Here is a 122,587-nt window from a genome sequence, read left to right as displayed (position 1 = left end):
AACAACTTTGAATCTACTTTAGTGTTAATGCCTTCTTAGTTTTTCACCATCCTATAACCATGGAAGCAACAATCAAGTGTTTATTTCTGTATATTACAATTTACAGATAATCAAAACCCAAAATATATTTTTTTAGAAAATTTTAATATTACATAAAAATGTTATATTAAGTTTTACAGGACAGCAACTCGCTCCACAAGGTGGGAAAGTCTCTAAACTGTCATTGCTACAGAAGCTTGCTGCTTAGTGTTGTAATGTTGAGTGCAAAGGGAAGAAACATGCACAAGCAACTGGGAGAACCAAACACTTGTGAGGACTGACAGCCCATTAAGGATTTTTTATGTGGGGAGGAGGGGGGGATTGCACTGTGTGGACTACAGCTCATTGCTTCCAACAGATGTATCCAGGATATGGACTACAACTGCTCTACTCCTTCATTTAAGCCACTCCTGAACCACAGAAAAATACAATGTCTTACCTGGGCTAAGGGTTTAAAAAAAGACTAGACTGTGCTTAATGCCCCAAACTCCTCTTTATATATAGAAATGCATGTCTGTGTACTGTACAATATTTTGCACCCAATACTTGCTCCTTTTGCAGGGGTGTGATTGAGGGGGTGAGCCTGTGTTTGCTTCACAATCCTTTCAAGGATGCAGTTGTCCCTGTTGCTTCAGCACTTTTTTAAACAACTTTTCCTTCCACTCAACTTTCCAATTATGAACAAAGCTAACTTTTTCTGTTTTGTAACCAATCCTCCTAGTGGAGGGTTTCAATTACTGCTGCAACTCTGTCAAGTCTTTCCCATTATTGTAATATTTATCTTGATGTTGGCCTTTAATAGTCAAATCCTTTAAGAAAGTAAATTTTGTGTTTTCATTAGCTGTAAGCCACACGATTGTGACATGATGAGTCTACCTGGATGTCTGGTCTGGTTTTAGTCCTATTCTGATGTATGGCTGAAATGTCTCCGTCTGCCCGCTAGCAGGCTGCCTCACTCACTAAAAATAAAGTGACAAAGTAGCAAGAAAAAAAAAAAAACCTTTTACACAAGTTATGTTTTTTTAATAGTTTTTTTTGTTTTCCACAAACAGAATTGTTTTACAAAAATTAAAAATGCAAAATGTAATTGTACCTAGCTATTGCATGGCACGCTGGCAATTTAAACTACATGCAAAACAACAAGGATAAGAACAATGATAATTAAACTGTACAACAGATAATGGGAAAGTTAAGGGCAAACATTGAAAAGGTTTATTTGCTTCAGATAGAGTGTGTACATGAGACATCAATCAGGGCAGAGGACTAAAGAGGGAAAACCTCCTGGGAAGAGTGGACTGTGGAAAAATGCATAAAGAAGGCAGAGTGGAGGTTCTCTGCTCTACAGACCAGATGAGGACGAGTGTGGATGCTCACAACACAATCATATACACTCACCTGGGCATACATACACTACTCGCATATACAGTTTGAAGCCTAAACAAAAGAAACCCATGCTTCATCAATGTGGGAAATAAAACAACAGAGTAGATGAAATTATTACACCTTATCTGAGGTATATGGCTTCAATTTATCCAACTAAACACAGAGAGAAAGGAGGCTACCACTAACCAAACATATGTTACAAATACAGAGATTTTTCCCAGTTTATTTCCACATAAAAGGTGAAAAAAGACAAAAGCTTTCCTGTTTCTTTATAATCAGGATATGTTATGGTAGGAAGAATGAAACTGAGGCTGCTGCATTGTTTCCGTGTGCACAAACCGACTGGGACCTTGTCAACATGCATGCGTTTGTTAACTCTACTTGTCCTTCATAGCCACTTTTTCCATTCTGAAGTTACACCATGGCAAACTCAAAATGCACAACAGTAACCTCAGGAGGACCTGGAGCACCATTGTGAAGATTTTTTTTTACCAATGTGATGTCAGAGACAAAAGTATAAAAAGAAAACTGCTAAAAGTTTGAAAAAAAAAATGTACTTTTTGATTGGAGTCTAACAGTGTCCCTTTGGTTTTCAATCCTGTGAGCTAAATTTATTAGAAAATATGCACGTTGTTGCAAGTTTTCAGGTCCCTCATTTCAAATCGGTGGTGCTTTCAAATCAAGATATCAGAGCATCCCTTGGCGAAGTTGATGACATCTGTTGGCGTCACAAGGGCTGGTCTGCGTGTTATGTGTTGCTGAGAAAGGTTCTGGGTCGGACTCAGTCGGTGCTGACCTGCGTGACCTGCGCATCGGCTGTCTGGTTGGTGGACTGGATGAACATCGGCTGGGTCAGCTCCTGTCCCGCTGGCATGGTCACCTGTTGTATCTGATACAGCTGCTGTGAAAGGGAATGAGGCAGATGTTTCAGGCTGTCCATGCAGGAAGATATGAATATCACAACTTAGTCTATAGCTTGTTGTCTCTTTAGTCTCATTTTACTCATTATTTCAAGCAGTTTGATCTAAATCTGCTACCAGGCTTCCAACAATTCTTTGTTTTATAAATCTATACTTTTGCCACACTGATATTTCTGGATTCTTAAGGCATTTTTTATGACTGTATTAACCTCTGAGCATAAGAAATATTCACAAATAATGATGCACCCCAGTGATTAAGCTGGCTTCTGGATCGGCAGCATAGTAAAAGGTCTTTTTCACATTCGTATGGCATCTGGACATTCTTGAAAATTGTGATAAATCTATAATTCTTACTCTGACTTTTTGTTTTATATCAAATATAAAACACTTTTTGATAAGCGATTAATCCAAATATAAATGTTAATGCTCTGTTTAGCATTTAAATCTAATTAAGTTCAAGAACCTTGGATCCAGTAAATGAGTGTTTATCTCTTGATAATCAAAATCAGAATAATCCACGAGTTGGACAAAAAGTATAGGTATGATGTGGAAAATCATAATAAAAGCCGTCTAAGAATAAATCACTGTAAAACGCTTATAATTGATGGAAAAAAAAAATAGTATGGGAAGTCAACTCTTTTTTTCCATACCGAATTAAAGAATTTCCACACTTATCCAGACTCTATAAACTTAAAATCAAATCCAATCATCTATCAGACTTTAAGAGTGCCTACTGTATCCGGAATATTTAACTTCTTTCTGGTTTTATCAGATTATTTATTGACATTTTTAGTGTCTAAAGCAGGTACATTTTAAAACGTCACCAGCTTTCAGAGGCAGTAAAACATTTAAAGCTTAGTTAGTAGATTTATTACCTGTCCATCAGTGAACTGGTTGAATTGCTGCTGTCCTTGCTGCACCTCAGTCTGTGTGATCTAAAAACGTCACAGAATAGTAAGAAATGAGTGATTAAAGTGAAGCTAACTGCACATCTTTGTTGTGTGCAGTTCAAGTGAGAAGTTTACATCCACACATCCTCGCCACTGAATATCATGCTGATTTTGGGCTTTTATTGATGCAGTTTTTTTCTTAATCTAATTTCTCACAGGGGCAAAATTATACATACAGGCTCAAATATGTGCATACACAATATTAATGTTTGGTTAAATGTGCCTTAGCAAGTTGAAGGGAAACCAACAAGCTTCTGGTATATTTCTGGCTAAATATCCATCTGATCCCTCTTCTGATTAGAATTGGTGGAGTTAAATTAAATTGTTTGGTTTCCTAGCATAAACCTGGTTTTTGAAGGTAGTCTACAAATTTACGCCAGGGTCCAGGTTGCAGACTGCATTATCTATTCCAAAATGGTTTTCAGTCTATGTTTTGTATGTTTATGTTTCTTCTGGAACACCTACTAACGTTTAACTTCATCTAGCAAGTATTTAGAGGTAGCCCTCTGTTTACAATATTCTACCCTCTTTGTGCTGCTGGGAGCTAAACAGGCTGGTCATTGTGGCTAAAATAGCTCAGTCATCTCTGACCATAAAAGTTCTCCAAAAGTCATCTGACTCGCCACTTGAAATTGGTTCTATCAATAAGTGTGGTCAAATATCCGGCCACAATTGTGCAAGAGCCTTGTGGTTGGCTACAAATGCGTGTTGCTTTTCTGCAACTTGCAAAGGCGGCATTTAGCCAATAAGTGGTGGGGGCTATACGTATAAATGTTAGTCTGTATGTATAATGTTTACACCATTTTGATTACAAAAAAAAAAACAGGTAAATTTAAAATTGTGCACCTATTTCTTGTTTAAACATTTAATGAAGTTATTTGTTGCATCATCATCATTCCACTCCTGACAAAAGAACAGTTCAAATGTATCAATAGTGGCATAAAAATAAATGAGACATTCATGCCAGTAATGAGTGTATGCAACCCTTTTGATCAGCACCATACATGCGTCTGTTACCTGCTGCGTGTTTGCCAGTGTTTGAATCTGTCCCTGGACCACCTGTGCTCCAGAGACAGGCTGGGCTAGACGGATGTACTGTAACTGGCCTGTATTTAGCTGCACCTACGATGGACAGCCACCAGAGGGAGACAGACTTTGGTTAAGAACAAAGGTCATTCTGACAGAAAGGACACAGCCATTTTCCTATTCTGGAACATGTGGAATGGTTCAATTCCAGCTGTTAAATTAAAAGAAACTACATTTCATTAGTTTCCGGTCCCTTTCGGGTTGGTGCAGCCTCTTACCGGGATTTGTTGAATCTCTCCTGTGTTGGTGATGATCTGCTGCATGACCTGCATGGTTTGGCCTTGTGCCTGAGCTGTCTGAGCTTGACCCTGGGCTGCAGCAGCCTGAACAATCTGCACCTGCTGGCCCTCACCCACCTGCATGGCAACGGGCGCGCTCTTGTGGAGAGAAGAGGAGCGGACCGAAAGAGAAACAAAGACAAAACGCATGCATTACTGCTTGCAGCAAAGACGGTGGCAAAGTTGGTGACATCCCAGGTTTTCAGTGTTGTCTTTCTCCTGTGTCTCTCTCTGTACCCTGCAGAGACCACCTGATCTCATCCTGCACTCACTTCTACAGGCCTCAATCAGCTAAGCAGGACAGACTGTGTGGGCAGCGGTTTCAAGAAGTGGTCTCTAAATGTGTGATAATTGCACGTATAAAAGCATGTGTGTTTACCGTGATGGGTGTGCCTTGTGATTGCACCTGCACTTGCTGTAACTGCTGCATGGTGGCACCTTGCAACATCTGATGGCCGACAGAACAGAATGAGAAAATGAGAGAAGCACACAGTGTGAGAGGGGGTAGCGACTGCAGCAACTCAACACACAAAACGTAAGCATGGGTGTATGCATAGAACGCCTCCAGTTTTAGAATGGAAAATAAAAGCCGCAAGCACAAAAAAAAAAAAACATTTAAGGCATGTTTAGGATATATTTTGGAAAATAGGCAAAGAGTTAAATAAATAAATAAAAAGTAAGACAAACAGAAAGCAATAAAGAAGCTCAAATGATTTGAAATAATAAAGGTCAGTGGAGTTAGAGCAAGATGCCTCTTTAGTAATTTTTTTTTTAAGTTCTGACTTTCTTTCTATAAGCTAGCTTCAAATACAGTATTTCTTTTTTGCTTGCTGAAATAACCCAAAAGCCCTGAAGATCACTGGTTGTTTCTACAAATCAAATTTAACCCAAGAATCTGTCATGTCTCCTGTAAGACTAGCCGCTACTTTGGGGATGCCTTTAAAAGGTAACTGATAGCGGTTAAGATGATCGATCAAGTTTCTGAAACCAATCCCCCCCCCATCCCCCTCAATCCTTAAAACTGGGAAATGACTTATCCAGCAGCAAGATTTCCAATGTTCAAGAGAAGCCGGAGGAACGATGGCAGGAGAGCCAGCAGGTCAGAGGACATCTCCTCAGAAGACATTGGTGTGATGCCTTTTTAGGTGCTGCAAAAAGTTTGTGTTCCCAACATTTTAGTTGTTGCTCCTGAACATGCTCATAGCATTGGTAGATTTTAACGTTTGAATATATTTTGGGTAAGCTGTCGACATATATTAATCAGAAAGGTTCAGGAGGTTAAGGCCTTCCGGCTCAGGGTGTCCTCTGGCACCGAACGGCCATACTGAGTTCGGGAAAAAAAGGCATTTAAATATGCTTCACCCCATGATTTGAAAACATACTGAAAATTATGGTTATGGTCTTGCTGTTATGGTCAGGCAGTGAGAGAGAGCAAGACTTCCAGGAGAACGGAAAGAGACAAAGCTGTATAATGTTGGAGCTTTTAACCTTTGCCTGTTATGGAACAGGCTAGATTTGGAAATATTGGTAGCCTTTAGAATATCTCCGAATCAAAAGGTAAGGGTCAACATTACCTTTGACAAGGAAATAATGGTAACGACAGTATCCATCACACTCTGACCTGTCCGGCAGATGCTACCGATCAATCAGAGCAAGGACAAGCAGATTCAGCAACAGTTACTATACAACAGCAATCCTCAACACAGTCAGAATGTAAAGAAAGATTCAATAATGGAAATTGTACAATCAGTATGAATATGTGTACATGTGTTTTTATATATATATTTTTTTAACTGCTTCAATTGTTCTATTTTATATAAATAATTTATTGCTCAGACTCAGACCAGACAGCTTTTTATCATTTTGTTTTACTTGTAAAAGGATATCGTTTTTCTCTATTCTATTCGAAGGTAAGATGGAAAAGTTTCAAATGTCAACTGTGTAATTATTTTGTCTTCATTTTCAAATAATAGTAAAACCTATTAGTGCTAATGCTCTCTCACACACAGTGGCTAGAAAAACTGTGTAAATACTGTTTTAGCATTTTCTTGTATTATGTTTCTTAAAGAGAAATTGCAATCAGATAAAACTGGTATCCTCAAGTCAAAGATTTTCAAACATTTACAAAATTCTGATTGATTCATCTTTAGACATAACCTTTGCTTTCAAAAGGGAATAAGGGCAGAAACGTTCAAACGAGAAAGAAAAATGCATCACAGATTACTTCTTTCTTTGTAAAAGAAGACAAAGCAAAGACCTTTGTATAATTTTAGGTGACCCATTAATGTTGTTCTCACTAAACATGCATCGACAGACTTTACATCGACGGAGTGTCGAAGTGTAACCGAGGACTGCAGCAGTAGGAGGACTGTGAATCACACCAGGCCTAAACTAGTATGACAGCTCAGCTAAAGGCAGTCTGCTGAAGCAGCATGAAGCAGCACAACTACAGGTCCTTCTCAAAATATTAGCATATTGTGATAAAGTTCATTATTTTCCATAATGTCATGATGAAAATTTAACATTCATATATTTTAGATTCATTGCACACTAACTGAAATATTTCAGGTCTTTTATTGTCTTAATACGGATGATTTTGGCATACAGCTCATGAAAACCCAAAATTCCTATCTCACAAAATTAGCATATCATTAAAAGGGTCTCTAAACGAGCCTATGAACCTAATCATCTGAATCAACGAGTTAACTCTAAACACCTGCAAAAGATTCCTGAGGCCTTTAAAACTCCCAGCCTGGTTCATCACTCAAAACCCCAATCATGGGTAAGACTGCCTTACCTGACTGCTGTCCAGAAGGCCACTATTGACACCCTCAAGCAAGAGGGTAAGACACAGAAAGAAATTTCTGGACGAATAGGCTGTTCCCAGAGTGCTGTATCAAGGCACCTCAGTGGGAAGTCTGTGGGAAGGAAAAAGTGTGGCAGAAAACGCTGCACAACGAGAAGAGGTGACCGGACCCTGAGGAAGATTGTGGAGAAGGGCCGATTCCAGACCTTGGGGGACCTGCGGAAGCAGTGGACTGAGTCTGGAGTAGAAACATCCAGAGCCACCGTGCACAGGCGTGTGCAGGAAATGGGCTACAGGTGCCGCATTCCCCAGGTCAAGCCACTTTTGAACCAGAAACAGCAGCAGAAGCGCCTGACCTGGGCTACAGAGAAGCAGCACTGGACTGTTGCTCAGTGGTCCAAAGTACTTTTTTCGGATGAAAGCAAATTCTGCATGTCATTCGGAAATCAAGGTGCCAGAGTCTGGAGGAAGACTGGGGAGAAGGAAATGCCAAAATGCCAGAAGTCCAGTGTCAAGTACCCACAGTCAGTGATGGTCTGGGGTGCCGTGTCAGCTGCTGGTGTTGGTCCACTGTGTTTTATCAAGGGCAGGGTCAATGCAGCTAGCTATCAGGAGATTTTGGAGCACTTCATGCTTCCATCTGCTGAAAAGCTTTATGGAGATGAAGATTTCATTTTTCAGCACGACCTGGCACCTGCTCACAGTGCCAAAACCACTGGTAAATGGTTTACTGACCATGGTATCACTGTGCTCAATTGGCCTGCCAACTCTCCTGACCTGAACCCCATAGAGAATCTGTGGGATATTGTGAAGAGAACGTTGAGAGACTCAAGACCCAACACTCTGGATGAGCTAAAGGCCGCTATCGAAGCATCCTGGGCCTCCATAAGACCTCAGCAGTGCCACAGGCTGATTGCCTCCATGCCACGCCGCATTGAAGCAGTCATTTCTGCAAAGGATTCCTGACCAAGTATTGAGTGCATAACTGTACATGATTATTTGAAGGTTGACGTTTTTTGTATTAAAAACACTTTTCTTTTATTGGTCGGATGAAATATGCTAATTTTGTGAGATAGGAATTTTGGGTTTTCATGAGCTGTATGCCAAAATCATCCGTATTAAGACAATAAAAGACCTGAAATATTTCAGTTAGTGTGCAATGAATCTAAAATATATGAATGTTAAATTTTCATCATTACATTATGGAAAATAATTAACTTTATCACAATATGCTAATATTTTGAGAAGGACCTGTATATAACACACAGAGACCAAACTAGAGAGAAACAGTACAAAGCAGAAAAAGTGGCAGGAAATGAATAATTAGAGAAACAACTGGATGACTGATAAATTATCCTGTCGGGTGGCCAGGGCAATAGCCTGAGGAATGTATACTTGCCAATAGCCTGTGAGAGGCTGGATATGCATTTATTAAGCTTAGAGACAAGAAACAAACAGTTTTTGAAGTCTCTGAGCTGGTTTTTAAAGAACTTATTAAAATGAGGCGCATGGTTTAAACTGAGAAGAGCTGGTGTGACCTAGGAACTGGGTTAATGTTCACCAGTTGTGCAGCCTTTTAGGTAAAGGTATGATAAAGAGTTTTCTGAAGAGGACTTTGGTTAGAGGTAGCTCATGTATCTGCTTTCTGCTGGTTTTTTAGTTTGGGGGGGGGGGCAGGTTCAAAATAAAAGTAAAAATCACTGAGACATTAACAGTGCCTTGCAAGAGCAGTTATAACCTTTAACCTTCTACTCATTTTGTCAAGTTACAGCTACACGTATTGGTTTATTTCATTAGGATTTTATCTGATGGGCCAAACTGGGAAGTGGAGGGAAACCGGTTTTCAAAGATGCATTTGTATTCAGCCTCCTTGCATCTGATACCCTTAAATAAAAGCCAGTGCAAACAACTATTAGTTATGTAGGCACAAACATGGCCTTTAAAGGAAAGGCCCAATAAATTAAGATAATGACAAACATCGAAATTCCCTTTGGGATTAATAAAGTATTGCTGAATTGAACTGAATAAAGCCATAGGTCTTGTTTTGAGTTTGCCACGCTGGGGACACGGCAAACATGTGGAAGGTTCTCTGGTCAGATGAGCCGACTGGAACGAAAAGCTGTTAGAGGTTGCAAAAGAGTTTAGACTGGGGCAAATGTTCAACTTCAGGCTGGAGACAAACTAAACATACAGACAGAGCTACAATAAACATATCTACATCAAAGCAAATTCTAGTGTTAAAATGGCCCAGTCAAAGTATGGACATAGATCCAATTGAGAAACTATGGTAAGACTTAAAAAAAGGGTTTTCAGAAGCCCTCGTTATCCAATCTGACTGAGCTTGAGCTATTTAGCAAGGAAAAATAGGCAAACAGTTCAGCCTCTAGCTATGCAAATCTGGTAGTCATGCTTTACCTCATAAAACCTGCAGGAGTAAAGTGAAAGCAAAAAGGTGGTTATACAAAGTATTGACTCAGAGGGGCTGAATATAAATGCATGCCATACTTTTGCAGATTTTTATGAGTAAAAAATCATGTCTCTGCCACTTCACCGCTATGCTCCACTTTGTGTTGGTTTATTACAGAAAAATCCCAATAAATTACTTTTAACATTTGTTGTCGTTACATGACAAATGGTGGAAAGGTTTGCGGGGATCTGTACGTGGACACCAGATCCACACACTGTTGGATATTTTTCTACATGGAAGAGTGTGTGACCAATCCTGCACAGAGCTCTGAAAACATGGACTCGAATGTACCTGTCCTTGCTGAGGCTGTGTGATTATAATCTGTCCGGGCTGGATGGTCGTGGCTGTCTGTGCACCGGCCTGCTGACCCTGCTGCGTGCCTTGCACCTGCACGGCTCCAGGCTGTTGAGCCAAGGTGAAGTAGTACTGCACCGGCTCTGCAGGAGCCACTGACTGACGCATCTCCTCCTGTAGGTGCAGAAACACACACGCACGTATTGAATCAGTCTACTACATCTCCATAAATTATTTTCGCAAGTGTAATGTTAGAGTGGAGCAGGGCTGATAAATAACTGATGGGATGTAGAGTAACATAATCTGGAAGTTAGACGCAGCAGGTTAGGTTCTTGCCCACATGGCGGCTTGAAACGTTTATTACAGTTATCAATGATTAATAAATAAATTGACCTGTACCGCCCTGTTTTATAAGCAGGGCTTCGTCAGGATGATGCTTCTCCACCCCCAGAAGTGTAAACATCCCTCTCCCAGCTCCATGACAACACAGCTGAGAGTGTAGGATGTTTACATGCCTGGAGACAGTCCACTTAACAAATTTTAATATCTCACTTTTCCATCTGGCACACTAGGTTGAGATACAGCCCATCATTTGCCTGCTTCAACATGATATGTCCTTAGATCCTGTAACATACGCTGGAATGAACCAGGTAACAAACAGATTATGTTACATTCAACACCCTATGAACCACTCAGTTGTCTAAGTTAGTTTTATTTTTGGAGATACTGTTGGCAGTTTGTGGCAAAAAGAAGCTGCAAACATCCGACTGAAAGCTCTCGCTGTCGACACCCAGCTTCCAGTCAAGGATGTTTACAGCACCGTGGTGCCAACACAGAAAAGGGTGAGATGGTCGCTCAAGTGCCTGGCTCATCTGTATGTGACTGTATAATTAGCAGGTGGATCCGGTTTATGGTTGATTGCATAACTGACACAACTGAGATCTTATCTGTATTACTAGAGCATCTCTAATCTGCATAAAAATAGCATGGAGAAAATAACAGACATCCCAAATTTCCACACTTTATCGCCTGTTTATGAAGTTGATCATCGTTTGCACTGCTACCCATGCTGTTACTACTGTCTTTTCTAATTCTCACTGTGTTAGGTTGGATGCCTCTAGAAGACCGGCTGATGATGGGATTCTGGCGATTTCAGATTTACCGGGCCTCACCGGTGACTAGATGGTATGAAGCTCAACAATCGGATCTCCCCTTTATCCTCATTGTTTCTATTTTTAATCTGCTTCTGTTTTGTTATGTATGAATTTAGTAGATTAGTAAATGAGTAAAAACACTCTTAAGGGAAAAAGAAATTAATTGGTCGCAGAAGCATTTAATAGGAATTGGTCCCAAATGATGTACCACACAAAAAGTAACCTGCTGTGTTTTTTTCAGAAAGACCAAAAGACAAGATGATGCTTTCTAAATATTTCTATACTCTTTTATAAAACATGACTGTCTGCTTATTTATAGTTTAATAAGGACAGGGCACAATTCTGAGTTCAGTTGTGTGTGACGACTCAATGTGGTGCGTCTTATGAAAAACCCTGTTTCCCTTGTGACTGCGTAGCGACAACACCAACAGCAGAGTGCGTATTCCTACCTGTCGTTTAGGAGGCTTTAGGTCGTCCCGGGGCACAATGTCAATCAGGAAGTCAAACTGGTCAAACTTTGTTATCGCCATAGCGATGTCATTCCGCTGGAAAAACAAGAGACACAGAAGGTCGGGCTTAATTATCCTAAACCATATCCTAAATATGGTACTCCTATATATAAACATGCCTCATAGTCCGAGTTCATCACTCCCAAAATAACACAGTAGTTTTCAGCAGCGGCGAAATGGCTGTTTGCTTTAATAACGGAGGTAAAAGAAGTGCAAACTTAAGGTCAAATGCAATTTTATTTATTTATATTACTAGTTTATTAATAATTAGTAAAATTTAAGGAAAAAATGTGCTCGTTAAAAGCTTCAATTAGTAAGTGTTGGTCGTAATTTTCGCACACTTCAACAGCAAAAAGAATGCAGTTTGGGTCTGAAATGTTTGACGAATAAACATAATTTAAAAAATATTACATCCCATTGTTGGAATAATTTTCTGATAACACCAGTGTTTAATGTAGATAAAAACAAGTAAGTGAGAATAAATACAAAAATCAAATGTATAACTACTGTTAGCCTAGATCAGTGAGAAGAACATTCAACTTTTTCTGAATAAAGGCCAACCAGTCACTATAACACCTCTGCCAGAAATGTGTCCGAGATAACCAGGAAAGAACAGGAATGACATTTTCCTCCCGGGCTCATGCTCTGCTTCTGTACCCTTTAGTACATCCACAGTGGTGTGGATGTGGAATTTTCCACAGGATATTGGCTGTCAGGACCCCCCCTTTGTGGCCTTCCTTGTAATACAGGCTATTTATAGTACCTTGATTAATATCTGGTAACATCAGGCCACATTTACACTTGCTCTATTGATGAGTGTTGTTATGGTGACCCAGTTGGCGTGATCTCTCCGCACACGAGGAATCTGCATATGTGTGAGTAAATGAAGGACACTGCTTTTTCCTCAGTTAAACCAATGAAAAGTAACAGGTTCTACCCAGGTGATGTCTCATATTAATTGCACAATTATAAAGTGAAAGGGGAAAAACATTGCAGGGTTTTAAAAATATTTTAACAAAAAAATCAGAAAAATGAAGTGTGGTGTGGATTTGCATTTACCCTGTCTGAATTAATATAACCATCTTTTACTGCAATAAACAGCTGCAAGTGTTTTGTGGGAATTTATTTACCATATTTCCATATCTAGAGACAAACATACTTGCTACCTGGTCTGCAAAACACCTCAAGCTTGGAGACTTGATGAACATTTTCTGTAAACATCAATTCCCAGGTTGGATTTAGGACTGGACTTTGACTAGGCCAGTCTTATACATGCATATGCTTTGATTTAAAACCGTGGCTCTGGTTTGTTTAATGCTGTGCTGTTGAAAGAAGAACCTCCGCCCCCAGTCTCAGGTATTTTGCAGCCTCTGACAGGCCTTGTCGAGTATTACGTTTTCTACCACACACAGGGATTTTTGTTGTAGGCCAAAAAGTTTAACTTTGGTCTTATCCGGCCAAAGCCCATTTTCTTATCTGGCCGACTTATTGGCTTTCTTTTAATAACGAAGTTCACACGAAACTTCTCAGATTTATATTTTTAACTTTGGAAATACCACGCATTATTTTCCCATCACTTCACAATTAACTCTTCCCTCTTTGGTATGTTCTTTTTCCTCATGTATTCTTATTATAAAGTTTTCGTAGAGCAGACCAGGACAAACAGCAGCAGTAAAAATAGGTTTCCATCTCTGTGCTTTTAATATCAATGGAGGAAGAAAGAACTTAACAGAGACATAGTCCTCAAGGGGGAGTTGGTAAGGAGCTTATAACAGGGACACAGACAAAGGCATTTAGTGAACAGAAGGCGACAAACAGAAAAGATCTTTAAGCCCTGAAAGGTTATAAAGGTAGTCGAAAAAGTTAGTTGGTTTCTAAGACTCAAACATCACAGAGGAAGAGAAAGTGAAAACAGGACAGCAGACGCCATGCCAGTCAGATGTCCCTCTGACCTGTAGTGTACGTCTCTTGTTGTCCTCGGTGTGGATCCACGCTCTCAGGGTGAGCTCAGTGATAAAGATCTGAGCGGCTTTGGCAAACAACACCGGAGCTTCGGCGCTGATCATCTGCAGAGAGGACAGTGTCACACCTGACTAAACACACCTGTACACAGTAACACGAACAGCCCTGGCTTAAGTCTGAAATATCAAATCCACAGATAATCAACACTATGGCATATTATTTATGCTAAATTATAGGATTCTCTACAGAAGAACTAAAGGAAAGGTGTCAATAACAGAACCTTTATGCACTCTCATTAAAGCTGTGATATATTTTCTAACGGACTCTGTCTTATTAAAAACGCATTTATTTCATTCGAGTAAGTCAGTAAAATCAAGCTTTAATTGCCATTGAAATAAAGTCTAAATGTACATCATGTGCTATATTAAACACACACCCTGAATAAATGCAGTAAAAGCTGCTGTATCAGAACAGATGGAAGGGTCTCTCCCAGATATGTTAGTGATCTGCTGATCTCTTTACTGCTTTAAGCTCCTGCTTTACTAAAAGGATAGGACGGCACTCTTGACACGGCACATTTAAAGCACACGCATGTTTTCTAAGCTTCCTGCAGGAGGCCAAACCCGTTGTTATGGGAGCCAAAATATTCATACCTTCATGAGCCAAGACAGAATATGGCTGAATATGTCAGGAGAAAAGTAAAGTCTCTTTGGGGGGATTTGTCCATCACGTCCATTAAAGCCAGAGATAACCTCGGCAGATCTGAGAATTGGGTTATAGTATCAAGAGTAGTTTCCTGTAGGAACTTTTTTAGCCACTCAGAACGTTTGTCCCTTTAATGCTGCATTTTTTATAGACTTTAATTGATGCATTCATCCATTTTCTATTCCTGCTTAATCCTTGCAGGGTCATGGGAGGCTGCGTCTACCTCCAGCTGTCAATGGGTGAGGCGCATGGTACACTTAGGACAGCTCTTCTGTAGGAAAATAAATACCTGTAGCATTGCTGAGAGTAAGAATTGCAGTGAAGGTATTGAACACGATTACCCACATTTCTGGCTCTTTTATTTCTTTTTCATTACACAATATCCCCCCATTCTCCGTGAGCTTCGGTATCTCAGCCTCTAAAACATACATTAGCTGTAGTCAGAGTCCATATAAATATATTATCGGCATGGAGAGAGTGAACCTATTATATACATTATCTTACTAAATATTGTGCCCAAGAAGTGCTTTGCAATCGCAATATCGCACAAACTGAAATCGCAATGTTGGTTGGGATCTGATTATACTATGCAGTTCTTTACGCCAATCACTTAAAGTCATCTGGGGTTTTTTTTTTTAGAGGCATGCAACGTCGCAGGTGTGTTCAGCACCTTTGAAACCCATTGGACCAGTCACGCTCAAGTGCACAGAGACAACACAGACCTCCCCGGCCTTTTATCCGAAGCAGCAAAAATTCAGAATCAAATTGGCAAAGACAATCGCTTGGTCACGGCAGGGCTTAGTTTCTATAATCATATGTTGTCATGGAAAGCGAACCAAAAACACCCTGAAGGCACAACTTCAAAAAGGATCCCCATGAGTACCTTCACAAGAGAATAGACCGACAATGCAGTCCAGGGTTTAATGGGTCTATATTAGATAAGTAGTGATTGAGCTTTGCAAGGCGAAAAGTGATTTCTGATTTTTATTCTGGAAGTCTGTCAAAAAGTATGAAGGTGGGTCGGTACGATGAGCCCAGATCACAATCTGATATGCTTAACTTGTAATAAAAAAAAAAAACAGTTTTTAGATGAGCATATAAATAAATATTTTACATTTAATGTATTTTATTAATAATAATGCTCACAATATGCAATGTCATATCTGGGAAAGCTTACATGTACATACATTTACATTTTGTTTTGATTATAATCCCCCTTTCATTAATATTTTGATTAATTGGTGTATCTTTTATGATTCTATATTGTTGTTTTATTGTTTGTGTTGCTGTCCAGTTGTTTGCGATTTTTAGCTGTGAAAAGTGTTATATGAAATTACTTCGCTTAGGTCCTTAATGCTAGATTATCAGAAGGGATTAATAATAGCATTTACATAATTCATAGATTCTCTAAATCCTTGACTGAAATAAACATTTCGAAGTGTAGTAACGGTAACAGACACCTGCAAACTATGGTTATTTCCTGAAAAAAGCTCATCATTGAGGTCCTCCTGTTACCTTGACATCCTCATCCAGCTTCATGATTTTCTTGATTCGAGCCAAGGGCAGCTCCTGCACGCGGAAATCCTTCTGAGAGCACAGATAATCACTTGGTTATAACACATCTTAGAAGCGGCTGACAACATGAAATGCTTAAAGTTGATGCATGAATGTGGGCTGAACTTGTGAGAGGTTTTAACGTACTATGGTCAGGTTCCTGATCTCCTCCATGACTCGAGGCCAGAAGGACTGAAGCGTCTGCTGGGCATCGCAGGGTCCAGTTGCAAATGCATCTCCTGACATCTTCTACTTGGCTGCGTAGAGGAAAGAGGAGACAGATGTGAGCAAATAATCATTGGAGATCACAAAACAAATGCTAAGTATATGGAAAAAACAACGGTGTCAACAGGCCAAGGACATAAGATATGTCGGTCCAAACCAGACCTGAACTGCCAAGAGCTCTCCAACTATGTCTGTACATCATATCTTATCATAACCTGTAATTACAATAGACTGAAATCAAGAGAGTTGCAACAGGCTTCAAGTCTTGTGGATTTAAGATGTTGACATGATAAATGATAAAGAATCCAGGAGCAGAGCAGCTGTGCGCTCTCTGACCATCAATGGCTCTTTCAACTTTAGCACTCAACCGAAGATCCTCAACAAACACACACATTTCATGTGCAATTAAATGCAGCTTGTGACCTCAGCAGTAGGGATGATGCTAAACCTGTGATGTAAGAGTGTTTGGGGGGATAGAAATACCTCTTTATGACAAAAAGGAGCAATTTAAACAAATCCAGATGAGAGAAATTCTTGATTCAGACTCTCACATAAAGAAAGTCTTGATAAGCGTTCAGCCAGTTTGAAAGAGGACCCAGCAGGTTACTATAGTATGCCAGGAATCTGGTTTGGGAATACTGGCCTGCCTGTCTGAGCTTTTAGAGCTTAGAGGGTGTTGATCACAGACACTCTCCCCTTTTCTTCTTAACTTTAGGAAAAGACTCAGGAAAGATCCGTGGAAATGAAGAGACGAGGGTGGAGGTATTTAAGTCAAGTCAAGTTTACTTATATAGCACCTTTCAGCAACAAGGCACTCAAGAGTGTTTAAGAGAGACGATAGGTGGTTTAGAGTTTATCAGGGAGGAAAAGCGCCTTGTCAAGTTCAGTATTAACCCATCATTAAAGCCAAAGTGCCAGCAGCTTTAACTATGGAAGATGAGAGACAGGCCGGGCCACAGATGAAATGCTGAACAAGGAAGTGTTGTGGGTCAAATGAGACAAAAAAATGGGCCAAATCATGAGAGACACAGGGACATGACGCAACAAAGGAAAGCCTGGGCTAGGGGTGGGTGATATAACGATATTAGATCGTGAAGGATTAGAACATAACAACCTACCAGAGCAGATGGATTGTGATATTTTGTTCATTACTGTCCTGAGCTCTTGCACGGACTTAAGTGTCGTTTTCCTCCTAGTCCTGTAGCTTTTTAAATGATCTTTTGTGGAGTGGGAATAAAATGGTTCCTGCATCCAGAAGACGGTAAGCCAAAGCAGGGATATTTGAGCCGCCAATGATCAACAAGTCTTTAATATAGCAGGATGTTGGTGTTTAAAATTTTGCAGGTGAGAGTCCTGAAGATATTTTTGCCCTCACTTAATTCAGAAAGCACGAATAGTCCTCTGCCTCCAGCCCCCTAGTGGCTAGCATTGGGTTATTGCAAGTTACAGTAAGTTAGATTAAAGAGATTTATTTTGGTGAATTTAAGACAAATTACAAAAAACATACCTAAGAGCTTTATAAGTTAAATAATTTGTTAAATATAACTGTCAACTTAGGTGAATGCTTTGTACCATAGTCCAACGCTTCTACACCTTGGTTAATCAACTTTAACCTCTTACAGCATACAGTAAGGGTTATAATAGTTGCTTACACTTGGTTTTAGCCAACCCCTGAAGCTCCTGTTTTCAAGTCAAAGCCTGTTAAATGTAAACTTTCTCAAGAACAGGAGGTGGATGACATAACAAGTACCTGTCCAAACATACAGTAAACCGGTTTCAGAAGAAGAAAATATGTATTCTACTAACAAAGATGATGGAGAAAGCAATCAAAGCATGAAACTACAAATCTGAGATGGCACATCATGAAATGTAAATCTGGATGCATTTAAGAGGCCTGAAGTTGTTTTTATTAAATTTAGAAGTATTTTTAGAGATCTTGACAATGCTAAGTTAGTATTTGGCTGGACGTCTATTCAGGAGGGTCTGCTTTGACTGGTTAACTTGATACCAGCCTGGTCAACCAGTGATGCAGCACATGGTCTTCTAAAACAGGGTTATCTGGCTAAAGACACTAGGCTGGCTTCTATTTGTAGTGAACACAGCAGATTGAATTAGACGTCCTTCAAACCCAACATTTTCAGTCCTGTCCAACAAGCATGAGTGGCTCTATTCCTGGTCCAGCAAACAGGATATGATACAAAGTACACCCTTTCACACACTCAATACCCCTGGGTCTGCAGCAGCTTCTAAGCAAGAGATTAGTTTGACCTTAGTCCTACATCAGCTTCTTTCTTCGTGCTTACCTAAAAGCTGCTGTAAATATTTTACACTAATATATCACTGATTGAAAATGTCAGATCCTTGAACTGGTTGATTCCTGACAGGAAAGATGAGTCTCTCTGGCAGTTGTACAGGTTACTGAATAATACAGAAGAAGCGCTGCTGCATCCCGCTCTTTCGTTCAGTTTTTCAACGAACAGTAGCCTAAATCAATAAGACAGAATGGCGGGTGAGGAGGGGGAGGGTTTATATAAATCAATCGGGCCGTTTGAAGCTATGCATGCCAGGCTAGTGATTGACCTTGACAGTGTCTCCCCTTCCCTCTCTGACGCTCTAGTGTCCAGTTGCATTTCAAGGTTGATTGAAGACCTGCAGTCTCCAGAACAATCCCAGCATTCCACGGGACAAGGAGGAGTAATGGTAATTGTAGTTTTTTAGGTTTTTTTGGCCATCATGCTCACAACAGATGAACTGACGGACTTCCAAAGGTTCTTTTGAATGTTCTCAGTTCTTTGCAACACGAACAGAGTTATTTGGTTTTTCTGCTTTACACCACCTGTATCAGCACTCGATCCTGTGATAATGCAAAACAAGACAATCTTATGTTACTGCACATGTACGGGCTTGTCAGCTTGTGTGGCTTTCTCCAGCTGGTAGCCCGATAAGGAACAATAATTAGGCTACTTGTTTAAACGTTAAAGACGACCATCAGGCTGCTAACAATGATAACGCTGTGCCTCTAAACACACGTCTCCCCAGCTCTTTATTCTGCTCTCTTACGGCACTTTAATCTGCATGTACTCTAAAGCCTTAGTTTAAAAACATAAAGAGTAGAAGAGGAATTTAAAAGCACTTAGAAGCGCCCCCCCCCCACCTTCCTCTAACCATATAACCTTCAATATAAATATACAACCAAACACTAACCACAGCGACAGGGTGGCGAGGGGGAGGGTGGGCAGTCGAATCGACGTGAGAGCGAGATGAGCGGAGCTAGGTATCAACATGCCCTTTTGGCATTTAGCTTTTCTTGTTAGTTTGTTCTTCCCACATTAAACAATTAACATAATTTTGAAAGGCTTTGCAACAATGGAAAGTTTGTGTGGGAGCCTGTTAGGGTGTCAAACACAAGTGCACCCGTAGACTCAAACAGGCTGGAGGTTGATGCAAACAACCACAGAAAGAAGAAAATAAAAATTATTTCCAGTGACTTTTTAAGCACTTCAAGTTCCTGTTGTTTATGATTTTGTTACCAAAGTAGAGGTGCATCAATCAGATTTTCCTTCCAAGTACAGATTTCTGAGTTTCTTAGAAGTCTGGGCTGCTGAATCACATTTTAAGGACTTTAACAAATAAAAGTGAAAGCATGTCTTCCCCATGTGCATTTCAATAGGTGAGATGCTAAAGACTAGGAAGTAATAAAATAACTTGGCAAAAAAAAAAAAAACTTCAAGTTAATCGTAACATATAGTTTTGCAATATTCAACAATATCACAATAACATGTTTCCCTCGTGTCATGGAACATTAATTTTAATGAACTGTGAGAAATGTTTTTTTTGGTTTTTCAGTATCCGATCTACAGAGCACATAGAAGAGCTTATAGAGGAATCTGGCCGATTGATGAATCGCTAGCATTACTTAGATGGAAGCTTGCATTACAGAAATGATAAAGCTTGTTAATTATGGTTGCTCCTTTATGTTGCCACTCAAAATCACCTCTACTAGAAGATTTCAGCACATTCAGCTTATTTTAAACTTCTCAGTCCAGAAGAGACTGCATTACTCCACTGTACTGTATTCTGACAAACGTATATGTGCTGCTTTGTTCCAAGCTGCTACTCGATGCTATATTAGGACAGAAAATGCTGAACTCTTCCCTGCAGTGCTGTTGTCCTTCCGCAGGTCACAGGGACAGAAAAAAGATGGTGTTTAGTTTCCTGAAAAACACAGCTCGGTGTGTGAGATCCTGAGTGCAGACCGTTTTTGTCGAAACAAACTTTGACCAACGCAGCAACTTGCTCTTCCTCCTCTGTGTCTTCCAGATCTTTACTCCTGTTTCTTCTCTGGTGTGTCTCGCCCCGCAGCTAAGTGTACCTCGCTTCCGCCATCCTATTTTGTTTCACCTCCAATTCTCTCAAAGAAAGTCAATGCTGCTCTTCTTGCAGTAGCTGAATCAGCACTAATGTTGGTCTAATCTCTCTTTTTGCTCTCGCGTTCTAGAACGTCACTTTAAGAAGCCTCTCCTGACGGCAGCACTTCAACTAAGACGTCTCACTGCATTCATGAAGCATTTATGCCTCGTCTAAAACCTCATAAGACCCTTGGTTAGGCAGAGAAAGCAGGAAACAAATAAACAAGCTTGGCTACTTTTAAAGAGAAAATGAATAAGAGAAAATAATAAAAATACAAACTTTTGTTTTGCATTAGATTATGCAAAGTTTCAATACTAATTTGACTTAGAAACCGTTTGATTTTCCCCAGGTAGAATGTTCTGCATTTAACTTCTCCTTGATGCATGATGACAAACAAATTGGAGGCCTACTTAAGGATAAAGTTGGCGCCTCCATATGGGCTGGCATGAGCTTCTCACTGTGTAATAACCCTGGTATTACAGTATAAAAGTTTTTACACACAAAAAGTCTTCTTTCAGTCAATTTGCTGAGCAATGTGCAGCAACAAGCGGGGGAGGGTCAGCACTGGCTTACTCTGCGCTCCACAAGGTCACTTGGGCACTTTCTCTCGTACCTTGTTATGATTTGAAACTATATCAAAAAGTATAATGGAAGATTTTAGCAGTTTTAAAACTTGAACTTTTTTAATCTAATAAGTCCACTGTCCAACCTTGAGGTCAGAATTGAATACATTTCAGATCCTGATAAATATCTGATCATTTTTACACAATAAACGCCTGGAACTGACAAAGGAGTCCTTCCTTTTTTATGTATAAGATTTTCAAAAGAGCCATGCACCAATCAGGATCTACCTGGCTAACACCAGCTTTTGATTTGTTCATTTTAATTTTTACTTTTCATTTCAAGAATATGAACGAAAAATTCAGACATTTTTCTTACTTTTTCCTGCCGATTCCTGAGCAGGGGCAATCAAGGAAAAATCGAAGTCTCCATTTGATTGCCTGGTGCATCTCTAGTATCATTAAATTTTCTCAGAGTAATACTTTTATCTAAGCCCTGCCCGGTTTCTCTTCTTGGAAAGTAAAGTGATCAAACACAAGTAATCAAAGAGTAAATACAAAGCACACACATGAACAGAGCGGTGCCATTTCACTGTAAATGATTAAATCACTTGAAAGACATTTCTCTCTAATGTGACACCACTTCCAGCAGGATTACTGCTCTGCCGACACGTCTTGAGCAAGAGGTCAAATCCCAACAATCCGATGTGTAAAACTGTCAGTGATGAGTTTAGAAGGACAGTTTATAAAAAGTTGAAGTTTTACCTAACTTCCCAACCAGACTTCAACTCTGATTTATGTCACTGTTTAGCAGAGAAATTGCCTAATGTTTTATAAGACAGTTTTACTCTGATGAATGAAACACAGTGTAAATATTGAGTGTCACTCTGACATTTATTTTGAAGCATAGCCCTGAATAAAAGAGGGTTGTACATGCAAACTGTGAACTATTAAAGCACTTACACTTATGTCCCCCTCATCACAAACAGCACACAGAAGCAACCTGGCATGGGTACGACATGCAGGGTAAATAATCTACCCGATCAAAAAACAAAACGTTTCCACCCAGGAATTACAAATTAACAACTCAGACACTCTCCTTGTTTTGTTTTTTTTTTTTTTTTGCATATGTTGGTACAAATGTTTGTATACTGCAAAGAACGAGGAGTTGGGGTTTTAATGATGAACACCCTCACTGCTCATCAACCTGATCCCGTTGCCCTGTCCAGATCAAACTAGCTGACCGAATGGCCCTGCAAACTTTGCCCTGGGTTCTGCTTCGAGCGAACTCCAGGAAGTGCTAGTCAGTGATCTCCCAAGGTCATTCAAGAGAGGAGCGAGAGAAACCAGAGAGGGAGGAGGGAGAAAAGGGAGATGAAATGGAGAAAGGGAGGGAGGGTGGGGGGCTGAAAAAGGACTGGTTATTCCAACTTTCACTGCAGCAGCTAAGTGACCCCAGCGGTTCTGGCTTTACACTTTCAAAGAAGCTTAATAAAAACGTTGCATACCACACGCATTAGCTGTGTTTGGCATTTCCCTTTGAATTTTACTACTTCTCCAGTTTCTCCACATGTCTGTCTCTTGTTTGCAGACAGAGATACTGCAGGAGTAAGTCTCACATTCCTGTGACCTTCATCCAATGCTAGGCATGGTCTCTGGCATCAAGGAATGCAGGGCTAAAGGTACCTGCATGCAAAAAACCCACACACCATCTTTAGTGATAGTATACACATGGACACAAAACAATATAGACAAGGGCAAAAGAGTAAGGGTGTAGCGGCTGTGGTCATGTTAATTACAACATGAAGGCCGGTTCATTGACGAGGAGTGTTTGGTTTATTTTTCTACTCACTCTAGGCCTGTAGTTCGGCGTAGGGCTACAAATGTAGAAATCTCATTCAGACAGCAGCCAACCCTGGGATTTAGCAACAAGGGCTTCAACGTAAGAGTTATTTTTAGTCTCCCTCTCTCAATCTCTTACTTCCCCCCCCCCCAACAGGACTCAGTTTTGTCAAAAGCACCAATGGGAACTTTGAATCTGGGAGCACAAGAGGAGGAAAGAAAAAGTCAGAAGCAAGTGAGAGAAGACACATCCTCTGAAGACTCCATCAAAAAGGATCAGATCAAACTATTTGCCCGCTTTGCCCCTGAAGCTGACAGGCTGACAGTCTGTCCCATCTGTGTGTCTGACACTGTCGGGAGGGGGCCCGGGGGGTCCTGAGGTCACTACAACCAGCTGCTCCTCCACCCCCAGGGACCCATCATTTAAAGTAGAGTTTTGCCAATCAATTGATAGATCACAATTGGCCGATTTCCCTTAAGTACGAAGTAAAAATGCATCTGATTGCATTTTTTTGAGTTTAATAAAATTAAATCTGACAAAAGTAAAAGGTTTGAAAAATGATCTATGATGCATAAATCCCTGTAATTCCCTATTTTTGTGTAGGGTTCATAACTCCTACTGGATGGCCCAGAACAGTCGGAGAATCTCTAATTTAAAGCAAATCTCCTCTCCTTGGAGATGCAAGGTCAGGGTAAAAAACAAGGCAGTACCTAAAGGGACTCCCATGATGTCAGCCCCAATAAGACAGTGAAGTCCATCTGAGCACCAAGTCTGATCTTGGCAGCAGCACTCATCCATTCAGTCAACATCAGAGCACAGAGTACATGTTTGTGTACACAGTGGCCCAAAGTCAAAGCAAGTGACATCCAAAAATGACAAGATTTCACTTTAACTTATTAAAATTATTTAAAGTACTCTAACCAGACATAATTTAGTGAAACCATCAGTGGTGCAAGGAATTGGCAGGTGAAGAACATGGATGAGACTCATAATAGTAATCTAGAAAATCTGGAAAGGGAGAGGGTGGGGGGCACTGAGGACAGCTGTAAAGGACAGAGACTATCTTCCCTGCAGTGATGGCGAAACAGCCTTAAGTGACACCAGATAAAGAATTTATTCAGAAACTTAAAGCAACTTCAGTTAACAGATCAATTTCCTCTCTGTAAGCATGTTAACCTATAAGACTTACCCCCGTGCCCTTCATGGAGAACAGTCTGGCCTGTTGGAGTGCAGCAGAAGAGATGGAAACAGATAGCCCTGCTCAAGTCTCCTTGAGGGTAGCAGCACTGAGCACAGAGGTTGACAGAAACACTCTCTCATGCTCCTCCACTTCCTACAGCTCCCTGATCGTATCAGCAGACAAAAGGCACTCTGGCTCCACGGGACAGCTCTGAAAAGCTCTAAACCCGGACACGGAGTAAGGAGCAAGATACCCCGCATGTCTTCTACCCCTCCCCCTTTTCTTTTACACATTGCTCCGTCTCCTTCAGCAGTCCCCAAGGTCCTTCTAAACATCTCGACCAATTCTCTTCTTACAAAGTCCTCTCAACTTGCTGACCATCTCTCTTTTCCACTGCCTTTGTTCGTGTTAATCTTCCTTACACACTTTGCTCACTGACCCGTGTGTTGGTCTTTGAGCCGACCCCCGGCTCGGTCCAGAAAAAGGACCGAGAAGAAAGCAGAAAAGCAGCACGTTAAACAGTACAGCGGCACTTCTGACACAGGCAAGAATCTCTAGCCTCCTTCCCCTTTAACATTCAACCATAATCAATCTAGCATGCTACATGACACTCAAACCCCGCCTCTAACCAATCTCCCATCTCGCTCTGCCGAATGCAGCCAATGCGAGGGTCGGGTGCTCACACGCCATTGGTCGGTGCTTGTACCAATCAGCTCTGACATGTCTCCTCCCCCCTCTCCTCCGCTTTCCTCTGCCCAACCCCCTTTCACTGACAGCCAACTTCCTGCTCTAAGTTACCTTGAGCTGCAGGATAGGGGTCAGGGAAAAGAAAAGAGGAAGAGAGAGTGCAGCTGAGCGTCGGTAGAAAACAGCAAATAAAGTTGCGGAAAACTCCTCAGGGAGTGTGTGAGGGTGTGGTCATAGTTGCTTGCCTTGGCATAGTTTGTTCTCAGGCGGTGTCCGTCCCTCTAGCTGCTGGTTGGATGAGAAAGGCTTCGCAGGCTGCTCTCTGACAACTGCTTTCTGCTTATTTACAATGTCAAACTAAATGTCTCCGTCGGCCCCGCCTCCGAGTCCCTGTTATAGGCTGACAGATCGGTGATACAGGCAGCCAAGCCCGCTTCTCATTGGCCGAGAGAAATGCCAGAGCTGATGCCGCATGTTGCATCCACATGATGTAAAGTACAAAAGCATAGCAAACCAGCCTCCCTGTCTCATGCGTGTACACAGTCTCACATGCACATCCACACAAATGCACATTTTGTCCTTGCCTCCTCATCTATCCTTGCTCAGAGGCGCAGGTACATACTGCAATCATTTACCTTCAAACCAGTCCATTTGTTGTAATGACATTCATGATAAAATACTAACAGAAGAACATTTGTCAACATGCATAAAGACTCCCAACAGATAAAAAACAAATGTATGACTCCAATAAATATTATTTCAAGAAAAAGATCCTCTCTAATACAGATTATTTCAGGAGCTTTGAACAAAAAGTCCTGAAAATAAATCAGCTGATTGGACGGCAGTTGTCAAAGATGGAGAGGATAAGACAGAATATGATTCTTGTTCTATTTGTGGTTAAACAAGACTCAAGAGATATGGGTGAAAACCTGTAAACAAAGACATTGCTGTTTTGACCTCAAAAACCTATGCCCACAGCAACTTCCACAAATAAAACAACATCATCAGAAAAGCCACATCAGCAAAGACACACACAATCCCATTTTTGTTAAACAATCACTGCTTTGATGTGTAAACTTTCTATGAAGAGGACTTAACTTTCATGTACCGAAGTAGGATATTCCTGCTCATATGTACGAATAATAATAAATGAGATAAGCTATACGTAAACTCATGTAAAAAGGCGCATGGTAGATAGGCAAGTTTTTGGAAGCAGCAACATATGACTGCAAATCTCCCCAGTAATGTGAAAAGGTTACGATGGAGAAAAAGAAAGCTAACCTGTCCCATCAATGAACAGCCTAAGGGGGGGAGGGGAACCGGAAGGATGGAGAAGGACAGAGAGGAGAGTTGTTATGCGACGGGAGGGGTAGAGCAAGTGGAGGGAGGGAGAGGGAACATGATAGAAACTCAAGAGACACAAAGCTAAGTGTTCCCTTTTCTATTTTTGCGGGGAACACGGGGACTGGAACAGGTACTGCAGGCATCAGGTTAATGATTGCATTGGAGCTGCATAAAGATTAATCTCTCCAACTATGGTCGACATGCTTCAGTACTTTTGAGTTGAGCTGAGCGCAGGGCTACCCAAAAGACCTCCGTAATGACACCTAACAAGGTCACCATACTAATGAAACCTTCCCATGACCTGCACTGCCCGTATCAGGGCCGTGTTTGCTTTCAGTGACGCTGTTTGGAGATAAACATGTGCCAGCCAGACGTTAGGTTTCATACACACACAGCACCCACAGGGTGTCGAGCCAAGCCATGCGTTCACCACAAACGTATAAACACATGACCACCTGCAAAACCAAATGGTTAGCAGGCTCATTTGCTCGAAGGTTATTTGCACTGCAGCTCTCATCAAGAGACAAACATCCTGTGAGTCTGAATGCGAAGTAAGATTTGGTTTAAACACAGAGTGGCTTACATAAGTAAGCATACACCTTGAACTTTTTCCCATTTTGCCAAGTTACAACCACAACCTTCAATCTATTTTTTGTGTTTTAATGTGACAGATCAACTCGAAGTAGCACTTGTTAAAAGAAAGAAAAATGAGACATGGTTTCCAAACCTTTTGCAAATAATAGGTATTAATTTTGGCAAGCATTTGCATCCCCCTTTTAGTCTAGCACCTCTAAATAAATTCTCCGCAAATTGCTTTCAAACGTCTCATAATTAGCAAATAACACCCACCAGCGTGCAGTTATAAATACAGGTCCTTCTCAAAATATTAGCATATTGTGATAAAGTTCATTATTTTCCATAATGTCATGATGAAAATGTAACATTCATATATTTTAGATTCATTGCACACTAACTGAAATATTTCAGGTCTTTTATTGTCTTAATACGGATGATTTTGGCATACAGCTCATGAAAACCCAAAATTCCTATCTCAGAAAATTAGCATATTTCATCCGACCAATAAAAAAAAAGTGTTTTTAATACAAAAAACGTCAACCTTCAAATAATCATGTACAGTTATGCACTCAATACTTGGTCGGGAATCCTTTGGCAGAAATGACTGCTTCAATGCGGCGTGGCATGGAGGCAATCAGTCTGTGGCACTGCTGAGGTCTTATGGAGGCCCAGGATGCTTCGATAGCGGCCTTTAGCTCATCCAGAGTGTTGGGTCTTGAGTCTCTCAACGTTCTCTTCACAATATCCCACAGATTCTCTATGGGGTTCAGGTCAGGAGAGTTGGCAGGCCAATTGAGCACAGTGATACCATGGTCAGTAAACCATTTACCAGTGGTTTTGGCACTGTGAGCAGGTGCCAGGTCGTGCTGAAAAATGAAATCTTCATCTCCATAAAGCTTTTCAGCAGATGGAAGCATGAAGTGCTCCAAAATCTCCTGATAGCTAGCTGCATTGACCCTGCCCTTGATAAAACACAGTGGACCAACACCAGCAGCTGACACGGCACCCCGGACCATCACTGACTGTGGGTACTTGACACTGGACTTCTGGCATTTTGGCATTTCCTTCTCCGCAGTCTTCCTCCAGACTCTGGCACCTTGATTTCCGAATGACATGCAGAATTTGCTTTCATCCGAAAAAAGTACTTTGGACCACTGAGCAACAGTCCAGTGCTGCTTCTCTGTAGCCCAGGTCAGGCGCTTCTGCTGCTGTTTCTGGTTCAAAAGTGGCTTGACCTGGGGAATGCGGCACCTGTAGCCCATTTCCTGCACACGCCTGTGCACGGTGGCTCTGGATGTTTCTACTCCAGACTCAGTCCACTGCTTCCGCAGGTCCACCAAGGTCTGGAATCGGCCCTTCTCCACAATCTTCCTCAGGGTCCAGTCACCTCTTCTCGTTGTGCAGCGTTTTCTGCCACACTTTTTCCTTCCCACAGACTTCCACTGAGGTGCCTTGATACAGCACTCTGGGAACAGCCTATTCGTTCAGAAATTTCTTTCTGTGTCTTACCCTCTTGCTTGAGGGTGTCAATAGTGGCCTTCTGGACAGCAGTCAGGTCGGCAGTCTTACCCATGATTGGGGTTTTGAGTGATGAACCAGGCTGGGAGTTTTAAAGGCCTCAGGAATCTTTTGCAGGTGTTTAGAGTTAACTCGTTGATTCAGATGATTAGGTTCATAGCTCGTTTAGAGACCCTTTTAATGATATGCTAATTTTGTGAGATAGGAATTTTGGGTTTTCATGAGCTGTATGCCCAAATCATCCGTATTAAGACAATAAAAGACCTGAAATATTTCAGTTAGTGTGCAATGAATCTAAAATATATGAATGTTAAATTTTCATCATGACATTATGGAAAATAATGAACTTTATCACAATATGCTAATATTTTGAGAAGGACCTGTATAGATGCTTTTTATGTCTGCACAATTTTGGGAAAATATTTAATTGCAATACTATTGCTGAAAATTGTGATGTTATCGCTGATAATTAACACTCATTTTGTAGATAGCTTTATGTCTTTATAATTACACAATGTCACCACCACTCTGCATGATGTCTAGCATCTCAGTCACTAAAGAAATACTTCCAGTGAGGGCAATGAGGGAAGCTACATTTAAATATTGTGGGATAATAGACTGACAACTATTAGTCATGCTGTCCACAAATCATTTTATTTTGCTTCCATTTTGCACTCTAACCCTACATAATAGTTTGTGTTGCTCTATAAAAGAAAATCCCAATGAAATACACTGACATTTGTATTGCAAAACGTTTTAACACCTTCGCAAACAGATTAAAAATAGGAAAACAGCTCCTAGGTGGAATGTAAGCTAATTCGTGGGAAAGGCTGCAAGACTGAAGAAGGATTCTAACCAGTGTCAGAAAAAAAATTTGTTTTTATATCTCCAGGGGACATTTACAGCAGTCCTAATTCAGAAACTACTATCACCAAAACAATGCCTAAACATTTATTTTAACACTGTTACATTACAGATAGCAGAAAAAAACATATACAACTAAATAAATTACAAAAAAACTAACAAAAAATATCGCATTCCCAATTTCTGCAAAACACTTTTGATGACAATTTTATTTTATTTTTTCACAATAATTTACTTCAACTGTTCTGACAGTTTTTTTTCTTTCAAATATATATATTTGTATGGCTGTTGGGTTTTAGAAACATTTACATGAAACATTTGTTCATCATTGCTTTAATTGTATCCTGGATTACAATGAACAAGGCAGGACATTGGATTGCTCATACAACTGTATAACTAGGGGAGAAGTGTAGGGTACAAGTCAACACAGATACAAGGCTGTTGATTTTGCAAATTAGTATAAAACACGCATGATTGGCGTTTTAAAAATAAATGCTACTCAAGTTGGCCAAAAGATAAAAACAAAACACATTTTATAAGCAAATTGCAAATAACTTCTCGCTTTACTTTCCTGCAGTTAGTTGTGTACATTTTAAGCTTCCATGATACTGTAAACAAGGTAAAGTCAGCACACAAGACCAAGAATTGCTCGACACTCGCAGTTTGATTCCACAAATATCATAGCAAAGCTCAACCAACTTCAACGCCAAACGCCTTAAAAAAGCAGCCGTAAAAGGTCAGTTCTTTCGGCTAGTGGTTAACGTCCGGTTGGTCAGTTACGGTGGCATTGTACAACAAATGGTTGAAGTTTATGTTAGCTTGCCGGGGATTTTCACTGGTTGTGTAGCACAGATATCTATTCGCCGACTGTGTAATAATAGTGACTAATTGCCGATGTGTCCTGTCACCATTTGAAAGTTTGCAAAGCTTTAAAGAAACAGTCTAACCAATAAAGACAACGTTTGGATCTGTCCTTCAGACCAATCAAACCTCGGACTAGATTCCACCAATCAAGGTTTTTAAGGCTAAGTTCGTTCTGCAACTGACGCCATTCGGGCTCTCCCAGAGCTGGCCACTGGGCTTCTCTACCTCTCGTGTGAGAACCAAAATGGCGTACACAGAACAGCACTTTCCTGACCGCCCGTGATCCTTTGAGCGGGCCACCAATAAGCGCCTCAGAGAGCAGGGAGGGAAATGGCGCCTGTGTTCATCTTCCAAAACAAACGTCTATTGGTCAAGAACAGCAAATGAAATTAAGCAAAGTAATTACCCCCACTTTCGTACATCACAGACAGCTTACGCGATAATAGTACATACGTAAATTAATTTCAGGTTCTTACTTCCTTTTACGGGTTCGTTCGAAGTGAAGACCGGCTCAGCGTATTATTTATTTTATTTAGCTTGCAAAGAGAAACAAGATGGCTGCCGACTCGAACCGGAAGATATTTACGCGATGACGTAGGGGGTACGTAAAAGAAGACCGGTGGAGTTCAATATGCTGTACACGCAAATCTTTTAATTCCTATGAATGAATAAAACGATTTTTATTCATGTATCTTTAATTTGAGATTGTTTTATAAGTACAAGTCATTAAAAATATATTCAGTCATGTTGAATAATTAACACAAAGAATGCAGTTTTTGTACTCTATTTTCTTGACTATTGTGACATTACTAGTGGTAAAACATGACTTTACCAATAAGCTATTTAAAGCTGAGAGAATCTTTCTTACCTTTAAGGAGAAGACTAATTTGATTTCTAAACAAAGTGCGCTTTTTAAAGAAAACATATACTTTTTACTTGCACTTGTAAAAATCACATTGTGTCTTTGGTGAAAACCTTTCATTTTAAATGCTGGCACTTCATCAATCTAGCAGTCACTCTTTCAGTTTCATTACCAAGTTGTACTTCTCTTTTGAGGTGTTTTAATTATTTAAATGTAGTTTAAAACATTTTTTGTTACACAATCATTTTAGAGACAAGAAATTAAAAGAAATTGTGTATACTTGTTTTAAAGATTAAAACTAGTTAATTAAAACCTGCATTAAAGAGTAAATGGATAACATTGATCAAATTTATACAATTTCTTCTGTGAAGGAGAAAAAAAACATGAGTACAGCAACAGTGGAAGCTTTTATTGCTCACACAAAACAATCAGGCTTTAATATTTTAAGAACGAAACTTTCACTGATATCTAAAGCACATCAAAAAAACAAAAAGGTAGGATGGGTAACTTCAAAGTATATACTAAAATCTAATTATTCCATCACAAGTGATCTTTTTATTTTATTTTCCAGAGTTGTGTTTTAAATTATTCAGACTATTTTCTTGCAACAAGATCCATGAGAGCACAGGTGATTTTATCCATATTGGAAGAGTAGCGAGGATCCCGGTGCATCCTGCTGTCCTGCTCCATGTGGAGGGGAGGTACAGAGGAGTGAGGGTCAAAATAGTTCTCAGGAGAAGGCTTGTAGTCATGAGGACGCATGGGCTCAGGATAGTGAGGTTGTTCATCTAAACAAGACAGAGCATAGATTATTACTGAAGGTAGCAATGCCTATATATTCCTGTTTTGTTTTTTTTCATTAAATAGAACACACGTAAACCACAGATTTATTAGAATAAAGACAAACATTTCACAAATCAAAATATATTTTAGGTCACATGGATTGTGTCGCATCAGCCTGAGAAAAAACAAAACAAATTGAGAGACTGAGTCAAAGATGAGAACAGCTCTCCTGTTCAACGTCGGAGTTCCTACAAATTTTATGTACGAATGCTGTATTTTTAAACTCAAATGATCAAAGTTCTCAGTCCGATGTATAAGTCCAGAGATCACTAAGAATTCACTGCAGATTGTCTATGGAAGTCAGGCCTGGAATACGAAACCTGCGATAAAAATCAGACTGAAGGACTAAGGGGGTGGATGGAAATGCAACAAAGTCAGGATAAACACATTTCCCATACTCTATTTTCTTTGTCCCACACCCATTCAGGCCTGGAAAATACTTGGAAATCTAGCATCCAAATCCAATCAACACAGATAAAGAGGAAGGTTTAGGTTTTGGGTACAGATAGTTCAGTTAATCTCTAAATATGTTTCATAAATGCATTCTTTGTTACATGCAAAAAACAAAAACCAGAGAGCGAAGTGTACCAGAGTCAAATTCCTTGTTTGTATGTACAAACTTGGCAATAAAGCTGATTCTGATGTGTCATTGTTTAATTTAGTAAAAATGTGGTTTTTTGTTTGTTTCTGTTCAGGTTCACAGTTGTGTCTTTTAACCATCCGTTCACTGCAGGTAAAAAATTAAGCAGCAGTCTGCTTTATGTGTTTTTGACAAAAATAGTGAGTGCATAGTTAATATTCTTTTGTTACTATTTGAATGCATAAAATTCTAGAGTACAGACATTATTTAATTATTTATTTATTCGAACCGCTGGCTCAAGGTGCTGACTTGGCGATGCCCGAAGCCGGTGCTGCCGAAGCAGTGGAGGAGCAATTCCAACTCCTGACTCGTTATGGGGGGCGCATGTCTGTGTGACATGGTTTTATCCCCAAACGTGGGGGCTGTAACGTAGACATGTACCAAGCTGTACCGTTGCGACCACTAGGAAAATTTAACTGCAGTAGCCACCGTTCAACCCAAAGAGGGCAGCAATAAAATGGTCTAGAGACACATTTTGCAGAATCAAAACAAGTTTTCATGAAATTTAGAAAATAGCACACTAACATAAAGATAGCACTCTTAAGGCCCAGTTTATATCGTTTATCTGCAAAAACGTTTATTTGGGGTTTACTTCCTCTTCAAGTTGCAGTAACATTAGTAAGGATGTTCTGTTTTTAAGAGACTCTGCACCGACAGGTGGATAAAGGATGTGTCACCTAATAAGCAGCCAAATGTTTTAGCTCTAAATGGACTTCAGTGTGGTATTTTCCACCTCAAAGAATTAAAGTCTTAATACTGCTAGGTCAGAAATAGGTCAATAGTTGCAATCAAAAAACTCATAAATACCTTATGACCTAATTAAATGTAAACAGAACAGTGCATCTCTGCACTCATCTGCTCACGTTTATATAGAATTGTGTCAGTCATTAATACCCACCTTCTTAATACTTGTTAAGAGAAAGAAACACAATGTCCGTCTTACAGTTCAGACAGAGGGTGACGTGGCAATATGACGGCGATGGTGAAGTCTATGAAATACCATATTGGCTGAAAGTTTGTGTAGGCATACGAAGATCATAGATTTTTGGTATTCTTCTAAAAATGTCCTAAAGTGACCTTGCACGACATTAGGAACCTAACGAGTGGAGAGACATTTGAAAACAAATCGATATAAATCAGTCAAAGAAGGTAAACAATTTAAGCACAAAAGCTGAAAGAAGAACAAAACAATTAGTAAAGAAAAGCTAGACAGAGCAACTGTAATTTTTTGAGACTAAAACATTTAATCTGAAACTGATCATCCAACCAGGTCTTCAGTTTAATCACTTTACCTATTTGTCCGTTTAAGCTTGTGCCAGGTCCCTATTATGTATCCAATTTCAACCGGAAGCATCAAGTCTGCACCCTTTAGTGCCTAGTCTGCATTAGGTTTCATGTAAATATCATACCTTCAAAACGACCCCTGCTGGAGTGTCTGGGTTCCCCGTGGTTGTATTCGTGGAACCGCTGCTTCGGTATCTGATCACGCTGCTCCCAACCAAGTCTGTGACCATTGTTAAAATCGAGCTCCTCTGATCGTCTAAGGTCAGACTCCTCTCTCGGAGGTCTTGCATACTGGTATGGTTGAGAAAGCTGCAGGTCAAGGTTTAAATCAATGTCATTTCTGGAGACTCCTGCTCAACCATGGTCATCGTATTGCAGTAACAAAATAAACACATGCTGTGTTAATTCCAGTGTTAACACACATTTCTCCATATTAAAATTCTATAATTTTCCAAAGTCTTCGGTCCTTTTTTAGCCAAAATTTTTAAAGTCTCCCTGAATTTACTGAAGATGTTTAAACACTGGTCAGACTTTCAATATGAAGACTGCAAAAACTAGAGCAACAAAAGAGCCAAGGAAGAATGGACGGTTAAAGGATGGATGAAAACTTGCACAGACGTGGATGGATGAACAAGCAGACAAACAGATGGACAGACTAATAATATATGGATGGAACAATGAAGTCTTAAAATAAAACAATTTCTCCAATTATTTGACTTTATTCCAGAGATACCTGAATCAAATTCAATGCTTTAAAGACAGAACAGAAACAATACATATGTTATGTTCTCTTTGGCAAAAAGTACATCTTCAGGAGGAAACATACCACAGCTTTCTCCATCTTTTTGGTCTTAAATTCTTCCAGAAGGTTGGAAAGTTTGCTCTTTAGGAAGTTAGCCTCTTCTGCATTCTCAATTTCAACGTTTTTCTATGGAAAACAATAAAAAAGCATATATTAAGCATCAATTTCATGACTAAATCTGCATTACGTACATGGAACAGAGACTGCTGTAAATGTTCCAAGCGTGTATGATCTTACCAGAAGATCGAAGACGCTCCGTTCAGAGCCTCCTCGACTGTAGCCCTCTCCCAGATGCGGAGGCTTAAAAAATCATCAACATGAGATCACTACAACAGCCACGTTGCATCACATATTTAAAAAAGTCTGCGTACCTGTGATTCTCCGTAGTGGATGTCCGATCTCACTGGTGCATCACCAGGTCGAAGATCTGCACCAATTTGTGAGTATGGAGGTCCATAATCATCTCTGTACCTTAAACGGAATTTAAAAAGCATTGGGTCAAAAAACAGAAAAAACAAGTGTCAACCAGAGAGTTTCTAGGAAAGCAATCTGTACAGTCTTTACACTCACATCTCCTTCGCCATCTTTACTTCCTCTGGAGTTGCATCAGAGAAGCGGCTTTTTCGTCTGTTTAGTCCTTCTTCATCTCCGCTACCTTTTAGGAAGCGCCTGAACGGCTCTGGTATATTAGACATGGCCCTGGGAACGTCTCCAAGTTTCTGGGCTGAAGTGGGTCTTCCTCTCTCAAACGCCTCCTCTTGGTATGGGTCGTTCCTTTCGTGATGATAATCTTTAAACATGTCAAACGAAGCCTCGCGTGATCGATCACCTTCAAAGGGAGCAGATAAGGTTCTTCTCTTGGCTTCTGGTTCACTTGATCCATGTCTTCTCAGACTGTCGTGTCTACCAGATTCCCTCTCCAGAGACCATCGCTGATTACAGTCTTCTGCATACAGCCTCTTTGGAGAGGGCTGGTATCCTTGCAAACGAACTTGCCCACGGCGAACTTCCTCTGAGTAGAACTCCTCTAGAGGATCTCGTTCTGGGTAGGGTCTTTTATGAGAAGAAGCATCAGCAGGGTAATCCAGAGAACTAGGCATCGTGTGCCTATTATCATACCTGGAAACATCTCGTGGGTCTAGTATTGCTGCTTTTAGTGGATCTTCAGCATATTCCGTCAGATACCTAGTAGAATAATCAGGATCTTCTCTGTACCTAGGACCTCCAATGAAATCCGTTTCTCTCAGTTGCTCTTCAAAGCGATTACGGCTAAGATGGTCTGGATGGAACCCAGAAAGATCCCTCTTTCGGTGATAGTCCTGTAATTCAGGTAAGAGTGGTGGCACGTCTTGTAGGGATCTCTGGGAGCTGCTTTGCAGCCTATTTTGCCTCTGCTTTGGATGAACTAGAAAAACAAACAAAACAAAAAAACACTCATTTAATATGAACAATTGGAAATTTCCTTAATCAAATACGACTAACATTATCAAGTCCAAGCGTCAAACAGAAGGATATTAAATTAGAAAATTAGAAAAAAACATTAGTATTGTTAGAATATTATGAAATTTTAAGAGTTTTTGATGAGTGCACTCGTGAAAGAAAAAAATTGTTTAATTAACAGACAAGCTCAATTATGAGCTTTAAAAAAATGGTAAATTATTAAATTAATTGCATTAAATTGTGGTTATTTTAGATCAAACTGCTGAAATTTATGGTGACCCTATAAGTGACTGAAAACAAAAAAAAACTTTTTTTCTTTTTTTTTCAAACAACTAGAAATAAGAACATTGTAAAAAATGGAACCCAGAAAAACACAAATGTAAAACAAAGGAATTTATTTTTTTTTTTTATAAAAATGCCCCAAAAAAGGCATATTCTGTCCACTCTCCTATACTCTATTCTATTTTCCTACACTTTATACTATTGTTAAAATTGGTCAAATGATTTATAATCTGTCAGAAAAGCTTCTTTGGCCTAATTTAGTTTGCTTTAACTAATGCTTTAATCTTGATTTTACCGACAGTCGCAAATATACAAAAAAAAAAAAAAATTGAAAGCTTATACTTCAACTCAAATACACCAAATTGGGTCAGTACTGAGATTTTCTTTATAATAGGGTTCAATACCAATCTCTACCTGCAGAACTGACCATCCATGAACTAAATAGTGGGTCACTACATCCATTAAAGCAAAAAATCTTTTTTCTTCATAGATTTTTTTTGCACAGCCTTGTTTCCTGAATATTTTTACATACTGTATATCATTACATTACTTAATTACTTATCCGCAGATCTGACTGTACCTCTTGAGATGTTCAGCTTTCCTTCAACCCCCTTTCTCAACAATTGCTGAAACATAAGAATGTGAACAGAGTTACAGAAAAGTAAAGTTACAGAACAAATATAGTTTTAAAACAACATCTTTAGAGAATATTCAATATGTCAGTTTAAATGTATGTCTAACTTCTGGAACTCCTCGTCCGTTCTGTCTCTCAATTATCTCCGCTTTGGCTCGCATGATCTTCCCTCCTTGGGTGTTTATAGTCTGACTGTCCCAGGTCACCAAGTCCGGCCGTTTTAACTCCTATGAAAGCACAGGATTTGGTAACATCTGAAGAGCAAGTAAAACAGATCATCAAAAGAAGGTTTTCGGAATACATCACTGAGGCTTTACCACATATTTTTGCCGGTGTTTCCGACCAATCACGTGACAGACCATTTCTGCGAGATTGGCCGTCTGGCTGCATAACTTGCAGGTGTATCTTGTACCCAACTGTGGATCAAAATTCACTACTTCCTCCAAAAAATTCAAACCTAAGACAAAAGCACAAGAAATGTTTGTTTTTTGTTTTCATACAATGCCAAAATAGCAGGAAATGTTTCTACTGATGTATTTACCAATGATGGGCTCATCAAGGTTCAGGTAATCCAGGTAGTGTAAAATGTCCTTGAACCTTGGTACGATGTGTTCTCTGACAGCCTTCCCTGAGACGCCAAACACAACCAGTTAGTAAAAGAAAACACAGAAGATGGGGCTTAGTTATCCAAATGCTTTCTTCGATCTATTAAAATTACAACTCAGATCGGAGCATGGTATCACATTTTTTAATTTATGTGTAACCCAACGTAGCAGCGTATATCTTTTACCTTCTGTTGGGAGTTTCTTGTTTTAGCGATCAGGAGTCACGGCAATTGTTGGGAATATCATTTTAGTTAGAACCTTTTAACTGAATAATGGCTCACAGTAAGTTATGTCTTAGGCAATGGCTTCAGTTAATTAAACGAGTCTTAGAGCTTGCGCGATATAACAGAAATTGCTCATCCAGGGATGTTGTTAGTTCGATAAAACAAACTGATCCATTGGGAACCTGGGGTCCTTCCTCTACTGGTGTTGCACAGGTGCTGTGTCCTGCTTTCTGGAATCGTTGTATAAACACCAAGATAACGCATCCATTTTCTAATGTAATGTAGAGGATTGCGCAGCCACACTGTGGAAGATGCTCATTTCAGTCACTTGTGTCCAAGGATTTGTATGTATGGTCATGAACCATATCCCATAACCAAAGGTCCGAATGTAGACGGACTGAGAAATCAAGAGCTTTACCTTTCAGCTCAGCCCTTTCATCCCATGACAGACTAGAGTCATGCTGATGTTACTGCACAAGAGCCCCCTTCAGTACATCCATGTCCTGCTCCATTCTTTCATCATTCTGGAATAATACCTCAAGGGTCTTGTGCTCACCCTCCAAAGGCAGCTCCTTTTTTGTGGTTGATAACTATTACCTCAGACTTGGTAATAGTTGGTAATAATCATTTCAGCCACTTCGCATGTTGGGTGACTGGACTCAGCCTTGAAGATGAGTAAGGTAGCTCTGTGGTTGAGGTCAGATGAGGGGGTTCTGGCTTCTGGCCTGGGACCACCTTGGAATCATCCAAAAATAAGCTTCAAAGAGGAAGTGTGGCTTTCCCCTATGGACTCATCACGGTACCTTCGAATAAATGGAGAAAATAGACAAGCTGCTGGAGCTCCAGCTCCAGCAAGTCCTACAATCCTGGAAGAGCAGCAGAGAGTCCATTTATTTCCTGGGACAAAACAGCTTTAACTCCAGACGTCAACGTTTTTTCTGTGTTTAACCAACACAGCTGTAAGGCATGGCCATAAAGATCCTTACACCACATTCCAATTTCAGGCCTCAACACTCCTGAGAAGCACGTCTTTCCATTCAGTCCAGATTTATCACAAATTGTTAATGTTGGCTCCTTTTCTTTGAGATCTTCTTCTCTGCTCACCCTCTTATTTGTCTCTCATGACTAGACAAAGAGACTCTGGTGGATGGATGGCAAAATAATTGTATAGGCTCTGGATAGCTCACCTAGCTATCCAGCCCATAGCTGCACTATAAATACTGAGGTCCACAATCCCATTAAGATAGATTATTTACTCAAAACATGGTCCATGGAGACGCTGGAGGCAGCAGTTGACAGAAACTTTATTTGATATTTCCTATGGGTGGCAACTGTTATTAAAGTAAAGCAAGACTGAAATGGCAGTGGTCTCTGCCATCATAAGATTTATATTTTTTAAATCAGGTTCATGTAGCATACCAGAATAAAAAAAGCATAATTCCTGAAATAAGCCAAATCATTTATGCGAGACAACCAGAAAATCTATTTTTTCTGGCTAAATGTATGTACAGTTTCAGTGACGCAAAACTACATATTTTTATTTTGACTGCACTACCATCAGCCATCCACCCATTCACACACTGACAGTGGTGAGCTACATTGTAGCTACAGCTGCCATGGGGCAGACTGACTGAAGTGAAGCAGCCATACAATCGGCGCCACCGAGCCCTCTGACCACCATCAGCAGGCAAGGTGAGGGAAGTGTCTTGCCCAAGGACACAATGACTGAGACAGACATAGCAGGTAATCAAACCGGCAACACACCGTTCATTGGACAGACGCCCTACCATCGTTGCCACTGTCGTCCCAAAATGTTTCAGGTTGTGGAAAAAGATACAAGTAAAGGAGCACCACTCGTCACAGTGATTATTAATTTTACAGCTGGCAAGCTACAAGCGGCATGTCTGGTAAAAGGCAGACTGTAGGTTGGCTACATGTTTCATTATCTAGCCTCAAAGATGAGCCCCTCACCCCAAACTGCCTGTCGTCGCTTTTAATTCATCCAACAAGCCATCCACATGAACTTACTCATGAACTTTTAGAAATTAAGCCGGCATCATGTAACCCAAGGTGGGGTGGAGTGGAACCCTGCGAGTCGTCTTAGAGCCGCATGCATAAAATTTGCATTGCCCATTCTAAAAAGGTATATTTTATTTGACGCCTTCGATTATTTCAGACAACACAGAAAATAGGGGTTTATGTCCATGCTCGTGTCTTGTGAAAAAGGCTAATGATATCGGGCCTGCCCGGTCAATTAAAAATAACTTGTGGTAAAGCTGCTGAAAATCCTCTGATAGCGTGTGGCGTAGTCAGTGCCGAAGCACATCAAGCATGAGACTCCGTTGAATCTGATGCAACATTGCTGCTTGGATTGCTTACCAGGAGTTCTGGTGAGTCAGACCAACCTGTGATTTCACCAATTGGAGTTTATGGTATTTCATCGTACCAAACCATAAACATAAACACTGTGTGCACAATTATTAGGCAAATGAGCATAATTTTTATGCACATAAGTTGATGTGTATTTGGTCTGATGAGAGAAGATGTGCCTTTAGGAAATCAACACCCTTTATCAAGGTGTGTATACATGTTATGCAGCTTCTACTCCTTAGGCCAAATGGGCCAAAAAGGAGATTTAACTGACTCTGAAACCTCAAACGTTGCAAAACGAAATCTGGGGAGGAAAAAAACAAACAATCTTAAAATGACCAACATATTGAGGAGGGATTACAGACCATCAAACATTTTGTTGCAAGAGGGTTTCAAGAAACGTATTGAGAAAGAAAAGAATACACAAATGAACTGCCAAAGATTTGCGAAGACTCAAACATGAAGATCCCAGGATCCTATTCATCTCCAGTGCTGGCGTTTTCCAAATATGCAACCTACCTGAAGCCCACAGAGGTACAAGGTGTTCAGTGCTCGAACATATGGCCAAAGTAAGGAAGGCTGAAACCCGACCACCACTGAACAAGAAACATCTGAAGATAGATGTATAAAAGGTTTTATTGATTGACGTGATCCATGTGACTCTTGGTGGGCCATATGGATGATCCCATGGCTGGATCAGTAACAAGCACAGAGGGTGCCAGCAGGGTGGAGGTAGAGTACTGGTATGGTCTGTTATTTTTTTCCAAACCTACAGACAATCAGTAAGACAGGAAAACGTCTGCATCTTTTAAGAAAACCATGATTTTTATGCAGGACAACGGTCCATGGCATCAAACTTCTTATAGGTGGCCTGACGTGACCTAAACCTTACAGGGCTCTACTTCGACATAACACCTCTCTGAACAGTCTGGGAGGTTGTGGTTGCTGCTACACAAATCGTCAACAGATTAAGAAACCGACAGACTCGATGAATGAAAGATTGTGACTTATTGAAAAATGGTGGTTATATTAGTAAATGTTTTCATTTAGTTTCATATTTCTGCACAGTATTAGCTGCCCAATAATTGTGCACACAGAGATAATTTAAGAAAGCTTAAACATCACTGTTGCTTTCTTAAATAGTCTTAAGTTTAATAACGTTTCAGAGCTGCAGTTGTATACAAATAATGATAAAAAATACAACTTGCCTAATAATCGTGCACACAGTGTAAAAGGTAGAGGTTTTGGTTGCCGTTTTTGCCTACTTGACTGTACACAGCTACCGACAGTGTTAGACTTAAATTCTGTCCTTTAAAACAAACAAAAACAGAATTTGATGCTTCTTTCTCGAAATTACATTATTGAATATGGATTGAATTTCAGAGATTCATTTAAAGATGAGGCCCACTTACCCTCAGCAACAAGGGAATCCTCTTTCTGCCAGGAATAAAAGGAGAACAATACATATTAAGTGAACTTTTGCTGAACAAAACAGCACAATTCCAGTTTTTCTCGACAGAAAACACAGAAATTGTTAGATCATTAAACACAAACATTTTTTATACTCAAGCTTACCAGAGGGGGGAGTACATGTATTTTTATCTTACCCAGTCATACAGAGCCCAGTTATACTTATCTGACCTGTACTTGTTGGATTCCTGTTGCAGCAGATCCAGGTCTGCAGAAGTATGTACACCCCACAAGCACAAGTCTACATAAATAAAGGAAATCTTAGCAGATACGTGCACACGGGTTCTTCTACGCATAGATGACAATATTTACATTTTACAAACCGTAGCTGTGCATTTGTAGCACCAAATGATCCTATTGAAATATCTCTGCAGTTGATGTGGGGTTATTGCTGACCTTTTATACTCTCCAAACTGGGAGAGCTTAACAGAAAATCATGCAAGTTTCTATTTTCTTATTTTTAACAGGGCGCCTGTATCCAGTGTGGCATGTTCCACTTTGTCGGCTCACGGTTATACAGACATATTGCTTCCAAATTCGTTTTCTCCGGCACTCAGTGGTCCGATTAAAGATCCATCTCCTTTGGCCTAGATCATTTCCAACTCCATACTTACAGTACAAGTTAACTGTCCAGGTAAAAGAAATGTGCAGACATCCTTCATTCTTCAGGCACTTAAAGAAAAGTAGCTAGCTTTGCTATTCTTTTACGTAAAAGATCAAATCTTCTGTACCAAAGCAAATCTGGATCCAGAGAAGCTGCAATCAGCGGCAAAAAACTCCCAAAAGCAGCTGAGAAGTGGTGTGAAACATCCATTGTACCCAAAAGTGGAAGTGAAGAAGCTGACAAGTCACCGCTATTGTGACAAGGTGAAAGCCAGTTACATAATCCATTGTCTGCTTTATATTCCACCATAAAATTTGGATCATCTGCTCAGAAAAAGCTCCTTACACTGCCAGGTCAAAACTCACTTAAAGATGGTTAAGCAAATGATCAACCAGGAAATTCTTTAAAGATATTTTTTCAGCACTAGTGCCATTTATTTTTATTTTTTGACAGTAGGCAGGCAAGAAAGAGGGGTAGAGAGAGGGGGAGACATTCGGCAAATGTCGCCAGGTCCGGGACGGCCGCTTCAAGGACTGTAGCCTCCATATATGGTCGCGTGCTTAACCCCTACACCATCAGCGCCGCGCCCATCAACCAGGAAATTATTTGGTGTCGTTTGGACCAGCTCTACTAATTTTTTATCCAATAAGATGGATCCTGTTGGGCGGGTGACTCTTGTCACTGCAATGAACACAACAAAATATCATAACATTTTAAATCCCCCCATCCCCAGCTCATTCCACATAAAATAAAATCATAAAAATCTTATACAGGAACCGAATGAGTTCTGCTCCTCATGATAAAAAAAAAAAATGACTAAGGTTTAAATCAAAACCTTAGAAATCTAATCCCGTTATGGTTTGGGTGAAGAATATTACTGGATCTTTTCCGTAAAATGTTAAATTTATAATCCTTTTGTCCAACACGTATATATTGTGCTGGCAAGATTATCACAACCACCAGTTTTATCTCGTGTGGGAATATTACTGAAAGTATGATTTGTTTATGTTATGTTTTCCATCTCTTTTTTGCCATTTTATAGTTTGGTGGTCTCAAAGTTGGAATCGGGACCTCAGCTGGTCTCCTGAATTGATGAGTTCATACTTATAATACTTAGAAATCAAGTTAAATAATGATAAGTATATGAATAAAAATAATATTTATGTTACAGACAAAACCAATACCTACAGATGAGTGAAAACAATGACATTTATATAATATAGTATTGATGCTGTTTATGCTAGTTGTCATTCCAATTTTATTGGCTTACTACACTGCTCAAAAAAATAAAGGGAACACTCAAATAACTCATCCTAGATCTGAATGAATGAAATATTCTCATTGAATACTTTGTTCTGTACAAAGTTGAATGTGCTGACAACAAAATCACACAAAAATCATCAATGGAAATCAGATGTATTAACCAATGGAGGCCTGGATTTGAAGTCACACACAAAATTAAAGGGGAAAAACACACTACAGGCTGATCCAACTTTGATGTAATGTCCTTAAAACAAGTCAAAATGAGGCTCAGTATTGTGTGGGACCTCCACCTGCCTGTATGACCTCCCTACAACGCCTGGGCATGCTCCTGATGAGATGGTGGATGGTCTCCTGAGGGATCTCCTCCCAGACATGGAGTAAAGCATCCACCAACTCTTGGACAGTCTGTGGTGCAACGTGACGTTGGTGGATGGAGCGAGACATGATGTCCCAGATGTGCTCAATTGGATTCAGGTCTGGGGAACGGGCGGGCCAGTCCATAGCTTCAATGTCTTCATCTTGCAGGAACTGCTGACACACTCCAACCACATGAGGTCTAGCATTGTCCTGCATTAGGAGGAACCCAGGGCCAACCGCACAAACATATGTGCCATCCTGGATGAGCTGCACTACCTGAGCCTCTTGTGTGGGTTGTAGAGTCCGTCTCATGCTACCACGAGTGTGAAAGCACCACCAACATTCAAAAGTGACCAAAACATCAGCCAGAAAGCATAGGTACTGAGAAGTGGTCTGTGGTCCCCACCTGCAGAACCACTCCTTTATTGAGTGTCTTGCTAATCACAAAAGATTTCCCCCTGTTGTCTATTTCATTTGAACAACATCTGTGAAATTGATTGTCAGTCAGTGTTGCTTCCTAAGTGGACAGTTTGATTTCACAGACGTTTGATTTACTTGGAGTTATATTGTGTTGTTTAAGTGTTCCCTTTATTTTTTTGAGCAGTGTAGTTATATTTGTACAGTCCACCAATAGTTAGAGTCAACAGGCTTTTTTACTGTTATTTTGTGGGTCAGAAGCAGAAAAGTTGAGGAACTACTGGTCTAGTTCACACATATATGGGCCAATTTTGCTTAATCCCCTAGAATGCGCTGGAGGATGGTGGTGGGGTTAAAGACATTTGACATTACCTCCATAACCCCAACATCCAATAGGTGAAAGCCAGACGAATGGATTGAAAGGATAAGACACGCGTGGTCTCCTGCTGGAGTAAATATTGTGAACCAGGACAGATCTAATGTCACCTGAAGAGAGAGGCCTCAACAAAAAACCTCTTTAAGCTTATTTTAGTATTTTTTATAAAGCATAGTACTTTTTAGGCCCGCTTTACAAAAACAACCAATATATTCGATGGTCCTGTGTGAGCAGAGGAAAGAAGCATCGTTTAGGCTTAAAGTGCCAGTCTTACCTCAGTGTATCAAGTTTTACCTTCACGCCTGGAAAAAAAACTTGCAGTGTTCATTTTCTGAGGAAGCTGCTGACAAGAAACCAATGAGACAAAGTCTTAGACTGGCTGAATAAGTTCCTCAAGAAGGAACATTTTCAGTGTTGCAGTCACATCTTTAAAGTATGCGTGACTGAAGAGGTGGATAACACTTTTTACTTTCTTTTCCTCTTGGACAAACCTGAGTGGCTTCAGGGACAACTGGGTTCTCCAGATCAAGCGAGAATCCATCTTCTCAGGCTTCCAGCTGGCTGTTTGTGACCAAATCAAAGTCTTCCAGATTAACCAACTCCAATAAGGATAAACAGATGACTCGTGGTTCATTAACAACAATGAAACACATAGAAATATTTTGTCAGTTTTGGAGAGGTTTTTCCTTTCTTCTTTTCTCACTAAGTGCCACCATTTTTCAGAAAGAGATTGTTCTTTACCTCAGACAGTTTGCCAGCTCAGAGTTATATAAGTATGCTGTTGTGTGGAACATACCAAAATGTTGTATTGTGGTGTTTGCCAGAATTAGAGCAAATAATTCCACTTTGCATATGAAGCTGTTTTTAGTTTTCATAACTTAAAATAAAGAGCTTGGCAGAATAAAAATAAAATTATCAAGACCCAAGTCAATTACTAAAGTAAATATTGATATAGTTTGCCAATTATCTGCTTTCAAGGCAAGTTTCTAAGGCAACAAAACCCCATATGTAAACTGTGATGTATACCTTTAAATGTCCCGGTGTGGTCAGGTGTATCTTGTACAGCGTGTCACCTCTTAAGGATTTTTCACAGACCTGAGTTAAACAGAAAAGAAGTCCGTTCCAGTTAGTAGACCCTTTATTAAAGCACAAATATCACACGGGGTTTTGTTTTCTTTCAACCCAGAGTCAATTTGTAGGGAATTCATAATGATCAGAGAAACAGAAATGTTTTCAATGGGGATGGGCAATTATTGTATCATTATCATTTAAAAATAAATTAATAAATCATCAAAATTAGCCATCTTGTGATAATAACAATATACTATAACTGATGGCTGTAAAACACAAAACTAGTACCTAAACTGAAATTGGTACTTTTACTGTTGCTGTTTATATTTTTGATATAATTGGTTTCCTGCCAGTCTCTTTACTTGCTGTATTTATGTTTTCAAAATCTAAATGGAAACATTTACTTTGTAATGTTTAGCTGAACAGTTGGGTTAGGGTAAATGCACCACTGGATGTAATTGTGAAGTAGTCTATTTGATAATGAATAGGTTTTAATTTGAGAGCATCTGTTCGGGTGAACTCTGACAGTATGTAGTGATATTGTTTTTATTACTTCTCTGCTGTCACTTTTATATGCATCACTACCTTTCAGAATAGATTAAATGCACCAGATCTTCCATCAGAAACTGTTTTCAATTTTCTCAAAGGGATGGCAGCATGATTAATTTGCGGTGTGATTAGAAACACACAAAATATATTAGTTACAGTCTGGATATCTTGAAAACATATTCCCCTTCGAGATATAAACAAAATGGGGTTTTTTTAAGTTTGTAGATATTTAAACGTCAGTCAGTCAGTCATTTTCTACCGCTTATTCCATAGTGGGTCGCGGGGGAGCTGGTGCCTATCTCCAGCAGTCTATGGGAGAGAGGGAGGGTACACCCTGGACAGGTCGCCAGTCCATCGCAGGGCAACACACAAACAACCATGCACACAATCATTCATACACCTAGGGGCAATTTAGAGTGACCAATTAACCGAACAGGCATGTCTTTGGACTGTGGGAGGAAGCCAGAGTACTCGGTGAGAACCCACGCATGCACGGGGAGAACATGCAAACTCCATGCAGAAAGACCCCCGGTTGGGAATCGAACCCAGGACCTTCTTGCTGCAAGGCAACAGTGCTACCAACTGCGCCACCGTGCAGCCGATATTTAAACGATAAATCATAAAAAGCTAATTATACTCGATATAATATTTCCCAGTGATCATCTAATTATATCATACATTACAATATATATTTCCAATTATCCTAAATGGGTCGTTGTAATAAAAATAATAAAATTAGATTTAGAAAAGCATACCTTAAATATATTATCGGTATAACTTGAATGTTAGCATCATATCATAATTCCCTAAGTCATATGACTTAGAGGCTGGATTGTTAATTATGCTATGATGCACATTTTAAATATATTTTGAGATAGTTACCCCTAGTTTATATACAAGAGTAATAAACAGCATAAATGTAGATAAAGTGACATGCTTACGTTGTTGGAAATTGGATGAAGCTAGCTTTGCGTGGCTAACTTTATAAAACCCACGCTGCTTCTGATTCCTTTAACATTAGATTTTAAGTTCAGCTGCTAGAACATGGCTTACTTACCGTGCATTCAATGAAACCATCGTCCTCTTCGTATGGTGTTTCGAAGTTATCCATTTTTGTTTTACTTTTTACGTGGCAACAACGAGCTAATGTTAGCTTACCAGAAAGCAATTTAGCCTAGCTAGTTTTTTTTCTGCAATGACGCAATGACTTGTATGGCAGTTTGACAACAAATGACGGCTGTTCTCTCACTAATACTAACTGAACAATATTAAGTGGCTCTTAAAACATAAACTTTATAATACAACGGGCACGTAATAACGCAATGACCGTAATCAAAGAAGCAATTGCTTTAAAATTAAGACTACTTCCTGGAAGTTAGTGGCGTTCCCTTCGAAAGCACAGAAGGGGCGGGACAATTGACAACAAGTACTACTACAATAAAAAAGATTCGCCGGTGTTAAAAATAAGCGCACACAGAAAAACGTACTCTTGTCTAAAGAGGGTCCTTCTACGCCCCCTGTCGGCCATCCCTCAGTTCTTCAAATGACAAAACATTCTGCAGGTCTTTTATTTCACACAGGACTGCAGACATTATTTATATTTTTTTGTTTATTCTGCTCCGCTCTTGATTGAAGGTGACAAAAACAAAGCTGTTTTTTAGTCTAGCTTTGGAAACTGGGGCACATTTCAGGCTGTATGACGCATTTGATTTAAACTATAAAGCATCACAGTAAACAAAACTGACCTTTTCACTCACTATGTAAGCACACTGCAGGTAAAAAATATCCAAGGTACATGTACACTGCTCAAAGAAATAAAGGGAACACTTAAACAACACAGTATAACTCCAAGTAAATCAAACTTCTGTGAAATCAAACTGTCCACTTAGGAAGCAACTCTGATTGACAATCAATTTCACATCCTGTTGTTCAAATGAAATAGACAACAGGGGGAAATCTTTGGTGATTAGCAAGACTCACTCAATAAAGGAGTGGTTCTGCAGGTGGGGACCACAGACCACTTCTCAGTACCTATGCTTTCTGGCTGATGTTTTGGTCACTTTTGAATGTTGGTGGTGCTTTCACACTCGTGGTAGCATGAGACGGACTCTACAAACCACACAAGTGGCTCAGGTAGTGCAGCTCATCCAGGATGGCACATCAATGCGAGCTGTGGCAAGAAGGTTTGCTGTGTCTGTCAGCGTAGTGTCCAGAGCCTGGAGGCGATACCAGGAGATAGGCCAGTACACCAGGAGATGTGGAGGAGGCCGTAGGAGGGCAACAACCCAGCAGCAGGACCGCTACCTCCGTCTTTGTGCGAGGAGGAACAGGAGGAGCACTGCCAGAGTCCTGCAAAATGACCTCCAGCAGGCAACAAATGTGCATGTGTCTGCACAAACGGTTAGAAACCGACTCCATGAAGATGATATGAGGGGCAGACGTCCACAAATGGGGGTTGTTTTCACAGCCCAACACCGTGCAGGACGCTTGGCATTTGCCAGAGAACACCAGGATTGGCAAATTTGGCACTGGCGCCCTGTGCTCTTCACAGATGAAAGCAGGTTCACACTGAGCACATGTGACAGAGTCTGGAGACACCGTGGAGAGCGATCTGCTGCCTGCAACATCCTTCAGCATGACCAGTTTGACAGTGGGTCAGTAATGGTGTAGGGGGGCATTTCTTTGGAGGGCTGCATGGCCCTCCATGTGCTCGCCAGAGGAAGCCTGACTGCCATTAGGTACCGAGATGAGATCCTCAGACCCCTTGTGAGACCATATGCTGGTGCGGTTGGCCCTGGGTTCCTCCTAATGCAGGACAATGATAGACCTCATGTGGTTGGAGTGTGTCAGAAGTTCCTGCAAGATGAAGACATTGAAGCTATGGACTGGCCCGCCCGTTCCCCAGACCTGAATCCAATTGAGCACATCTGGGACATCATGTATTGCTCCATCCACCAACGTCACGTTGCACCACAGACTGTCCAGGAGTTGGTGGATGCTTTAGTCCAGATCTGGGAGGAGATCCCTCAGGAGACCATCCACCATCTCATCAGGAGCATGCCCAGGTGTTGTAGGGAGGTCATACAGACACATGGAGGTCACACACAATACTGAGCCTCATTTTGACTTGTTTTAAGGACATTACATCAAAGTTGGATCAGCCTGTAGTGTGTTTTTCCACTTTAATTTTGTGTGTGACTCCAAATCCAGGCCTCTATTGGTTAATAAATTTGATTTCCATTGATGATTTTTGTGTGATTTTGTTGTCAGCACATTCAACTTTGTACAGAACAAAGTATTCAATGAGAATATTTAATTCATTCAGATCTAGAATGTTATTTGAGTGTTCCCTTTATTTATTTTTTCAGCAGTGTATCTACATCTTGATGAATACAAACCATAAACACTTATGATTTCCACCAATTTTACATGCAAATGTGTATACACTAAACAAGGATTTCAGACCATCTTTTTACAAACAGGCTTTATGAAAAGTGTGAACACACATGGTTTGCTTTATAGTACCTGGATTTCTAATGTCTTCTGAGAATCTCAAAATATACTGTTTTCTTCAGTAAACTTCATAAAATCAGTGATTCCAGCTTGAGTGACTGCCATAGTGATCTCTAACAAAAAGCTATGCAAATGAATGTGTCAAAACAATAAAAAGCATTTTACAAAAGGATCCCAATACTGGAACTCATAGATCACACTCTGGTGCATAACCCTGGGTTACGAAAAAAATCCCACCAGTCACACCACTTTAAAGCTGTAAAAGTTAGACTGCAGAGGCCAATACATGAACATCTTGTCACACAATGTTAGCTTATCCTCAAGTTAAAAATATGAGCTTGTACATGGAGATGTACACACTTAGGCTCAAGAGACATGGATAAATAGTCCAGTGGAGACAGGTGAGAACAGATGCTGCTTCAGTAACGCAAAGATGTTTGACAGGCAGTGAGAAGGCGAGTCGGCGGTCATTTGGAGTTTCGGTGTCCTTCTGAAAGGTTACTGAGGCGCAATCGCAGCTCTTTCCGGACCTGCGACACCCTCGACAGTTTCCTCTTGTATTCCTGAAAAGTTTCCCAACAGAAGATACAGTAAGATGCTTTTCTTTGTAAAATTACACTTTTTTTTGGTCTAAACTTAACTGAAGCCAATTAACACCACAAATACTATGTTCTGCATGACACGTTTATACAAGTGCGTTGCATTTGCATTCTGCAGGACAGAACTGCGTTTCTCTGATGTATGTGTTTGGATTTCCAGACAAACCAATAAAATGCTTACCCCTCATATGGTAAGTGTAAAACATCAGTGCACCAACATAAAAAGAAAATGTTGGGTGATTTAAATTACTCTAGCATCCTTAAACTGAATTGGGATTTAAAAGGGTCTCACAATTTACTTTAGCTTCACCATTGCTTTAAATTATATACTCATTACATAAAAACCCATTAGTTCTAGTGCTTTTGGATTGATGTTGATGCAAAATAAAGTCTTATTTGAACATTCATACAGTGAAGCTGGCTTGCTAATTAGCATGGGATTAAGAAGGATGACGAGCTAAAACAGCAAACAACTTATAAACTTATAAGTTTATAAGCAAACTTATAACCCTATTTTTAGGTTATCATTAGGTTTTGCAAATTGTGTTAATCTCTGCTGTTTCTGTTGTGTACATTAGTTTTAAGATGTTTATCATTAGGAGTTTGCCTACAGCAGATGCGTTTATAGGAGCTGTGCAAGCTGAATATCTAATCTCAGGCTGGAGGTCTCACTTCACTATTCCATTTCTCATTTCAAAAATTGGTTTGTTTTAAGTTCTGGTTCGACTTATGGGTCACATCTCTATTGGGCAGAACTTATTTTATTTTTATTTTCAAAAAATGTACTTTCCAATACCATAACTGTGCTAATTTCAATTGAGCTAGAAAATGTTCAGTGTCAAGAAGACATGTTTTTGAGAAGTTGCAAGCCTCAGAGCAAAATAAAATCACACCAAAAATCATTTCAGTCTTTTTTCATTTTTTTATTAACATCGTAGTTAGGACATGAGATATACTTTTCCTCCTGGATTCCTGTGGATAAAGGCTGCACACAGCTTTCACTACAAAAAGAAGCATGGTTATGGCTATCAAGTTTTTTTTTCCATTTTCAGAGATCACTGAGCATAAAATACTTACCGTATGAAAGGTTCAGAACCTGTAAATTGAGCTAAAATAAGAAAAAAATAAAAGGCTACAAATAGTTTCTTAGAGGTAAAATGTCAAACTCAACCTGATTTTAGTTTTCTATCTGTCAACAGCCTGTCTTAACAATAGGACACTCAGATTTGAGGATTATTTTAAAAAAAGCTTACTACAGCCTTCAATGTTTCTTTTAAAATGTGAACTTGAGTTTAATCTAATTGTTTAGAAAGAAAAACCAAATAAGAGCAACACAAATGTGACTCAGACAGGACATGAAAGTGAATTACTTGAATCAAAACAAAAGAGGGATGTACGCACTTCAAGTTTCTGCTCGTTCTGGGCCAAGCCGTCCTTCTGGCTCTGCAGGAAAGCAGTCAGTGTGCGCGTTAGCTGCCTCCTGTCGTCGATCTCCGCGGCCAAGCGCCCGCTGTAGTCGGCTAAAAGCATGCAGGCTTCCTCGACCAACCGGGAGAGCCGCTCGCCAGATTCTTTATCTAAAAGAAAACATGCAGAGAGAAGGGCACAAAGCTCAGCAGACAGGTATTCAGTTCACCAAGGTGGGTAACGTAGAAATTACTCTGATCCTCTCCTGAATCTGTAAGATCACCCTCTCAAAAAGAAACAAAAATCCATCATTTTTGTGTTAGGCTAGAATGTCAACAAAAACAACAAAACAAAAAGCCCAGAAAATAAAAATAAATGAAAAAGGTCACAAATTGATTTGTTTACAACTGAAATCTATTTAATCCTCAAGCAAAACATGACTCACATGAAAGTGTGGATCATTTGTCACAAAGCAACAAAATCAGGGCACCTAGTGGGCCTGGTTTTGAACACCTTTTCCAACGGGTCATTCCCTGGATGGGCCAGCTAGAGCAGCAGACGCCCACTTCGAGTTTTTCGAGTCCAGACATAAAAAATATTGCTATAAATAATGAATATAGTCAATGAAAAGGTAGAATTTGGTAAACTCTCAACTGTGTGTGAACCCCAATATCTTATATTTTATTAGCGCATATTTACATTTCCAGAGGCTGATGATGTAATAAGCTTAGGATGCTCCGACCTCAATCCCCCAGCATAAGCTTTGCCTTCTATTTAACAATTAAAATCCTCTTTAAAAGGCCTCATCTTCACTTGACGAATGCACTCTGTACCTGACAGCAAAACCCTTGTTGGCAAACGCAAAGGTCAGATGTTTCTTGTATTTGGTCATCGCCTTTGCCCACGTCTCAGGAGGGACTTTGGTCTGCTTCTCCTTCGAGATGCGCTCCAAATCCTATAGGCTTTGAGGCTGTTTCTTAGCAACTGAAAGTTGACTGGCTAGGCCACTCTGTGCCTTACAGGGACTCTTCTTTGATGCTTTGGTCGAGGTCATGCAGGAAAATCTATGACCCAATGGTCTGACTATGGCCAGGAGGCTGTCATCCAAAATCCTGGATTCATATTCAGCATTTCGTTGAGTTGATGCCATAGAGCGTGTTTTGGTCTCATCTGACAACAACACGCTCTCCCAAGCCTTACTCTGAATAATCATTATTGGCCAGGTTAGTGTGCACAAACAACGAATTTGACTTTGGTTTCCAGCACTCACATCATACTGGCATGAATTACAAATATATCAACTTTACATAAAATAAAGATAAAGGAGCACTACATACATGTACAGGTCCTTCTCAATATATTAGCATATTGTGATAAAGTTCATTATTTTCCACAATGTCATGATGAAAATTTAACATTCATATATTTTAGATTCATTGCACACTAACTGAAATATTTCAGGTCTTTTATTGTCTTAATATGGATGATTTTGGCATACAGCTCATGAAAACCCAAAATTCCTATCTCACAAAATTAGCATATTTCATCCGACCAATAAAAGAAAAGTGTTTTTAATACAAAAAACGTCAACCTTCAAATAATCATGTACAGTTATGCACTCAATACTTGGTCGGGAATCCTTTTGCAGAAATGACTGCTTCAATGCGGCGTGGCATGGAGGCAATCAGCCTGTGGCACTGCTGAGGTCTTATGGAGGCCCAGGATGCTTCGATAGCGGCCTTTAGCTCATCCAGAGTGTTGGGTCTTGAGTCTCTCAACGTTCTCTTCACAATATCCCACAGATTCTCTATGGGGTTCAGGTCAGGAGAGTTGGCAGGCCAATTGAGCACAGTGATACCATGGTCAGTAAACCATTTACCAGTGGTTTTGGCACTGTGAGCAGGTGCCAGGTCGTGCTGAAAAATGAAATCTTCATCTCCATAAAGCTTTTCAGCAGATGGAAGCATGAAGTGCTCCAAAATCTCCTGATAGCTAGCTGCATTGACCCTGCCCTTGATAAAACACAGTGGACCAACACCAGCAGCTGACACGGCACCCCAGACCATCACTGACTGTGGGTACTTGACACCGGACTTCTGGCATTTTGGCATTTCCTTCTCCCCAGTCTTCCTCCAGACTCTGGCACCTTGATTTCCGAATGACATGCAGAATTTGCTTTCATCCGAAAAAAATACTTTGGACCACTGAGCAACAGTCCAGTGCTGCTTCTCTGTAGCCCAGGTCAGGCGCTTCTGCCGCTGTTTCTGGTTCAAAAGTGGCTTGACCTGGGGAATGCGGCACCTGTAGCCCATTTCCTGCACACGCCTGTGCACGGTGGCTCTGGATGTTTCTACTCCAGACTCAGTCCACTGCTTCCGCAGGTCCCCCAAGGTCTGGAATCGGCCCTTCTCCACAATCTTCCTCAGGGTCCGGTCACCTCTTCTCATTGTGCAGCGTTTTCTGACACACTTTTTCCTTCCCACAGACTTCCCACTGAGGTGCCTTGATACAGCACTCTGGGAACAGCCTATTCGTTCAGAAATTTGTTTCTGTGTCTTACCCTCTTGCTTGAGGGTGTCAATAGTGGCCTTCTGGACAGCAGTCAGGTCGGCAGTCTTACCCATGATTGGGGTTTTGAGTGATGAACCAGGCTGGGAGTTTTAAAGGCCTCAGGAATCTTTTGCAGGTGTTTAGAGTTAACTCGTTGATTCAGATGATTAGGTTCATAGCTCGTTTAGAGACCCTTTTAATGATATGCTAATTTTGTGAGATAGGAATTTTGGGTTTTCATGAGCTGAATGCCAAAATCATCTGTATTAAGACAATAAAAGACCTGAAATATTTCAGTTAGTGTGCAATGAATCTAAAATATATGAATGTTAAATTTTCATCATGACATTATGGAAAATAATGAACTTTATCACAATATGCTAATATTTTGAGAAGGACCTGTATGTGTATGTAAAGCCACATTCTTTCTATATACGTATATAAAGAAAGGCACCATTCAGGTGTGAAAGGCCCATAACATGAGCTTTTTAAGCTGAGAGACATTGGGGGATCTCAATCCATTATGGTGTTGTGTGTTAACAATGATTGCTCTCCTGAGATCATCAACAAGCTCCTGCTGTGTAATGCTGGCCTGATCCCTCACTTTTCTCTGAATTATCCCTTCCAAAGGAGCGGAGATCTTGCATGCTCCAGATAGAAGGCGAATGTCATCTTGTAATTATTCCCTTTTTGAATTCTCACTCCGTACAGTGGTCTCTTTCTCACCAAGCTTCTTGCTGGTGATCCTGCAGCCCATTTCCTCTCTGTGTAGGTGTACTATCATGCAACTGACATTGCTGTGCTGCAAAAGTGGTCCTTAACTTTGTGTCTACCTGTGATCCTGTGAAGGAGTGATGTGTCCTGGACCTCGACAGGAAGAGAGGAGATGCGCTGACGCAGCACCGAATCACTAGATGCCGCGTTCTCGAGCTCCTGCAGGGCTCGAATTAACTCTGCCGTCTGTGGGTGAAGAAGGATACATGTCAGGAAAAAAGTGGGGAGAAAAGGGACAAGGACGTGTGGCATCGATGGTACTCAAGTGGTTGAAGTTTAGTTTTGTCAGTCCCCTCTATTTATTGCTGCACTTTTCAGGGACATCACCTGTGGAGGATCAGACGGGGAGCTACGGGAGGCGAAGCCCTCATCATCAGGGTGGATCTCCTCATAGGATCTTTTCTTGGGCTTCTTTTCTCCATCTACGATTTTTAGGCAAAAAGACACAAAAACACAGAAAACATCAGCGATATAATAAACGGAGAGATTTCTGTGTTCTTAACTACACCCCAACTTTGCAGTGTCAGACAATCCTGCGAGAACGCCCCTAGATAATGTTAGAATTTTAATTGACTCACTGTGTAGCCTCTAGAGCATTGTTATCAATAAAGACCTAAGTTGAGCCCAAACATGTTAGTGATGAACTTACAGAGGACCTGTGAGAGCTGCTCCAGCAGGTTGTTCTCATACACGGCTCTCTCCTGCCAGATGGATAAAACCCGACCCAGTTGTTTCTTGCAGCCCTCTTCGCCCTCCCTGAACAGGGACACACCCAAAACAAACACATTCACTTTTAATCAGTATATAGAAATGATTTAATGCCTGGACAACACAGATCCAATTTTCAAAAAGACTCCAAAACCCAGCTTATTTTGCTTCGTAAAGTCAATCCTGACCTGTTTACATGCTTGAATGCTTCAACGATGACCGGCGCGAAGTCCTGGGTGAACTCCGGTCCTTTTCTCTTGCTGTTCTGAATGACGTCGTTGGCCAAGTAAAGGAAGGTCAGCTTGCGTGAAACCTGGGCTGCATGCAGATGTTCAAACACACACAACAGAACATGTGAATGTGACGTACACAGCCGACACGTCGCTCCTCCGACGTGTGGTATTCCTGCGCTTTTGGTCGCTTCGCAGGAATCTGCACCAGGAGATTCTGTACCGATCATCCGTCTCCAATAAATATCTACCGGCTGAATTTCCAAAGTAGACTGATCCAAAAATAAACAGAAATATGAGCATTTTATGCACATTTACCTCGTCACCAGAAATATTTAATAGTTAAATGAATCGAATGACTCCTTCAGCTGAACAATAGAAATTCACTTAGGTTTTTGTCATTCCACACTGACAAATTACTCAAGTCAGTAAAAAAACAAAATGTTAAAGAAAAAAAAAGTGTTTCTATTTCTGGACTAATGTTGTTGGGCTAAGTTGAGCCTAAATCCTAAGAGAGAACCAACTAACTAACCTCCACTGTTTTCCAGACACAGCTCTCCTTTCTCTCCCTCCCACCGACACAGAGCCCCAAACTACAGCATCCACCTGAGATGTCATTAGGATGCTCGACCTGCTCCCTATAGGAAGGTGTGCCATTAATATCAGCAACTAACATGCCTAAAACTCTTTCTTTATCTTCAGTCGGAGACCGCGCCTATCCATTTGCTCAGTAAACATTGAGGCAGATTTGTCTGCTTCTATCAGTGGTACAGTTAAATATTATCGGAGATAAAACTGAAGACTGTTTCCTTTTTGCTTTCACTGAAGTCTTTTAAGGTCATTGGATGCATGAGTTAAACGCATCAACTACAAATGACAGATGGTGCAAATTGCACCAGCTTAACTTAACAAAACCAGAAGAAAAAAAGAACACACTCCCAGTTTGCAGTTTCATCATTGAATATCAATTAATTTAAGAATATTTTTATTTAGGACTTTTATTCTGGCATGTTTCCCAAACTTTATACACATGCAGCCATGGAAGTGATTGGAACACCAGAATTCATTGATTTGGTGCTGTGGCCCAATACTTCTGGCAGTATAGTGTACTTACATCCCTTTTGTATTTATACACTAAGTTGTAATTAATGTCTTGAAATCTTCTTGCACAGTTGGCATTTTTCAAAAACATGTTTTTCTTTAACATTTTATATTTTGAAATCATTTGAGGCACTTTGTTTTTCTTGTTTTTTCCAGTTGTTTTTTTTTTTTTTTTTTTGCCTTAAATCTCCAACAGATTTGATCAAATAAAAAAAAGTTAGAAAGAAATTCATGTCTTTTTATTAACATTTGTATTTTATTTTTATTCTTAAAATTACTTATGGTAACAATTAGGGCTGCAACTAATAATTATTTTGCTAATCGAATAATCTGTCGACTATTTTTTCAATTAATAATTGGATAGCAAAGGTGCTTAATGAGATTTTTTAAAGGATTTGTACCAGGTGAAGCTAAAACTATGCCACTTGAGTTCCAGATAGAGCATATTTACACACATGTAAATTATAAATGCAAAATGTATATTTTTTGTACAATCTGTGCCTAATTACTGCTCTGAATGGGTTGTTTTGTCAGCAAATGGCATGTTTTAGAGTCTGTATACTCCAGTTAACAACTGTTCGTTTACTACATTAAATTAGTTGATTATTTCAATAATTAGGATTAATCTGATTAAATGTTTCAGCCCTAGAGACTGATCTAATAGCAAAATGTAATATTTGCTGATGATAAAATACTAAGCTCCGAATGTATTTATCTTTAGAAGAGATTAAAATGTATTAAGCTGATCATTATTATATTTGTTTCTTATTGGAAACAATCTCCAATTTTATGAAAATACCACATTCATTTACTAATGTCATTCATAATTATGATCAACAAAACAACATTATTACTACTACTTATGGTAACAATGCACCAAAACAAGAGACTGGAGGGAAAAATATCCATTCATTGATAAAAGATTATTCTCCAACTATATTTACTTGATCGTCCACCAGATAAGAAGACATTTTATAAAAAGTTAGGTAAGACGGTTTGTGGTTGATTTGGAAAACGTCTTTGATATCCAGCGTGATGTATCCAGCTAACTATTTCCTGTATTCAGATTTCCAAAGTATCCTAATCAGCTGTAACATGTAGCCTACACCTGACCCAGAAAACTGAACATTACTCGAAAGTTGGCCTGCTAGCAGCAACAAAGCTAGCACTAAAATGTTCCTTTTAAGGCAAACTTCAGAGAGCTAAACTAGTTAAAGTAGTCCAGTTCAGAGTTCGCCCGAGCTAACCAGCTCCCTGCAGCCACATGTAGTGTTTATATCTTGCAGAAGCATGTGTTACTGTTGTTTACTTCGAGCCCGGGATCAACCTTACCTTTCTTCAGTTCGTTGAACCACACCGTGACAATTGTCTTCGAGTGTTTTCTGTGGTGGATGAGCCACAGCGACAACGTTTGCACACTTTGCTGGGAGTTGCTAAGCTCGGATAATTTTTTCTCTAAAGCCGACTCGGAGAATGCCGACATCTCGACGAGATAAACCGGAGTGAGTCGAGACCACTGCAGGAGGCAGGTTTAGGGTCCACTAAAAAGGTCTTCTGCAGCGGGTTATGAGGTCAGCTCATGGGTCGTTGGCATCCATATGAAATGTTACGCGATGCGGTGACTATCTGAGGGAGCAGTTGTTCATGCTAGCCAGTCACCGCCGCCCTCTTGGAGCTCCCTGAGGTTATCTGCCTAGCTGTCTTTGCTGTGGAAGCTCCACAAATTCACTTCCGCGTTCTGTTTATATGGTGCGTTCAGGTCTAAAGGAAATTACGGTTTCTCATAGACCGAAAGATGTTTTTGCAAACTTTACAGCTTCGGTTTATGTCATCGCAACTTGCACTGAGTCTTGGTTGCTAAAATAGTGATCAAATGAAATGCAACTAATTGCAAAGTTACTAAAAGTTGTTGATAACACACGGACAGTGTTGTGAAAAAGTATTACGTAAATACATCGAGGCCAAACTGAAATAAAACAGGAAGTGCCACAGGATTGAACTGCTAGTGCAGAGGCCCCCAACCTTCGCCTCAGAGCCCACTGACCTGCATGTTTTACGCCTGCTGATGCACTTCTTGCCTAAATGAACGGATGATTGAGATGCATTAGCAACACTTCGTGGCATGCTAAGAAAGTAATGCAAGGTTTTGGATAAAGTGTACTGGTTCAGGACAATGGGCCCTGAGGACCAGGGTTTGGGACCACTACTCTAATAAAGCTTGTCTTCAAACTGCTTGGATCCTCAGGTTTAAATCTCTGTTTATTGGGGACTTATTTAAAAGAGCTCCAGTTTTTATTATAACAAAAGCAGGTTTATTATTCATGTTTATAGACAGACAGACAGATAGCTCCTGAGATTATTTGTGTGTGTTAGGATGTCTCTTAGAGCAGCTTTGTCCAACAATCCAGGAGCACACTCATGATGAGCGATGCTTTTTCCAGCACAATGGAGCTGCATGTCCTTAGGTGCAATTAAAAATCTAGTTTGCAAAACCTTGATGTATTTCTCAATAAAAGCCTTTGGAATTTTTTTACTTTACACTATAGAGAGATCTAACGAAAAGCTTGTCTAATGTGTTGATTTTAGACTTTTGCACTAAGGTTTTAATAAAAGGATCCATCATCCATCCATGTTCTACACCCACTTCTTCTATGCAGGGTCGCTGGGGATCTGAACACATTCAAGAAGCCCCCTACAATTTATTCAAAACTGAGCTGTAACATTTAATATTTCCATGCGACAAGTATTCCATTGCTTTAAACCACACTACGTAAAGTTTACACATTTTATATTTTCTAAACTCTAAAAATTACCCGGTTAACACTTTTATTATGGTTTTAAAAGTCATACATATGAGTAAAAAACAATGGATCTAATTGAAGAACAAAGACAGTAGATCCACTAAATTTGTTTCTTATAAGTGAAAAAACAATCCACTGCGTGTAAATTAAGATCAGTTGGTAAAAGTTTATTCAGTGTTGTCACATCATAACAGATGTGCCACCATGTAAGAATAGTTTAAAGAAAATCATTTTTAAATCTGAAAAATGAGTCATAGATGAAATGATGGAGCAAATAAAGAAATAATTCATTGTTAAAGCGAATCTTAATGTTTCTGAACAGAGGCGATAAAGTCAACTAAATCAGCCTTAATTCCACACGTGTTGGCCACTACTGACCCTAACTGTACCACTTACGAGTTATTTTTTAATAAGCAGAACTATTATGTGTGTTTATCTAATGTGTTTATTGCTGCTTTTGATCAATGCCTCATTCAAGTAAAAAAAAAAAATTAAATTCTTTATATTTTCATAAAAAATTACTGCAAATACAGAAATCAGGTAAAACTTGTAAAGACACCCTCATCAAAAACTTATTAAATTTGATGTACTTGTAGAAATGGTGAGGCAAGATGGCGCCTGTGCTTGGCCTGGCCGCTGCCTTTCTGCTATTAAGACGATTGAAACTCATTTTTGTGTTCTATGCTATCTTATCAGCCCTAACGTCTAGCAATCGAATTTTTGCTGCTATGATTGGAAAAGTTATGGGAAACTCTTCCCACCAACCATTAGTGTGCTCTCTTTCCTCGCCAAAATCCTTTTTATTACTTAGAAAATGCGCATCAGGAAAATCCAAGAAGAAATCGAGGAAAAGAGGTTGTAGGGATGGGATTCAGGTACGGATGAGACGAGCATCCTTATCAAGGTGTGTTCACACCAAACGCGATTTCTGCGAAAGGAGCGGCCAATTTACATGTTATCCCTATGTAGAGGCGCGTTCAGGAGCGGAGCGGTGCGGAGCGGCGTGGTGCGAAGGACGCGGAGGGCGCGGCGCGGCAAGCGAAGCGGGAGCGGCGCGATGGACGAGTTGAAAAATCTTAACTTTTTCCTAAATTCGCGTCGCGTCAACCAATCAGGGACTGGATGTGGCTGTGACGTGGGGTGAAGGACCAAAGCGGAGAAGAAGCAGTTGTCAATGATGGAGGACCAGATCAAAGTGGCGGTGTGCGGCAAGCCAGAGTTGTATGACTCAACTAATTACTTTTACTGAGACAAGTACAGAAAGGACCTGGCCTGGTTATGTTTAGGCACAAATATCTTATATTTAGGAGATGTGGACATTAAAAATCGGCTGTTTTTTTACTGAGCTGAGATTTATTTACTCACCGAAGACAGATGGACAGGTGTTCAGCAGCGGGAATACAGCGCCTGTAAACCACGGTGAAGTTAGTTTGAAGTTGGATGTTCAAGCTCCGCGGAGTTAGCTCACGGTTGATCCGATTCAGGCACTTAGATTTTCCACGATTGTTTGGTACGGAAACTTATTGACGGTCCCTAGTGAACCACCGCGCGTCAGAAGAGGGAGCAACAGAGAGCAGCTAGCCGAAATCTGGGTGCCTGACTCGAATCGGCCGTGGGCTGGATGCCGCTGGCTCCGCGGAGCTTGAGTGTCCGGTGTCCGGCTTCGGGCTGGCTTCACTGCGGTCGCTGGTAGTTGGCGTCCCGGAGGCCGATTCGTCTCCCAACGCGGGGCAGCAGATCTTCGAACTGGGTCCTGGATAGACGGAAGTACCGCTGAAATCGACCGTCATCCAGATGCAGCTCCTGGAGTAGGTGGTGGTACTCTCCGAATTGTTCCCGTCCCTGAAGAATCTGGTGAACCCAGGGACATTGATGTCGGCGGCGTTTGTCAGCTCTCCACAAGTAAAACACAGTGATTATACTTGAAATCAGTGTCCAGCATGTTCAGTTGAAACCAGCAAACAGCAGATGGAAGCTCCTCCTATTTGATGACGCGGTGAAGCGTTACCGCTTGTTGCCGAATGCCAACACGCGGCAATGCATGTTCACGAGGAATGTGAAGCGGGCAAAAGCACACAAATGAGGCGAAAAATTCGCAGAAATCGCGTTTGGTGTGAACGCACCATCAGAGTTTTCCCGACTGGACTGGAGGCGTCCCCGCTTTCTGCTGCCTGTAATAGTGCGTTCACATCGAACGCGGATTCTGCAAATATTTCGCCGCATTTGTATGCTTTTGCCCACTTGACATTCCGCGTGAACTCCGCGTTGGCATTTGGCAACAAGCGGCAACGATTCACCACATCATCAAGTAGGAGGAGCTTCCATCCGCTGCTTGCTGGTTTCAACTGAACATGGCCGACATGGATTTCACAGATAATTACGGTGTTTTATCTGTGGAGAGCCGAAAAACGCCACCGACCTCGACGTCCCTGGGTTCACCAGATTCTTCAGGGACGGGAACAGTTCGGAGAGTACCACCACCTACTCCAGGAGCTGCGTCTGGATGATGGTCGATTTCAGCGGTACTTCCATATATACAGGAACCAGTTCGAAGATCTGCTGTCCCGCGTTGGGAGACGAATCGGCCTCCGGGACACCAACTACCGGCAATATATCCCCGCTGCTGAACACCTGTCCATCTGTCTTTGGTGAGTAAATAAATCTCAGCTCAGTAAAAAAACAGCCGATTTTTAATGTCCACATTTCTTAAATATAAGATATTTGTGCCTAAACATAACCAGGCCAGGTCCTTTTTGTACTTGTCTCGGTAAAAGTAATTAGTTGAGTCATACAACTCTGGCTTGCCGCACACCGCCACTATGATCTGGTCCTCCATCATTGATAACTGCTTCTTCTCCGCTGTGGTCCTTCACCCTACGTCACAGCCACATCCAGTCCCTGATTGGTTGACGCGATGTGAATTTAGGAAAAAGTTCAGATTTTTCAACTGGTCCATCCTCATGCTCCGCTCCGCTTGGCGCGCCTTCCGCGCCGCGTCCTCCGTGTCCGCTCCTGAACGCGCCTCTACATAGGGATAACATGTAAATCGGCCACTCCTTTCGCAGAAACCGCGTTCGGTGTGAACGCACCATTACTCTCCAGACTGTGGCTGAAAATGCTCCCTTGCAGCCACATGAGACTTGGCTTTGCTTGTCGGATGCTCTGGATTCTGTCGAGTACCACAAGATTGCTGCACTCTCGCCAGTTGCACTGCTAAACCAGGAGCTGGTTCCCTGACGATCACGTAACCGGACCAGGTGTTTGCGGTCAGTCTCACGGCCATCAGCTGTTGCGAAACCTGTACCGCCCGTCATCCAGTCGGATTGCCCTTCTTAACACTTGCTCCATAGCCAATAAATCCTTCTCCCTTAACGATCTTTTTACGAGGAAAAAGTTGGATTTTTTGTTTCTTGCGGAAACATGGCAGAGGGATGACGAGTTTATCCAATTACCGTAAATGAACTTTGCCCTGCTGGCTGTTCCTACCTGGGAGTTCCCCGTTTACGACGCCGCAGTGGAGGACTTGCTGTTGTGTTTAAGGACAGATACACATGCAGAGGTACGCAAACTGGAAACTACACTTCTTTCGAGCCGCTAATGCTCAAGGCTGGCTCTTCTAACATGTTTTGCTGTGTTTTAATTTATCGACCACCTGGTCCTGCTGGGATATTTTAAAAAGATTTTGCTGACTTTTTATCTTTCATTATTAAGTTGGAAAAAGTCTTAATTCTTGGTGATTTTAACATCCATATTGATGTTTTATGATTTGGGGTTGTTTGGTTTTTGGTTTCGGGTTTTTCTTATGTTTTTCACAGTTAAGGTTTTGACTCGTTCTTTTGTTTATTATTATTATTTCTTCTTCTTCTTCTTCGATTTTGAATCATGCTTCTGTTTATTATTTTTCTGGTCATGTTTTAGTCTTGTTCATGTTTTGTCAAGTTTGGTTTTGTTTGTATATTAGAGTTTCTGTTTTTGCCGCAGCCACGTTTTGTTCTGTCTGTCAATTAGTTTATTCGGTTCACCTGCTCCAAGTTAATCTGTCTCCTTGCTCTACCTGGTTTTCACTCCATATATACACACCTGTTCAGTTAGTCATCACTGAAACATTTCTCAAATCATGTCTTGTTCTCAAACCAAGTTTTGCCTGCCCGTTTGTTGTTTTGTTCCTGCCTCCTGCTGTGAGTGAGTTTTTGTTATTAAACCTTTTTACTTACCGACATGCTGCCTTCTAGTCTGCATTCTGGGGTCCTATATCTCGCAAGCTGTAACATGATGATGCTTCTTCAAGCTCGGCAGCTGAACTTTTGTCAATATCCGATTCTTTTAACTTTGTCCAGCATGTCTTTGGACCTACCCATATAAAAGGTCATACACTGGATCTGGTTTTTTCTTTGGGCCTGAATATCAACAATGTGTCGGTGGAGGTTGTACACATAAGTGATCATAGTTGTGTCTCTTTTGACCTTAATGTCAGCACTAAGCAAATATTCCCTAAAATAAAAACTCAAAGACGCATAATAACTGAGACCTCTATTGAGAGTTTTTTTGTTATGATTACAAATTCTCTGATCCCTGATGGGACTGACGTAAATACTCTTATCCAGTGCTTTAACAAAGAAAGCTCCTCCATCTTGGATCAAGTAGCACCTATTAAAACCAGCGCTATCTCTCAGAAAAAGGTATATGCCAGTGGATAAATGAGCCAATTTTAAATTTAAGGAGAATGTGCTGCAAAGTTGAGCGATTATAGAAGAAATCTAAACTTGAAGTACACAGGCTCTATCTTGGTGATCTAATTTCCTCCTTAAATGAAATTATGAAAAAGGCCAGAGCTGAATATTTTTCTAGACACATATCAACAAATAAGAGAAATCCCAAAGTTTTGTTTGTTACTATTAGAGCTATTGTGTCTCCTGCCGCTGTATCAGTAAATGTGCACTCAAAAGCAGAAAGCAACACATTTCTTAAATGTGTTGTTGATAAAATTAAAGAAATAAACTCCAAACTTTCCCCAAAGCCAGCTTGTTGTGCTGTCGAGGCACCACGTAATTGTTCTTGGTGTACTTTCACACCCGTCACATTTGATGATATGGCAGCACTTTTGGATAAAATGAAGCCTTCTTCCAGCCCCTCAGATGTTCTCCCCACCAAGCTTTTTATCAGGGTCTTTGACAAAATTGGTCCTTGGGTTGTAAACTTATTTAATGTTTCCTTCCTGACTGGAGTCATCCCCAGCTTTTTTAAACACTACATAAAAATTATAGGCCAATTTCTAAACTTCCTTTCATGTCAAAGCTTATTGAGAGGGCCGTTGCTGTCCAACTTACAACCTACTTGGAAACAACATCTATGACCGTTTCCAATCTGGTTTTCGTAAAATGCATTCGACTGAAACAGCACTACTTAAAGTTACCAGTGACATTATGATGTCAGCAGACTCCGGTAAATACACAGTTTTGGTCTGATTAGACCTCTCCTCAGCTTTTGACACAGTTAATCATGATATCCTGATAAACAGACTGAGGGATGTAGCTGGGATGTCTGGGTCTGTTCTAACCAAATTATGTGTTTGCAAACCAAATTATGTCAGAATCTACTGAACTGCAATGTGGAGTTCCCCAGGGCTCCGTGCTGGGACCTATTCTGTTTTTACTTTACATTCTTCCCTTAGGTCAGATAATTCAAAAATTTAATGATGTTTCTTATCATCTTTTTGCTGATGACATTCAGCTGTACTGCTCCTTTAAGCCTACCGAGGCTCACAAACTGTCTTCTTTGATCGGCTGCTTAACAAACATTAAGCAGTGGTTAAACAATAACTACTTACAGCTAAACTCAGAAAAAACAGAGACCCTGATTATTGCACCGGACAGTGCTATGTCTGAAATTAAACAACAATTGGGTGATCTAACACTCTCACAAAAAGATAGCCTTAGGAATTTAAGTGTCATTTTTGATCAAGCCCTCTCCTTGGAGCAGCATTTAAAACAAATTGTAAAGACCTGCTTTTTCCAATTGAGAAACATTTCCAAACTTAGATCTCTAGTTTGAACTAGAGATGATAATACATGCTTTTGTCTACAGGACTGGATTATTGTAATGGTCTGTTTACTTGTTTTAATGAGAAGGGGCTTGCCCATCTTCAGGTCGTCCAAAACTCTGCTGCGAGATTAATAACTCGCTTAAACAGAAGAACCCATATAACCCGTTTTAAAGTCGCTGCACTGGCTGCCTATTTTTAATATGGTTGTATTATGTATGTAAAATATGCATTTTATTTCTCAATATATCTCTAGTGTTTCCCCAATTTACACAATTGTTTCAACAGTTCCTCATCCTCTATTTCTTCACTTTTAATTTTTCATAATTTTAATTTGTTTACCTGGTTATTTTATTGTTTCTTGTAGTTCAATGTCTGAAGTGTGTTAAATTTAATGTTATCGGTCTCATTCGCTCTCATATGGGTCACTCTAAGATCAACATGGCTCCTCATGGCTAAGAACTCTCTGAAGATCTGAAAAAAGAACCATTGCGCTACATAAAGATGAATTCTGTTGCAAGAAGATTGCCAACATCCTGAAACTTAGCTGCAGCATGGTGGCCAAGAACATACACCAGTTTAACAGGACAGGTTCCACTCAGAACAGGCCTCACCATGGTCCATTAAAGAAGTTGAGTGCATGAACATTCACAATATCCGGATGTTATCTTTTGAAAATAAACATGAGTGCTGCCAGCACTGCTGCAGAAGTTAAAGAGGTGGGGGGGTCAGCCTCTCAGTGCACAGACCGTACGCTGCATACTGCATCAAACTGGTCTTCATGGCTGTCGTCCCAAAGGAAAGCCTCTTCTAAAGATGATGCACAAGAAAGTCCGCAAAGTTTGCTAAAGACAGACTAAGGACATGGATTACTAGAACCATGACCTGTTGTCTGATGAGAACAAGGTAAAATTGTTAGCTTCAGATGGTGTTGAGCGTATGAGCGGCAACCAGGTGAGGACTGGCCAAGCACGACTCCAGATCTAAACCGCATTGAGTTTCTGTGGGACATCCTCAAACAGAAGGTGGAGGAGCACAAGGTCTCTAACATCCACCAGGTCCGTGACGTCGTTGTGGGGGAGTGGAAGAGGATTCCCGCGGCGACCTGTGAAGCTCTAGTGAACTCCATGCCCAAAAGAGTTAGTGCAGAAAATAATGATGGCCACAGAACATATTGAGTCTTTGGGCACAACTTGGACATTTTCACATAGTGGTGTATTTACTTTTGTGAGACATGTATGTAATGGTGGAAATTTATATGCAAAAACTAGGATCATGACAATCTGCATGATCAATCTTGAATCAATCACATCTAGTGATAATTGTGCAAAGTTTTTTTGTCACAAAATGAAGATCATAATGGACAACCCTGAGTATGCTCTTCACCAGAATGTAACAGAACAACAGCGTGTCTTCAGCCAGAGGCTTCTTCTGACCCGTTGTGACACAGACCACTACCAGAGATTCTTAATTTCCCTTTGGGACTGATAAAGCAGTTTACAACTGAAATGAATGGCAGAAGCATTGACAGCATATATTAAATCTGGCATACAGTCCTAAAAACAAAACACAACCAAGCATATTGTTGTAGGACTAGACTTTCAAAGCAAAAGGCTGTAAATGATAAATGTAGTCATGGCATAAATAAAACAATGACTCAGAAAATGTGAGTATTGACATTCATTTGGAAGTACATTTCTATGTGACAATACATCTGAACCAATATAAAGAGTTGCACATTTAAAACAAAACAACATTAGAACAATTGTGTGAGGAAGCATGTGTAAGGCAGTTTGGTAAGATGAAAAGAAAAAACAGAACTTGAAAAAATAAAATGTAATTTTGGTTTGCACTCAGTCTTATACTTAGTGAGATCTTGTACATGTTCAGGTGTTTGGTTAAACCCAGGCACATCCAATGACATCTGTCACAATATGGCCTTTTGTCTCTTCAGTTCTTCAGACAGAAATCATTTCCAGTTTAGGGATTAGCTGAACAATAATCATTTTTATTTTAGTTTAGGGGACTCCAATTTGTATCGATGATAAATTTTAAAAGCGATTCTTATTTTTAACCCTACATAAAACCCAGAGTGGTAGGATCTCCTGTGAATCATGAAGTTTGTTTTTATTCGGTTTGGATTCCAGCTCTGAAATAAACATCAGGACTGGCTCAATAAGGCACAGCTTGCCTGGGCTGCATGGAAGCATCAGTCTGAGTCCATCCCCCACCACCATGATCTGTGACTGGATGCATAAAGTTTGGGTTGGCCCATGGTAAAGCACCATGGTTGGCATAAAACATCAACCTCTGCTGTATTGGGGTGACTTCAAACGTTGTAGAAGGAGTCGTATAACACTGTGGAGCCATTTGGTGATGGTCAGTAATGAATTCTGTGTGTGTCTGGACTGGTTCAGTCCCATGACCCAGTCCTCTAGAATCTGATGAAATGCTGCACCCAGGGATATGTCCTGGGTAAGGTTCCATGTTTATCCTGGCAGCCTTTAAATAAGGAACAACTTGATGTTCCCATATGCTGTCAGTGTGAGGCCGTTCTTCGCCCCATGATGGCTGCGGAGTTTGATGCAGCTGAACAGAACTCAAGTTTACCTCCATCAATTCTCTCTCTTGTCTCAATGCTTCCTCTCTTGCTCCAGCTGATGCTGTACTGTACCACAGATCAGTGCCAATCTGATGCTTTACGTAGTACGAGTTATAGGGTGACCACTCCTCTAGCGGTCTAGCAACACAAAGCCCCCCACTCTGGGACTGTAAACCTTCATGTTTCCAGTCTTCACTTGAGCATTCCTGAGATCCCATTGGTTTGTTTTGTCCAGATTGGTTATCAACAAAACCATCTCTGTCCTGAAATACTGTGATTGTGATGTGTCTCTCTGGCATATATTCAGTAGATTCTGCATCTTCTTGGTAGAGATGTTGCTTTGGTTGGGAGGTTTGTGGCTCTGAGTCAGTATCAACAGGATTTACAGGGTTATCTGCAAGAAATCCATTTTCCACTATCTCAGAGGGTGATGTAATTGGTTCTAGTTTTGATGAAGATGACCGATTCACGATAAAAGATCTTCTCTCCAGCAGCAGGTCACCTTCACCAAGAGGCAAGCTCACATTGAACATAGTATTAGTCTTATTCTTTTTCTTCTTCCTCTTCTTCATTGGTTTCGCTCTTTTGGACATCACTAAAGAGATTTTCTCCGGCACATGTCGAGCTGTAATCTTGTTCACACCTGAAAGGCATGTATAGGCAAGGCAAATGATCTCAAAAGTAACAAGTATCAATAATTAGAGAGAAGACTCACCTATGACAGTTTCTGTTTTTTGTTGGAGGGTAAAATGTTCCCCTCCACTCGAAAGCATTTTTAAACCTTGAAAAACAAAAAAACAAAAACCACAAGGATATACAGAAAAAGTGCACATAAAAGTACTTTTGAAAAGAAAGTGTGTTAAGTTAGTAAAACGAGACAAGTAAAAAAACGGTTGAAAAGAAATTGAACTTCAAAATTCAGTCAAACAGTTAAAAGTATACTGACAATAAAAAAAGCTGAGCAATAGAAACATACTTAGTTCCACAAATCAAAATTTAATACATTCGCAAAAAATATTTGAGTAGTCTGATTTTATGAAAATGTATTCAAACTTCAAAGATGGTTTTAAAGTATAATATTCCCAGAAAACCCCGTCCAGCGTGTTGCAGAGCATGTGATGGTAATCAGAGCACAGAGAACACTGCATATTACTAAGTATAGTTTTAACAGACAAACAGCAGTGACTCAGAGCTACTCTGTCAATCTCCTTTTATAGATTGTAATGACAGCAAGTCAAATTCTACTTCCTTAAACATTTTATTTAAAATAAAATGGCACTGCACTTTGCAAACAGCCTTTTAATCTGAATCATACTAAATTCACTGAATTTGGACTCAGATGGTTTAAAAAGTGCCTTGCAAAAGTATTCACACCCCATTTTCTCACATTTTATTAACAAACTTCCACACAAGGTGATATACTTGCACTCCACAAGAAAAACTTAGTTTTTTTATATTTATTACACAAATAAAAATCTAAATACCATGGTATAAATTTGTATTCAGCCCCTTAGCTAATAAATTGTAGAGCCCCCCCTTTTGCTTCAGTTACATCTGCAGGACTTTTGTGTTACGTCTTTAAAAGCTTCACACGTTCAGAGACTGATAATTTCCCACAATCTTCCCCAGTCTTGTAAAATAGGTTAAGCTTAGTAAAATTGGATGAAGAGCATCTATGAACATCAATTTTCAACTCTAGCAACAGATTCATAATCAGATTCAGGTCTGGACTTTGACTGGGCTGTTCTAACACGAGTACACTTTGATCTAAACCGTTTTGGTCTCATCTGAGAATAGCACCTTCTTCAACATGGTTCTGTGTTCTACATGGGTTGTGTCAAACTGCTTTTTCTTAGGGGTTTCTTTCAACAATGCCCTTCTTTCAGACGGGCCACATTTGTAAGATGCATGACTAATAGCTGTCCTATCAACAGATGTTTCCACCTAAGCTGTGGATCTGGTTAACATGTTGCAAGGCCTGTCTGCTGTGTTCTTCATGATGCGTTCAAATTCTCTAATGTTCTCTAACAAACCTCTGAGGCCTTCGCAGAGATGAAGTTACACAAAGATGGACTCTCTTGAATAGTTAGGTGACGTCTGAAGTCAGCTGGTTTCACTGGACTTTGTTTAGTGTTATGGGTTGTAAAAACCTTAGAAATCCTTTCTTCCTTCCATTTCACAATTCTGAACTACTATTTGTTGCACATAAAATCCAGAGGCATTACAATAAAACTAACAAACTTCAGGGTAAGTTTAAGGAGTAGGAATACTTTTGCAAGGAACATGTTTGTCTTGTAAAGACATAAAACGCTGAGAAAATAAGAGCATAGATTTCACCATTTTCAATTAAATATAAATGTCTGTATTAAAACAACACTGCAGTCAAAAGTCACTCATACTGTAAGCTATTCTATGGAGATAGTCTGTGTGTCACCCCCGATATAGAAAATAAGCTGCATGGCAGACATTTTTCAAACCTGCAACTTCACAAGGTATTAACCAGCCACATGTTCCCATCATGGAGTCAGAAGGAAGACAAAAAGATAGACCGATGCTTACGCGTCAGACTGTGAGAGCAGAGATGGAGCTAAAGAAACAGAAGGTTTATTGCCAAGCAAAGAAATGAAAGTCCTCTCTACTTACACCAGTGGTAACTTTTGCCAGTGAGTTGACTACAGATGGACTCTGGTACATTTACTACCTGGGAACATGAGACATTTAAGACGAGTGCAATCACAACTTTAGTATATTACATAAGGCCATTTTCACATCAGACGTGTACATGGGTTCCAGAGGTAGATAGGAAACCTTTCAACCAGTGAAATATAACTTTAATTCATCATTTTAGAAAAAAGAACAGGAGGGTTTGCCGCCCATCTCCAACATTCAGTGAATGAGAGGTAGGTCAAGGTTGATGGTTTGACTCAGAAATTACTCTTCCATTAATTACTGCAGGATACTACCTCCGCCACATTTAACTGAGAGATTGAAAAGTTATTAAGCTAAAATCCACAATTTTACTCTCTCATGTAAAAGATCTACACTCACCGGCCACTTTATTAGGTACACCTTGCTAGTACCGGGTTGGACCCCTTTTGTCTTCAGAACTCCCTTAATCCTTTGTGGCATAAATTCAACAAGGTACTGGAAACATTCCTCAGAGTTTGGTCCATATAGACATGATAGCGTCACCCAGATGCTGCAGATTTGTCAGCTGCACGTCTATGATGTGAATCTCACGTTCCACCACATCCCAAAGGCGCTCTATTGGATTGAGATCTGGTGACTGTTCGAGGCCATTTGAGTCCAGTGAACTCATTGTCATGTTCAAGAAACCAGTCTGAGATGATTTGTGCTTTATGACATGGTGCGTTATCCTGCTGGAAGTAACCATCAGAAGATGGGTACACTGTGGTCATAAAGGGATGGACATGGTCAGCAACAATACTCAGGTAGGCTGTGGCGTTGACACGATGCTCAATTGGTACTAAGGGGCCCAAAGTGTGCCAAGAAAATATCCCCCAAACCATTACACCACCAGCCTGAACCGTTGATACAAGGCAGGATGGATCCATGCTTTCATGTTGTTGACACCAAATTCTGACCCTACCATCTGAATGTTGCTGCAGAAATCGAGACTCATCAGACCAGGCAACATTTTTCCAATCTTCTATTGTCCAAAGTGGTTATTTGAGTTACTGTTGCCTTTCTATCAGCTTGAGTGAGTGAAAATCCCAGTAAATCAGCAGTTTCTGAAATACTCAGACCAGCCCGTCTGGCACCAACAACCATGCCACGTTCAAAGTCACTTAAATCACTTTTCTTCCCCATTCTGATGCTCGGTTTGTACTGCAGCAGATCATCTTGACCATCTCTACATGCCTAAATGCAATGAGTTGCTCCCGTGTGATTGGCTGATTAGAAACTTGCGTTACTGAGCAGTTGGGCAGGTGTACCTAATAAAGTGCCCGGTGAGTGTATAACTGTACAGTTTTGTCCACAAAACTAATTTTTTTTAAACTTTTGGCCTTAAAAAGAGTGAGCTTAGATAAAAACGGTGTTTGGCATTCTCCTGCCAGCGGCCCCATGAAGACAGACTAGGATTCGAGATGTGCTTGTGACCTACGGTACACCTCATCCTCCTCTCTGAGTGATTTATGTTGGTCAGATACTTTAGGAAGGCTAACAATAGTGAGAAATTTCATCCATTGTTTTTTAAAGCCTAACTGCAGATTGGTGAAATCTACACTTTAAAGACATCTATTTTCCTTCAAATAAGCCGATTTGCTCTGGTTGACATTTATCGTTATTTACCGAATGCATTACAAAAAATAAAAATATATTTTAAAACAACAGCTCTGAATCTAGAATGTCATCTTAGTCAAAGATATGTTGGTAATTTTATCTTATTTGTTTCAGTTTCGCTGTCCTCATCCATTTTCTAAAACTATTTTGGGATATATTTATTTTTGAAACGTTTCAAGCATCACTAAAGCAACAACAGCCTAGGTAAATACCTTCATCTCTCCTCTGCCCTCCTCTTCCTCCACTCTGGCAGCCAGTGACTGAAGCTGGAAGTTATCTTCAGTAACTTCACCCAAAGCTTCTATTTGGTTGGGATAAATCTCCATCTACACAAAGGAATATGTATTTTACCTCCTGCAGTAATTATACATGATGCATGTAAAAAAAAAACTCACCAGGTAGTTAACCAAATGAGAGGAGCTGGTTAGGTGATCAATCATGTCTTTTTTGGTGGATCTTATGCGACAGCAGTGGCATAAGAAACAATATGAGCAGCCGTCTTCACTTCTAAACTCAACCACACGGCCAAGACCTGGAGCAAACATAGGTTGGAGTTATTTTTAACCAACTAGTTTAACATTTTATGTAGAGAAAAAAATTCCTCCATGTAGAAAAATCTTTCCTTTCACTTTTGGCATTTTGTTTTGAGTGAACTTGGGAAATGGGTTATTTGCACAAAATGACATGAAGCATGTATAGCAGTGTCAAAGTTAGGCTTTCAGAACAAAAAGAACATTGTACCAGATGTCAAACATGGTGATGGTTGCATCATGCTGAGGGTCTTGTTTGCCTTTCAGTGGTGCTGAACGTGGAATAATGGGGATGCAAGATCTCCTAACTTTTCAAATTCAGCTCAAATCAACAACTAGACATTTGAACATCCAAACTGGTTTTGTAATGATCCGAGAAACTCATGTTAACCAATTTCAATAAACTTTACTAGATTGGTGGTCAAATTTCCATATAGAAGCATTCCAGGGCCTTGATGCATATAAAAAGCATGCGGTTTGGCTGTAAGAACATGTGAAATGCTAAGGACATATAACCAGAAGGGGGTGTATGTATACATTTGGCATTTTATTTTCATTTGAACCATCTCTGGGTTAGAGAAAATCCGTTATGGATTTAGATCTTCGTACCCATCTTAAAATAGAAACAAAAAGCACAAAGACATTATGGGCTCTGTTCCAGCCCATATCAGTGGTTATATTCACGTGTAATTATTCACTTGCTAAAACACGATTGTTTACTAAAATCATTTACTTAAATGTTTACACTCCAACAGAATGCTTTGGAGCGACACTTAATCTGTGCTCACCAATAAGAGGCTTGGCTCCAGTGAAGTCATGCACAACTCCACCGCTGTCCTCCAGTTCTACAGAGGGCTCAGCCAACATCTGGACCTTCTCCAACTGTGGTGTTGATGTGTTTTGTAAGTATGCCTTTGACTCTGTTTGTTGTGAGAACTGAAATGATTTCATGTCAGCCCTGTCAAACATCTCTGGATGTTCTCGTTGGTTGCGATCAGGCAAAACAATCCTATGCGACACAACGGGATAATGCAAAGGTCTCGTTTCTGAAAAGATCTCCAACTCAGCCTGCTGTTGTCTTAAGGTCTTCATCAGAGTTACTGCTGTGGTGTAGAAGAGAAAACGATATCCCAAATGACAAGAAAAATATATGTACATGAGACACACGAAAGCGTAAAAACAGAAACAAATACCAACCATGATTTTCACTCTGTGTTGCCATCATCTGGTAAAGCTCATCTTGAACTTCGAAGAACTTCATAAAAAAAAAGGGACAAGATATGAACCAATCTGTATGGAGCCAAAAAACTAAAACGGTGCAAAATAGCATACTTGGACATGTCCTGGTCCCTCTTTTTTCTCCAACACTTTAGCCAACTCCATCAGAGGCCAAGCCATCTTAGAGAGGTCAGGGCTCTCCAGCCACTTAGACACTAAGTGGGGGTGACGGGCTTTCTGACGAGCAGAACATTTCATGTTCAACAACAACTCAGAGCAGATCAGAAACATGCAACAATCTATTTTCCTGAGAAGAACTTACAATGTAATTGAATCTGTGGTGACTCCCCATTATGTGGTTGCGCATGTCACCTTTGGTGAGTCTGCACGCACACACCTCACACAGGTACAGTGTCTCTCTGATCCGTGAACTCACATTCACACACTCTAGAATAGTACCCAGGCCTAAACATGGACAAAACAGCAGGTCTATTGAAGAAAAAGCCAACAAAGGGCACATTTGAAACAAACTATGAACTGTTGCTACAGACCAATAATGGGTTGTAATCTGGTTTTGTTGCTCAGGTAGGCCTTCAGAGAATTCAGCAGCTGGCTTTTTCCTGAAAGCATCAAAGAAACATCTTTTCACAAAAACAAATTTCACACCGTAACTCATATGTATAGTATTTAAATATTTGCCCCCCTTATAAATTTCTTCTGTTGGTTTCTTAAATGTTTCAAATCATCAGTCTCGTATAAAAAAAAAACAGACAAAGATAAAAAGTAGATTTTCAAAAGCAACTTTTAAATGATAACTTCATTTATTAAAGGGGAAAAAAGGTATCCAAACCAACCTGGCCCCTAAGGTAATGCCCCTAAACTTAAGAAGACTGCCATGATCGTTTGTGATAACTAGCTGTACGTCTTTTCCTGTGAAGCAATTTTGGCCCAGCCCTATCTGTAGATTTGGTTTAAATTCCGTCACATTGGATGGTTTTCAGGTATAACCAGGCTTTTCAAGATTACGACACAACATCTCAGTACGGACTTTGACTAGGCCACTCATAAAACCTGTATTCAGTCTTTTTTGAGCCATATATTGATAAACTTTGGATCAGTGTGGTGCTGCATAGCTCAAGCGCCCATTAGCTTAAGGTCACAAACCGATGAGCAGACATTCTCCTTCAGGAGTGTTTGCTAGAGATCAGAATGCTTGGTTCCTTCTTATACTACAAGCCATCTAGGTCATGGAGCAGTCCCGGACCATCACACTGATACTGCCGTGTTTTACTGTGGCTATGATGTGCTTTTTCCGAAATGTTGTTTACACCTGATGTAACGTGACACACACCAACCAAAATGTTCTACTTTCCTCTCTATAGAGAAGGAAAGACCAAGTTGGTAAGGGTAGCTTTTTCCCTTCATAGATGAAGTGATCATTTTCAAAACATTTTTCTTTTATATTTACTCTGGTTATCTTTGTCTGATATTATAATGTATCTGATGATGTAAAACACCCAAGTGTGACAAAAAAAACACAATCAGAAGAAACCTTTTACAAAACCGTAAAGGAAATTGTTTTTTAAGCCCACCTGGATCCATCCTGCAAGGTCAGGGAAACACCACCTGTACACAAAAACATTGAAGGGATGTAAGAATATTTTTTAGGTAAAGGGCTGTGGTTTTGCTCAGACAAAAACAAAAAGCCAGAAAATATCACAATCCTTATTTTACATGCACTGTTTACCATATCAACTGCAGCATAAAAGGGTCATCTATATTTAAATATTTAGAAGGATTGGACTTAGTTTCATGTCAGAAAATTAAAGCATTACCACTAAACCTGTTACATATACATAAATAACAATTTTAAAAAAGCAAATTCTCAGCAAAGTGTGCCATTTAAAATTAACATGTGAATTTAAAACAGATTTAAAACTCATTAAAATGTGACCAAAATTTACAATCTCACTGCCTTGTAATCAATGTTTTAGACGGATTTGGATCTGATGATTCTGCCACCTAAATAGACGTTTTTGTTGGATGGTGCGAAAACTTATCATTCATTTAAAAACTTTGTGCTGAGTGCAGCTGCACTCTGCTCTGTATCATGCTCTGGTATGCAGTCCTCCCTGTGTGTGGGATCTCCGTTATCTATTTGTACACACACACATATCAGAGGCTGGATGGCATCCTGTGAGAACCAGCCTCTTCTCAGCCTCACACACACACACCCTGTCTGAACTGTCTGTTGAACTGTGTTTGGCCCAGAGCATATAAATAAAGACATAGGGTGTCAAAACTTTGTAGTCTGTACTGCAAAGTGAGCTACACTTGCTGCAAGTAAAACTGACTCTTTATCGTTCTTGCCTCTGAGTTGACTAAATAATACCTAACAGTTTTTACACATAAGTTCTCATTACCGTTCACTTCAAATGTATTCACACCCCTTAAAGTTGTTCAAATTTTCTTGTGATGCAACCACAAACGTTTTTACTGAGATTTTGTGTGATACATCCACACTAAGTAGCACATAATTATACAGAGGAAAGAAAAAGAGCCATGGTTTTCAAATCAGTCATTTTCTACCGCTTATTCCATAGTGGGTCGCGGGGGAGCTGGTGCCTATCTCCAGCAGTCTATGGGCGAGAGGCAGGATACACCCTGGACAGGTCGCCAGTCCATCGCAGGGCAACACACAAACAACCAAGCACACACTCATTCATTCACCTAAGGGCAATTTAGAGTGACCAATTAACCTAACCCTGTGGGCTGCACGGTGGCGCAGTTGGTAGCACTGTTGCCTTGCAGCAAGAAGGTCCTGGGTTCGATTCCCGACCGGGGGTCTTTCTGCATGGAGTTTGTGGGTTCTCACCGGGTACTCCGGCTTCCTCCCACAGTCCAAAGACATGCCTGTTAGGTTAATTGGTTTTCAAATATTTTAAATATAAAATTCTGAAAAGCGTAGCACGATTTAGTATAAAGGCCCTTATTTCCGATAACACTAAAATCCAGGGCAAATACCTGCCTTCAGAAGTAAATGGAATCCATCTGTATTTTAATCAAAGTAAGCGTCCAGTAGTTCTGTAAATGTCTCAGAGGTTTAGAGAACATTACTAAACAAATCCACAGCTCAGGTAGGACAATTGGTTGTCAGGACAACTATTTGTTGATTGCTCCACAAATCTGGCCCTTATGGAAAAGTGGGAGAAAGAAACTCATTGTTGAAAAGACGCCATAAGAAGTCCTGTTTGCGGTTTCCCACAAGCCATGTAAGGGAGACAGCAAACATGTAGAAGACACTTTGCTGGCAGAAGAGTTACAATGCACATCACCCTAAACACAACATCCCTACAGTGAAGCATGGTGGTGGCAGCATTATGCAGTGGGATGCATTTCTTCAGCAGCAACAAAGAAGCTGGTCCCAGTTGACTGGAAGAAGCATGAAGCTAAAAGCAGAGCAATCTTTGAAGAAAACCTGCTAGAAACTGCAAAGGACATGAGAATAAACTGTAGGGTATTGACCTTGAAAGGTTAGGGTTTGAAGGGCTGACTACAGCCACATGCCGTATTTCTTTTAGAATTTTATTAGTAATAAAATAAAAAAATCTGAAAACCTTGTTTCCTATTTAATTACACTGTACTTTGTGCTGCTCGCTAAAATAAAATCTCAGAATACCGAAACACAGACGTGACAAAACGTGAAAAAGTTCAAGGAGTATGAATAGTTTTGCATAGCACTCTACATAAAAATTGAATGTCAGTAAATAAAGCCTAAAAGTTAAAGTTGACTAAAAAATAAACAAACACACGCAAAAAAGCTTTTACCTTTGCATATAGTCTAGTACAGAATAAATAACTGTCTACTTAATAGTTTAATTACTGGTTTAAATGAAATATTTGGGCAGAAATTGCATGCATGTCTAAGGATCTTTACTATTTGGACGCCCGGGTAAAAGATAGATGCGGATACCTGTCAAATGTAACCACTAGATGGCGCTGCAGTTTAAACCCCTAACAACTGAAAACTCTTGAATATTGGCTCAAACAAAATCCTTTCCTGTCTTGGTTTGCTTTTCTGAAGCATTTTTTTTTTTTTTATCTAACAAGCATAAAGTTTCTGGGTTAAAATTATTTTTGACCTTCCGTAGTTTCTGTGTCGAAAAACATACAAAATACAAATACGAAAGGCGATTAAATGATACTTTGCGATGAGACGTAAACAAGCGCCTCTCAAGGACGACTTTTGCGGATGAGGAAACAAACAGTGGTCTGTGGTTCAGCCTTACTGAGATTTTCACAGATCACATCCAGCGTAAACTGTGGTATTTTTCCCACATTTTACTGATTCTCCTCCGGATATCCGTCACCGAGAACACGTTAAAGTACATAAAGCGTGTAAAACAGCTACACACAACATGAATTCACATTCAACAACAGCAGAAATAACAACGAAACAACATCCGCCAAAGGAAGTGGAGAAATGAACCGTCTCAACTATGTTTAACGGCCGTTTTTAGTGTGGAAAATCCTAACCGCCCAGGAGTCCGCGGCGTGCAACTGTGTTCCGATCACGTCCCACGAACCCGATACAGTCCAGTCCTTCAAGCATATTCGGTTCATTGTAAACAGCTGGTTAAACGTACCTACTTCGGACCCCGGAGCTGTTGTCTTGTTTCTTGCTGTGTAGGAATCTGGATGAACGGGAAGTAACGTTAGTGACGCACCAAATGCGTGCCGTGAAACTTTAGCGGCAACACGCTGCGTGTAGCGCTACAAGTTGTTGAGTGGGACGCCCCCATGTGTGTGTGTGTGCTTAGTCGGTGGTCTGTGTGTTTATGGTAATTAGATCTTCTAATCAAACCTGTAATGAAAAACACAACATAAGAAAACAAGAGGTTATTTGATTAACATTTAAAAATGCTAAATCTAACATTCAAATACATCTTTCTTGCCATAAATTGATTTACAGAAATGTATATCTGCTTTTCTTTTTGTGCTTAGAATAACAAAACCAAATTGTTGTTAAACAGAAGTGAAACCACCGGTAGAAAATGACTGACACTCTCTCTCTCTATCTATCTATCTATCTATATATATATATCTATATATATATATATATATATGTGTGTGTGTGTGTGTAATGGGGTTTTATTTTAACATCACTATTGATGTGAAGTTTGTCAAAATTGGTTTATTTATTCTTCAAATTCATTTTGTTTAATCAACAATAAAAAATTTTCCTGACTTTTATTGCTATATACATTTTTTATGTTACTCTTGTCAGTTGGTGGTTACCATAGCAACCAGTAACAGTCAGCTCTTCCCCTTTTTCTGTTGCTGTCTGTTACTGTGGTATATATTAGGATCAGCTCTGTGTTTTCTTAACAAATATGATTTTTTTGGACATATATTTTAGATTAATTTAATTATATAAATTTTTTCATATTCGATTTTGCCATATTTTGTAAATGTTTTAAACTGTTATTGTAATTCATGTTGTGTATTTCAGCTGTGTTTAATATTACAACTGCTAACTGTTTTATCAACTGTTCATCTGATTACTCAGTAGTTTGTCTAGAGTTATTTATTGTATTTTATTTAAAGTATAGGGGCAGAAGCTGCTGGAGCTGCTAACCACCAACTTGTTTATTTGTCTCTTGTTAGGTATGTTTTACTATTTGATACAAAGTAACAATTCAGTTGCCAATTGTACGATAGTCTTTGAATGTTAAATATTTGTGTGTACTCTGTTTCGTTCACCACAATATATGTATTCATTGCTAACTGTGTTAAATATAATGTAGAAAATTGATGTACATTTATGTTAAAATTACTATACGATCACAGTCAGCTCGCCCCTTTTTCTGTTGCTGTCTGTTACTGTGGGCCAGAAGCTGCTGGAGCTGCTAACCACCAACTTGTTTATTTGTCTCTTGTTAGAATAAATACAGAGAACCAGAATGTGTCTGTCGTGAAGTCAGCCTGCTGGATCAGAACGAACAAGATGGGTTACATATATATATTTTTTATTTTATTTTATTCATAGACAGGCACCTAATTCTGCAGCCGTTTTAATCTGTGACTGCAGGGGGCGCTGTTTCTTCTGTACACCTCAGAGTTGGGGGTTTGTTTTTTTTCCCACCATAAAACAAATACAGCCCAGCAACAACATATAAAGTTAACGCGAGCTGATAAGTATTCAAACCCCTGTCTTGTTCCCCTGCTGCAAGCTTTTTTTAAGGCATGGTTCGGGGCAGATGGCTCTGTTTAGTCTGAGAGATGGCTCCTCAGGGCTGAAGTATAAGATAAGATTTATGTCACACTGTGCAAGGTTAAAATCCTTAGAAATTACCTTGAATCAGAGAGTTCTCTTACTTTGTCTAGTAAGAAAATATACGATGGCCTCCTGCTGTAAAACTGTTGTTCCTTGCAAGGTCATAATAAAGCTGGTTAAGTGACGATCATCAATCTCTTTCTTTGTTAAATAAATTTGGTAAAAATGCTACTTAGGTAGAGTTTCTGTTTGATCATACATCCGATCTAATTTGTGAAAATGGTGGAATAAGACAGACAAAAATATAGTTATGTGCAAACTCTAGTATTTTAAAGAATAAAGTACAAAAATAGTAAACATATGTAACATCATTATGAAATGACAAATTCAGGAAGAAGAAACAAACATTTGCAAAAAAAAATGTTTTTACCACATAAAGCTTCAAACTTTTCATATAGTCAAGTCTAAAGCCAGTACTTACAGCAGGTAAAATACACTGCTCAAAAAAATAAAGGGAACACTCAAATAACACATCCTAGATCTGAATGAATGGAATATTCTCATTGAATACTTTGTTCTGTACAAAGTTGAATGTGCTGACAACAAAATCACACAAAAATCATCAATGGAAATCAAATTTATTAACCAATGGAGGCCTGGATTTGGAGTCACACACAAAATTAAAGTGGAAAAATACACTACAGGCTGATCCAACTTTGATGTAATGTCCTTAAAACAAGTCAAAATGAGGCTCAGTATTGTGTGTGACCTCCATGTGTCTGTATGACCTCCCTACAACACCTGGGCATGCTCCTGATGGTCTCCTGAGGGATCTCCTGGTGTATTGGCCTGTCTCCTGGTAGCGCCTCCAGGCTCTGGCCACTACGCTGACAGACACAGCAAACCTTCTTGCCACAGCTCGCATTGATGTGCCATCCTGGATGAGCTGCACTACCTGAGCCACTTGTGTGGGTTGTAGAGTCCGTCTCATGCTACCACGAGTGTGAAAGCACCACCAACATTCAAAAGTGACCAAAACATCAGCCAGAAAGCGTAGATACTGAGAAGTGGTCTGTGGTCCCCACCTGCAGAACCACTCCTTTATTGAGTGTGTCTTGCTAATCACCAAAGATTTCCCCCTGTTGTCTATTTCATTTGAACAACATCATGTGAAATTGATTGTCAATCAGAGTTGCTTCCTAAGTGGACAGTTTGATTTGACAGAAGTTTCATTTACTTGGAGTTATATTGTGTTGTTGAAGTGTTCCCTTTATTTTTTTGAGCAGTGTATATATGTTAGAACACCACAAAGTACTTCAAGTGACTTACAATTTCCATTTAGTGTATATTCACTTAACTGCCAAATGGCACAACAGACCCAGCAGAAAGAAAATTCAACTAGAACAATAAAGTTTTTAAACATAAAAAGTGTCATTTTAAATAAACTGTGTTGGTCTGTGTCTGAGTCTGGTGGTTTAGTGGAGTAATTTGAGGTGGGTGTGGAATGAAGAAATTTTACTCAAGAACAGTGTTTATTCAACGTAGTATTGCTTGAGTAATACTACGTTGTGCAATATAGTGTTTTTTTTTTCCAAAATGTTATTCAAGTAAATGTAACTGAATAGATGTAGTTACTACCAACATATTAGTTGTAGTAACTGGATTTTCTCATCAGGAATTAATAACAGGGGCGAAACCAACTGGTGAGTTGATTTTTTCATTTTAAGATACAAAATATTCTAAGAAATACTAAATATTTCTTCCTGTATGAAAGAAGGCAAGAGGTATTCATGTTCTGGCTAACGTTGTTTACAAGGTGTGATGGAACATTTTTAATTTTTGTTATGCTTGTGTGCCCTGAATTAATCACACCCACTGAGTGCATGCAGCAAAGACATATATGTGAAACTTTCCAGTTGCAAAACAAGTTATGTTATAGGAAAAAAACAAAAACCACAGAATGCTCCAGTAAAGGGCTCATGCCCATTTTATTTCATGACTAACAAATGCCTTTGTGTAACAAGAAGCCACACACTGTACACAACTGTATTATAAATATGAAAGTTTGACCTCTGACTGCAAGAGCACTTTGATACCTTGCATTCAGTTGTTCTCACTTGTACAAACTGTTTGAGTGTACTCATCCTTTGGTAATTTTCTTATTTAAAGATGGTTTTTCCACATTAAAGGAAAAGAATACCAGGTGAAACCTGGGGTGTGTTTTGGCGCTGATTTTCTGTGAGGGATGGCGACACAGTGGGCAACTTTTTCTCCAGGTCAAAAACATAGATAACTTCTATTCATAGAAGTTACAATATATAATTTAAAAAAGTTACTCACACAAGCACATAGAAGCAGGGACCTGACAGCACCAGCATACTCCTAAGGTACCAAAATATTGCTTTGTGTATTTTTTCAGGTATGTGTAAAAATGTCAAGAAGTCCCTGTTGGATGGGTGCGAAAACTTATTATCACTCGTTTAAAAACTTTGTGCCGAGTGCAGCTGCACTCTGCTCTGTATCATGCTCTGGTATGCAGTCCTCCCTGTGTGTGGGATCTCCGTTATCTATTTGTACACACACACACCAGAGGCTGAATCGCATCCTGTGAGAACCAGCCTCTTCTCAGCCTCACACACACACACACACACACACACACACACACCCTGTCTGAACTGTCTGTTGAACTGTGTTTGGCCCAGAGCATATAAATAAAGACATAGGGTGTCAAAACTTTGTAGTCTGCACTGCAAAGTGAGCTACCCTTGCTGCAAGTAAAACTGACTCTGTATCGTTCTTGCCTCTGAGTTGACTAAATAATACCTAACAGTCCCTATCAAAAATACAGCACACCATTGCACATGCTCAAACAAGGAAAGTTTATTTTTCAACATTATTTATTAAACAGATATACATATAATATAAGTTCACCCCAACAAGTGAATGTTTAAAGCCACAATGATACTGAATAGAATTGCCACATAATTAAACAAGCTGTCAATTTAACTCTGCAGAGTCAGAAAGCATAATGAAGCAGTTCATTTTAAGTTGGAACTTTCATGCTGCTCTTCATACGTTTGGCCCCCAGGACTGTGATGAAAAGCTTTAAAGAGGAACTAAACCCCAAATCAACTTTTTTGGCAGATAAACTGTATAAACTGGGCCTTAAGGGTGCTATATTTATGTTACTGAGCTATTTTCTTAAATTTCATGTAAACTTGCTTAATTCTTCTATTGGTTCAAACGGTAAAGCTTGATAGATGCTTATGTCACAGCCCCCGCGTTCGCGTATAAAATCATCTCACTCAGACACAAGCCCCCACAGCGAGCCAGCAGCTTGAACTGATAAGGCTCATGTCTACTGGGCTCCGTAACGCCTCTTGTAACCTCAGATAATGAGTGGGGGTGAATCCTTCATGTTTCAATGTATCAAAATAAGCCAGCTGTCACTTTCCCTCGTCCTCTGGACCACACCCCAGCTTAACCACCTCCGCTCATCTCTACACTTGGCACTGCTAAGGGGATTTGGGAAGATTACTGGACCTAAATACAGGACAATCCTGAAAGAAAACGTTAGTGGCCAGTGGCAGTTACAGTATAAAGGGCACCCTGGACGACTTGCTCCTATTGCCATTCTCCAGCCAATCACAACACAGATAGTCATCTAAATTCTGGGGCAGGATAAAAATCTGTTCAAAGCACTCAAAATAATCACCCTATTGTCATCAGGAGGCACCTTTAACAGACACTGTTTCCCATTAAAGTCAGTACAAATATACCCCAAAGAATGTGTAGTTATAATTGCACTTAAAAGTGGTTCTACAAAGTACTGACTCACTGGATCTGAAATGAAATTAATATCATGGTTTTAGGGTTTTTATTAGCCAAGAAATGTGGAAACTATGCATCATTTTCCATTTGCACGACTTTATTTTGGTCCATCACATAAAATCACCTCTTCCCCTGAAACAACCTTTTGTGGATATAACTTGACAAAACATGACAAAGCTTGAGGAGTATGAATACGTTTAAAAGACAATGTAAATCTCAGACATTTGTGTGCATGAGACAACCTCTTTATTCACTTCAATTTGTGTCCTAACTTGTGACCTATACAATGTTGATAGTCCGGAATGCAATCACAAGCGAAGGCCTTGATCTCATAACATTCAGGTTACTGTAACAGCCTGAGAGCTGAGGAAGTATATATCTCAAGTTTCTCAACGTACCAACAAATACTCAGATGTGGGGGAGGCCAATCCCAACCTGGTCATAAAATATGTCTCACTTATGCTTGCCTCCCTTCATTGTTTTTTTTTTTTTTTACCAAGGTTACGGTCCGAATTCCTTTCCCAGGAACTAAGATGTTTTCACTTTTAAGTTGATTTGAGATTTAACCATGAAAACCACAAACTGGTGTTTGTGTGGCAAAGGGAATAAGAGAAAGCCTGAGCGGTCTGTAGTACCACACTTTATTTAGAGTGCATCATTAGTATAAATGAAAACCACACAGTGCTGCAACCTCTGTATGTTAGTTCAAACATATATTTACATTGTTTTATTCAATGTACTTTATTTGCTTTAAGTATTATATTATAAAAGGGTTGCACAGTGGTGCAGTTGGTAGCACTGTTGCCTTGCAGCAAGAAGGTCCTGGGTTCATCTCCCCGCCAGGAATCTTTCTGCAATGTTCTCCCTGTGCTGGGTTCTTCTCCAAGTACTCTGGCTTCCTCCCACAGTCCTAAAACATGACTGTTCGGTTGACTGAACGAACCACAGGTGAAACCTGGGGAGTGTTTTGGCGCTGATTTTCTGTGAGGGATGGTGACACAGAGAGCAACCTTTTTCTCCAGGTCAAAAACATAGATAATTTCTATACATGGAAGTTACATTATATAATTTTAAACAGTTACTTACACAAGCACATAGAGGCAGGGACCTGACAGCACCAGCATACTCCTAAGCTACCATAAGATTGTTTTGTGTATTTTTTCAGTTCCAGCTTCCTCCCACAGTCCAAAAACATGACTGCTAAGCTAACTGGTTTCTCAAAATTGCCCTTATGTGTGAATGAGTGTGTGCGTGGTTGTTTGTCCTGTGTGTGTCTGTCTTGCCCTACGATGCACTAGCGACCTGTCCAGGGTGTACCCCGTCTCTCGCCTGCAGACTGCTGGAGATAGGCACCAGCTTCCCTGCGACCCACTATGGAAGAAGCGGGTATAGAAAATGACTATCCTCCCCCCAGATGGCTGACTTTGTTTCTTAAATAAACTTATAAAAATAACTTTCCTAAAGCATTAAATTGATAATGTTCATTTAAATCAGTTTCTTACTGTAGGGTGGAGGTTTATAGATATAAAGGGACTTGTAATTAGAGTAATGTTAAAAATAAAGTACATCCGTCTTGAACTTGAGGGTTTTATTTAGTTGTCTGTTCAGTTACCATTTTGACTAATAAATGACAACGTGGAGAAATCTTTTGGGTGTGGTTTTGTGACCTTGAGGTCAGATGTATTTAACTGTAGAACTAAGTGGTAGGTTATTGCCTCTTTTTTAAAGGAATGAACTTTTTAAGCCATTTTAATTCTGAAAACCAAGTAACAAACTGGACAGTATGAATGGCTTTGTGAGTGCATGCATGCTTATAATTATGTTTAGGATATGTAGTTAGGTCCATATGTATTTGGACACTTAAACAAAGTCTTATGTTTAATGACACATTAAAATTAGAATTATATAAAGGAATATGTAAATAAATAGCAGACCCTGAGGGCATCTAGGTCAAAATCAGAGGAAGGTTTAGGAATCATAACTCTTTGATATAAACCACTCCGTTGTTAAAAGGGATCCAAAGTAATTGGATAATTGACTCAAAAGTTATTTAATGTATAGGTCCAAGCTTCTGCTCGTGGGGTCAGCTTGGGCGTCCCAGAGCAACCAACACAAACACATTGGCCGACCTGGGACTGACGCTGGTGGAAGGAGGGGAGGCCTTCCCACAGCAGTGTGTGACCAAGCTGGTGACCAGCATGAGAAGGAGGTGCAAGGCTCTTGTGGTTCTGTTCAGTTCTTCTGTGCACTATAGAGGCTCCCGTTTGTGAAATGAATAGTTAAACTGCCTAAAAAGTATTTTTGTGGTTCAATCTTTCGTCCAAACAGGAAATAAACAGGCTGGCATTAATTGTCAAGAAGCTTTGTTGCAAAGAAATAAAAGGACCAATTACAAATTTCCTTTCATGAACACACACTATCCATCTATCTATTACACAGACATACACACACATATATACACTAGAATATGTATTTGACTTTTTAATTTGTGGTTTTTATAATCATCTCTTGCTACCTGCCATAGAGAAGTTTCATTTTTAAATGGACATTTAATGACCAAGTATCTTCTCTTCGCTATGTGGTATTCATTGAGCCAGTAGAGAGCAGCAAATAAAACTGGTTATATTTTGACAACAGAATGAAAATCTAATCATTGATGTTATGAGCTACTAAATTTGACACAATTTCTTATTTGATTTAAAAACAAAGTTTAAACACAGAACAGACATTTGAACGATTTGTTTAAATTGGTATACATTAGGCTTTTTTTTTAATGAATAAAAACACAACTAAACTCACTTTCAAAACAATTACACATCTAAAATTCTTGCAATAAAGAATCATTAAAACAAAAGAGGAACTGGTTAATTATATATTACCATCAACAATCTTTTTTTTGTGTGTGTTTTTTGGTTTAAGTGCTGTTTAGGCTAAACATAATAGCATAGGAAACAGAACACGTTTCACAACAGGAACAGAAATATGTAAAATAAATGGTTTTCCAATAATTCCAAGACAAAAATAAACAGGTAGAAAACAAAATAAAAATGTAATACAATTCTATTGTAGGTTCATGAACCACAATCCCATCTTTATCATCCATGAGTGAGGGGCATGTGAAAAACTCTTGCTTCTGGAGGCAATTGAGCTATTGAACTAGATTTGAAATAGGACGGAAGGGGTTTACAATCCACGGTGGGTAGATCTGGCATCTTGAATACATATACTGTTGACGTGAACCTTCTCCACTAGTGCAAGAGTTCATTGGTTTTTCCTGGCTTGCAGCAGCATGAGTAGAAAGAACTTGAATCTCCTCTTGGGCAGCAAGCAGCTTGGCTGTGTGGATGACAGTCTCCAAAAGCTGCCAGAGTCTAAGTGGGCATTGGTGGTGGATCAATGTGGAAACTGATTAGATGGGCTCTGGTAACGTCAGCGAGAATCCGTCTTTAATAGCTGCCCTGAAACAAGGGCTTAATGGTGTTTGGCTGGTCATTTCTAATAGTGTTAAAGCATAGTTGCCTAACCACAGCCCCATCAGCTTCTGGGTCCCGCTTTGGCTCTGGTATTCGTCCCGAGTTATAGTTGGTAGCGGCACAACGGGATGGACCTCTGCTCACACACATTTTTTGAGTATTAAAGAACTGCAGATTGGGTAGGTCACAGAGGTCAGCAGAAGTAGCTACAGCAGTTATAAGCTTGTCTTCAGTTCTGGCATCTGCAATGCTCCTCTTTAGAAAGTCCTCAGAAGACGAGATGTTGGCTGAAGAAGAAGCGTCGACACCTGGGGTGAAAAGTTCCTTCTTACACTCCAAACCAGATGTTACCATCTTGCTTGCTTTTAAAGAGTTTGAGGGTGAAGTCTTCCTTCCTGTAGCTTTAACCAGCTGACAGTTTGAAATCCAGTTATGTGATACACTTTCAGATTTAATGTTGACGATTTTTGAACCCCAGCTGGTGTGAGGCACTTCCAGAGAACTGGTTGCACAGGGGTTATTGGTTTTAGCACCATTCTTAACAGACTTGGAGAAGTGGTTTCTTTTGGATGTGCTGCATTTCAAATGAGAAATAAGTTTTGAAGAAAAATCCTGGTCCACACTGGATTTAACTCGTTTGGGTCCAGAGTCTTCATTTTTCACAGCATGCAGAGAAGGACCTGCAGCAGGGTCAATTGGAGGAGACACTGAAGTTGGAGAACTGGATTCGCTCTTGATCTTCTGTGTGATGAGTGTACGTTTAGCTGGCAGCAGGTCTTTCAGGGGGCTACTGGTTTTGTGCAGAGTTTGAACAGATGTATCAGCTGGTCTTTTCCTGGTTGGTCCTGCAATGGACACTTCCAAGTTTTTGACAGCAGTGCAAGGTGTGGATTCTGGGTCTGGTTTCTGACCGGAGCTTTGAGGCCAAGAGACAGCTGATGTAAACTCTGGCTTTAGAAAAGGATCAGGCTTGGTACCTTTAGCGAGGTTTAGTCCTGGATTAGGGACGGAACAGCCCAGCAGATTAGTCTTTGAAGACGAGGACTTCATATACACAGGACCGAAGACCATTTCTGTCCCCACATTTGTCGTTCCAACAATGGACATGTCTTTCAAAACAGTGCTCTTTGCATTTCCTTCAGCATCTTAAAAAAAAAAAACAAAGGGAGTAAAAGATAAAGGAATAAACTAAAAAAAGGAAAGTAGTGGGTTGGTGGTAGAGATTCCAAATGTGGGTTTTTCCAGAGTTAAACTATTCTTTCTAGTGTCACTTCTGTGGCAGGACTATTCAACACAATGGCCAACAGAATTAAACCTGTAAGTATGCCATGATGACAGCTAGGGGCTGCTACAGCCCTTCATGAGGAGGAGGAGAAAATGTAACCTGCAGATTAATGTACCAAAAACCCCTAATGCACTTGCAACACAAACAAAATAGAGAAGCTATCACTCTATGTAAAAATAAATCAAGTCTAGATTATATATATTAAAAAAAAAGCTTTTAATTGAAAAAAAATAGATGTAAAAGCTTCATAAATGCTTTAGCTTCCCTTCCACCATTCCATACCTACAACTTCTAAAAACATTCTGCTACAGGAGATAAATGAAAAAACAGAAATATTCAAATCTCGTGCAGAAAGTAACTGCCCCTTTTGCATCTGCTCACTCAAAGATGGCATTACTGGGCCAAAACATAGCATCTTTCTCCCAAAACAAAAGAAAAAGAAAAAGTGCATTTCTAAAACAGAACATTGAAACTTTCCAGACTGATATTGTGTTTTTATAAAAAAAAGGCATCAGCAGCAGGATTTAAATCATAAGGCAAAACAAGCAATCATAGAAAAAGGTACCTAGAGTAAACTGCTAGTTTATTTCTATTGGTATAGTTATGTCTAAAATAACCCAAACGTACAAAACAACCTTCTGATTTGTTTATCGGTACTGGCTGACCTAGTCCAAGTAAAGGTTTTGGTGGAAGGGTTGCCCTGAAACTTAACTTTCAAAATTTATCCATCAAAGAAGCTTAACCCAACTCAGTCAAAGCCAGAGCAACCTTGCTGGACACCTGTTGTGATAATGTTGCATCATATTCAAGTGAAGCCCTGCGAGACAGAATGTTTGCTCCTCGTTCTTTAGGTATTTGAATCTTAAAACAGGTTAAAAATAAATAAATCAGAAATCCAAGTTAATCACACTGTTCTGAATCCAAAGTGAGAATCCTCGGACCATCCAGTAATCTGGTGCCGAAGTTTGGAAAGGCACATCTGGAGCAGGGGTGAACAATATAGACCTAAAGTTTAATTGCAATATTTGGCAGAATTTATTGCGATAATTTAAAAAAAGGGCTTAAATCCACTGCAGTCTTTGTTGGCAAGAGCTGCATGTTACTGCAGCCAAACCCTCTTTTTCCATAAACAATACACCACTACTGAAAATCTTTGAAAAGCCTTCAAGGACGCCAGTTACACTAAGTGGTGCAGTTTTACCACTAAATAGCACTCTAACTGCATTCGTTCATATTTTCAAAGATACTGACAGCTCCATCAGAACAGCAAAAATAAGTAAATCGCAACAATACCTTCAGGTTTTGGAGTTCGCAAATTTGACTGTCATGAATAGAAAATTGAATCACAATAATGATAAACTGTACAAAAATTCCTGCTTCATACTCTGGAGAAATCCAACTTTTGTTGAAAAGCATTGAACAACATGTTGGCCCCTCCACCATCTTGCTGCCAGCCTTATGCCCAAAGGATATCCTAGTGGGTCTCAAATGTGAGGATGACCTTTTAGCTTCTCTTCCCCATTTTATTTATATCCTCTCAGATCAACAAAACAGGCAAAGTAGAAATGAGACCATTAAAATAAAAACTTCCTCTTGACATTTGAGTGTCAAAGAGATGTAAAAACTAAAACAAATTTCATATTCCAGAATCCTGAAATAATGAGAAGTCAGAATAAAATCTCATGACCTCGGACTATTTTAATTAAAAAGATTATTAACCTTCTTGATCCCTTGTTTTGTAACCTAAAAGGTCGCGTATGCATTCGGTTTTAAGAAATACGTTTGTTCTTTCAAGAAAGATGCCTCACTTGGCTGGTTGTCACGGGAAAGCCAGCTGAAGGAGAAGAGGTTATTACACCCCCCACTTGCTTATGAAAAGGTCAAACTCCAGGGGATTGTTCACACAACAACCACAAAAGTATGAAATGGTGAAGGGATGAGTTGACCAGCACCCAGAAGTAATGCTTGCTAGCCTGAGGAAAAAAAAAAAAAAAAAGACTTACTCATCAGTTGGTGTGTAGCTCTGAACAGTAGATGAACGGTTGGTTTCCCTTCATTAAAGATGTTCTGCAACATCTTCAAACCTTAAAACAAAATAGCAATTACAGCATACAATTTTTGTTTGTAAAGTTTACAGACGGATGAAAATGAAGCTTTCACCTTCACTGAATGGAGCCGCCTTAACAAACTGATGCAACTCTCGTTTAAGTACTATACACTAAAAGAAAAATGGACAAATTATTTTAACAAAAGTAACAATGTGGGAAAAACAATTGGCAGTGTACATCTTTGTTATTTTAATATCACTGTTTCATCTAGTGATCTGATAAAATACCTTTGCATCAATCTTTAGGACACGGTCGCGCTCTCCTAGCCTCCAGACAACTTCTTGCAAAATGTTCATTTTTAACACTCGAGGCAGATCTGCTTGCCACCAGAACATCTGCAGAAAATCCGGGTGCTTTTTCCACTGAAACATGTGGATGACCTTAGAACGCGTGCAGCCTGGTTTTCATCAATTTGTGGCATCTTTAACCAAACACTCACCATGTATTTAAGTTGGTGGTCGAGGCTGGCCATATGCTGACAGATGTTGCAGCGCGAGAGGGTTTCCTCGCAGCTTTCACACAGAAAGAAGGTTTCCAGACAAATCCCTTGGCACTCCCAAACAGAGTCTATACCTGATGAATGCAGACCATTAAGATACGCTTCATGTTTCTGTAAAGAGGCAAAAAATGCTGAGGGCTGTTAGAGGGACACTCACCAATAACCTGTTTAGTGTCCACTTCACTTACTTGCAAGAAAAGGGACAGATTACTGCAGCCTTGAGCTTTTCTCCCTGAAACAACCATCTATTACCACAAGTTAGCTTATAAATGACAAAATAAAGTTAAACTTGAGTGCTCAACACTAACCAAGGGAAGTTATGGGTTTTGACTGTAGTTTACAGTGCTCTCCAGGTGCTGCGTCATGTTTTGGAACTTCTTCTGGGTCGAGACTCGGTCCATTTTGTTTTATTGGTACTGGAGCTGCTCGTTTCTGGGGGTTGCAGATTTCACCTGTTGGTCTACAACTAACAGCCTTTGGTGGATCTGGTGAGGGTGACGTGCTCTTTAAACATAGTCTTTCCAGAGGGAACAGAGGGTCTGCTTTCGGCACCATCCCTTGGGTGAAAAATTTGTGCAAATGAATTATTTAGATCGTGTGTAAGGAATGTTTCAACATGCCGACAAATATATACTAAAATTACTAACTGGGACTTGGCCTGGCAAGTGTGACTTTATGATGCTGAGCATCAGAATCAGGAATAAATGGATCCTGTTTGACAGTTTCTGAAATGAAAAAAAAAAAGAAATAAATATTCTGAAAGAAATTTTCAACTGTTGATTTTCTTGGGAGAAACTCAACAAAAAAAGTCAAACCAGTAAAGTCTTCAGCATTGCTGCCTGGAACAGGATCTGGATCCACTTTGTAACTTATAGACGGCTGGAGACGTTCCTGAATCAGACTATTTTATCTTGACCTTGGACAAAGCTCAAAACATTCAGTCTGATTGCCTTTGTAGGAGGAGCAAAATACAACAAACTAAAGCCATCATTAACTAATCTGAAGAATGAATTGAGTTTTTTTTGCTATATTCAAATGTCCACATTTACAAGCATGGGGAGATATGTCAGTTTCTCTAGATTATGGTTCAAAATAAATTGTTAAACTTGTATTAAAATGGGCAAGAACAAATATGAGAAATGGTAATTTAATTAAATTCTACATTTATTGTACATCAAGCCAAGACCTGACATTTAAATAAAAACAAAAAGATATTAAAGAAAAGGTTGGCTTGTCCTCTTTAGGTTAGAGGGGAGTTCCTGCCTCATGTGGAGGAGTTCAAGTATCTTGGGTTCTTGTTCATGAGTGAGGGGAGAATGGAGCTGGAGATCGACAGACTGATCATGTGGCTGCCACAGTAATGAGGATGGTGTGCTAGTAGTTGTGGTGAAGAAAGAGCTGAGCTGAAAAGTGTAGCTCTTGATTTACCGGTCTGTCTACGTTCCTACCCTCACCTATGGCCATGAACTTTGGGTCATGACCTAAAGAACGAGATCCCGGATACAAGCGGCTGAAATGAGCTTCCTCCGTAGGGTGGCCGGGCACTCCCTTAGAGATAGGGTGAGGAGCTCGGCCATCCGGGAGTGGCTCGGAGTAGAGCCGCTGCTTCTCCACATCGAGAAGAGCCAGTTGAGGTGGCTCGGGCATCTATACCAGATGCCTCCTGGACGCCTTCCTCGGGAGGTGTTCCAGGCACATCCCACCGGGAGGAGGTCCAGGGGACGGCCCAGGACACGCTGGAGGGACTATGTCTCTCGGCTGGCCTGGGAACACCTTGGGCTCCCCCTGGAGGAACTGGAGGAGGTGTCTGGAGAGAGGGACGTCTGGGCATCTCTGTTGAGTCTGCTGCCCGGTCCCGGATAAGCAGAAGACGACGAGTACGTGATATTAAAGAACAGAGGTTTCAACAGCTATTCAATGCCACAAATACTACTGCCTAAATAGTAAGTTTGTGACAAGGGAATTAAACATTGAAGATGAAATTAAAGTCTACAATTTAACAAAAGGTTAATCAGTCTCTCAGGAGCCTTGACGACAGTGTCAGATACGCTCAAAAACAAAAACAAAAAACGCCTCAGTCACCAGCTGACGCTCCAAGCCAAAGTGCCCAGCCATCCTTTTGTGAGTTGCTCCCAAGAAAAGGGTTTGTGGCCTAATTTGGAATTGGTTCCAAAACTGAGTTCATCCTCCACTTTATTTTCACTCAGGTAAAAGTAGAGACCATCGTTAATTAGTCCACTTAGCAGGAATAGTCAAATTTTCTGTTCCAACAGCAGATTTTGGGTAATTCAGAGACTAGCATCCATCTTGGTGGCATGCATGTGTGGAAACATAAAGCTTTGTTTGATTAGATTAAAAAAGTTATTGTTTTTACCATAAGATGAATTCTGTGAAGAATTGTTCACTCTGAGTAAACATGCAAGCCTTCTGATAATAGATTACATTGGAAAAAAGTTATTGGCGTGAGAAGTGATTAATGGGTCTGTTGTTGCAGTCCAGCCAGGAAATCTTGTGATACGCTGACCCCTGCCAGGTCAGCATGACATCAATTCAGCCATCCAGTTTAACTCAAGAATGAAGAGTTGATCAAAATCATGAGAATGTTAATGTAGACTGTCACATAGGCCAACTTGATGTTTTCCAGATGTCTGGCTGGAGTGTATTCCCAGAAAAGTAGAGAAAAGCAATGGTGTAGGTGCCAAGAAGGTTTACGTAAATGAATATGATTATTTCAATTGGTCAAGAGGACCTAAATACACACCAATGCTTTGTATCTATATAAAACCGCCCTGTTAAGATTGACGGGGGGGGGGGGGGGGGGGGGGGGGGGTTGTGCACTTTGAATAAAAGTTCCCCCCATGGGGACTGCTTGAGAGAGATATTTATGAATCAATTGCAACTGAATCTTGCTTGATAGCAGGCCTTTTCTAATGTGGCTAGACAAGGGTTTTGGATGGGTTCTTTGAGTCAAAAATGAAACTCAGCTCAGCTTTTAGCAATAGGCGTATCCAGGAGAGAAGCCGTTATAGTCGGTGAGCCAGACAGATCCGTTAGATGGCCAATCTCCATTTTGTCCAAACTTACTTCAGACTAGAGAGACCAAAGACGTCAAACCATTATTGTAGCCAAAAACACATGGTTGTTTCCACATTTAAAGTTCCAAGCATGTATTCACTCAGAAGTACTCATTCCAGGCTTAAAACAGACATTAAAAGGTTAAAACCAAATATTCTCTGATGGCAGAGCATTCCTTGCATTGAAATCTTGCTTCTGTGTACACCAGTTGATGGATGTGTAAAACACAATAAAGTGGATATTCTATTCTAAAACTCAGTCATAAGGGAACATCGTCATGTATTGATCAGCATTTAGATAAACCTCTTGAGCTCAACAGCTGAGGTAGTAAAAATAACATTGGGAGATTCCAGTTCACCAAGGACTTTCTGAAGGTACCTGGAGCAAAACAATTTTAGTTGAAAGATCCTGCTTCCCAATCACAGTATCTGCCTTATAGAAACTCAAAAAACACCAACCTTTCACATGGAGAGGTCTAATCTGGTGCAGTCTTTCACTCTTCTCCTCTGATGGATCATTACCAGGAAATCTTAAAATCTCTTTTTGTTGCACTTGTTTTCCTAATGGGCAGAGTGAGAAGAAAGTGCCATACGCTCACTGGGTATTTCAGAGCATACAATGAGCACTGTCAATACATGTCCCCCCCCCAAAAAAAAAATCACTTAAATTGATAAAGCTTTAATTGTTTGTCAGAAATTGTAACCGAGGTTTAAAATGTACCATCATCGGAGCTTGAAACTTCACAGATACTTGGACCCATCTGAAGAGAAGTTTTTACGATTTCAGCAGTGGAAGATGAGACTCGAGGGTCTTGCTTCACAATTGCTTTCAGCTCCTCAACAGCTGAGAATCAAAAGACAAAAAGTGAGAAAGACAGTTCCTAATCAGCACACAATACCGTTCTTTAAAAAGGAGTTACTTCTCAGTTATCAGACCAAAACTAATTTCATTCAACTGAATGCTGTGTGATATTATGTCACAACACTGACCAAGTTAGAGCAACTTCTCCATCAAGTACATTCAGGCTAGCAAGGATTTTATGCTTCATCATAAAGTGACGTGTCAACTAGTAATTACACCGATTATTCCTACACAAACCTGACTTTTACTACAAGTAGCCCAAGCTGAAGAGGCCACCAGGTGGAGGATTAATTCAGAGAACAGGGGGTGGACCCCAAGCAAAAGGTACCATAATCACCAGGCACTAAGAGAAGATGTTACTTAAAGCAGGAACTAGAGTAAACTAGTCACCTTAATGCAAATATTAAAAAATTAAAAAATAATAAAATAAAAAATAAAAAAAGCATAAAGGAGACCCTCCATCTTATTCCCCTTTGAGAAAAGAAAGAAAAAGAAACCTAGATTTAAAGACTAAGCTCTAATGGTGTGGCTTTCTGAAATTAAATTATTAAAGATTTTACTACCTTCTTTTTCTGAAAGAGCAGCCAGCTTTTGGTACAAGTCCTTCTTCACCTCCATTCTCTAAATGTTGGAATAAAAAAAATGAAAACTGACATGTTGAAATAGATTCTGCGAGCAAGATGTGCAAGGTAACAGTTTGTATTACTAAAGTCTATCTCAAATGTAAAATATTTAAGTTGTTAAGTAAATGGTGGGAAACACCCTGAAGACAACAGCCAAAACTACACCTTTTGCATTCCAAAACATAGGCTCTAGTCCACCAGCATCTATGAGATACACTTTCTGAACAATTACAGGCCCTTCTCAAAATATTAGCATATTGTGATAAAGTTCATTATTTTCCATAATGTCATGATGAAAATTTAACATTTATATATTTTAGATTCATTGCACACTAACTGAAATATTTCAGGTCTTTTATTGTCTTAATACTAATGATTTTGGCATACAGCTCATGAAAACCCAAAATTCCTATCTCACAAAATTAGCATATCATTAAAAGGGTCTTTAAACGAGCTATGAACCTAATCATCTGAATCAACGAGTTAACTCTAAACACCTGCAAAAGATTCCTGAGGCCTTTAAAACTCCCAGCCTGGTTCATCACTCAAAACCCCAATCATGGGTAAGACTGCCGACTTGACTGCTGTCCAGAAGGCCACTATTGACACCCTCAAGCAAGAGGGTAAGACACAGAAAGAAATTTCTGAACGAATAGGCTGTTCCCAGAGTGCTGTATCAAGGCACCTCAGTGGGAAGTCTGTGGGAAGGAAAAAGTGTGGCAGAAAACGCTGCACAACGAGAAGAGGTGACCGGACCCTGAGGAAGATTGTGGAGAAGGGCCGATTCCAGACCTTGGGGGACCTGCGGAAGCAGTGGACTGAGTCTGGAGTAGAAACATCCAGAGCCACCGTGCACAGGCGTGTGCAGGAAATGGGCTACAGGTGCCGCATTCCCCAGGTCAAGCCACTTTTGAACCAGAAACAGCGGCAGAAGCGCCTGACCTGGGCTACAGAGAAGCAGCACTGGACTGTTGCTCAGTGGTCCAAAGTACTTTTTTCGGATGAAAGCAAATTCTGCATGTCATTCGGAAATCAAGGTGCCAGAGTCTGGAGGAAGACTGCGGAGAAGGAAATGCCAAAATGCCAGAAGTCCAGTGTCAAGTACCCACAGTCAGTGATGGTCTGGGGTGCCGTGTCAGCTGCTGGTGTTGGTCCACTGTGTTTTATCAAGGGCAGGGTCAATGCAGCTAGCTATCAGGAGATTTTGGAGCACTTCATGCTTCCATCTGCTGAAAAGCTTTATGGAGATGAAGATTTCATTTTTCAGCACGACCTGGCACCTGCTCACAGTGCCAAAACCACTGGTAAATGGTTTACTGACCATGGTATCACTGTGCTCAATTGGCCTGCCAACTCTCCTGACCTGAACCCCATAGAGAATCTGTGGGATATTGTGAAGAGAACGTTGAGAGACTCAAGACCCAACACTCTGGATGAGCTAAAGGCCGCTATCGAAGCATCCTGGGCCTCCATAAGACCTCAGCAGTGCCACAGGCTGATTTCCTCCATGCCACGCCGCATTGAAGCAGTCATTTCTGCCAAAGGATTCCTGACCAAGTATTGAGTGCATAACTGTACATGATTATTTGAAGGTTGACGTTTTTTGTATTAAAAACACTTTTATTGGTCGGATGAAATATGCTAATTTTGTGAGATGGTAATTTTGGGTTTTCATGAGCTGTATGCCACAATCATCTGTATTAAGACAATAAAAGACCTGAAATATTTCAGTTAGTGTGCAATGAATCTAAAATATATGAATATTAAATTTTCATCATTACATTATAGAAAATAATGAACTTTATCACAATATGCTAATTTTTGAGAAGGACCTGTAGTTTGCAAGAGAACCCCTCAGGTAAAATATACTACAGAGAAAGACCTTCATAGCTGACATTTAAGATGCTTCCTGGAACACGTTAGCAATTACAATCACACCATGTTTTTTGTAAATCAGCACAACAAATTTTAGTACCTTATACAATTCTAATGTGAAGATACAAATATCAATTATGCATTTGTTTTTATTAAGACTTTAACCAAAACACCTTAGAAACCCATTATATGTATTCCATAGAACAAAAGAGTTTTGGAAAGTTTGCTTCCCCCCCCCCCCATCCCTTTAATCAGCAAAAACAATTTCCTTAATTTGGAGTAATCAGATTGGCAGATACTTGAATGTAAAAATCGATCTTCTCTACCCCCACAAAGGTCTAAAAATGTGATAAATGACTAAATAGGAACCAATTATTTTAGTTTACTTAATTTAGTAGTTTGCACAGCAATGCCCTAAACTTTTCATTTATATTTGAGAGCACTACCTCATGTGCAGTTGAAACAAGTTTATATTGTTTCACAAGGTGTTGTTCAATTTTTTTCAATAAAATAAGATTGGAACATTGAATGTGTATGGTACCCTTATTACACCTAACGGTGTCAGTGAAAGGGAAAAAAATTAATAAAAATCATCAAAATCAGTACTGCCCAACATCAGAATTGGTGGGTCAGGCTTTTAAAGATTGGGGATCAGCCAGAAAGCTGCAATCGATGCACCCTTGGTCAAAAGCCAATTTTACAGTCAAGAGTGTAGTTTCTTACAGTACTCATTTTTACTATAGGTAGTACTTTTAGTTCTTGGAGAAAAAAGAAAGCTAAGAAGGTCAATATTTCAAGAGTGCAACATTTTCAAAAACACTGATAACCGTGTTTGGACTCATCACCTGTGGCTTCTGTGATCCTAGGCTTTTCTCAATCTCAGCTAAATGGACCACTATAGTTTTCAATTTTTCCTCCAAGTTTGAGAAATCTGCAGTCCATCCTGGATACTTCATTTTCTAGGGGAAAAAAATGATCAGTAAATCTCTGAATTATTGCACAAGTTTTTAATACACTCCAGAGAAGCATAAGTTAAGTTGCTAAGGTTTAAATGGCAAAAAGAGATTCCCAATTAAGGTTAGCTTCTAACTGATATAACTAGTAAAACTTCTGTTGGATAAAAAAAAAAAAAAAGAAAATTAACATTTATGTATAGTTTCCACACTGGATAGTCTTTGACTTTTTGGCCGTAGGTCTCGTCTAAACTTTGCAAAATAACAGTGGGAAAGAAAAACACATTCAACCACAATTTAGACATCTTTGTTGTGATATGAACCACTCAAATCAGGCTTTTTGCACATTCCACTCTAACCAATACTTGTCTGCATCACAGCTATAGGTTGGGCTGAAATAACCTTTAAGATGCTATACACAAGTCTTGACACAGATCTTGAAAACCTTAGTGAGAGAAAAATAAATGAACATGGTTGAGTTGAGAAAAACCAATTCAGCCACATACCACATAGTTACAGCAATGGGTTAAACTGGTGGAATGACTGGAAGTTCTTAGCCTGACTGAACACAGCTGACAGTAGACTTGCTGCTTTTCTTCACAAGACACAATAATCAGCTGATTTAAGCCTAATGCAAGAGAAGAGGAGCATTAATCAAAAGAGCATCATACCTATACACTAAATGTCTTTGAAGAAAAAAAAATAAAAAAGACAAACTTGCCAATTTTGACCAGGCTTCTACTTGTGGAGGCTTCTTTCACCAACTTCTCGTTCATAGAGCTTGCAAGCATGGTTGTTTTAGTAGCAGGTGGTGAATTCCTCTTGTCAGCATGTGCTTCAATGTTTACTCCAGTCAGCTTCTTAACAGGCCCAATCTTAGGAGCATTTATGGGTTTTACTGGTTGTTTAGGCATTTTAGCAGGGGCTAAAGATGTCACCATAGTCCGAGGAAATACTTCGACTCTGGAATTCGTTCCACTGCATCCAGAACCACTTACAGTTGTAGAGTTAGTGCTGATACTGAAGTACACTTTATGCAACAATTTGGATCCTGCAGCACCACATGAAGATGTTTTTTTAGATACAGTTCCACTTTCTTTTAGGACCCTGGATATTCCTGCAGATTTTGCAGCTGGTGCATTAGGGATGACAGTCCTGGAAATTAAGTTTCTCTGTCAGTGAGGTGAAAGTGGCATGCATTAATGAGGTAGGCAACTACTTACCTTTTCAGGATAGACACTGGTTTTTGTTTAGAGATCACATTTGATGCCTTCATATGTGTCCTCAGATCTTGATTTAATCTAAACGACACTTGAGTAGTTTTGGGGTAAGTTTCCGTCATCTTGGATAGGAGTTGGATGCTCCACAATCCTCTGGATTAATTAGTTGAGGCTCAACCTGCTTTATGGAAAAAATAAAATAAATCAAACCATTCAATGTTTCAAAACCGCAAATATAGCTTGGAAAATTCAAGCTATAATGGTTTACCCATTCTCTTTGTATGGAAAGATTGAGAAAACAATCCAAGCCATTAAACAACAATGGGCAGATGTGAAAATGATTCCAAGAGCTTAGAAAATAGAACCAGCAGTTGAGAGACCTGCCTATTAGCAAGATCCAACAAAGACTGCTGCAACACAAGGCAGCAAACTTGGATGAACCAAATATAAATGTTAAGGAGAAAACCCCTGAGAGAGAGAGAGAGACAAATCACAACAGACAGCAATCAAATCCACCTTTAGTAGTGCAGAAATCAGAGGATCCTTCAGATGATAGTCAACAAAAAAACTATTACTCTGGAAACAGGAACGAACACTGAAGCAATTCACCATTAGTCAAAAACAACAAAAATGTTAAAAATAAAATGGATTAGAGAGCCTCATTTCCATTAGACGAGCATTTGTGGGTAATTATCAAACAGGAAGCTGGTAAATGAACTACAGCTCACTACCCGAGGGCATGTCAGCTAAAGAGCAGAAGCTAGCAAGCAAACGACCAGAGTCGCATTTTTTGAGTCTTCCTCTTCCAGTTTATGCCCAATTTTAAATATATCTCTGATCCTATTTTAAATCTTAGGCCTTCATAGCCTTAAAATGTTGCTAGGACAAAAACAAAACAAATCAAAATAAAAGGCCTCACCTTTTCTCTACGGGGTCAGCTGGGCCCCACAATTCAATCCAACATTTCACACAACATAAGCAAATAAAACCAGGTAAATTAATAAAGTGCAAGTTTTTCCTAAAGCTCAGTCACTCCATGAAAAACGAATGCCTTTAATAAGTTTATAAAAAAAAAAAAAAAAAAAATTAATTTAAAAAAACGTAATTAGCCAGGAATTAAACGACGTCCTGATAACAGAGAAATGGAAGAACAGCCACACCGGGAAAAACGAATGAAAAACAGAACCAGAATAAATAAATACACATGAAGGGCCGATTCATAACAAGACACAGGTGAACCCAATGACGATTTCAGCAGGCAATCAGGCAACTGAAGAACAAGAAGTTAGATTAAAGACACACCAGGTCAATGATTATTTAAAAGCAATACTAATCAGAAACCAAACTATGCAGACTCACCAGTTGGTGGCTGTAATGCATCATTAAGATGTTTGCCATCTGCAATAAAATTAAGCAAGAAGAAGAACCAAACTATGGCTGCCGGGGTTATCACGCGGACAGAATAAAAACAATCCCGTTGTCATAGAAACCGCTCATTTAAACTGGAACAAAATCACTTATAAATTAATAACTCCGCCTCCCAAAAATTTTTTTTGACAAATGCCACCAAAGTGGGCAGCGCCAAGTGTGGGGATGAGCGGAGGAGGTTAAGTAGGGTGTGGTCAGGAGGGCGAGGGAAAGTGGCAGCTAGCTTAATTTGGTACATTGAAACATGGAGGCTTTACGGAACCCAGCGGGCCTGAGCCTTATCAGTCCGAGCCGCTGGCTCAAGACGCTGACTCGGCCATGGGGGTGTGTTTGAGTGAGATGGTTTTATGCCCGAACCGGGGGCAACTTGAACCAATAGGAAAATTAATCTGCAGTAACCTCCGTTCAACACTAAGAGGACAGCACTAAGACGGTTTTAGGATAAATATTGCAGAATTAAATACGTTTACATGAAATGTAAAAACAAAAATGGCACAGTAGCACAAAGATAGCACAATTATGGCCCAGTTAATACAGTTTATCTGCAAAAAAAAAAAAAAAGTTGATTTGGGGTTTAGTTCCTCTTTAACGGTCAAAACTGGGCAATAGACAAAAATGTATAATTAGATTAAATTCAATTCAGTTTTATTTATATAGCGCCAATTCACAACACATGTTGTCTCAAGGCACTTCACAACAGTCAGGTACATACATTCCAATTAATCCTAACCATTGAACAGTGCAGTCGGAGTTAGCTTTTTATTCAAATTGGATAAAAAGTTTTTCTATCTAAGGAAACCCAGCAGATTGCATCCAGTCAGTGACTTGCAGCATTCACTCCTCCTGGATGAGCATGTAGAGACAGTGGACAGTCACTGGCGTTGACTTTGCAGCAATCCCTCATACTGAGCATGCATGTAGTGACAGTGGAGAGGAAAAACTCCCTTTTAACAGGAAGAAACCTCCAGCAGAACCAGGCTCAGTGTGAGCGGCCATCTACCATGACCGACTGGGGATTAGAGAGAACAGAGCAGAGACACAAAAAGAACACAGAAGCACTGATCCAGGAGTACTTTCTATGGGAAGGAACAGTAAATGTTAATGGATGTAGCTCCTTTAGTTGTTTCACCTAGAAAGAAAGAACAGATAAACTCTGAGCCAGTTTTCAAGGTTAGAGTCTGAAAGAGAGCTCATATAATTAGTTACAGTAAAAGCTCAGTCAATTTCCATGTCTAGGAGAGAGAAAGGGTTAAACACTGAAAGACAGGGCTATGTGGATCATCGGTAGAGGGTGAGCATTAAGTTGTTGCCAGCAGAAGCTCGGACGATTCCCCTCTCCAGAAAGGTGTCACAGGCAGACACAGAGCCATGCCAGGTGTAGCTTCTAGGAAGAGAAAAGAGAGCACAAGGTTAAAAGCTGAAATAACAGCAAACATTGCAAAATTGGAGAGTAGTGTGAGAATGTAGCGAAGAGGGTGAAAGTGGTCGTTATGTCCTCCAGCAGCCTAAGCCTATAGCAGCATAACTACACAGATAGTATCAGTTCAGATTATTTGGTTAAACGGCGCTTATTTACAACAATGTCGTCTCAAGGCACCTCACAAAGGATCCCTCTGATGGTCATTGTTATACTAAAAACCACAAGGATTGGGATACCTCCCTCTGTCAGACTGATCACAACCATCGGAAAAGAGAAGGGGTCATACAGGTAGCAGAAATGGAGGGTGTGTTTGCTCCTCAACCATAACTGAGCCGGTTGAGGCAAAAACCTGACTCCTCCTTACTCCAACCAACAGGGAGGGAAGAAGTCGGAGGTAAAAAATAAGGAAGATAGCTCAGGATAAACTAAGCCACTCTAACTATAAGCTTTATCAAAAAGGAAAGTTTTAAGCCTAGCCTTAAAAGTAGACAGGGTGTCTGCCTCACAGAGTAAAACTGGGAGCTGGTTCCACAGGAGAGGAGCCTGATAACTAAAGGATCTGCCTCCTATTCTACTTCTAGAGACTCTAGGAACCACCAGTAAACCTGCAGTCTGAGAACGAAGTGCTCTGTTAGGAACGTATGGAACAATCAGGTCTCTGATGTACAGGTCCTTCTCAAAATATTAGCATATTGTGATAAAGTTCATTATTTTCCATAATGTAATGATGAAAATTTAAAATTCATATATTTTAGATTAATTGCACACTAACTGAAATATTTCAGGTCTTTTATTGTCTTAATACGGATGATTTTGGCATACAGCTCATGAAAACCCAAAATTCCTATCTCACAAAATTAGCATATCATTAAAAGGGTCTCTAAACGAGCTATGAACCTAATCATCTGAATCAACGAGTTAACTCTAAACACCTGCAAAAGATTCCTGAGGACTTTAAAACTCCCAGCCTGGTTCATCACTCAAAACCCCAATCATGGGTAAGACTGCCGACCTGACTGCTGTCCAGAAGGCCACTATTGACACCCTCAAGCAAGAGGGTAAGACACAGAAAGAAATTTCTGAACAAATAGGCTGTTCCCAGAGTGCTGTATCAAGGCACCTCAGTGGGAAGTCTGTGGGAAGGAAAAAGTGTGGCAGAAAACGCTGCACAACGAGAAGAGGTGACCGGACCCTGAGGAAGATTGTGGAGAAGGGCCGATTCCAGACCTTGGGGGACCTGCGGAAGCAGTGGACTGAGTCTAGAGTAGAAACATCCAGAGCCACCGTGCACAGGCGTGTGCAGGAAATGGGCTACAGGTGCCGCATTCCCCAGGTCAAGCCACTTTTGAACCAGAAACAGCGGCAGAAGCGCCTGACCTGGGCTACAGAGAAGCAGCACTGGACTGTTCCTCAGTGGTCCAAAGTACTTTTTTCAGATGAAAGCAAATTCTGCATGTCATTCGGAAATCAAGGTGCCAGAGTCTGGAGGAAGACTGGGGAGAAGGAAATGCCAAAATGCCAGAAGTCCAGTGTCAAGTAGCCACAGTCAGTGATGGTCTGGGGTGCCGTGTCAGCTGCTGGTGTTGGTCCACTGTGTTTTATCAAGGGCAGGGTCAATGCAGCTAGCTATCAGGAGATTTTGGAGCACTTCATGCTTCCATCTGCTGAAAAGCTTTATGGAGATGAAGATTTCATTTTTCAGCACGACCTGGCACCTGCTCACAGTGCCAAAACCACTGGTAAATGGTTTACTGACCATGGTATCACTGTGCTCAATTGGCCTGCCAACTCTCCTGACCTAAACCCCATAGAGAATCTGTGGGATATTGTGAAGAGAACGTTGAGAGACTCAAGACCCAACACTCTGGATGAGCTAGAGGCCGCTATCGAAGCATCCTGGGCCTCCATAAGACCTCAGCAGTGCCACAGGCTGATTGCCTCCATGCCACGCCGCATTGAAGCAGTCATTTCTGCCAAAGGATTCCCGACCAAGTATTGAGTGCATAACTGTACATGATTATTTGAAGGTTGACGTTTTTTGTATTAAAAACACTTTTCTTTTATTGGTCGGATGAAATATGCTAATTTTGTGAGATAGGAATTTTGGGTTTTCATGAGCTGTATGCCACAATCATCCGTATTAAGACAATAAAAGACCTGAAATATTTCAGTTAGTGTGCAATGAATCTAAAATATATGAATGTTAAATTTTCACCATGACATTATGGAAAATAATGAACTTTATCACAATATGCTAATATTTTGAGAAGGACCTGTATGATGGAGCTAGATCATTAAGGCCTTTATATGTGAGGAGGAGAATTTTAAATTCTATTCTGGACTTAACAGGGAGCCAATGAAGGGAAGCTAAAATAGGAGAAATGTGATCTCTCTTTTTAATTTTCATCAGAACTCTTGCTGCAGCATTTTGAATCAGCTGAAGGCTTTTAACTGCATTTTGTGGACATCCTGATAGTAACGAATTACAATAGTCCAGCCTTGAAGTAACAAATGCATGGACTAGTTTTTCAGCGTCACTCCTAGACAAGATATTTCTAATTTTGGCAATGATGAAAGAAGGAAATCCTAGAAACCTGTTTAATATGGGATTTAAATGACATGTCCTGATCAAAAATAACACCAAGGTTTTTTACTTTATTATCAGAGGTCAATTTAATGCCATCCAGGTTAAGTAATTGACTAAGCAGTTTCTTTTTTAAAGACTCCGGTCCAGATAAAGGCATACAATATGTAACTTTTGAAAACTTATCAAACCAACAATAAATCATGTGTTTTTTATTTATTTAATAGAGCTAAATGTATTCTATATTTTAAATTCTTAATAAGCACTCAGCAACATGTCCCTCACAATATGTTGCTAGCTTAGCTACTAATGCTTTTTTGGTTATAATGGTGGAAAAGAACAAAGACTCATTGTTTACAGTTTTACTAAGCAAAATATGAAGAGTGGATGGTTATTTGCACAGTAGAAATAAAAGGAAATGCTACAAACAATAGTGCAACGTCACAAATGGTTTTTTATATACAGGTCCTTCTCAAAAAATTAGCATATTGTGATAAAGTTCATTATTTTCCATAATGTCATGATGAAAATTTTACATTCATATATTTTAGATTCATTGCACACGAACTGAAATATTTCAGGTCTTTTATTGTCTTAATACGGATGATTTTGGCATACAGCTCACGAAAACCCAAAATTCCTATCTCACAAAATTAGCATATTATTAAAAGGGTCTCTAAACGAGCTATGAACCTAATCATCTGAATCAACGAGTTAACTCTAAACACCTGCAAAAGATTCCTGAGGCCTTTAAAACTCCCAGCCTGGTTCATCACTCAAAACCCCAATCATGGGTAAGACTGCCGACCTGACTGCTGTCCAGAAGGCCACTATTGACACCCTCAAGCAAGAGGGTAAGACACAGAAAGAAATTTCTGCATCAAGGCACCTCAGTGGGAAGTCTGTGGGAAGGAAAAAGTGTGGCAGAAAACGCTGCACAACGAGAAGAGGTGACCGGACCCTGAGGAATATTGTGGAGAAGGGCCAATTCCCAACCTTGGGGGACCTGTGGAAGCAGTAGACTGAGTCTGGAGTAGAAACATCCAGAGCCACCGTGCACAGGCGTGTGCAGGAAATGGGCTACAGGTGCCGCATTCCCCAGACCTGGGCTACAGAGAAGCAGCACTGGACTGTTGCTCAGTGGTCCAAAGTACTTTTTTCGGATGAAAGCAAATTCTGCATGTCATTCGGAAATCAAGGCTGCCAGAGTCTGGAGGAAGACTGGGGAGAAGGAAATGCCAAAATGCCAGAAGTCCAGTGTCAAGTACCCACAGTCAGTGATGGTCTGGGGTGCCGTGTCAGCTGCTGGTGTTGGTCCACTGTGTTTTATCAAGGGCAGGGTCAATGCAGCTAGCTATCAGGAGATTTTGGAGCACTTCATGCTTCCATCTGCTGAAAAGCTTTATGGAGATGAAGATTTCATTTTTCAGCACGACCTGGCACCTGCTCACAGTGCCAAAACCACTGGTAAATGGTTTACTGACCATGGTATCACTGTGCTCAATTGGCCTGCCAACTCTCCTGACCTGAACCCCATAGAGAATCTGTGGGATATTGTGAAGAGAACGTTGAGAGACTCAAGACCAAACACTCTGGATGAGCTAAAGGCCGCTATCGAAGCATCCTGGGCCTCCATAAGACCTCAGCAGTGCCACAGGCTGATTGCCTCCATGCCACGCCGCATTGAAGCAGTCATTTCTGCAAAAGGATTCCCGACCAAGTATTGAGTGCATAACTGTACATGATTATTTGAAGGTTGACGTTTTTTGTATTAAAAACAGTTTTCTTTTATTGGTCGGATGAAATATGCTAATTGTGTGAGATAGGAATTTTGGGTTTTCATGAGCTGTATGCCAAAATCATCCGTATTAAGACAATAAAAGACCTGAAATATTTCAGTTAGTGTGCAATGAATCTAAAATATATGAATGTTAAATTTTCATCATTATATTATAGAAAATAATGAACTTTATCATAATATGCTAATTTTTTGAGAAGGACCTGTATTGTCTTTACGGCTTTTGTTGTGGAGCTAACATCATGTGTTGAAGGCCATGTAGGGTGTTGGATAAGATAGGGCCTTCCGTGTGTTAAAAGCTTAGCCTTTTCCCTTTAAGGGTGCTGCATAGGGCGCCTGAACTGTTATGTAGGGGGTTTGTTTATTCCCTGCCCCTTGGGGGCAGTGGTGTATGAGGGGTCAAAGTAACAAAAATTAACTTGAAATGAATTGAAGGTGTGAATTACTGAACATGGTCAAATTGAGTGCCGTAAAAACTTTTTGTAATTAATATCACTTCTGTGAAAATTTGAATTTGTGAATTTGGAGGTAATTAAAATGATAACATGGTAAATATTTAGTTACAAATATTAAGGTTATCATATTTAACGTTGCCTGTTTTCATTCACTGCCTTGATTTTAGCGCCCCCATTTTTATCACTTCAGTTTCATCATTCATCGCATTCACGACTACAAATCTCCGCGGTTGCACCAGGGCTGCTGCAATATTCCAATCTACTGGAAGTAACAAAAATTACATTGCACACATTTTCAGGACAGTGGGGTCCTGATGCTCAGTCCGACCAAGACCTTCATTGAGAGACATGGTGTCCTGGTGGCCCATGCGGTGGTGCAACCACAAAGGTCCTTGGACATCCCCATCAGAGTCTTTAATCCAGGGGTTACACCTGTTGCCTTGAAGAAAGGGGTTGTGGCTGGTGTTCTTCAGCCTGCTTAGGTGGTGGATACCTTGGAGGCACCACCCCTGGTACCCATGTATGGGGGAAATTTACTGCCAAAAATCAAGAGCACATATTTTCATTTTGAGAGCAGGATTTCAGTCTGCTTGTATTGAAACTTAGTAATGCTTGCACTTAAAACTAGTAATCCTTGCACTCAAGACTTCTGCTTTCTTTCTGCGCTCTGATCCAATGCTTCTCGCATAGATAATTTCTCCTCCTGCTTGCTTCTTTCTTTCATACGTGCAAACTTGCTCTCTGCTCGGATCAAAACTACGCTCTCAAGTTTCTTCCCTGCTGCAAATTCTTCTTGCTCCCTCTCAGATTAAAGTTGTATCATCTCCTAGCAACCATATCAGCCAATAGAATGACAGTGTGCAAATGCTAGGTCACAGGCTTAGTTGGAGTGTGCTTGTTTCCTTCTTGTTTCCTGACTGTGCCTGTGTTGCTATAATTGATGACTGAGAACATATTGCATTTGGCTCCAGAACTTGACGCCTCAGCAGTCTGTTACAATGGTAGAAAGTATAACATAATGGTTAGTTTATTGTGAAGCACGTATGTTATGGAAAATGAAGAATAACCATTTATTTATAAAATGTATGATTCAGATATCATAAATAGCAATCCCAATAAGTAAAAAGAAATTGTTTAATTTAACCCAACAAGGACCAAACCCTTAAAATTTAAGGTTAGGTTTGTCACCATTTTACTGAAAATATTATTATAACAGTGATATTGTAAATCATTAACTTTAACTTTGATATACTAGATGAATTATCAAATTTACAATGCAATTCTTAAATATGTCTTCCACTGAAAAGATGTATTTGATTGTCATATTTTATTTTAATGTACTTTATTTTGATAGTTTCGTTGTCCGATGAGCTAACCCCTCCCAACTACTTCCCTTTTTCTTAGAGGTATTGCTCAAACCAGCTCTCCATCCAACGGGTCCGGACTTCCCTAAACCTGAAGGTTCTTGCCTAACAGGCTTACTGAAAGTTCTGTTTAAGCTGGTGTTGGGAAATGACTCGCCTAGCCCCTGACAGCCTTCATCCAAAAGTCTCGCCCTTCCTCAACTGGAGGCCCGGGTGACCGAGTAGCCCTTCGCGGTCATCCTCACCTTGCACAGTCACTTTTGTTCACGGCTGCTCATTCCCTATTTTACAACTGGCACTTGGTATATGGACTAGGATAATTTTAGTAGCTTGGCACAAGCTTCAAGGACGCTGTTTTAACTTATTTGACTAAGGCAACCGTTAAAAACCTCCTATAACATATTAGGACCAAACAACAAGACTTTTTACCACCAATGAAAAACCAACAGTACTGTGACTTAAATAATTGAATGTCCACAACGTCACTAGAATTTTATATGCTTTCTTTAATTAGTAGCGCTTTGGCAGGAGCAAGTAACAGCTTAAATTCAGCAATACTGATTATCCCAACAATAATAAAAACAAATTAATCAACTCAACCTGTCTTTCCCTGAAGCTGAAACTAGTGGGTTTTGAGAGGCTTTGAAGACGGAGATTCTTCCATAGACCAAATGATTTCTTCTGGTAACAACGAGTGATTTCTTGAAGGAAATAGGACTTGATCCTCAGGTTTCTTCCTTTAAGTGACCAATACTGATGTTCCAAACTTTCGATGATTAAACCAGTTATTGGTTGCAGTTTCCCTCTGGAGGTAATGGTTTCTTTAATTGGGAGAGTTTTGATGAATCCAGAGGCCTAAATAAGTTAGATTCAGGACTTCCCGAAGCTTGGATCTTAGAGCAATCAGCTGGCAACCGATCAAGTTCACTTCTATTGTCTGGGTAAAAAAGGCTTTAGATGAAATCAGATCCTCAAATTTGAGACACAGTCCTTCAATGGCATCGGGTTGATCCTCATTCTTAGGCAGTTAATCAGTCTGGCCGTGACTCTGGAACTCTGATCCACCTGTAGCTTCTCTCCGATCTTGTTCACTGATCTTCTGCGAGGTATACAACAACGTTTCTACACTCACTCACTGTCTTTATAGTCCAGGAAATGTACCTTATTTGGTTATACTGACGACCTTGATTGCTCAATGCCCTGATCCGGTCTTCAACGTTTTTCTGTTTCTCTGTCATGGAAAGTTCCAAAACCACTCAGCTGCTTCTCAGTCATAGCAAGTTCCGAACCGCCCACACTGTTTCCTAACCTGCTTCTTTTCTAACCTCAACATGTTATCATACATTTTCATCAGTTATTTTTAGCTTATTGATTCTACATGCAAAAGAACATAACCTTTACATGTTATCATACATTTTCATCGCTTTGGTTCATATTGCTGCTAGAGATAAAACACATAACATTTCTCAGATCATACTTCATTTGTTACAGGCCTCTTTACTTCACCAGCTCCAGAACTCCAGATCAGGCTTGCACTGTTTCAACTGTGTGCCTTCAATATACACTTCATGAATTACACTTAGGGATATTCATTATTACATTTGTTCTATAGTCAAATATAAGAAGTTTGCTATATGTTGCATGGATTACAAGGAAAGATCTCACCTTATTTTGACAATAGAAACAGACGTACATATTAAACTACTGAATGTTTAAAATTACACCAGATGCATAGAAACAATTACTTCCAGATTTTGCTCCGTATGACCTGTGTCAGGGAAGTAGCTACACAGGTATGCTCAGTAGAAGGAAACAAGCACACCCCAACTAAGCCTGCGACCTAGGAGTAGCACACTGTCATTCTATTGGCTGACATGGTTGCTAGGAGATGATACAACTTTAATCTGAGAGCGAGAAAAAGAATTTGCGAGCAGGAAAAAAACTGGAGAGCGTGAACGCAGTTTTGATCCGGGCAGAGAGCAAGTTTGCGCGCATGAAAGGATGAAGCAAGCAGGAGGAGAAATTATCTAAGCAAGAAGCATTAGATCAGAGTGCAGAAACAAAGATTTGAGAGAGAACAGAGTATATTTGAAAAAAAGCTGAAGTTTTGAGTGCAGACATTACAAGTTTTGAGTGCAAGCATTTCTAAGTTTGAGTACAAGCAGAATGAAATCCTGCTCTCAAATTTAAAATATGTGCTCTTGATTTTGGCAGGAAATTTCCCCCATACCCATGCCCCAACCGGGGCCTGCTAACTTTGTGTCTTTCCTTCCTCGTTTGCAGGTTTTGTATGAGGAAAGCTGCTCCGGCCTGCCAGAGACTGACTGCCAAAAGCTAGCCCACCAACTGCAATGTTATGCAGATTTTTTCTTTACTGTTCCGACTGATCTCAGCCACACCAGCATTGTGTAGCATGAGATACAGACCACGCAGGGACCACCTGTTAAGCAGCCTTCTCATAGAATGGCAGCCGATAAACAGCTGGCTGCAAACCAGTACTTACAACAGAGTCTCGATGCAGAGGTGGCCTGGCCTAGCAACAGCAGCTGTGCTGCACCTATTGGGATGGCTAAAAAAATAAACAGTCTCTTAGATTATGTGTGGGCTTCAGGCTTTTGAATAAAAGGACCATCAAGGACGCATATCCACCACCCCGTAGTCAGGACACTCTGGACACATTGTCCACTGCCGGGGAGGGTCTGGAGGCCATATGTCTGAAACTCTTTGAAGTTGAGATAACACTCTCATTTTTGGTATAAATACTTGTGTGTGACTTCTGTTTGTTGCTCTGCTTAACTGACTTGCTCAGTGACAGAGTCATTCAAACGCTGACTGCCTTTAAATACATTTTTATAAGACAAAGTCCGGTTTTTCTCTTTAATGAGCTGTCTTCTCTCCCACTTGATAAGAAAATCCACTACACAGCCCAAAGGCCAGTTTGCATGCTGGTTAGAAAAACTGGTATGACTTTGGTGTAGTCCACCGACCAGACAGGAACCACCAGAATGCAGATGCATTGTCCAGGCGTTCATCTCAGGGGGTCCTGCCCTTGCACCATAAAAGACCCTGAGCTTAGCAGTGACCAGTGCTGCAACAAAGCAGTGCAGTGCAACCTCTCCAATTACTCCGCCATAGTTGCACCTTCTGCTTCTACCATTAAGCAGCCTCTAGTAGGGGTAGTAGTGGGGCTGGGGCCTGGGCCCCTGGTAGTGGGGTGGGAGACATGCCTAGTGGCTGTGTTTCCACCTGTCTAAACATCCACAGAGTAAATGGGCCATCACAAACTAGTTTGTCCAGGGATGGACATTAGAGCAGCTGAGCAATGCCCAAAAGAATGAGTGATGTTGCACCAGTCTGGCAGTGGGTAGATAGAGCCATCCACCATGGTCCACCATAGCTGCGCTTAGCCCGGCCACAAAAGGTTACTGGTCGCATTGGAAGAGGTTATATATTAAAGATAGAGTACTGTGTAGAACGTTTTTTTGTCAAGATGTCAAAATGTTTTACCCCCTGGTCCTCCTACCCTGCATATTGTGTGAAACTGTGATGGAGCAGATGCATGAAGGTCCAGTTGGGGGTCATTTTGGAGGGGAAAAGACTCTTGCGCATGTTAAAACCAGGTGCTATTGGTACAACATGAGGGACGAAGCGACACTGTAGTGCCGGACCTTTCCCACTTGTGCTGCTAAAGCTTCTCCAAAGAAAACACCACAGGCCGTCATAGGCACTGTGCTAGTCGGAACCCCCATGGAAAGGGTTGGAGTCGATCTCATGGGGCCTTTAAATAAGACTGATAGACACAACCATTTCATTGTAGTTGTTCAAGACTATTTCAGTAAGTGGGTAGAAGCCTATCCTGTACCTAATGAGCAGGGGCAGAGAGTGGCTGAAAAGATTGTGTCAGAGTAGGTACGTAGATATGGAGCCCCACACGCACTGCATAGCAATCAGCGGACAAATTGGAGTCGAAAAGGCTGACGCTACCCCTTTTCACCCGCAATTTGATGAACAAGTGGAGCATTTTAAAGGTATCTCTGGGACCAGGACTTAATGCTACCATATGAAGTCATGGCCTACCAAGCTACTAAGCATAGATCCACTGGATTGACTCCTAATATGATGCTGTTTGGCAAAGAAGTCACTAAGCCCATAGAGCTAGTAGCTAGTCTGCCTCCAAATGACACCAGTGTCAGTTCACTACCAAACTATGTCTTAAAACTTAGACGAAGGCTCGAGCTCTCCCACCAGCTCGCCCGGGAGGCTCTGGGAAAAGCCTCTGAAGGAGCGAAGAGGCAATGTCATAAAAATATTTGTCACACTCAGGACAGAGTGGCTACTGCTGTGTGGCCTTTGATTAAAGACATACGAAGAGTAAGGAACAGGGTACGTAAGTTCCTGCCAGCTTACGAGGGACCTTATTTCGTACCGGGCCTGCTCAATGACAGGATGTACCAGAACCAGAAGGAGCCGAGGTCAAAGATCAAAGTACTCCGCCACGACAAGCTCAAGGTCTATCATGGCAGAATTCTGCTGGACAGTAGATGGGTTTTCCAGATGGCTAACCCATCGACACCATTGGAGGTGTTACCCCCCAGCATCTGATGAGGACACAAGCATTGATGTCGGGCCCCTCAAGCTTTAGGACATTTCCTCAAATGCTGGAGACCGCACGACAGTGACCTGTGAGAGCTCTGATTCCTCTCCACTTGTTTCACCGCACACTAGTCCATCTCCTGCCAGCCCTACGCTGTTTCAGCAGGATGAGACTGATAGTATCTGCAGTCTGGCACAGAGGGGGAGACGGTATCATCCTCTAATCAGGTGCTGACCCTTCTGCTTCCGCCTCTCTGCCTGCTCAGACGCTTTTCTCCTAAGCTTCCTGCTTGCTTGCATTCTTTTACACCTAACTTTTTAACTCTTAGCCAAAATTATGGAAATATTGGACTAAAATAACTTCTTACCAGCGACTCCCAAGGATTATTATTATAATTTTTTTGTTTTAAAGGATTTTGATGTTTTTATTATTGAACTCGAAAGCAGGACAAGTTGACGCCAGCTAATCAGCACAAAATGCCTCCCTTCACCACAGAGGACTTCGACAAACTTTTACAGAAATTGGCTGTTTTGGAGATTAAAATCCATCGACTAGAAGTGAATGTGGAGGTGAACATGGGGTACAGCGATGATTCAACTCTGCCTGTGATCCCAAACAGTGACAGCCAGCTCAACAACTCAGCCGGCAATCAGAACACTGAGAATAAACCTACCAGCAGACCCCCCTGGCATGTTTTAGGCACATGCCCAAAAAATCAAAGTGGACGACTCACTGGAAGATCTCAGCAATTAAATAAATTAGAATGGCCAGAATTACAGAGAAATGCCCTCATTTCCCCTGGGAAAAGGAGATTTTGACAGCGAGCTGCTGTCACAACAACTGATAGGAGTGAGACATCTGGAAATAATGTAATTACCCTCCAAAACAAATTTTCCCAGAGAATGAAAACCAGGAAAATGATCCATCTTCTGAGAACAATAAAAGGTTTGAGAACAACCTTCATTCTAAACAGCCTTCTCCTAAGCTGTCAGAGAAAAAGCGCCCTACCGGACCAAGAACCCTAATAGTGAGCAACACAGCTGTGGATGGGATTAAAGACTTCTGCAACAAGAGTTATGATTGGTACCAGTAACGTGGTGTCTTGATATCTCAGAGAATATTCTTGCAATCACAGAAAAGCGCCCGACTCTAGAAAACCTTATTATACACTGTGGAGCCATGGATGACGTGGCTAAGAAAAAATCAGAAAGACTGAAGGAGGATTTCACTCGTCTTCTGAATATTGTTGGAGGTCTCAATATCAAGGTGTTTCTCAACGGACCCTTTGCACCGATTTTCTGTGGAGATGAGGTTTTTTCGAGACTTCTGATGATTAATAAATGGTTGAAAAAAACGTGCTACCACACCTGTGAACTTCATCGACAACTTTAATATTTTTGGGGAAAAAAGACAACTCTTTAAGAAAGATGGTTTCTGTTTGAACAAGCTGGGAGCCAGAGGTCTCACATCTAATCTCTTCTATTCAGTAAATAATCTGCCAGCAGCTTCGACCTTCAGCAGAGAACATGGAGCATCAACAACAATGATAACGCTGCCTCCAACAGCTCCAGCAGAAACAATCGGCCAGTTGGCTGAGAAAGAGAGGTCATCACAAAATGTCCCCCGTCGAAATCCACAGGAGAAGTGGACCCCCCCATTATACGCCCCTCCCCCCAAACCCAGACCGACACCCCCGGTAAACCCCCCTCACCCCAACCGACCCGGTCTGCACAGAACTCTCCCATCTCCCCATTGAGCCCACTTTTTGCTTTACTGGATTCTGATAACATGAAAGGAGTTCATAAGATCGGGACCCAAATGGCTCTGACCTCTTCTCCATTCAACACCCCCCATGGTATGGAGGTAAATGTATCTCAATATTATTCAATCAAACAAAAAACTAATCTCAATCTAAAAAAATTTTATCTCAATCAAAAAAATAAATTGTGGTCAAAACTTTTGGAATATTCACTCAAAAAAACTAATCTAAATCAAAAAATATTAAGTTGTGATCAAAACTTTCAGAGTTGTAACGATTATTTTTTTTTAAATGGAATATTTTATTTTGGGGAGAAAAACAATGTGTCTGATGAAACTTTTTTTGATTAAAATGACTCATTTCTTCTCACGAAGAGAAAAAAGTTATTTGCAAAACATAAACTTTTATTTGATCATGTCAAAAATCTTTGGTTACGAGTCTCGCGTTTTTGGTTTTGACGCTCTCTGTTTTTGGTTGAACTCAAAGAATTTTGAGTTCTGGAAACATGAACATCCTGGGCGGGGCCTAAAGACGAACGATGTAAGACGTTTCCCTATTGGTTAGCGCTGACTAAAGCAGCAGACTCTGATCCCCAGTATCTCTGAACTTCTGCTCGAACTGCAGGGCTTGCAGCGTCGCTTCAGTGAGGAGACATCAACTCTACAGAAGAAAACTGCGGTTAAGTGAGCCGACAGTCAGAAATACGCGGTCACGCCAGCCGACACCAGCTCTTTTAAAGATTGGCGTCGGGCATACAAGGCGCATTACGGTAATGGAGCAGAAAGGACGGCAATCCTGGCAACGGTTGAGAAAATAAGAGGAAAACAGAAAAGTAACCTACAGAACATTTATATTAATTACATTTTTACAACTTTCACATTCATGTTTTAAGTAAAAGAATAAATATTTAATATTTTACTGTACAGTTTTGGAGAAATATCTTGTCAAAATACCTCAAAATGCTTAACCAGCATATGCTTTTGTCCCATTTTCAAGAATTTATTTCTCCAAAACCATGAGAGGTGACAACACAATCTCTTCAGATTATATTAGAGGGTCATCTATATTATAACCAGAATTAGTATTTCATAATTTCATTGTAGGTTTCTGGACAAATACACAACTACCCCAAGTGTAGTATAAAACAAAATCCCTGTCGGGCAGATGGCATCCCATAATCCTGTGTGCTGTCCTCAACACCAGTGATACTTCCTTCCTCTCCTGTGCAGTTCCCTCACCACACTGTCATGCTGAGACACAGAGTGCTTTCCACCGTGGCCCTGCAGACATCTGTAAGCAGCTGAGGAGATGAAGAAGAGCTGTTGTTGTACCTTCTTCAACAGGCGAGGGGCGTTTCCGGTCCAGGAGAGGTCAGAGGAGATCTGGATACTCTTGCACTTTAAGCTGTCCAGACCACTTCCCAGGACCTCATCGACCTCACCAAAAGGAAGCGTTTGTGGTACTTTGTTGAAGTAGTTGTGTATTTGTCCAGAAACCTACAATGAAATTATGAAATACTAATTCTGGTTATAATATAGATGACCCTCTGATATAATCTGAAGAGATTGTGTTGTCACCTCTCTTGGTTTTGGATAAATAAATTCTTGAAAATGGGACAAAAGCATATGCTGGTTAAGCATTTTGAGGTATTTTGACAAGATATTTCTCCAAAACTGTACAGTAAAATATTAAATATTTATTCTTTTACTTAAAACATGAATGTGAAAGTTGTAAAAATGTAATTAATATAAATGTTCGGTAGGTTACTTTTCTGTTTTCCTCTTATTTTCTCAACCGTTGCCAGGATTGCCGTCCTTTCTGCTCCATTACCGCAATGCACCTTGTATGCGCGAAGCTAATCTTTAAGAGACAGCTAGTGTCGGCTGGCGTGACCGCGTATTTCTGACTGTCGGTTCACTTAACCGCAGTTTTCTTCTGTAGAGTTGATGTCTCCTCACTGAAGCGACGCTGCAAGCCCTGCAGTTCGAGCAGAAGTTCAGAGATACTGGGGATCAGAGTCTGCTGCTTTAGTCAGCGCTAACCAATAGGGAAACGTCTTACATCGTTCGTCTTTAGGCCCCGCCCAGGATGTTCATGTTTCCAGGACTCAAAATTCTTTGAGTTCAACCAAAAACAGAGAGCGTCAAAACCAAAAGAGCGAGACTCGTAACCAAAGATTTTTGAGATGATCAAATAAAAGTTTATGTTTTGCAAATAACTTTTTTCTCTTCGTGAGAAAAAAATGAGTCATTTTAATCAAAAAAAGTTTCATCAAACAAAATTTTTTTCTCCCCAAAATAAAATATTCCATTTAAAAAAAATAATCGTTACAACTCTGAAAGTTTTGATCACAACTTAATATTTTTTGATTGAGATTAGTTTTTTTTAATTTAATATTCCAAAAGTTTTGACCACAATTTATTTTTTTGATTGAGATTAGTTTTTTGTTTGATTGAATAATATTGAGACAAATTTACCTCCATACACCTCTGAACTTCCGCTCAAACTGCAGGGCTTGCAGCGTCGCTTCAGTGAGGAGACATCAACTCTACAGAAGAAAACTGCGGTCAAGTGAGCCGACAGTCGGAAATACGCGGTCACGCCAGCCGACACCAGCTCTCTCTTAAAGATTAGCGTCGCGCATACAAGGTGCATTACGGTAATGGAGCAGAAAGGACCCGATCCTGGCAACGGTTGAGAAAATAAGAGGAAAACAGAAAAGTAACCTACAGAACATTTATATTAACTACATTTTTACAACTTTCACATTTATGTTTTATGTAAAAGAATAAATATTTAATATTTTACTGTACAGTTTTGGAGAAGTATCTTGTCAAAATACCTCAAAATGCTCAACCATTATATGCATTTGTCCCACTTTCAGGAATTTATTTCTCCAAAACCAAGAGAGGTGACAACACAATCTATTCAGATTATATTAGATGGTCATCTACATTATATTGTATTTCTCCAAACCTTTACAGTAAAATTATGAAATACTAATTCTGGTTATAATATAGATTATAGAATTATTAACCCCCCGTTTAGGCCACGGAGGACAAGGAGAGCCCCGGATATGTTATACTTTAAATTAGCATAAACGTGTGTATACATACATATGTCCATATTTCACAACACCAGAGATGGGTGGTAACTAGTTCAATTCAATTCAATTCAAAGATACTTTATTGATCCCCGAGGGGAATTTAGAATTCCAGTACAACCCATCCAAACATACATCATGACACAAGACAAGGGGGAGACGGGTCACCGAGGCTTTGCTGCCCACTCACAGGAAGCTGCCCTTGCTAGATGAGAAAAGAGGCCACATTAGGAAAGTAGAGGGGAAAAAAATCATATTTCACACTTTATCCTTAGCAGGATACAGTTTGAGATTGCAAAAAACCTCAGCACAAAGAAGCAACAAGTTTACAAAACAACATCATGCTGGGAACGGTGAAGGTGGTGTGAGGGGGTGCATATGTTTATCTTGAGCATGTGTGTGTGTGCAAGTGAGTGTGTGCAAGTAAGTCCATGAAGCTCTGTCCCAGAGGCCATTGTCCTTGATGGTACGTTGGAATGTTCATCAACTGGCCACAAAGTTCTGAGCAGGTCCACAGGTGTCCTCAGGGAAGGGAGGGGGCAGAGGGAGCAGAGCGTCATGTTTACATAACTTCCAGGAGAAGTTGAAGATAGCCAGCCATCAAGGCCGTGCAGGGGAGCCAGATTCAGAAAAACAACAATTATTTGGGTTAGGCTGACTCTTAATTTTCCATCAGCCTTGAGATTCTCGCTGGTGCTTCTCAAAGGCAAATCCAAACAGCCAAATTCCTGGTCTTTCGCCAGATCCGAGCAAACAACTTTCTCCAAGATTTATCCCATTTCACCCCTGAGTCCAGGAACCGCAACCTGCCTGCGATCCTGTGTAAGGATCACATCCAGTCTGCGATTCAACTCACGTAACATCTCAGTCTGAGTGCTGATCGCCCTGAAGATCCCATCATACATGCCAGGTAGCCTCATAATTGCCAGAACAGCTGCTGACATTCTCCGAATTTCTCAATATGCCAGGTAACCGCTGACTACAAAAAGCAGAAATCCTGATATCAAACATCCAATTATATACACATCTTCCACATCCTCGACTGACATTATCGACAGACACACAATCCTCCACTTCTGCCAGGAGTCCATTGTGTATCCAGAGAAAAACGTCCCGTCTGGACAAGTTGGGCTCTCCTTCACCCTGTCTTCTCCTCGAGAAAATTTGATCAATTGCATTGAGAGACCAGCTGACCAAATCCATAACTCAGAATTTGGAAGATATGCAAGAAGAGGCTCCAAAAAGAAGACACAGAGCTGAAGCAGGGCAGAAGTGTCATTTATGAGTAACTTTTTGAAAAAATATACTTCTGTGTAGTTTTACTGCATTGTGCTTTTAACTTCTACTTTATTTTGAAGTAAAACTACTTTTACTTGAGCACAATTTGTGGCTTCTCTACCCACTCAAAATACACACACACACACACACACACACACACATGCACTCAAAGTTTGTGTTAAAGTGAGACGTCTTGTTCATAGACCAGCTTTATTGCTCTATTGTTATTGTATCTGCTGAGCCTGCTGGGCCTTGTGGAGGTCACCTAAATATTCAGTAAACATACACTACCGGTCAAAAAGTTTAGATACACTTTCTCACTAAATAGGTCTCTTTATTTTCATGGCGATTTAAATTGTAGATTCTGACCAAAAGCATCAAAACTGTGGAATTATGTAGCATACAAAAGGTGTGAAAAAGCTTTGAACATTTATATATTTTACAATGTGGGAGAAGGCAGTGTCACAAAATATTCTTTAATAAACACAATGTCGTATCATTGGTGTGTATGTGAAACCCTTGACCAACCACAAAACTGGACTCTAAACCAGTGGTTACAGGAACACAGGAATAGCTGCCAGACAGCTGCCAGATATCAAAACCAGTTGTACCATAACAATCTCATTACTCTTATCACCCCCATCATTCCAAAGCTGAAATGGAAAGTGGTTTTTTCCATTTTAGGCCAGACAAAGTTCAACATGGGACTCTTGGCATTATCAGCACCATACTCTCTCAGGCCAAGAATTTCCCTCATCTAAATACATTCCTGGACAGGCCTTGCATGCTGCTCAGAATCATTGTTAACTTGTTTCCAGAACAATTTATACCAAATTCACTTTCACATCTGGTAAAAACAAAAGTAACACTTTTAATCCTACTGAACAAAGTTTTAACCTACCACAACAATCCAAATAGTCAAACAGTGAAAATAACCAGTCTCCTCTTAACAGTTGTTCTAGAGATGTGTCTGCTGCTAGAACTCTGTGTGGCATTGACCTGTTCTCTAATCTGAGCTGCTGTTAACCTGCGATTTCTGAGGCTGGTGACTCGGATGAACTTATCATCCGCAGTAGAGGTGACTCTTGGTCTTCCTTTCCTGGGGCGGTCCGCATGTGAGCCAGTTTCTTTGTAACGCTTGATGGTTTTTGCGACTGCACTTGGGGACACTTTCAAAGTTTTCCCAATTGTTCGGATTGACTGACCTTCATTTCTTAAAATAATGATGGCCACTTTCTTTACTTGGTTTCGTTACTTGGTTTTACTTAAGTGAAAACCATTTCAGGTGACTACCTCTTGAAGCTCATCAACAGAATGCCAAGAGTGTGCAGAGCAGTAATCAAAGCAAATGGTGGCTACTTTGAAGAACCTAGAATATAAGACATATTTTCAGTTGTTTCACACTTATATGTATATACACTTCTCAAAAAAAAATAAAGGGAACACTCAAATAACACATCCTAGATCTGAATGAATGAAATATTTTCATTGAATACTTTATTTTGTACAAAGTGTGCTGACAACAAAATCACACAGAAATCATCAATGGAAATCAAATTTATTAACCAATGGAGGCCTAGATTTGGAGTCACACCCAAATTAAAGTGGAAAAACACACTACAGGCTGATCCAACTTTGATGTAATGTCCTTAAAACAAGTCAAAATGAGGCTCAGTATTGTGTGTGGCCTCCATGTGCCTGTATGACCTCCCTACAACGCCTGGGCATGTTTCTGATGAGACGGCAGATGGTCTTCTTGTTTCACACTTTTTTGTTCAGTATATAATTCCATGTGTTAATTCATAGTTTTGATGCCTTCAGTGTGAAGCTACAATATTCATAGTCATGAAAATAAAGACAACTCTGAATGAGGTGTGTCCAAACGTTTGGTCTGTACTGTATATATATAATACACACATATATACACACATATATACATACATACATATATATATATATATATATATATATTCGTTGTCCGATGAGCTAACCCCTCCCACTTACTTCCCTTTCCTTAGGGGTATTGCTCAAACCAGCTCTCCATCCAACGGGTCCGGACTTCCCTAAACCTGAAG

At 40.2% G+C, this 122,587-nt stretch overlaps 5 protein-coding genes and 1 long non-coding RNA gene across 32 annotated transcripts; 1 reads left to right on the top strand and 5 right to left on the bottom strand.

Moving 5' to 3' along the window:
* Positions 1 to 1,040: 1,040 nt before the first annotated feature.
* Positions 1,041 to 30,777, bottom strand: nfyc (nuclear transcription factor Y, gamma). 10 transcript variants are annotated; one of them, XM_047384240.1, is made up of 11 exons: positions 30,655 to 30,777; positions 16,255 to 16,364; positions 16,069 to 16,140; positions 13,839 to 13,952; positions 11,827 to 11,922; positions 10,221 to 10,397; positions 5,036 to 5,104; positions 4,597 to 4,755; positions 4,310 to 4,414; positions 3,218 to 3,277; positions 1,041 to 2,323 (listed from the first exon to the last, which is right to left on the bottom strand). In XM_047384240.1, exons 2-11 carry the CDS (start codon positions 16,351 to 16,353, stop codon positions 2,204 to 2,206), a joined length of 1,071 nt encoding a protein of 356 aa, XP_047240196.1. In that variant the 5' UTR covers positions 16,354 to 16,364; positions 30,655 to 30,777; the 3' UTR covers positions 1,041 to 2,203. The 10 variants fall into 10 exon arrangements, with proteins under 10 accessions (XP_047240196.1, XP_047240200.1, XP_047240202.1 ...); XM_047384244.1 differs by having other exon boundaries at positions 16,069 to 16,137; XM_047384246.1 differs by having other exon boundaries at positions 16,069 to 16,137; positions 30,632 to 30,742.
* A 651-nt stretch (positions 30,778 to 31,428) lies between these two features.
* Positions 31,429 to 47,663, bottom strand: si:ch211-13c6.2 (uncharacterized protein LOC100000125 homolog). Of its 3 annotated transcripts, XM_047384238.1 has the most exons (14): positions 47,329 to 47,663; positions 45,678 to 45,746; positions 41,577 to 41,601; positions 37,507 to 37,593; positions 37,283 to 37,422; positions 37,073 to 37,192; positions 36,912 to 36,957; positions 35,729 to 36,014; positions 35,180 to 35,662; positions 34,981 to 35,080; positions 34,847 to 34,909; positions 34,634 to 34,735; positions 33,933 to 34,116; positions 31,429 to 31,828 (listed from the first exon to the last, which is right to left on the bottom strand). In XM_047384238.1, the coding sequence occupies exons 1-14, from the start codon at positions 47,380 to 47,382 to the stop codon at positions 31,635 to 31,637; spliced, it is 1,953 nt and encodes a 650-aa protein (XP_047240194.1). In that variant the 5' UTR covers positions 47,383 to 47,663; the 3' UTR covers positions 31,429 to 31,634. The 3 variants fall into 3 exon arrangements, with proteins under 3 accessions (XP_047240194.1, XP_047240192.1, XP_047240195.1); XM_047384236.1 differs by having other exon boundaries at positions 35,180 to 36,014; XM_047384239.1 differs by lacking the exon at positions 41,577 to 41,601 and having other exon boundaries at positions 35,180 to 36,014; positions 47,329 to 47,379.
* A 1,941-nt stretch (positions 47,664 to 49,604) lies between these two features.
* LOC124879008 (regulation of nuclear pre-mRNA domain-containing protein 1A-like) lies at positions 49,605 to 58,884 on the bottom strand. Its single transcript, XM_047383259.1, has 7 exons — positions 58,486 to 58,884; positions 56,011 to 56,140; positions 55,764 to 55,870; positions 55,442 to 55,536; positions 55,174 to 55,300; positions 51,785 to 51,960; positions 49,605 to 50,347 (listed from the first exon to the last, which is right to left on the bottom strand). The coding sequence occupies exons 1-7, from the start codon at positions 58,634 to 58,636 to the stop codon at positions 50,252 to 50,254; spliced, it is 882 nt and encodes a 293-aa protein (XP_047239215.1). The 5' UTR covers positions 58,637 to 58,884; the 3' UTR covers positions 49,605 to 50,251.
* Positions 58,885 to 67,659: 8,775 nt separating this feature from the next.
* Positions 67,660 to 79,696, bottom strand: si:ch211-199g17.2. Of its 6 annotated transcripts, none has more exons than XM_047383256.1 (12): positions 79,296 to 79,475; positions 76,242 to 76,275; positions 75,201 to 75,269; positions 74,972 to 75,114; positions 74,764 to 74,886; positions 74,629 to 74,686; positions 74,220 to 74,531; positions 73,297 to 73,433; positions 73,114 to 73,227; positions 71,240 to 71,297; positions 69,312 to 69,377; positions 67,660 to 69,239 (listed from the first exon to the last, which is right to left on the bottom strand). In XM_047383256.1, exons 2-12 carry the CDS (start codon positions 76,249 to 76,251, stop codon positions 68,167 to 68,169), a joined length of 2,163 nt encoding a protein of 720 aa, XP_047239212.1. In that variant the 5' UTR covers positions 76,252 to 76,275; positions 79,296 to 79,475; the 3' UTR covers positions 67,660 to 68,166. The 6 variants fall into 6 exon arrangements, 5 of the variants coding, with proteins under 5 accessions (XP_047239212.1, XP_047239209.1, XP_047239210.1 ...); XM_047383253.1 differs by having other exon boundaries at positions 74,220 to 74,534; positions 79,296 to 79,472; XM_047383254.1 differs by having other exon boundaries at positions 74,220 to 74,534; positions 79,300 to 79,472.
* A 212-nt stretch (positions 79,697 to 79,908) lies between these two features.
* On the top strand, positions 79,909 to 81,111 carry LOC124879849. Its single transcript, XR_007041135.1, has 2 exons — positions 79,909 to 80,004; positions 80,262 to 81,111. It is a non-coding gene; the product is annotated as an uncharacterized LOC124879849 (long non-coding RNA).
* Positions 81,112 to 84,836: 3,725 nt separating this feature from the next.
* LOC124878692 lies at positions 84,837 to 102,266 on the bottom strand. Of its 11 annotated transcripts, none has more exons than XM_047382776.1 (16): positions 101,649 to 102,048; positions 100,733 to 100,910; positions 100,231 to 100,664; positions 100,016 to 100,137; positions 99,402 to 99,515; positions 96,622 to 96,679; positions 95,918 to 96,040; positions 95,656 to 95,757; positions 92,770 to 92,847; positions 92,431 to 92,679; positions 92,280 to 92,354; positions 92,063 to 92,196; positions 91,851 to 91,985; positions 91,676 to 91,733; positions 91,519 to 91,599; positions 84,837 to 85,738 (listed from the first exon to the last, which is right to left on the bottom strand). In XM_047382776.1, exons 2-16 carry the CDS (start codon positions 100,849 to 100,851, stop codon positions 85,668 to 85,670), a joined length of 1,953 nt encoding a protein of 650 aa, XP_047238732.1. In that variant the 5' UTR covers positions 100,852 to 100,910; positions 101,649 to 102,048; the 3' UTR covers positions 84,837 to 85,667. The 11 variants fall into 11 exon arrangements, with proteins under 11 accessions (XP_047238732.1, XP_047238723.1, XP_047238726.1 ...); XM_047382767.1 differs by lacking the exons at positions 84,837 to 85,738; positions 101,649 to 102,048 and adding exons at positions 87,104 to 89,375; positions 102,089 to 102,266; XM_047382770.1 differs by lacking the exons at positions 84,837 to 85,738; positions 101,649 to 102,048 and adding exons at positions 87,104 to 89,375; positions 102,089 to 102,266 and having other exon boundaries at positions 100,733 to 100,907.
* Positions 102,267 to 122,587: the final 20,321 nt, after the last annotated feature.

Source organism: Girardinichthys multiradiatus, chromosome 13 (assembly GCF_021462225.1).
Source record: "Girardinichthys multiradiatus isolate DD_20200921_A chromosome 13, DD_fGirMul_XY1, whole genome shotgun sequence".
NCBI classification, from domain to species: Eukaryota; Metazoa; Chordata; class Actinopteri; order Cyprinodontiformes; family Goodeidae; genus Girardinichthys; species Girardinichthys multiradiatus.
This window is presented reverse-complemented; position numbering and strand designations above follow the sequence as displayed.

What these genes read in the sequence shown, in the direction of transcription:
- LOC124878692 (XM_047382767.1), bottom strand. Translation starts at nt 100,851, where the DNA reads ATGACGGAAACTTACCCCAAAACTACTCAAGTGTCGTTTAGATTAAAT. An exon ending in CCCATTGCTGTAACTATGTG is followed by an intron (nt 99,516 to 100,015) that starts GTATGTGGCTGA and finishes TTTTTCCCCTAG; the next exon opens with AAAATGAAGTATCCAGGATG. An exon ending in GGACACTAAACAGGTTATTG is followed by an intron (nt 92,197 to 92,279) that starts GTGAGTGTCCCT and finishes TGCATTCATCAG; the next exon opens with GTATAGACTCTGTTTGGGAG.
- nfyc (XM_047384240.1), bottom strand. Translation starts at nt 16,353, where the DNA reads ATGTCAGGAGATGCATTTGCAACTGGACCCTGCGATGCCCAGCAGACG. An exon ending in AGATCAGGAACCTGACCATA is followed by an intron (nt 16,141 to 16,254) that starts GTACGTTAAAAC and finishes CTGTGCTCTCAG; the next exon opens with AAGGATTTCCGCGTGCAGGA. An exon ending in AGCTGGATGAGGATGTCAAG is followed by an intron (nt 13,953 to 16,068) that starts GTAACAGGAGGA and finishes TCCTCTCTGCAG; the next exon opens with ATGATCAGCGCCGAAGCTCC.
- si:ch211-199g17.2 (XM_047383253.1), bottom strand. An exon ending in AGGGCAGAGGAGAGATGAAG is followed by an intron (nt 71,298 to 73,113) that starts GTATTTACCTAG and finishes TCATGTTCCCAG; the next exon opens with GTAGTAAATGTACCAGAGTC. An exon ending in AAAAACAGAAACTGTCATAG is followed by an intron (nt 69,240 to 69,311) that starts GTGAGTCTTCTC and finishes CATGCCTTTCAG; the next exon opens with GTGTGAACAAGATTACAGCT.
- si:ch211-13c6.2 (XM_047384236.1), bottom strand. Translation starts at nt 47,382, where the DNA reads ATGGATAACTTCGAAACACCATACGAAGAGGACGATGGTTTCATTGAA. An exon ending in AACACCGGCAAAAATATGTG is followed by an intron (nt 37,193 to 37,282) that starts GTAAAGCCTCAG and finishes GTGCTTTCATAG; the next exon opens with GAGTTAAAACGGCCGGACTT. An exon ending in AAAAGATGGAGAAAGCTGTG is followed by an intron (nt 34,117 to 34,633) that starts GTATGTTTCCTC and finishes CTTGACCTGCAG; the next exon opens with CTTTCTCAACCATACCAGTA.
- LOC124879008 (XM_047383259.1), bottom strand. Translation starts at nt 58,636, where the DNA reads ATGTCGGCATTCTCCGAGTCGGCTTTAGAGAAAAAATTATCCGAGCTT. An exon ending in GTTCAACGAACTGAAGAAAG is followed by an intron (nt 56,141 to 58,485) that starts GTAAGGTTGATC and finishes ATCTGCATGCAG; the next exon opens with CCCAGGTTTCACGCAAGCTG. An exon ending in GCAGCTCTCACAGGTCCTCT is followed by an intron (nt 55,537 to 55,763) that starts GTAAGTTCATCA and finishes TAAAAATCGTAG; the next exon opens with ATGGAGAAAAGAAGCCCAAG.